This window comes from Lethenteron reissneri, chromosome 12 (assembly GCF_015708825.2).
Source record: "Lethenteron reissneri isolate LAM-NWPU_2019-01 chromosome 12, ASM1570882v1, whole genome shotgun sequence".
Taxonomy (NCBI): Eukaryota; Metazoa; Chordata; class Hyperoartia; order Petromyzontiformes; family Petromyzontidae; genus Lethenteron; species Lethenteron reissneri.
This window is the reverse complement of record NC_083790.1, coordinates 7,952,744-8,067,965: the sequence shown is the minus strand read 5'-3', so window position 1 is coordinate 8,067,965 and position 115,222 is coordinate 7,952,744. Positions and strand designations below refer to the sequence as shown.

At 46.4% G+C, this 115,222-nt stretch overlaps 2 protein-coding genes across 2 annotated transcripts; one reads left to right on the top strand and one right to left on the bottom strand.

Moving 5' to 3' along the window:
• Positions 1-17,636: 17,636 nt before the first annotated feature.
• Positions 17,637-35,225, bottom strand: SELENOF (selenoprotein F). Its single transcript, XM_061550635.1, has 5 exons — positions 35,076-35,225; positions 31,938-32,105; positions 25,774-25,837; positions 19,119-19,168; positions 17,637-18,534 (listed from the first exon to the last, which is right to left on the bottom strand). The coding sequence occupies exons 1-5, from the start codon at positions 35,118-35,120 to the stop codon at positions 18,403-18,405; spliced, it is 459 nt and encodes a 152-aa protein (XP_061406619.1). The 5' UTR covers positions 35,121-35,225; the 3' UTR covers positions 17,637-18,402.
• A 2,250-nt stretch (positions 35,226-37,475) lies between these two features.
• On the top strand, positions 37,476-97,400 carry LOC133341849 (heparan sulfate 2-O-sulfotransferase 1-like). Its single transcript, XM_061550634.1, is given in 8 exon segments — positions 37,476-37,946; positions 81,839-82,089; positions 85,616-85,646; positions 85,649-85,700; positions 86,797-86,935; positions 91,580-91,677; positions 93,579-93,736; positions 94,249-97,400. Coding segments are annotated over 8 exon segments (1,077 nt in total). The 5' UTR covers positions 37,476-37,825; the 3' UTR covers positions 94,476-97,400.
• The last annotated feature ends 17,822 nt before the right edge of the window (positions 97,401-115,222 follow it).

The following is a 115,222-nucleotide window of genomic DNA, read 5'->3' as shown; positions in this document are numbered from 1 at the left end:
CAATCCGCAAGGCACAGAATAGCACGACAATTACTATTGTGATTACACCCCTGGCTGCGAACGCGGCATCAATCAGCACCGCGAAACGCGAGCACGCGCTGGATGAAGACCTCCCACTGAAATCACGTTTCCTGCCCTGACCAAGCGGCATCATTTGAACAACGTATTATAAATGATCGTAACCACCGCCAGAGCTGTGCAATCACTGGCTACAAAGAATAAAAGGAACGTCGGGAGGGCGAAGGACCCTCGTTTCAAACAGCTGACCTTTGCCAGAGGTGCCACGCACACTAATTTTTTGTGAAAAGGAGCTTCACAGCTCATCGGATTCCTCCAGTGTGAAAACTGATTCCGGTTCTGAAACAATGCTGGTGTCAAAATGTGACCTCGAGCGATCGGTGATTACTGAGTGTTTAATTCAGTGTGGTGGGAGTTGCTCGGAGATGAAAGAGGATCACTCGACTGCACTTTCTGCAGGAGAGCATTGTCTCTGCTCTTCCGCACGAAAAGCCCGCCCGAGACTCTGGGCTGGTCCCTGGGTAAGCCGAGATCATGATCAAGTTGTCTCTTGCAACACACCGCCCCGTTTATTCTGCGATAAGACTCTGAGGCTACTTGCCCGCTGCAGACAAATTGCTCGAAATAAATCCCTGGAATTACAAGACCTGCCGCGGCGAGTTTGTAAATCGGTGATAAGTGTTAATAAAAAAAAAAATCTGCGTACAGTTTGTGGCAAAGCGAGTGTGTTTTTCTAGCAAGTATATGCAGCAATATGCGGTAGATAGTTAATATACGTTTGTGGCGACGTGTACTCCATCCGTGGAATATTAATTACGGCGAAATATTACCAAAATGTAATTTCAACCCCGCCCCAAAAAACATAATTCTTAATTAGGCTACACCGTGGAAATTAAATTAGATTGTACGCAAACGTATCTGTGTTGATATAGAGCAGCGGCGCTTGTGTTGGTCGTGGGTGGATTTACGCGTGTTGTTGTGTGGAGGTTTTATCATCCTGAAACGATCCTGATTAGCACAATGAATGGGCACCCATGCCCTGTGTCTCTCTTTCTCGTCTGCCATCCGACGCCCGGCACGGTTAAATTCACTGAGCCCCCCCCCGCCACCCAAGTTAAATAATAATGCGGGTGTCCTTGCTTTGCGCGCTGTTACAGCAGCAAGACGTTTCCAATGCGTGCGTACACATCATCCATGTTCACACAAACTAAGAGCCAAACCAACTGGTATGAATCGTTAAACACATTGTCTGGTAATGATGCGGCATTGGCAGTAGTGCACAACCACAAATAGCAATAACAACAACAACAAAACAGCTTAACACGTTCCTCAATAACACTGTGGCCTTAAAAGAAGACGTGCCACGAAGAACAGGGCAATTGCCTGAAACGTTGTCTACTAAATGTTTCCTTTTCTTGTTTTTAATGCACGTGGAGAGTTTTCATTTTATTTTAATGAGCCAGAAATACAAATTCCAGATTTTTTTTCCACATCGTTTGCAATTTCCTGATAGATGCCGAATAATAACGTAACAGACAAGCGTATACGTTACCACACACAGAACACGTTCAGTCAATCAACCTACCAGCATTGTGCGTTAGTTGGCAAACTCTGCTATTGGTTTCAACTTACTGAGGAGTCCCATCATCACTGTGAGACCTGTCAGCATTTCCCGCACCGTGAAAACCTGTAACCGTGCTCGTTACGGCAACGTTACACAGCATGCACTATACCCCCGGTGTGGAGGATTGCGGGTGATTTAAGAATGTCCTCGTGGATATTTGGTGGCAGAATGTTCGCCAAAACAGGCAGCCGGGGGATCGGTGGTGATGCACATTCCGTAAATTGTGCATCTACCAGTTTTGTACGTATATGTGTTGAACTTCTTTCGCACCGTACGTCGACAACTGTGATAAACGGAGGTGTGGGGGAAGGACAACAAGCTAAACAGACAAAAGCAGTTCTAAAGAAATTAGTTTTCAATCTAGAGTTACAAGTGCGTCGCTCCAGTGGCTTCCTAATGTTGGGCGGAAGAGCGTTCCAGACGGCCGCAAAAGCGCATCTTAAAGCGTGCAATGCAGTGACCGTCTTTGTTCAGTGGCTAACCAAAAGTTCGTGCCCCATGCAGCACAGTGACCTGCCACTGAGTGGATCATCGGTGAGAGGGCGGCGGTTCGCAGCGCATCAGCTGAGGCACCCCAGGTTCGTTCCTGCAAGTTTCTGTAGCAGGGCGATTCTTGAATTGGTCTCGTCACAAATCTGTTTCACGTGGGGCTAAAATGTCAGCGTGTCTGGCCATGACACGGGTGGCATCTTGTGTGCACGATTGTTTAAGTGGAAAGGACGCGTGGCGTTTCTTTTGAAGGATTAATGGAGAATTCATGTGCACAAGATATGAGGCTGATTGGCCGACAATGCCTCGCCGTTTGGTCTCCCATCGATAGGATGACCAGCATGGCAATAGGTCGATGAGATCAATTCATGTGCAGGAGCACGATGGATTGTGGCCATCACCGGACCGCGAGCGATGGTGTGGGGGGAGGCCTTCATCCAGCAGTGGATGGACCATGGCTGCTGACGATAGCTCAAAACGTTAAAATAGTCTGTGCTGGATCCGCTTTTGTACAAATGTTGGCAGCAGCCATGGAACCAGCGCCTGTTGTTTATAGCATTGTTTATATCACAGTAAATCAAGCCGAGATAGCATGCGTGTGCGTCTATATACACCGCTGTGTATACAACCCAATACGTGTGTAATGCGGGCGCGGGCGACCTCCCGGATGTGACGTCACGGAGAGGTGGAGTTAGGTGACGTGGGAGGAAAGGTTAAGGTTCTTAAGGGAGGAGACCGGAAGAGGAAGGAGAACGAGTGGGACTGGACCAGAGTAAGGCCACGTGGGCAAAGCCAAGGGGTGGCAGCGGCGGCCAGCGGTGGCCAGCTAAGGGAGCAGCCAGCGGAGCTGCGAGAGAAGACAGCGGTGGGGCGGCTGGAGAGAAGGCGGACGAGGAGCTGCGGGGAACACAGCCGGCGAGGCTGTGTGTGAGGGAGAGGCTACGAGAGCGACGAGAGGAGAGAGAGGCTGAGAGAACGACGAGGGGAGAAACTGCAGGAGAGCAGTATCAGTGTCAGTATAGAGTCTTATAGAAGGACAGCCGTGCGGGTTAAGAGAGAAGAACCGAATAAAGGACACCAAGCCAGACATCGTGGTCGAGTCCTTTATTACATTGGTGTCGGAAGTGCAACGGCATGTCGAAACAAGTGAGAAAGAAAAATGTTCCAGCGCCGGCATCGGCTTCTTCGTCCGAAGACGAAGACTTCCCTCCAAACATGGATCCTGCCAGGGTGGTGGAGGAGAGCCCTGCTGAAACGAGTGCGGGGACGGGAGTGGAAGATGTAGCCACAGTGTCAGGGCCGCCGACACCATCAGACGCTGATCGGCGATGGCTGCAGGTGGCTGAGCAACTGGAGACTCTCAAGGACGCCCTGGGCCAATTGTGTCATCTCGTCACCCCAAGCACGGCGACGGAGAGAGCGGAGAGTGCTCCACAGGCCGCCACGGGTTCTTCACTCCCGGCGCCATGGGCCACGCGGCAGGAGGCCGCCATCTTGCGCGTGCCGCGGCGGGAATCCGCCATCTTGACCACGCCGCGATTCGACGCCATTTTGAATTTGCCTCCGGAGGAACCATCGGCGGAGGGCGGAGTGAAGCGAAGTCGGAGTCGCCATCTCACCACGGTCAAGGAATTCGCCATTGGGGGCGACTGGAGCGCTTTCGCCTGCAGATTTTTAGCGGCGGTCCGTTCTGCGAGATGGACCGATGCTGAGGCCTTGGAAGTGTTGCCGACTCTTCTGGACGACGAATCTGTTCGTTTTTTTCGCTCCATTAAGGCCGAGAAGAAGAGGACATTATATGGAGTTTTTCAAGAAATGGCCGACGCCTACGAGCCACCTGACGACGCGCATCGGCGATTCGCTCAACGACAACGAGCGCCCGAGGAGTCGCCTGTGGCGTACAGGGGTGCAGTGCTTGATTTGGCTATGGCCGCGTATCCAGATACAACACCTGACCTGCTCGAGCCTCTCATCTTGGGCAAGATGCTCGAGCTGTCGCGGGATCTTGGGATTCCCATGCCGGTGTGCGGGCATGAGAAGCTCACCTCCCGGGCGGCGGCGAAATGTCTGGATGCACAATTCAACCTACGACGATGGAAACAGGTCACGGCGTGGACAGGGGGGCCCGTCGCGGAGGGTGGCGCTCTGGGTTGGGACCCTACGAAGTCGGTATACGTGCCGGATGAGCGGGGCCCTCAGGAGCTGACGGCCGCCTCGGTGCCATGGTCAGGCCGCGGTGGACCGGCCTCTCGTGCTGCACCGCCGATACGCGGGCGGCGCGATGCAAGGCCTGCGCTTCGGCGCAACGACGCCGATTGCTTCCGCTGCGGACGGAAGGGCCACTACGCGAAGGACTGCTGGGCCCGCATCCCGGGTCCGCCACAACAGGAGGCCTCATTACCGGCCAAGCCGCCCAAGGATCCACCGAAACAGGCAAGTCGGCACGCACCAGACACCCGGCAAGGCTTTACACCTCACCCATCACCTTCGTTGTGCGGTCATAGTGTTGTTGTTAAAGAGGGACCTTCGACGGGGCCTTGTCGCTCTGTGACGCAGTGGCGCAAATTGGCACGGAGGGTTGTTGCGGCCGCTACGGGTTCGTCCACCGTGCCGGGGTCTATACAAGGGGTGGACGTGCGCATTTTGGTCGATTCCGGGGCGTCCGCGACTATTATTTCGGATGTCATTTTTCATCTGTTAGGCATCCCACCCGGGGCCGTGCGTCCGGTTTACGGGTCGTGCGTCGCTGCGAACGGGGGTAGTATGGGCATCGTGGGCCAGGTGGACGCTAAAATATCTATTGGGGATGTGTCGGCCTCGGGCGTTGTGTTGATTTCAAGATCCTTGGCAGTTCCCTGTTTATTGGGCACTGATTTTCTGGCTAAGATGCCTATTTTGATCAAAATTAATGAGAATTGTATTGAACTGCCGGGTGGCCGTCAAATTTCGTTTCTGCCGTCGCCCTGGGGGCGACCTGCTTCGGCCGTACAAGTGCAGGCGCTATCCGTGGCATCTGTTGATATTCCACCTGGTTCACAGATGCTTATTCCCCTGCGGTATCGGAAGCCCCTGCCTGGTCGGCTGGGAGCGGTTGGGATCTTGTTGTCACCTTCAGCCTCGATAACGGCCGGATCGGCGCTGGTCGGAGCGCAGACCATCGTCCGGCCAGATCAATTACCGTTTTTGCAGGTGCTCAATGCGGGTACGGAAAATGTCTGTGTCCCAGCCGGCACGGTTGTGGCACATGCCACCACGGCATTTACGGCTCACGATTGTTCGCATAGCCAGGGAGTGGTTGCTGGTGTTTCCGAGCCTGTGGCTTCGGATGACCGCTGGATTGCTAGCTTATGTGACGGAAATTCTTCCCTGTCTGTGGATCAACGGGGTGCGCTTCATAAATTGTTATTGACGTATTCCGATGTGTTTAGCTCCAATGATTTGGATTTGGGACGCACCTCATTGCTTCACCATCACATTGCTACAGGCGACGCTGCCCCTATTCGGTTGAATTCGCACCGAATGAGTCCGGCCGAGCGAGAACACGTTCGGGGGGCAGTGGAGGATATGTTGGCTGCGGATATTATATCGCCGTCGAACAGCCCATGGGGCGCGCCTGTGGTTTTGGTTAAGAAAAAGGATGGCAAATTGCGATTCTGTGTTGACTTTCGAAAATTGAATAAGATATCGGTGGCAGATGCGTATCCCCTGCCGCGTATGGACGACTCCCTCGACGCATTGTCGGGGGCTAAGTATTTCTCTACACTGGACCTCTCTTCGGGATTTTGGCAGCTTCCCCTTGACGAGCCCTCACGGGAGAAGACCGCATTCCGTACGCCGCAGGGGTTGTTTCAATTTAACTGCCTTCCGATGGGGCTGAATGCGGCCCCTGCCACATTTCAAAGGCTCATGGAACTCGTTTTGACGGGGTTGCAGTGGGAGACATGTCTCATATATTTGGACGATATCATCGTCTTCAGCCGCACATTTGATGAACATTTAAGGCGGCTGGAGACGGTGTTCGCGAGGATGCGCTCCGCGAACTTGAAATTTAAACCAAAGAAATGTCACCTACTGCAACGGTCCGTCCGTTATTTGGGGCACATCGTGAGTGCTGAGGGGGTGTCTACGGACCCGGAAAAAACGGCGTGCGTCCGAGATTGGCCGACTCCGGTCACCGTGGGGGATGTACGTCGCTTTCTGGGATTTGCCTCGTATTATCGAAGATTTGTACCGAATTTTGCGACCATCGCGAGGCCCTTGCACCTCCTTACGGGTAAGGGACGTAAGTTTGCGTGGGGACCGCCGGAAGAGGCGGCCTTTCAGAGTCTGCGTAATCTGTTGGCTACCGCCCCAACATTGGATTATCCGGATTTCAATCAACCGTTCATTCTTGATACGGATGCGAGCGACACAGGTATTGGCGCGGTGTTGTCTCAGTCTAAAGGGGGCGTAGAGCGCGTCGTTGCGTATGGTAGCCGGGTCCTGTCGCCCGCGGAAACACGCTACTGTGTCACTCGCAGGGAACTCTTAGCCGTTGTTTTTTTCCTACGTCAGTTTCGACCGTACCTGTACGGCCGTTCCTTTATCGTACGTACGGATCATGCGGCCTTGCAATATGCCCTTAAAATGGATCAACCTTCCGGCCAGCTGTCGCGTTGGTTGGACACGCTGCAAGAATTTTCATTTCAAATTCACCATCGTAAAGGGGTGCGCCATGCGAACGCAGACGCACTTTCTAGGTTGCCGCAGCGCTCCCCTTGCAAATGTGCGTCGGGGACGCAGAGATGTGCGCCCAGCCTACCCCCCCCTCAGCCGGTGGTATTGGCTGTGGAGAAGTCGGATGCTACTGTGGAACCGGGGCCGACTGATGGGGTTTTGAATCTGCCACGGTCTGTTTGGATAAGGGAGCAAATGATGGATGAGTCGTTAGTGTCCTTGCGGAAGCGATCCAAAGTGGAGGTTGGGGGTCCGGTTACGGAGGGTGCGCCGGAAACCGCGGTCCGAGATGGTCTGCTTATGTGGAGGGAAAGTCTCCAGGAACACTGGCGTCTAGTGGTGCCTGCGTCCCTCCGATACGAGTTGATTAGAACTCTCCATTGTGACACGCTATTACATCTGGGTGTGCAGAAGACCTTGTTGACGTTGCAACGTCATTATTTTTGGCACGGCATGTCGACGGATGTCGTGGGGCACGTCCGCGCGTGCCCTGACTGTGCCCGGCGTAAGCCTCCTAAACATCCTTATGTGCCACCCTTACAGTCAATTCGGGTGTCTCGGGTCAATGAATTGGTGGCACTGGACATTTTGGGACCTTTCCCACCTTCGGCGAGGGGTAATAAATATTTGCTGGTCGGGGTTGAGTACCTCTCCCGTTGGCCGATGGCCTGGCCGTTGCCCGATCAATCGGCCGCGGCCATTACCGACGCCTTTTTGTTCGGATATGTTATGGACAAGGGTGCGCCGGAGAGACTCCTTACGGATCAGGGCCGAAATTTTTCTTCGAAATTATTGGCGGAAGTATGCGCGGGCCTAGGGACTAAGAAGGTCCGGACATCCCCATACCATCCGCAAACGGATGGTATGGTTGAGCGGCTAAACCGGACATTGTCTGCCATGCTGTGCCACACGGTGAGTGAGCAACAATCGGATTGGGACCTGCACATCCCGGGGGTGCTTTCGGCGTACAGGATGACTCCTCATGCGGCTACGGGTTATTCGCCATTTTACCTTATGTATGGTCGGGAAAACGTGCCGCCAATGGATGTGCAGATGGGAACCGGTGTGAGGGGACCTTGTAAACCGCTTCCTGACTACATTCGGGACACTGTTCGCCGGGTCTCGGAGGCGCGGGAGAGTGCCCGTGTGGCTACGGCCAAAGCTCAGGCCCGAAATGAGAGGTACGCACGGCGTTCCAAAGGGGAGTGCCCCTGGAAGGTTGGGGACCTGGCCTGGCTCCATTGCCCGCAGGTGCGGCCGGGTACCTCTCCCAAATTTCACAAACCTTGGCGAGGGCCTGTCCGCCTCATTGAGGTTCCTAATCCTCAGTCGGCGCGTGTTCAAATTGGTTCTCGCCGCTGGTTTGTTCACACGTCGCGCTTGAAACCGTATGTTGCTCCCCTACATGATGCATCATCTCCCAATGTTGCCTTGCCGGGGTCTGTTGCTGCCGACTCTCCCCCGCCTGCGTCCATTGATCTTGCTAGAGCGCCTGTCGTACCTGTTCCAGGCAGGCCGGCCTTGACACCGGAGGGGACGAGGCGCTCTGCTCGGAGGGTGCCTGCCAGATCTGCGGGTCCTTCGAGCCCTGCAGCCCTTCCGACCCCGCTGCAGACGCATCCGCGGGACAAGCCCAAAACTGATCCTTCAAGGACACGGGACGTTGGTGGACTTCCAACAGCGACAGGGGGATTTCACCCTGTCGCTCCTCAAACTCAATCACGTTCCCGTTCCGCGGATGGGCCGCCGACCGTCCGGGACGGGCCGGCGACCCGCACACGCTCTAAATCCCTTGTGTTTCGTTGATTGTTATGTTGATTGTTCTTACTGTTATATTGCATGCTTGGTGTCCTTTGGTGTGTTACGCTCGGGTTCGCCCGCATTACTGTTGGTGTTGTTCAGCCGAGGTCGGCTGGGTTTTTCTCCACGGGGGAGGGTGGTGTAATGCGGGCGCGGGCGACCTCCCGGATGTGACGTCACGGAGAGGTGGAGTTAGGTGACGTGGGAGGAAAGGTTAAGGTTCTTAAGGGAGGAGACCGGAAGAGGAAGGAGAACGAGTGGGACTGGACCAGAGTAAGGCCACGTGGGCAAAGCCAAGGGGTGGCAGCGGCGGCCAGCGGTGGCCAGCTAAGGGAGCAGCCAGCGGAGCTGCGAGAGAAGACAGCGGTGGGGCGGCTGGAGAGAAGGCGGACGAGGAGCTGCGGGGAACACAGCCGGCGAGGCTGTGTGTGAGGGAGAGGCTACGAGAGCGACGAGAGGAGAGAGAGGCTGAGAGAACGACGAGGGGAGAAACTGCAGGAGAGCAGTATCAGTGTCAGTATAGAGTCTTATAGAAGGACAGCCGTGCGGGTTAAGAGAGAAGAACCGAATAAAGGACACCAAGCCAGACATCGTGGTCGAGTCCTTTATTACACGTGTATCTGCAGAAGGTATAATGCCGCCACATTGAATTCAACAACTGTTTTCTATCGCCACTTAAAAGCGTGATAAATTCAAAGCTGGAACTGCCTTGTCGCTCTCTTTGCAGATTGCGAAGCCTGCAGATTGACCGCAAGCGAAGAAAGCCTCAATTTTGAAAAGCGACCGTGACATTTGTTTGTACCGATCTATAATCTATAGCCCTTTGCAAACCACTGAGGGATGGTCTCACCACACTGTGTGGAATGGGGTGTGGGGGGGGGGTTAGCCATACTTCACCACACTGGTCAGTGCGAGTTGGTGAAGAGAGTCTGACCCAGGACCGGTTCAGGTATCACTCGCCAACGATGTTCAGCCGTGGCCCGGAATCAACCGGCGTAGCCAAGTTATGGTCAAACAACCCTTACGAGCAGCAAACAGAGTGTGGAGTGGGCTTCATCCAAATGTACCTTCATACATCTTATATAATGCATTGTCACTTAACCACACATGTATATATAATCATGCTTACTGCCGTGTTGGTCATTGTTTCAAGTTGAACTTGAATATAAAACTGAGGAAGAGTGTGGAAATGAGACGAAAAGCTGTGTTATGACCCAGTTACGTACAAAGCCGTTTCATCAGCCTTGGGCAATCCAGACATACGGTGGCTTTAAAAAAAATAACTACAGGAGACCCAGGACACAGCCACTGCATAAGCATAGCAGAAGGAGTTTGTGGCACCATCGCAGGCAATGGTAAAACCAAGGTATCTGATATTGAAATGCCCTGCTGTGTGCATCACATAGGATTGCCACCTCTAAGGTCTAAGGATTAGGAGCATAACGTGGAAAATTTTAATATCTCGCGATAACAGACGAAGGGAGAAGTACATTTACATGGATTGTCTTATTATGCAGCTGACAAAAAAACCGTGGGGTTTTATCTTGCACGAAGGCTTACAGATTTTACAGGACAGCCACCTCAAAGGAATAACGATCCTGGGAAAATCAGGACAGGTGAAAACCCCTAGTTAGCACGTAATAGCAGTTACTAACATGGTGCTTGACAGTACTTGAAGTGTACTGTACACCGAGGGATGACTTTCCGAGGAATGACAAATGATTTGACGTTTCATATCATCAACAATGTCACAGGATATAGTTTGAACCCAACAACAAAAAATGGCGTCGGTGATGTATGGAACCCTGTTCGATTGTATCATCCACACAGCGCTGCAGAATCCGACATCCGACCAAACCTCGCAGAACTCATGAGATATCCCGGTGGTATGACTGAATGTACAAACGCAACACTTGTTCAATTTATAAAAGTGGTCTGAAAACGAATTTTGTATTTTTCTGAAACAGAATTTCAAGTCCCGGTTGGTTATAAAGGTGGCATTAGTTTCTCTCGTACTACAACTCGGCAGAACCTCGCCCACGTGTGTGGGGGAGAGCGATAGTGTAGCGGTTAGCGCGCTGCGCTATGAACCCGGCGACACGGGTTCGTATTCCCGCTCACGGCCAACACCAGTGACGATTATCTGAACCGTTCCTGGGCCTCCCCTAGGTCGACTCAGCCTCAAATGAGTACCCGGTGCGGTGTGTAAACATTGCCACTAGGGAGACAAAGGCGGTCGGGCGTGGTGCTGGCCACCCACCCCCTCGTGTACCGTTCCGGCCTTCATAGGTGTTCGCTAACAGCACTTGTCCCTACAGTCTGTTAAGGTTACACGGGGGATCTTTGATTGGTGCTGCGCCACCCACTACTCTCGTGTGCCGTGCCTGCCTTCACATGAGCTGCTCGTGAACAGCATTTGCACCCAACATTCTGTTAAGGCGGAGGGGGGGGGTCTATGTCTCTGTATTGATCATCCCCGGTGGTGGTTTGCACAATCAACTTCGACGCCTTGGGCACAAGCACCCCCTCTGCCTATCGTAACCACCGCTTGATTACGCAGCGTTCTATCGATTTACGCAAGTTACCTTGTCGGAACGCGTGTCCTTGCGCGTACCCAGAGTCACTTTGGAAATGAATAGCGTGCCTATGAAATTGCATCTACAACGCTGATAATTGGGATAACGAGCGTGTGGCTAACGAGAAAAAAATATTTTTTTTAATCGAAAAACCATTCATGCAAATCATCATGCGTACAAGTACAGAGTCAGTAATGTCACTTTTTTGTTATCACTTATTAAAACTGTGGTAATGTTGTGAATTGGTATCTAAGGATTGCACGAAATATTCGACGGCTCGTGGGGAATGTGCGTGTTTTTAAAACGTCTTTTTTTCTTACGTAAAATGATTTATGGAGACAAACAATAAAGTACTGTACAGCTTTATTCTTAGCGTGCGCTGTGCCAGTGTTCTCACACTGTAGTCATCCTTTTCATTTGGAAACACGGCGTGCATTTAATGCGCGGACGCGGCGGCTTTTCACTCACTGCACCGGTAATAACCGGGAAAAGGCAGAATAAATCATGTGTAGTTTTAGCGCAGAAGTGCAGCTTACAACAAAGCTTCAGGCGGCCTTGAGTAGGCCGGAAGAGAGAGGACAAAACGAGATCCATGAATCTTTCGCATCAGCATCACCTTGAACTGGCAGCAATAATGTCTCTTATCCTCGCGGTAATAATAATTATAATCAGTCGCCTTGGGGTGTTATAGGTCACTTTATAGCTGTTCCACTACACGAGATTCCTTAAGGGAGTTTAACACATTGGAGCCAATTTGCGAATTCCATCCAAATATTGTCGACAGCATTTAAGCCACAAACATAATTTGCCAATTTGGATGCTTTAAAATCGCCATGAGCAACGACTGTATTCTAAGCATATTTTTTTTTGCCAAAATGCAATCTATGTATTCATTATTAACTGCGAACCCTTTCAAAAGGAATTTTATAATACCTGCTAAGCTTCTATAAAGCTGCGGGGAATTATGTCTTGTTCCCCAAACGTGCGGGCACACCCGTTGCCATCGTCGCGCTTGAGAGCGGCAATTTCTCCCAGAAGGCAAAGAGCCGAATAATCTCCTGAAAGGGAATTGTGGCGCACCCAACGCTGTGCATGCAGGAGCGTGACCTCCTTCGGAGAGCGGAGAACGACACCGTGACCCCGAGTGAACCAGCGTCGCTTCAGTGTCGCTTGAATCCACGTTAAAAAAAAAACTACCTTTTATTATCTTCTTGGTTCTTTCGGTAAAGTCACGTAGAATGGAAATAATAAAATAATACATTTATTTTATTATGTTTTATTTTTATTATTTTATTATTTCCATTCTACGTGACTTTACCGAAAGAACCAAGATGAATCCCTGCAGTCACGAAAGCTTTAAATCGATACCTTGTATTATTTGATGTATTTATTTTTCTTATTTTTTCATTAACTTTTATTATTATTTTTTTATATCTACGTGACTTTACCGAAAGAACCAAAGAATATGGATGGCTTGTATTTGTGTTAAAATTGTTAAATGAAAGGGAAGTCCCTTAAGATTACGATATACGTTTCAAATATGCTCTATGGCACGAGTTTGTATTGAGGTAAACGGTGCAGCCATGCAATTGCATGTTAGCGACACTGCTGGCTGTATGGGCCTCAGTTAAAGAGAGCCCCTCCGTAGAGAGGGTGTATTTGGCCTACTCTTTCGGGCTGGCTAGATGTCTTGCGAAAGGTGGGAGTAACCCACACTTCACCCCAGCGCACGCGATCTGCTGATCGTCTCCACTTGGTGTATTTATATATATATCACTGAGTGGACAGGAGGTCGAATCGAACCTGCGACCTCCGGTGTTGCAATTCCAGTGTGCGAACCGTTACGCCACGGTAGCATCTCTCACATAAAAAAAAACAAATCTGCCTTTTAAATAATTTGGATGGGCTATGTTTGCGTTAAAATACTGACGACGGGAAGCGTTACTCCATCTTGAAATATATCGTATTTCAGTAGAATGTCTTAACTATCACACGTAAGCACAAGCTAAATACATCATCTTCTGATCCGTATATATATATTTTTTAATGCAAGCGTAAATTGAAAATGACACCGACGAGTATTGAATCGCTTAAAGTTGAATTGACTTGACCTAATTTAGATTCCCCCCCCCCCCCCCCCCTTTCATCATGTGCACCGCACTTCAAGAGATCAAAACATCGGCTTCGACATCTTGATGTCAAGGGGCATTGCGTCCATAAACGCCGGATACAATAATCCTGGAACTAGCGGCGGGGGGGGGGGAGAATCTTCCCCGAGAGGACTGTGCAAAATTTGTAGAACAGACGCTGGCGACGCCGCCGTTCCACTTTGTTTGGGGCTCGCAAAAAAAAAATCTGTGAATTATTTTTGCGTGCGCTGTTGAGCGGACGGGCCATGTGCGCGTCTCTCTTGAACATGTCACTGAGCGAGTGAAAGAGACGAGGACGGAGGAGTGCGGTAGAGGAAAGCGCGTTGCCGGTCGATGCACGAATCGCCGGCGTGTGACAAACCCGATCAGTGAGATTCTGCGGGAGGAGAAAACCAAAGCGTTACCAATTCCATACAGTCGATGAGAATAAATGTGTTTACGTATACTGCGTGGGGTTTTTGGTGGTGATGGTTGTTGTTGCTGTTGTTGATGCGATTGTTGTTGTTGTACAGTTATCGCACGTGGTTTTTTTTTGTCGGATTGTACCCGCGCGTGTTGTTCCACGTAATTTCTTCGCTCCACGTGCTGGGAGATTGAATTCCTCGAAGCTTCGGCGTTCTTTTTGAATTATGAAGCAGCTCCCGGCAGTAAGGGCGAAACATCAGGCATCGTGCCAAAGCAACGCGCGGTACAAACCCGGATAAACAACATCGGAGAAGCAAATACATTTGGTTGCGCTGTGCTATTGCTGGGGAACGCGTGCAGCGTATTGCAAGGGCTCTGGGCTGGACGTACTATGTTGAACTTCTTTCGCACCGTACGTAGCCAACCAAGCTAAATCGGAGGTGTGGACGATGCGCGGTGCTCCACGCGAGGTGGATTGTGCTTTCGGAACACGCTGCTGCGTCGGGTGGTGGCGGGTTCAACGACACATTTATATTTCGATTTAAAGCTTTCGTGACTGCAGGGATTCATCTTCTTGGTTCTTTCGATAAAGTCACGTAGAATGGAAGCAATAAAAATAATAAAATAAAACATAAAATAAAACATAATAAAATAATTCTCACGACGTTTCGGCCACAATGCAAGCGTTTCGGCCACAACGCAACGTCGTGAAAATTATTTTATTATGTTTTATTATTTTTGTTTCCATTCTACGTGACTTTACCGAAAGAACCAAGAAGGCACATTTATATTTACGCGATCTACCCCCCCCCCCCAAAAAACCCCTCGATATTATGGATGATATTGGTCGCGAAAGCCTGCGTGTTAAACTGCCGTTGTCCTGTTTGTGCCATCGTATTCATGGCTGCCGTGAATGCTCACTTGAAGACCGGACGCACAAATAAGCCTGCGTGAATAAATGTGAACAATACAGCCTTTTAAAAAACACACACACACACAAACACAGAACTTGATCTTGTTTTATAGTCTTACACAATAAAACCTTAGAATTCCACTCCTTCTCAAATCCCCCCCCCCTCCCTCCTCCTTTTGATTGCATACACAGCCTGCTATAAATTGTTTCTGGTGTGCGTCAGGAAACACTGGAAGAGAAATTGGGGTTAAAGGAACGAACCTCTTGCCCTGCACATCCAACCTTCTTGTAAATTAGCGACTCATCTCCATACGGCCCCCCCCCCGTAATTAAATCAATTGATCCGCGAGTCAGGTGAGGGAGTCTCTTTCTCTCTGGGAAGAACAGCCTGGTGAGTACACGTGGGACTGCGCGATAGGAATGTTATTATTGTAATTAGGTGGGAACGATTCTCCACAAATCATATTTGGGTCATGACGGTGTCACCCAGAATCCCACTGTTGGACAATCATATTACAGGGTCTTTAATCCTTCTTGGTTCTTTCGGTAAAGTCACGTAGAAGGGAAATAATAAAATAATAAAAATTAAACATAATCAAATAATTCTCACGACGTTTCGGCCACAACGCAAGCAGCCGTCTGAATGAGATGCTGTCTTTCCGACAGACCTGTTCTTCACCTGAGGACGGCTGCTGGCATTGTGGCTGAAACGTCGTGAGAAATATTATTTTATTATTTCCCTTCTACGTGACTTTACCGAAAGAACCAAGAAGATGAATCCCTGCAGTCACGAAAGCTTTAAATGGAGGGTCTTTAATGTTGACCTTTTAAAGCAGCCCGCACTTTGGTACGATTTGAACCGCTGAACTCCAGCAAGCTGCCAGTGGTGAGCACGTTAACCCCCTTGGTTACGTATGTTTAAAACTCTGTTTATACCACCGTAAATATTTACAGTGTCTCGTGAATTAGAGGACTGTTATTACAACCACTGCTACTCATGAGTCTTCCGATATGAGCTAGTGGCATGAGATCTGACATAGACTGCTGTAATCAGATTTATTTTTACTTTAAAATCAGGTACATTATTTACAACCATTGAAACCTATTTTATCGTTAATATAAATTTACGACCATAATATAGGTTGTTGGGTTAGATCGCGTAGATATATAAATGTGTCGTTAAACCCGCCACCACCCGACACAGACAATTAGCAAGGCGTCAGCTAAACAAAATGTTGCCAATTCGTTCAGAGTTCAGCACACCGGCATGTTGGAAAGTAAGCCCACAACATCTACAATTCTAGAACAACACTCGTAACGAATTTGCATGTTTTGTTTACGTGACAAACCTTACCAATTGGCTGTGTCGTGTGGTGGCGGGTTTAACGACACAGTCATATTTACACGATCTAACCCAAAAACCTCTATTACGGATATTGGTCGCAGAAGCCTATACGTGTTAAACCAAATTTACAGCCACTCACCGTTTGCTCAACTTAAGTAACACATTTAAAGTGAATTCAAATTGATACAATGGACACGTTAACGATGTATGGACTCCAGCAACCATGGGAAATGCATTGCAATTCCAAACACGACATCCAAAAAAATAAGTCTTATAAGCCTGTGGGCTTTGGGCACTATCCATTGACAGAACCCCACTGAAGTGAAGTCATGCGGTGGCATTGATTACAGAATAATGTAAAAGGATTGGAGCCAAAAGGGTCGCTCTATTCGCATGAGCTGTGTGGCAGTAATGGGCTCCCTTTTGCACTGCAACCACCTTCAATATTGAGCCCGTTCACATTTGCCCTCCGCTTTATAGCACATGCAGAACCGCACGTGCGCATGGATGCGTCTGTACCAAAGCAAAAATGCATTACCTACCGAGACTTCTGCTCGTCTCAGTCTTGATGTCTTCTAGAATGCAATGTGCAGTCAAGCTTCTGGATCAATTTAGAGCAAGCACAGTCATCTACTGCATATTTGGCTAAGTTAGGAGTCTGAAATGGACTTAAGGTCGTATCCGAGGACGGGTTGAAAGCTTGTTACCAAGAGCACTGTTAATACTCAAGTTAATGAGATGGGTGATGTTCTTTGGGTATGTAATTTTTTTTGGACAATTTCCATTTTCAGCTACCAGTTACATTACACCAAAACACACAATGGCATATAAATGTCCATAATGATCAACCAATGAAACTTAAATATACAAATCCTGTTTGACATTCACCACCATCGTCCATACACCATTACTGCCAAGGCAGAGAACAGCTGTTATCGCCATCGACAAGTTTCCTGGCTTAAAATGGTTTTAAAAGTATTTTGACGGCGAAAAGGGCATAGGCAATCTCAGAGTGTCAGCAGTGCCTTTAGCACTGGAGGAAAAAATATCTCTTTGAAATGTATTCCCACTGTGAGTGCATTTGGGTTGTTGGGGGAAGCTACTAGTGCATCTGTTGCCTGTATTTGCCACTAACGACAAGAGATCAGTCCTCTGCATTTGCAGTACTCACAGAATGGCACCGCAGTTAGGTTTTAGGACACATCAAGAGCAAGTCGTACGAGTGCTCGTGACCAGTCGCAATGATTAAAACATGAAGGTGATACATCAAAAATGGGACAATATAGATGTTCATCCAGTCCTCCAAAATGTTGATAGTTTTGATGTTTCAAAGGGTATGAGATCAATGCAACTTTCAACATATTGCACGTTATTAAATGTTTTTCATGCCTTTGCTGAAATAGGCAGTGATCATGTTATGTATAAAAAAAACCTTTTCTGACCAAAAACATTTTTTGGTCCTGAAATTTGTCTAAAAGCACATTTGTGAGTAAATAACAGAATGTCTAAATGCAAGATATGTCAATAACATACTGCTTGTGGAGGCTGCTAACTACAAACAATAAAATTCGAAAATAAACACTTAAAACTCAACACGAAACTGAATTGCAAATTTTATTTTTTGATAGAAGTGTGTGTGAGAGAGCCGGGGCGTAGCGATGTGACTACCGGGTCAGGCTTGGGTGACCACAACTCTCAGGCTGCACAAACCATGGCAGGTTTTAATGCACAGCCTTCATACAAGGCCACCCATGCAGTGACATCCCCAGTGGCGGCGATGCCATCAACCTGCCAACCACATCACCATCCACGTACCATCATCATTTTTCACTTTTTGGTATACTTTGCAATAAAAAAACAACTCCCAATAAACACATCTATTTAACCCCTCTATTTCAACAAAAAATGAGATACGAGTTATGGAATGAGATTTTTTAAAACCATAAACTACAAAATAAGTTCCTCAAATACAGTAATTGCTTTCAAATGCTTAGCATGGAGCATGGGATTGGAACACAAAATAATGATTCAACAGTTATCAAAGTGAAATCTACACATTGTAAATTGCACGAATGACTACCAAAACGTGCTGTGGCTTAAATAACGAAATGTAAGGGGGTGGACAATAACCGGTGGTTAACAGGCAAAAAAGCTTGGCTATGGATAAGCTTGAGAATGAAGGTCATGTTTCGGTTACAGGCAAAGGTCAAGCGTATGTTCTCAGTCACGCTAAGGGCATATTAGTGTCGGTCCCGGTCGCAGTATGTCACTGTAAGGGACACGGTGAATCACGTTATGGATAAAGGTCACGCGTGGTGTTGGGCTAAGACACGACGGGAGATGGATGTGTTCGATGCACAGTGGTGTTACAAGCGCTCCAGTTTTTCAGACAAAAACTCCTCCACGCTGTCCGTGTTCCACTTGGTGATGCTCAACTCTTCGGCCACGTTCCCACTCTCGTCCAGCAGCTTCAGCACGGGGTCCGAGCCGCGCACGTACTGCACCAAAGACAAAGATCCGCCGTAGAGGCTTAGCAGACTATTCGGGGAAGTGCTGTTAACGAGCACCTATGAAGGTCAACACAAAGTGGTCGTGTGGCTCTCATTGTGCCAATCATATTTTTCTCCCCTCCCCCTCCCCCCTCCATGGTGATGCTTACACACCACACCAGGTAGTCATTTTAAAGCCGAGTTGACCTGGGGGGGGGGGCCCAGGACCGGTTGAGATTTTGGCAAACTGAGATTGGCTGCGAGAAGGAACCGAACTCGGGTCGTTGGGTTCATAGCGCAGTGCGATAACCACAGCACGAGCACTACCCAACACGTGCACGGACACACAGACACGTAAGCACATGTGGATAACATTGTGGTCGCATGTGCAAGCATTATTGGCCAAATCAATCATAATAGACGTTGACAGTGGTGACACATTTAACAACTCAAGATCTTCATATGAACACAGCACAGGCCTAACTGTTGATTGAGCAAGGATGTATCGGTCTGTAGTCTTTAAGCACGCGTAACATTTCAATAATAAGCTTCTGCAAATTAAATTACAGATGCGTTAGACCTTGGAGTCTCACCTTGATCGTTAGACCTTTAAACGTGCTGGGCTTGTTGCTCCGCACAAATGCTGCCAATAAACACACACACACACACAAAGTTAACATCTTCACTTTTTAACGAGGGGCATTTATACAAAACTTTTTAAAATTGTCACCTTTTATTTATCTATTTTAAGCAATGCCTTAATGAGAACACTTTAACTTCCATAAAAAAAGGCAGCTGTCTGAGCTGGTAAAGTAAATGTTAGAAAAACCGAGGGAATTGAAACTGTTAAAAAATTAACCCGTAAAAACAAAGTTTTTCACTATAAATCCTTTATATGCGTGGCGGCTAGAGTCCTCTCGTCCTCTGGCTTGAGATGGCTGCCACCTATGGGTCAGATGATTGCCTGCCACCATTAAGCAATTGGTAATTAAATATAATTTATTTTTTCCTAAAAAGTGTAAAATTTTGGGAAAAAAATTTCACGAAAATAAATTGTCACGCACAACGGGTCTGTGTGCAAAATGTCAGCTCGATTGGATCACGGGAAGTGGGTTAAAAAACGACTGAAAGATTTGCACGGTCGTAAGCGCGCAAGCAAGCAAGCAAGTGAACTTAATATAAAGGATTTTTAAAAAGCAAGCTATTAGAGATGGAAGAATATGAGGGAGGCCTTCACACAGTTTTAGAAAGTTATAGACTGACAACAATGTCACAAAATGTAGCAACCTTTTAAAACAGTCTGCCTCCGCAGGCCATGCTTTCTCACATGATGGCGGACGCTTGTGTTGCGCCCAAAACGTCGTGATTTATTTTATATTATACCTACGTGACTTTACCAAAAGAACCAAAGAGCATAAGCTATTACGGCTTTTGCACTTTAAGGAGTAACACAACTCAAACAACTATGCTGAACTACATTTGGTAGACAGAAGAGACATTTAACATATATATTCTTAAGTTTTTTCGGTAAAGTCACCTGTGTTACTCTCTCTCTCTATGTATCTTGGTGATATCTGTCTGCTTATATGTTTGTCTATAGTTTTTCTGGTTAGAATTTTTTGTTGCTATTTCATTTATACCTGATGATGATTGCTTGTGTTGCAATCGAAACGTCGTGATTTTTATTTTTATTTTACTTTTATTAATTAAATTTTTTTACCTACGTGACTTTACCGAAAAAACCTAAGAATATGAATCCTTGCAGTCACGAAAGCTTCAAATCTAGAGTTTAACGTATATGTTCATGTCTATTTTTTAATTGGCTTCACAGCTGTATCTCGACAATGGACATGTCCTGAGAACAACCGAAGAGAGATGCTCAGATTGAGCACCATTGTGGAGAAAAGGCAAAAAGTAAGCGGAGGAAGACAGCGGAAGAGATGGCAGCAGCGAGACAAAAATCTAAGAGTTCCGAGGCCATGACTGGACAGGTGCAACGAAGGAAAGAAATGGAAGAATATGAAGAGGTAGGCCTTCATACAGCTTTGGAAAGTTATAGGCTCATAACAATATGTATCACCATTGGAACCTCATTTGCCAGTAAAAATATGATAATTGGTTTTTTACCCTTCTATCTGGCAACAAAACTGACACCTTTTTACAAGGAGTAATGTTTGCATAGACCACAATACCTGCAGTCATAATGTAAACAAAAAAAACATAACTCTGATAATGTGCACTGTCCTTGAAGTTGATTGGTCCACACCCGAGACAGCTTTCCTTAGAGCCTAGTCTCACATGGGTTGGACCAGATGACGCATGTAAGACTAGGCTCTAAGGAAAGCTGTCTCGGGTGTGGACCAATCAACTTCAAGGACAGTGCACATTATCAGAGTTATGTTTATTATTTGCATCATGACTGCAGGTATTGTGGTCTATGCAAACATGACTCCTTGTAAAAAGGTGTCAGTTTTGGTGCCAGATAGAAGGGTAAAAAACCGGTTAACAATATGTATGTTGAACTTCTTTCGCACCGTACGCAGCCAAATGTGCTAATCAGAGGTGTGGGAGAAGAACAAACTAAACACAACAAGCAGTTATAAAGAAATATAAATTAGCTTGCCACGTGGCAAAGTTTTTATACGAAAAAAAAGGCCCAAATGGGTGCATTTAAGTAAACGTATCTCTTCCCTTCTACCGCACGACCCCTGTGGAGCGCGGCTCCGCACGAAGTGACGTCACCCACACTCAATCACACCACCGTCCCATTCATCACGCGCGCAGGGACGGACAAAATTGTGATGATGCATGGCACAAGTTTAGAGGACGCAGACAGATTAAAACCCCCAGCACCAAGCGGGCAAAGATAGAGGCAGGAGGGCGAGTGGTCTTAATCACGGCCGACAGCGCACCGTCTCTTGAGCAACGACTCTCTGCATTGTCTTCCAGCATTAACGTCAGCGGCAAAGTATTAAATATACTCCACGACAAAACAACATTGGCACTTTTAAATGTCGTTGATGTTGGGTGTTTGGAAGTTGGACTTGCATTTAATAGAAACATTCAAGCCTGCTAATTACTTTGTCCGTTTTTTTGAGAATGTTTCTTTTATCATTTCGTTGAATATGTTTGGGGGCAAATTCTGTTAAGATGTCTGTTAACGAATCTCTTGTTTTTAAAAAAGCAGATAGTACAGCACTGTGTAACATTAACCTTTATAGCTTACAAGAAATTAAATGAACACAGGTGTAGTTGATCCATCAGGTTTACTTATCGTGGCAGATTTCCCATATACTGCAGTGCCCAGTGTCTGGGACACCTTAGAGGTACACCATCCAGAATTCAACAATCGTGGAGCGAATGGACATTTTCTTGCCAATTGTTTTATAGTAATTTTTTATCAACAAGGCTGACCAAGCCATCCTATTTGAAATCTTGCAAAAATACTTGCCAGCAAATCAATTTCAATACATTACAAAGTCAACGAAAATTATATTTTAATGCATTACAAAATACAGACGAATGATTACTTTATTTGTAGGGAGAAAAGTTGTGTTTACATTTTCAGATGCCAAACATAAAGAGATAAAAACGAATTACATTCGGAATAAGAGAGCAATGTGAAAGTTAACACCTGAAATGTGGTAATGTTTTTAGGGCTACCTTGCATTTCAGATGCATTCATTTTTCTACACTCGATTACCAAGCTATTAAAATACAAACAATTTTGAGTTAAGTTGTTGGACTCTGCCATAAAGCAGATGAGCGTCAAACAACTCACAGAAGCCAATATAGAGAATGTTGCGATGTGTCTCGACATCTGTGAAAGAGCGCTGTATAGTATTGTACTCTTTGGTTTTTTCGGTAAAGTCACGTAGGTAAAAAATAATAATAAAATAATTGAAAACAACTAAATTAAATCACGACGTTTCGGGCGCAACACAAGCGTCGTTCTTCAGGTGGAAAAAGCTGATGACGGACGCTTGTGTTGCGCCCGAAACGTCGTGATTTAATTTAGTTGTTTTCATTTATTTTATTTTTTACCTACGTGAATCTACCGAAAAAACCAAAGAGCATGAATCCTTGCAGTCACGAAAGCTTCAAATCTAGAGCGCTGTATAGCTCATCGGATTCCTCCAGAATAAATATTCTGATTCTGTCCGTGTGAAACAAGCAGGACGGACGGTAATTTTTACATTGAAAATCTTTTCACAACAGTCGTGGTGGGGGTACGGCAATTTACAAGTGAATTCCTTCTGTGAATGAGGAAGGAGGCGGTTCGAGCCATGAGTCACAGTGGGTCGTTAATGTTGCTGTGGCCACAGCCGTACAATAGCTCCTCTCTCCATGAGCGTGCTTAGCGGAGTTCTTTCTCACACGAGACTTCCGGCTTAACATTCTTGCATCCATTGACTTCTCTCAGAAAATCCCCCACCACATCTTCCCCAAAAGCGATGAGAGAGTTACAATATTGATCAATCTACAGCATAACCAAAAAAAAAAAATCCTTGGGTTACCTTACAGTTTGCACGCGTTAATAATTTAGCAGTGGCTAGCCTGTAGAACTTGGTCCGTTTTGTATAGGTTAATGTGCCGTGTAACACATATGCAGGGAGTGATAATGAAACAGTCGAAGGGAGATTGTTTCTCGTCATCCCTTGACAGGGCGAGTACACACAGAGATGGGAATGTTGTTCGCTTTGTGTTGCATCACGGAAGAATGTATATTACTAATTTTTTTCAAAGAACTCAAAAGCAATCCTTTAAGTTCAAATATTTCATATTGATGAAGAATACGCATCTCTATTGCAAAGAAAGCGAGACAGGGCTGCACTGTCGGAAATGGAATTTTAATGGTACCTTCATTTGCCTATTTTCCTTCACATTTAACATCCTCATCAGAAATGGAAAGAAACGCGGGCAATATATATATTTCACTGTACACGTACTGCGTATGATGTATGCTGTGATGTTCACCAAGAAAACAAATTACATTTGTTAGAAAAATTGCACCTATGTGTTGTAAGCAAATAGTGTTCACAACTTGGCTTCAAATCGAATACAACAAAGGTGTATTTTCCATTTGTTACAATTAAACTTGACAATTTGGCCAAACCAAAAATATTTATAAACACGTGATGGCTACTGTTTAATGTTAGAATTTTTCTTTTAGAATACTTTGTTACTCGGCATATAAAAGGTATGAATTTAACCCCATCCACCCGTTTTTCCCTTGACTTTGTTCCTTTTCCCCTGCCTTCCCCCATATAAAACCCTACGTTCCCACTGGGATTTTTGCACAGCGTTGGTGTACGGTGCTTTTTTTCTTTCTGTTTGCGCATAGTCACTTTAAGATTTTTCTTCTTCATGTTTTTGTTATTTTGTTTGTTGCGGTTGCACCCGATTCAAGAGCCGAATGGCTCACAGGGCTATACCAAATAAATGAAACTGAAGCCCCTACGTGAGCAGGGCAGTGAGTCCAATCTTATTCCCTCCCCCAGACCCCAGGGAACACCGACTTAGTGCTTCGGGTCCACAAAATGTCTGTACCCCCCCCCCAACTCCCTTATTACGGTTAGAGCCTTTTACCGGTCCCACCTGATGACGGAGACTTGTGTTGCCTCCGAAACGTCGTGATTTTTATTTTTATTTTATTTTTATTTTGATGTTTTACTTACGTGACTTAACCGAAAAACCTAAGAATAAGAAAGTTATGAATTTAAGAATCGTGTGTATGGTACAAAACGAGCGCTATCGCGGGTTTTTATTGGCCCTGAAGAGAAGCTACCGATGCATGTGACTCCTGGGATCAATGTGGGAATGCATGTGGCCAGTCAGCTCCACTGAACTGCAAATAATCATGATGGACCGATCATGCTCATCAGTACAGCACTCTTAATTGCTTAGTGTCGTGCTGGAAGGGATATTTAACTCCCAGATATTCTAATTAGTTTCTACCCCCAGATAATGCATTTTGGGGCAAGCACAGCGGTACAGTGGTCAGCTCACTACGATATTAACCAGGTGACCCGAGTCATGGCGAACATCAGTGGCGGGCAATATCTGAATTGTCCCTAGGCTCCCCGTTCAACAACGTGCACTGACCAGCGTAGCAAAGTATGGTCGAACTACCCCCATGACCTAACACGGCATGGAAAGGGCTCAATCCAGCAGCCAATGGATACATCACTGTAAATGATTATCATTCCAGATTATGGCATTTCGCTACAAAAAGGCAACTTCTTTACCATGTATTACCTCCTGTTAAAGCGTAAATGGATGACAGAAGGTGGTTTCTGGAGTGATTTCTTTTGAGTGTGTGCATATCTTGTGAGTGTTTGCATTAACGCAAAACCATTAAATGAGCACTACCAATTTTTGCCACTTATATTTGTAAAGTGCAACAGTTCAAACCACATTTAAGTATGGTGCGTGCAGTTTCACGTACAGATTTTTGAAATGTTTCTAAAGTTAAGTTAAAACATGCTGTCACCTATGACATTCTAAACATATGCATTTCTTTAACATCGTGTGACGTGCACCACTTGATGAAAAATTGCCAGTCATGTTCATCATGCATGATCTTTAACACGTCATGGGAGAAATAAATAAGCTATGTAAATGAAGCACTGAGATGAATTTCAAAAGTTCTGGTTATTAACTTTAAGGTCAAACACAAAATGAAGTTGCCTAAGACAGAGATTCTCAACTGCATAGGATTGATTATTTGGGCTCGTTCCTTTTTTTTATCTCAACCAATTTTTTCGTTTCAACCCCTGAAACATTTCCTTTTGCATGCAGGTCAGAGCCAATCCTAAGAGAACAAAAAATGGCATGGGCAGAGCTTAAGAGTCCAATGCACGTCCGTCATGACAATCCAGACTAACAGTTGGGAGCTGAACAATGCAAGATGATACAACGGCCTTGACCAACTGCCCATGTCAAGTCTGCAATGGAGATAAAGAGCCCACCAAACACTGAGGCAACAGTCCCGTTATTACATTTATTATTCCACAGAAACCGCACGTGCAGAACTGGCTGGAATGTATGATGTGCACGATAAATGCAAAACAGGAGCATCAAATAGAAACATTTCGGTATTGTGCAATTGAAAATATGATTGCACATTCACAGAAGACTTTTGTTGTTGCATAAAAAAAAAGAATTCCTCCAATGCAACAATTCTAATTTGTTTTCCATAACATGAAAGCTCGTGCTTACATTAAACTAACAAAGTCAACGACTCACCCTGGACTTGTGGGAACCGGCCCAGTTTTCATCCACACACTTCAAGAACTGCTCCAGGATAAAGCTGTTCCACATTCAAAGCAAAACACGATGTTAATGATTGAATTAGACAACTCATTTACATATTATATTTCTCCAGGCTTTTGAGCGCGCTCTTGTTCAAACTTCTGATGGTGAAATAAATGAAGTGCTGCATACCAGTATGGGACAAAATTACTGCTCACCTGTCGAGGGGTGGTTATGAAGGAGCGACGCTTGTTTTCAACTCATACCATTGTTAAAAATACATCTGTGCCTTGAAAATAATTAATGATTAAGTTCGAAATTCAAGTACCAGCACAGAGCAAAGGCATTTAACCCTTTCCCATTCTGAGACGTCTGCAAGTTGCAGGGTGGGTCGCGTTGACCTCCGAATCTCGGAAGGCGCAAGAGCCTCAGCGTTCATTTAATTAGAGGCATAGCGCCGTTGTTCGTAAAGACATTGTTCTCTTTCGATTTAAAGCTTTCGTGACTGCAGGGATTCATCTTCTTGGTTCTTTCGGTAAAGTCACGTAGAATGGAAATAATAAAATAATAAAAATTTTCACATAATTAAATAATTCTCATGACGTTTTGGCCACAACGCAAGCAGCCGTCCTCAGGTGAAGAACAGGTCTGTCGGAAAGACAGCGTCTGAATGAACACCACCAGGCTTGGAGCGTATCATGATACGTGACTTTACCGAAAAAAGCAAGAAGACATTGTTCTCACCGCAGAGAACTATAGCGACACGACCACACTCTATGATAGTTGGTGCCAAACTGTGCCACTCGCCCTCCCGCATGGCCTTGTTGGGAGCCTCGGTACTCGAGGTTATTTTATTTTAGTTTTTACTCCGGTTTCATTTTGATTCACGTACATCATCAGAACTTGAAAGGATTAAACAGGAAAATGCTTTTGGCAATAACATTTTTTGTTTAATATAGTTTTAGTAAGTGTGAATATAAGGTTATTGCAACAATAAACACTATGTGTAGTTTATTTAATAAGAATCATTATATTCAATCAGTCCATTCAGTTCTTACAGTTTTAAGTGCAGCTGCTGGAAGAATAACCTTGAGATAAAACATTTTTAGAAGAGGCATTGCATTCATTGGGTTAAAGAAACCCCACCGCTCTCATATAGGCTACTTTGCCGGCTGGTACATGCCTGATTAATAGCATTATCAAAGCAAACAACCCGTTAGAGTAGCTGGGAACATTAGTCTGTGAAGGTGTTATCCCTCTTTTGTCCAAATGGGAATACAGCATTGACTTTAAGAGAGCATTTTTTTTGCCGAGATTGTTAATGGTGCAGGCCATTCAAGAAGTGTGGTCCCCTTAACCCTGCCATCAGTAGCAAAAATATATCTGAAACCACTTAAAAGTAAATTCAATGTCACCAGCCTTCACGTGACTGAATGTTCTAGAAGCAACATTTTTTCCCACTTCGACTTTATGCCAAAAGAACGAGCAATACAATTTCAGGTTATTTTATTGCCAAGTATAATTTTGAATGTGCATCAGTGGCGATAAAAAAGAGGCTAAAATAAATGAACCTGTGGCACGAGTGGCTGCACTTGTGAGCGAATGTGGCGAGTGTGATTTTCGATGGCTTTCTTGCATATTACCGTATTATCATTCGCACATTAACATTTTACCTCTCTTTTGCGACGTGAAGACGGGCAATAGCCTGCTATAATTAATTTATATTAAACATTGTACTTACCAAATTAGCATGCAGCACTGATGCTCAAAGTGACTTCTCCCCTGACCAAGTACTGGGTGCTTCACTATATTAACCTTTCAACATTTCATGCAAATAGCAGTCCAAGTCACTTAAATGTCCCTGACAATTTCAGAATGCTCTGAGCTCAAAAGAGATGTTGCTGTGGGTGTGCGCACACAGGATTAAAGGGCTTTGGACGCATTCTGACCTGACCGTTAACCTTTTGACATAAAAATCAATTGTATACGAGATTGTGATCCTTGACCATCCATGAAATTTTTCATCAGGATTGCTGCGAGGAGTGCAAGAGGCATTGTAGGTACAAGCAGTTTATATTCATCTAACACAGATTTAGTATATAGAGTAAGTAATGGTGTGTGTACGTGGGTCTCGTTGCCAAAAACGTATCATGTTGTGATACGTGGTGACCACATCTGCGGTTTTCGTAAATAATTGCAGTATTACCTAAATTAAATGAAAAATATTCAATAAATGTAACATTACTACGCTGTTACGGATTCGTTTTTTCTGCTTTTAGTCTTGTTTTAGTGTCTGGATCCAAAAAGGATGGCTGCATTTTGATCGTTAGCATATTATGCAAAAATTACGTCAATGACCTTGCATAGACACATATGCAAAGTGACACGTCAGCTCTCAAGGCAATCAATGTAATTTCTAAACGGCAGTTTTTTTTTCTCCCAGCCATAAACATGATGATTAATTAAGTCATTGAATTATGCAATGGTCTGTTAATTCTTCCACATTGCCAATGTGATGAAAAAAATCCCACTTGATGGTGCAGAAAGTTCCATTCTGTAAGCTCAGGTGCCCCTCAACCTGACACTCAATCAATATTACAAGTCTCACTGCTCTGCAGTTCCATTAATGCCACAAGCTGAGCTTTGGACTGCAATGAACTGGTGATAAAGTTAATATTGGATGTTTTATTATTTACAACACGAAAAATGAAATTTCTTTCATATCCCGAGGTTAAAACCTGCTGCAGGACAGAACTGAAATAATCGGATATGCTACACTCATACGAGAAAGGAAGAGTTGGCTTAGCTCATTAAAGCACCACATTACTGATTTGCTGTTTATTCATTCAAAGAGTGAACAGGAATCTACTCGCACGGTTTTAAATGTTAAATAAACATATTTACGTATATATAGCACAATTATATTTCAGGAAATGGACCTTTTTGAGAGCAGGGAGGGGGCATAAACATTGACCTATAGCTGGACTTCAGCCTTTAGACTGTGGGCTTTTTGAGAAAACTGTGGAATTGAGAAAACTGGGAAAGTATATGCTCATATGGTCAATTCAAAGTTTCTGAATTTTTATCAATATATCGAAATGCTTGCCCTTCTGCATTTTTTATCTGAATGAGAGCCATTTCCCCAAAACATCAGCCAACTATATATTAAACTTGATTTGAAGCTTTCGTGACTGCAGAAATCACTCTTTGGTTCTTTCGGTAAAGTCACGTAGAAAGAAAATAAATTAAATAATAAATACGACGTTTCGATTGCAACACAAACAATCATCATCAAATCAACATAGACACATGTTGTGTGTCTCTCTGTGTCTGTGTTGTCTCTCTCTGCTCGTGTCTGTGTGTCTCCGTGTCTGTGTTTTGTCTCTCTCTCAAATTGAGTTATACCAGATGACGATTGCTTGTGTTGCAATCGAATCGTCGTATTTTATTATTAAATTGATTTCCTTTCTACGTGACTTCACCGAAAGAACCAAAGAGTAGCCACTATATATTTTTTCATTATGTCAATGACAAAGATGTTGAGTATTTTGTAAGTTGTGCCTGCACGGCTCTGCAAATTCCTACAGCACTCGATGTAGGAATTTGGTAGCAACAATCTTTGTATAACAAGTTCATAATGCTGACATGCCTTATTGTCAGCGTGGTTCACTTTGGAAACGTATGAATGGCTTTACAGAGGCTACCATCATTAACACTATCAGATGCACCAACCAGGCAAGGCTGGGGAAAGCCACATGATAATTTGATTCTCCCCATTGGACACAGTTGACAAGATATGCCATAATATGGAGCTTCTGAATATTTTTACTGTAATGTGTTGACACTGACTAATGAGCACAAACATAATTAAGAAATCTAAAAAAAACTATACAGCCAAAGTGAAGATTAATTTTCATAGCTAGCTTAATATGCCATTAAGTTGATTTACCAACTGCCATAATTTGCCTGTATACTGTAAATGGTTTTTTTCATAATTAATAATTAACATGGAAATAATAATCTAACACATTTTAAGGTATTTGTGCAGTTTGTACATTCTCGAATTAAACAGCATACTAATTATTTAAGAAAACTACTGTGGTGTAAGGGTTAGTTAAAATTAGCCCAAGATTGTTTAAATCAAGTATTGCACAATGCAATAGGCTCATCACATAGGCAGTATAATGTATAAGAGAAATTGTGCATAATTAGAAACCAGGAGCTTGAGTACAGAAAAACTGAAAACTGCGTTAAATCGACCAGATAGCGACTTGCATCGGCTCTGAAACGCGCAGTGCAAAACCCGGAGCACCTGGGGCTCGTCATAGCCAGTTGATGAACTGCGTCAGTGGTTGTTGTGCATTACGTCATTCCCTCCGGCTCCCACCAGCCAATCAGCTGCCAGGAAAACTATCCTCGTTAACCACCGCTGCCGTTGTTGCATCTCCCAATGAGATTGTGCACCCTACGTTGGGCTCCCCCTGTGATGGTTTGCCAATGAGAGGTGATCACACTGTTTCAACTCACAGGGCTGTTATTAATCGGGTTTCACCTCTCAGTATCCCTTACATATGCAACTATTTGAGTATGTTACTTTGTGCAGGAATGTATTTACGTGTATGAGATAATGTTAATTTTGTGGTTTTTTTCTGAGTAGGTTGCTCAAAACCTTCTGTTAAACGGCTATACGAGGGGATCTTTGTTTAATTATGACAGTACGTGTCTGTCTGGGGAGAGTATTTGTATGCGTGTGGATGTGTGCATGTGTCTGCATGTTTGTGACCATGTGTGTCTCCGCATGAGTATGTGTGATCGTGTGTGTGCGCATGTTGATTGTGTGTGGATGCGAATAATGCAGGACTCAAGGTTGGTCGCTACCCTCCCTAAGTTCTCATGGAAATTCCAAAATCCCCCCCCCACCCCTGACGTAAATCCCATAGGGAATCGGAAATGGGACAAATCTTTTTAAAGAATTGGGTAAGCCAATCAGTACTCAGGCCCAATAGATTTGGAGAGATGTTATCTCCATCGCCTAGTATGTAGGAGGTCATGGGTTCAATCCCAACCCTAACGCCTGTATATTTGGAGTTTGCATGTTCATCCAGTGGCGGCGTGGAATTTTATCCGAGTCCTCCTGTTTCTCTCTCCTAATTTAGAAACATGCGTTGAGTATTTTATAGCTCAGTGGGCCTTACCTGGTAAAACTAAAAAAAATAGTTAGTTCAACATCTCGTTTTTAAAACTCTCAGGAATAACACTCCCAGTGTTGAGGAATAGGGGCCATCGATTTAGTAGGTACGCAAAAATCTGTCAAAACTTGACCCCTTCTCCCCTCCCTATATGCACGCGTACTTTTTACACCCACCCCCCCACCTGCGTACGTACGCTTGACGCACCCTCCCCCCTGAATCCTATAGAATGGCCGATATTTAATCCACGCAGAAACGATCAAGGATGAATAATATTAATGTGTTTAAGCAAACAGATAGTCCACCGCCGGCTGCATTAAAGAATTAAGTTGCGTACCTTTAAAAAGTTTGTCTTGTGTCCGCTAGGTTCAAACGCCGACTGAATCCAATCGAACAGGTTACGTATGACAGGAATTTCGTCAACACGCGCAATGTCAGGCTGAAGCACAGCAGCGTTAGCTGTAGTCTGCTGGGCTGCCGTCTCAATATCCACAGCATCGCTGACGTCATCATCATCCAGCTTTTGATATCACTGTCAGAAGACTCAGAAGTGTGAATGCGCTGGTGTCGTTTTACACTGGCCTGCGGTAGCTAAAATCTTGACCCAGCGGCAATCTGCAATGAGGCCAGATTGACGGATGTGTAATCCATGGGGCAGGCCGCCAGACTATGTCAGACTCACTGCTGAGCTGCGTGATAGCTAGCAGTTGCACACAAGTGACACCTCAACCACAGTCCTACTTCTCCCGGAAGTACTTGTCCGACAGCTGAAGAAACTGAATTGTGGCTCATTTGAAGGCCAATGTAGACTAATTATTAGAGGCTTCACCCTTCCCCCGTTTCCTATGCGTACGTACATTGTCAGTAGACCCCCATACGCAAGCGTACGCATTTGGGTTAACCCCCCCTTCCCCCCTCCATGCGTACATACTAAATGGATGGCCCCATAAGTGGGGTGCGATGGCAGACCTTCAGAGCAGACTCTTCCACCTCCATCTGACAGCAGCGCTTGCAGCCAGGGTCCAGTTGGTCCAGCCCAAACTGGGACAGCAAGTCGCACGAGCTGCATAGCAGATTACTGGAGAAGCCCAGGTCTCTGCAGGCTTCCGACGTTAACTCTGTGGCATACACCGATATCTGAATTCACACACACACACACAACACATGTTGCGGTTGAACACTGCAAACGTGGAACAGGGCGGATTTGGAAATTTGACGTTGGTGCCAGTTAGTCACTGTTTGTGGTGTGAATGGGCATGGCACATATTGTCTCAAACCCTTCTTGTTTATGGTTTACAAAGCATTTTGACAAGATATGTTAAACCAATGTTAACAAATGCCATCAAAATGTGTGAAGCAGCTTCCATTTGAGAAACACACCCAAGCCCTTCCATTAATCCAATTCGAGCATTAATTCAATTCTAGCATGGATCAGATGTGCCAAATTGCATGAACCTGCAGGCTGCAGCTCTACTGGACATAACAAATTCTTACCAACATCACTGTTGGTAATTTTCTACAATTTTGTACACACCAATATGCAAGCAACAACAATCAAGGAACAATTTTAAGGGTAATTCAATGCCTGTGCAAAATCAGTAGAGGAAACTTGGGCTCATACAGTAAACGTATCCATTTACAAAAGGCTCCTTTTTCATTCCACATTAATTTCCAATGCGTTACATGATGAATAACGCACAATTATATACGAGACGAGTTGAGATTATCCACCCAGTAAAACCGAGAAGCTGGTTTAATCAGCTGTGAATGCAAAGATTCAAAATCATGATCTCAGCCGTGCTGGTTCAACAGTCAGCCCTAAGGCTTGATACCAAGATCTCAGAGGTACCAGACCAGTGCTCTAACAGGGACTTAATGAACCCCTCACTCCCCTCCCCTGAGACTCTCCACCTCAGGACCTTATCCCATCCCAACATATGTGATGCTGGTTTCCTGCTCTAACAAGACCTTCATATGAACTCATGAAACACACACAGCCCCAGGTCTTTAACTCTGCCGTTGCTCTAGTAGGGTCATTATGAACCACCTGACATTCTACCCAGGAGCTGAACTGTAAACCTCAGCAGTGCTGGCTCTGTCTGTAACAAGGATACTATGGACTTTCTGAGAGACACAAAGCTTTAGGACTTGAACTCTGAACTTCTGGTTCAGGCTCATTATCCGACACCGTCATTCGGACCCCGCTACCAAGCATGATGAGATGTTAGCTACCTCGCCTGGTATATAGGAGTTAGTGGGTTCGATCCGGACCATGACGCCTGCTGTATATTTGGACCTTGCATGTCTCTCTCTCTCTCTCCCCGTGGTCACGTGGATTTATCTCCGCGTCCTCCGCTTTTTCCTTCCACACTTATAAACACGCGTTTCGAGTATTTGGCTGCTATAAATGTCCACGTGATACGCCACGTCGGTGAGCTATCATTCGTGGCCAGGTTGCTTCAGCAAAAAAGAGTTATACAAAGTTCAGTTGCCCTTATAAAAGTGTAGTTTAGTTTATAAAAAAATGCATTAGCATCGCTACAAAATAAACATACACCAGGCTCAACAAACATCAATATAAGCAGCTTATTCGTGCCTTGTTGCGGTCTTCATGTGAATTATCAAACTCAAAAGTCAAAATTCTAGATTTGAAGCTTTCGTGACTGCAAGGATTCATATTCTTAGGTTTTTTCGGTAAAGTCACGTAGGTAAAAATTTTAAATTAATAAAAGTAAAATAAAAATCACGACGTTTCGGAGGCAACACGCTTCCGTCTTCAGGTGGAACAGTCACAGCACGATAGCTGTACCAAGTGATACAGCTATTGATACAGCTATCCTGCTATGACTGTTCCACCTGAAGATGGAAGCTTGTGTTACCTCCGAAACGTCGTGATTTTTATTTTATTTGATTAATTTTAAATTGTTTACCTACGTGACTTTACCGAAAAAACCTAAGAATATCAAAAGTCCAAGTTCCTGTGGCGACCGCGACCAATGACAGAGGCACACGCGGGGCCCTCTCCACCTCCACGTCACCATCAGCTGTGCTGCGTCCGCCTTCACACAACTGCGTGCGTGTCTCTCTTAAACTTATATACACACAGGAGCACACACAAATGTTGAGATAAACAACTCCCCTCTCTTTTTTTTTATGATCAGTGGAAACAAGAAGATGCTCGGTGTATTCGGCACTTTGTTTCGTTCATCATTTCGTAATTTTTTTTTCTCTCTCTCTTGAGTAGCTCGTTACACACTTGGATGTTTGTTTGAATGCGTTTTTGTCCAGCAGTGGATCGATCACGGCTTAATGATGTCAACCTGTTACAGCTACCGGCGTGTTGTGTGTGTGTGTGGCTTCGGTCCATCACACCAGTCGATGGTGAATGAAGAAAACTGGAAACGCACGTCTGTAACACGTGTGTTGCCACGCTTGTCAATCCACTGCTGGATGAAGGCCTCGGCCACGTAGTGCGAGTCGTGGGGGTGGGTAACTTCACCACGCTGGTCAGTGCGGATTGAATGAACTACCAAATTTAGTTTGAACTTTAAACTTAAGTTTAACTTAGTTTAAACTTGGGTGATTAGCGGCCTTTGCTCGTGTAAATCACAACTACATTTAAAGCCCGAATTGACGATTACTTCCAAACCGGCTCGTGTCGGATATCCCACGACAGACAAAGCGAAGGGGGTTTGATAAACCGCGTTTGTTTTCTGGCGCTGGCCTTCCACTTCGCTTTGTTATTACAAAAACACCTCGCTCCATAGCCCTACCCCATGCCCGAGACAGATAGCGGTGATCTCTTTCTACCATATCATCATCATCCTCAAAGCAACACATCCTCCGTAACAGGAGTGGTTTACATCTCTGCCTCTATCGCGAGAGACGATATCTTCTACCTTGCACCAGAAGGGCACGTTGGCCGAAACGTCGGCTTGAGTTAAGCGCATGGCGTGTGTTGTTGTTGTTGCATCGCTGGCGACGCATTGCGAGAGAAAGGGCGGCCGTGTGTGTGTCCGTGTTCGTGGTGTCACGGCGGCCGTGTGTGTGTCCGTGTTCGTGGTGTCAGGGCGGCCTCGTCCCCACCAACCCCCTTTGGTTGCTCACCGCCTTGAGCAGCAGCAGCAGGAGCCCAGGCCGCAACGCCGCCATGTCTGCCGCTCTCCCTCTCACCCCTCTCTCTCTCTTAGCTCTCCCTCACCCTCTCTCCCTCTCTCTCTTAGCTCTCCCCCACCCTCTCTCTCCCCCTCTCTTAGCTCTCCCTCCCACCCTCTCTCACCCCCTCTCTCTTAGCTCTCCCCCACCCTCTCTCCCTCCCACCCTCTCTTCCTCCGCCCTCTCTCTCTTAGCTCTCCCCCACTCTCCCCCCCTCTCCCTCCCCCTCTCCCTTCCCTCTCTCCCCGTGCTGCGAGGCCCCCCCCCCCCCAGCCGGCTTCTCTCTCCCCAACTGCGCACGCGCGAGGACGGCCTCCCCAATTGGTCAGCTCGCCAAGAGCTCGGCCAATCACGTCGCGACGTGAGGATTTTCAACGTAGGTGTCCAAAGCGGTCCCAGAGTCTAATGCCTGACGTAATGTGTCGTATAATAAAAAAATTGCATCATTGGGAGGATGAGATTAACACATTAGAACAAGTATTTGTGTGTGTGTGTCAATTAGACAATAATGCTGGTAACGTTTTTGGTAAAAGGCAATGAATGGAAAATTAAGGGAATGGGCCGACTGGCGTCAGTAGTAGGCAGCCTCTGAACATACTCTTAGGTTTTTTCGGTAAAGTCACGTAGGTGAAAATAAATAATAGAAAAAATAATAAGAAATAATAAGAAATAATAAGTATTTTATTCCTATTATTAAAATAATAGAAATAATAATAGAAATAAAATAATTATTTTTTATTATTTTTTCTATTATTATTTTTTATTATTTTAAAGAAAAAAATTAATATGCATTTATTATTTATCATTTATATTATTTTTATTATTTATTTTCACCTAGGTGAAACGAAAGCTTCAAATCTAGCTTCCAATCTAGCCTCTGACCAGTTTCGTGAGCGAAACTTCATTATCTTTGGGAAGACTCAACCAGGGTTTTAATCACGCAACACAAAACGATGAAGTTAAAGCCAAAACGTTGCTTTATTTGATTTAGTCAGCATCAGCTGATGAGTGTCAACGTCTTCCGGAAGTTTTATATTCTGAAAGTTGTCTACCGATTGTTTTATTTGGCGTCCACAAAAAGTGATACTCTACACAATGGAAACGTCAGCCTCTGGATCTTCCGGAAGATTCTTTCGCAGACAGATGCTGCCACTCGCTCCGTTGGAGTTAGTGCCGTAATAACACCAGCGATTGTCATCATTATTATTAATCACGCGTTTACGAGTTGTGTTTTTTCTTACGATCGAAACAAAATAAATGTGGACAGGCGGCGACGAGTACGCTCGCTTACATAATTTTTTGTACATATACGAGGACAAAAATATTTAAACATCTTCTTGGTTCTTTCGGTAAAGCGTGGTGTTGTTTCATTCAGACGCTGTCTCCCCGACAGACCTGGTCTTCACCTGAGGACGGCTGCTTGTGTTGTGGCCGAAACGTCGTGAGAATTATTTTATTACGTCTTATTTTTATTATTTCATTACTTCCCTTCTACGTGACTTTACCGAAAGAACCAAGAAGATATGTAAACATGTTTCACTATTACATTTAATAGATTGAAAAACGTAACCACGCCCATTTCACCAACCAAGCTGGTTCGCCCCGCCCCCTTACCCCGCCCTTCTCCCTCTTGCCCCGCCCCCGTACCCCAAAATCACCCAATCCCGACCCCCCCCCTCTATTAACTCCCCCCACCCAAACACAGCCGTCTGCCTCTCTCACCTAACCCCCCCCACACAAACCCCGCCCCTCCCCCCTTTTTACTCTCGACCCCCCCCTCCTCTCCACTCACCCCGCCCCCACTCAGCCACCCCCCCTCTCAACGATCCCTCTCACAACCCAAACCCCGCCCCTCTCACTGACCCCTGTCGCCCCCTCCCCCCGTTAGCCCCTCCTCCTCCCTGCTCATCCCCCCCCCCCGTGAAAGCGGCGCGTGCCGCCGTGCGACTGGGAAGGCGCGAGAGGGGTGGGGGGAGAGGGAGGGCGAGAGGGTGGGGGGAGAGGGAGGGCGAGAGGGGGAGGGGTAGAGAGCGTGAGGGAGGGGGGGAGAGGGGGGTGGGGAGGGGGGAGAGGGAGGGGGGGGAGAGGGGGGTGGGGAGGGGGGAGAGGGAGTGGGGAGGGGAGTTGGGAGAGGGGGGGGGATGGGGAGTGGGGAGAGGGAGGGGGGTGGGGAGGAGGAGAGGGTGGGGGGAGAGGGAGGGCGAGAGGGGGAGGGGTAGAGAGAGAGGGTTGGAGGGGGTAGCGAGAGGGGGAGGGAAAGCGGGTGGGAGGAGAGAGGGAGGGCGAGGGGAGGGGTAGAGCGTGAGGGAGGGGGGAGGGGGTAGAGAGGGGGGGCGCGCGCGGGACCCAGGGTGTAGTACACGTGCTCGCGCTCGCGCGCAACACACAACACGCAGATCACGCACGGCACCCACACATCACCCACAAGCACGTGTTCCTCCCTCCTTGCCTGCACACACAGACACACACACAGAGAGCACGACACGCTCGCTCGTGTCGTGTGTGTAGTGTGTGGTGTGTGAGCAACACAACGCGGCGTTGTGCGCTCGGCCCGCGTGAGTTTGCCCTGAACGGCGCACACGCGCCACCCGCTCGGGCCGTCTTCTTCGTCTTCTTCGTCTTCCTCCTCCTCTCCGTGTGTGGTGTGTGTCCCGCTCCCGTGTTGGTACGTGCTCGCACGCGGGCATGACAAGGCGGAGTTGATGGGCTTAGCGCGAAGCATGCCGTCCAAGCTGCAGTTCCTTGCGGCGCTCGGCTTGGTGCTCGCCATGGTGTACCTCGAGAACCAGATCCAGCGCCTGGAAGAGTCCAAGGGCAAGCTGGGTACGTGTCCCTGTGTGTGTGTCCCTGTGTGTGTGTGTCCCCGTGTGTGTGTCACCCCGTGTGTGTGTCCCCGTGTGTGTGTGTGTCCCCGTGTGTGTGTCACCCCGTGTGTGTGTCCCCGTGTGTGTGTGTGTCCCCGTGTGTGTGTCACCCCGTGTGTGTGTCCCCGTGTGTCCCCCCCCCTCTCTACGCCGCCTGACACGATGCTTGTGATGCGTGTGTCTGTGAGAGCGATTTCACTACGGTATGTGTTGTATCCTGTACTGTATGACGGAACTACGGTGTGTTGTGTGTGTTTATACTGCACTGTATGTGCACACTGCGCATTGTGTGTGCGCCGTGCAGTGTGTACACTGCACTGTATGCAAGAGCACGAGTGTGTGTCCATTGTGTGTTAGAGAGCACTACTGTGCCTGTGTGTGTACACTGCTACAGCACGACAAATGTGCACACTGCACTGTGTTATGGCACTACATTGTGTGTGTACACGACACTCTGTGTACGTTAGAACAATAGAGTGTGTACATTGTGTGTTAGAGAGCACGACTGTGCCTGTGTGTACACTGCTACAGCACTACAAATGTGCACACTGCACTGTGTTATGGCACTACATTGTGTGTGTACACGACACTGTGTACGTTAGAACACTAGAGTGTGTCCATTGTGTGTTAAGAGAGCACTACTGTGCCTGTGTGTACACTGCTACAGCACGACAAATGTGCACACTGCACTGTGTTATGGCACTACATTGTGTGTGTACACGACACTCTGTGTACGTTAGAACACTAGAGTGTGTACATTGTGTGTTGGAGAGCACTCCAGTGTCTCTGTGTACACTGCTACAGCACTACATTGTGTACACGATATTCTATGTACGTTAGAGCTCTCTAATGCGTTGTGTGTACTGCACTTTGTGTGTGTGCAGTGTTTATACACCGTCATGTGAGTGCGTGTACACTGGCTGTACACTAAGCAATTGATTTGTGTGTATACTGCAACTGTGTGAAATACACAATGCATTGTGTGTATTGTATATGTACTGTACTTGTGTGTGTGTGTGTGTATATATCGTGTGTGCGCATAGACACAATTGTGCAGTGATTGTGTATACACCACATGTGTGTGTCTTAGTATGTATGCATGCCCCGTGTGATCTATGTTTGTGCTCTGTATATAATATATACATTGTGCTGTCAGTGTACATTGTGTGAGTGGAGGCGTTGTAAATATGCTGTGAATGCATTGCCAGCATGTGTACTGTGTATACAATGCAGTGAAAGTCTACTGTGTATACACTGGGCTGAGAGTGTTGTGTGTTTTATAGTGCTTGTGTGTACAATGTGTACCATGTGTGTGTACTACATGTACACAGCTCTGAGAATATACACACGGTGCAGTGTTTGTACACTGTAACATAAACTGTAGCGTGTATTCATTGTGCTGTAGGTATGCATTGTATGTGTACTGTCTATATATATAAGGTGCTTTAGAATTGTATTGTCTGTTGTGAGTGTGTACATTGTGTGTGTGTGTGTGTGCACCTGGGTCCGTCTCGTAACGTGCCAGCATCGAGCCCTTTGCTGCTTCACGGTGGCCTCGAGGTGCACCTAGCCTGGCACAAGCTCAGTGGTGATGTCACCGCCACTTAGTGTCGAACGCCGGTCGTTGTTGTTGTTGTTGCTTCTGCCTGTGACTGCGTGTGTCCAACATACACAGTTCGTACAACATACACAGTATGCCGATGGCATTCTCAGTGTGTGCATTCTCTCACCGGTTTGATTCTCACGGCATCTGTTTAAGAGTAATTATCTAAACCCTCAAATTTCACTATTGACGACGTGGGATCACCTGAGCACGGCATCTGCTGTGTGGTTGGGCGTCGTCGTCATTGTATTCTGGTGGTGGCTGGCCATTTCTGTGTCGCTGGATTGCTGAGACAACGGTGGCGAGATGTTGGCTACATCCCACTGGAGGAGGTCGTGGGTTTGATCCCGATCCTGACGGCTTAGAAATTTGGAGTTTGTGTGTGTCTCTCTCTCCACCGTGGTCGCGTGGATTTTTCTCCGGGTCCTCCGGTTTTTCCCCCCTCCACATTTAGAAAGAACGTGCGTTTAGATGATTTGGTTGGTTTACATTTCCACACAATGAGCCACTTCGTTGGGTTATCATTTGTGGCCAGGTGGCTTCTGAAAAAAAGAGCTATAATAACTCGATTGGCCTTACCTGGTAAAATAAAAAAAAAGTTAAAATCACAAAATTGAAAAATGACACCAGAGGATGGTGCAAGTTGTGGTGACACGTATGAAACAGTATTTACAGCCATTCCTTGCAATACAAGTAACCACCCCAAATGGTTAAATATAGGACACGCAAACAACTTTCGCTTTCATGTGTGCACTGAAACGAACCATAACCAAGCTCAAAAAAAGTCTGAACCTTGACCTTAGCCCAAAACTATAACCCACCTGAGCCTCTTAATGAGACACAAGCAGGATAAGCCAACTTGAGGTTTTTGAGTAATCCCCTATAGGCCATATGAGCTACTTATTATTTGCACTGTATTTTATCTCGACAAGACACTTATGTTTATGAAAAGCGTGTCTTATTTTGTTATATAACAGATGTTTTAGTAACAGCTGTGCTTGTGTTGAATGTAGGATTTTGTGAGTGATAGAGCCAAATAATTTAGATTATTAAATCTTTAAAATAGCACGTGCTGGTGATTTTATATGGCACTGATGTGTATTGAAAAAGAGATGTTGATTAAAACATTGCCTTCAATTCTCATTGCTGCCACTGATTTCAAATGATTACGTTTGACCTATTTTCAAAATCATCCCAAAGCAGAAGTTACAGCAAATAATGAAAGCAGCGTTTGCCATCCTAAGTGGCCTCCAGTATTGCTTTTTTGGTCTATATTGCCCCAGGTTTTTCTTTTCAAGATTTCTTTCTCATCGAAGCCTCGTAGCGTGGGTTTTAGGTCCCTCGGCTCCTGGAGCCAAGCTAAGGCACTTAGACAAGATGAAACCGAAGAGAAGATGAGACGGCACACGCCACGTTTCTGTTTGCAATTGCAGCCAATTAAGCTGTCCTTCTTGTTCCGTTTTGACAGCGTCACGGTGCCACACTTTGCAACTGCCCCTTAATGCTTTCTTTGAACTGCACAAGTGTTCAGTACTGCAGCCTCTAACCCAGAATAAGTGAAGGCTTTGCCCCCCCCCCCTCCATAGTGCAGAGCAGCTGGAAAATCAAGGACAGATGTGCTAGTGTCCTATCTTGCACAAAGGAGGACTTCTTTTGAACCATCATGTGCTACTGTCATTATCATTTACCCCCAGTGAGAGTCAGCAGAACGCAGTACAGTGGTCCCATTATTTGTAGCACCAGCAGGGAGAAAGAAAGTGGGGTTTATTCACCAGAATTCAAATATTTTTCTACGGCTTTGTGATTCGTGCAAGGTCTTGTTCGGCATCATTATCAACGTCCAGTTGCCCTAAGTGAATAATGTTGGGGGTCATCTCCATGAGAGGGTCATTCTAGCTGACATCAGTCCCTTTTCCGGATCTCCCCGGTTGTTTGTGATATATTTTTATCGTCTTCCATTGTTTTCGCTTGGTTGGGGCACGAATTCACAAATTAATCACTTTAAAATAAGCTTAATGGCTGTATCGGCGATGCAAGTGTTGGTTATCACAGGGTTTCACGATAACCAAAGGCAACTAAGCCTATTGTTGTCTTCTCTGAACACTTTGAAGTTGTGGCAGAGGTGGCCCACACTGATTTCAACTGCAGCGGGGACCATAGAACAACAAAAAGCAAAGTTACCGTAAGACGGAAGCCTAAAAAGTGTCAGTAAGACTACTCTTGAAAAGGAGTGTGTGTGTGTACTCACTGGCTTGAGAGGCATACGACTGTTCAATTTTTCAATACCAGTCTCTGAGAATAAAGCCGCTTCTGTTATGCGTGTTGCTGTTGGTGTAACATATGACTCGCCGGAGATGTTTCTCCATTTGACATTTTCTTTTTTGAAGGTAAATTGCGTTTTGCGAACAAAAAAAATTCAAATCCAGAGCTCCCTTCTAACACGTGGCCCCCTGTGAGTTCTTTCCTTTCATATGTAGATGCCTCGATTTTGCCAGCATCATTATTTTAGTAAGATGCAGCGGACAGGCGGGCAATCATGGCTGGCACACACCCCCCACCCACCCCCTTGTGTCGTGCAGCAAAGGAAAGGAACGTGTTTGCTTTTCGCACTTTAAGTGAGTTCCGTATCCTGGGGTGGGGGGGGCTGGTGACAAGTTGGCTGATGGTGGTGAGGATGTGGTGGGGTGGAAGGGGGGGGGGGGGCCCTTCACTAATGCGCACCTGCTCACTCTGAGTCGTGCCAACAGCTGCACGTTTTTAAATGGCAAGCACGCGGGCTCGGCTCGGCGCTTGATAAAGCTGCAGTGCCGAAACTGTGGCCGGCCCTGGCATTTCGAGCCCGAGCCGTTCCAAGTGAAACTCCGCAGCGGATGGGGATGCGCTTAAGAATTATCCGTGCAAAGTTTCGGGCAAGTGATATACGTCAGGTTTTCCCCCCAAAAATAAAGAAGTACAATTATGCGCACATTACTTAGTGCAACAGGTCTCCAAATGGTGGCCTTTAAAACGACGATTAAACGTAGCTGAAGCTGAATGGGTGTTTTTTTCTCGCGTTTGTTAGGCGGAAATGGGAGTATCTTGGGGAAACATAAAAGTTAAGTGTTATCAAGGCTTTCTAAGACGCCTGCTTTTGTCAAACGTTTACAAAGCAAAATGTGGCTTCCCTTTAAGGTTTATCCAACAGAAACCTGTTCACACAGGAGCACCGGGGGTCCGTGCTCCTCTTCCGCGATGGCAGCCCTGGGGTTTGTTTTCACCTCTATGCATGGCAGTCGTCACGTCGAGGGCCCAGATTCATCTCCATAGGCCTCGAGTCTTTGACAGCGAAACGGCCTCGAGTTGGTTCGGGGATCAGTCGTGGAGTGTCAGCAGAGGAAGCTTAAGGGGGTCAATGGTGCATATTTTCACCTACGTGTGTACCCAGGCCTAAGCCACGGCTGCTGCTTTGCACAGTGTTTCTTTTTTTTGCCGAGATTTTCTACGTAAACAAACCAGAACCCCCTTTCTTCATCGCGCTGGTAAATCCAAAACAACATTCGCCGAGTTTGTGCGCAATGCGTTGGCGGTAGCCATCGGTGGAGAATTGTCAGACTCGACCGCAGTGCCATGAGACTTGCCTGATGTGTAAATACGTGGCAGTGTTTGTAGACCAGGGGCACCGAGGTAACATCTGCCAGAGCATATCCATAACAACGACAAAGGACTTCACGCCTGCAAGCGTTGCACTGTGCCCATTCACTGCATGCTGCATTGTTAAATGTGTATGCAAACATCCAGTAGCAAGGTGGCCCTGTACTTTGACCAAGATCCGAATGAGCTTCGGGTCTTTGATTGTGCACACGCTGAGGTGCAACTAAACGCATTTAGACAACGGTTCGTGGGAATGATTCGAGCGTTTACTGCCTGCCTCTGTGAAAACAGCCGTACACAGAGCATCTATTGTCTCGTGAATGGACACACGGAGTTTATTGCGGGGCCTTGGTCCTGTTCCCTTGATGGGCGGATTGCAATTTTGAATTGCATTCCCCCCCCCCCGCATTGCTGTTGACAACTGAGATTGTGCACATGCAGTCGCATCGCATCCTCCGTGTGCACTAACCACACTGCAGATACATCGCACGTCGCTTCAGAGCGTGTGCATCTTGCAAGCGGTCTGCTGGTGCTTTCACGGTGTCACTCGTGCGCGGTTGGTGCTGCTGTCCCATGCAAGAGATCTTCTCGGGGCCGAAGAAATGTCGGCGCTTCAACTCTATTTGCGCAGTTGACGTTGCAGAAATGTGGCTCTGTTTTGTAGGAAGGCGCTTGCACGCAAGCGAACAAAGACGGTCACTGCATGGCGTATTTTCAGATGGCCTTCTGCGGCCGTTTGGAATGCCCTTCTGATAATAGGAAGCCACTGGAATTATGCACTTTTAAATCTAGATTGTAAACGAATTTCTTTATAACTGCTTTTTGTGTTTAGTTTGTTGTCTTTTTCCTGCACCTCCGATTAGCACGGTTGGCTATGCGCGGTGCGAAAGAAGTTCAACATACACACATACATGGGGAAGACACAAGCCATGAAGTAGTTGGCTGGCCAAAAACTGTATGCGGAGAATAGCAAGTTCATAAGTTACGCGTGTTTATTTTGAAACTTGGTGGGAGCCTCAAAATAATGTGGTCTGTGTCGCATTAGTAATTTTATGAGCACCCTCTAGTGAAAATTTGTGGTGCCGCGTGTGAGTAGATTTTCCCGCAGTCGGATAAAACGGGGGAGTCTGAAGGCGGGGATGGTCTTACATAAAACATATATTCGTGTGGAAATGTGTTTTTTTTTAATGATTTAAATTACAAAAAGATTAAATGCTGCCTTCAACAGGCCAAAAAAAATTCGGTTTTATTTCCCCCATTGTGTCTGGCCAACACAAATATTTCAGACGATGATATATTTCAATAAATAATAAGGTAATCACTTTTCATTCGTCTGTTCAGGTCTCTTCACAGATGTTTTAACAATGCGAGAAATGTGAATGTAACCTAAAGTTTATGAGTTTGGGCTTGTGTGCAGTTGCAATTTGCTTAGGCGGCATTGGAGTGGCGCTTACATTTTAATTATTCCCACGAAAGAATGAGTATTTAAATGAATTGCTGTGGATAAATGGCACTTTCATTCGTAGTATCGTCGAGAAGGACAATCTAGAATGTGTAAAGAACTATTATGAATTGAGATAAAATTCCATGTGAACGTCATGCCTCTTGTAAAATGAGTATAATTATAGGAAATAGTTGAATATGTAAATTAACAAGGAATTCCGTTGTGTGGAAAAGTATACCTTTCTGCCACGTGTGTGCATATAAAGTGTACACCCAATACAGCAGTGCTAATTAAATGTTCTTCCTAAGTATTTGCGCGCCGTTTGTAATTGTTTCACATGCGTGCACCGCAGCAGTAAAACTCTCCCCTGGCCAAAACCGCACACTCCTGAGCACAAGCCCCACCATTGTTGGCAGCAAACTCCCTGCTCGCCGTTTTCTGAGGACCTTTTGGCCTCAATCGTAGCCACTGCTGTTTGGGTCGCACTCCATGGCGGTGCCGCTTTAATTGCGACGATTTAGTGCGTGCACACGCACATGCGCGCTCGGGCACGCTCCGTCCATACAGTACACGGACTCCCACCGGCGTGCTTTCGGCACGCCGCGGGCTAAAGTTGCACCGCAGAGGGCTCAACGCGGCTCAACCGAGGGGTTTGTTGCCGTGGAGTTTTTGTGAGCCGGCACGCTTGTCCGCCGGGAAAACACCCGTTTAGGTCGTTTCGTCTCGATCTGAGGTTGTTGCTCCCGCGCGTTGCTTTTCTGGCGCAGGAAAGAGTGGAACTCGGCGTCTTGGCGTCTTGCTCCAGCCGTGGCACCCGAAATTTTTGGAACTGGCCGCAGCTTAACGTTGCAAGTGAGATTGCCGGCTTGCGCGGCTTATGCCGGCGTGGCCACCTCGAACGATTTATAGGTCCGCCCAGTAGGTAGTCTACAAAGCAGCGGAGTGGGCTGTTTTTATATCGATATAAATGTGGTTCGAGTGTGTATAGAGGCTGCTTAACGGCATAAAGCATTCGTCAAAGCATCACTCAAGCCGCCCTAACTCCCGTGTGAAGATGGCCTTTGTGATGGCCACGTTCACTGCCTTTGGGTGCATCTTTCTCGTAAAGGCTTGGGCACCGGGTGTACAGTTTGTGGGCACACAATTACAGTAATTGACCCCGATTTATCTTGTTCAGGCTTTACCATAAGGTTTTTTTTTAGTAAATGAAGACACCACTTTTCATACTTGGTGAATTGGCAATAGTAAAAGATACAGCTGCATTACTCAAAGAAATTAACAATTGGGCTTCACTCACTATTTATCAGGCAGAAACAGTCTGACATGGGCATTTTGGTCTTTAAGTGTATTACCTACATAGAGGTGCATGTCGTTAATCCCCTGGTGCTTGCCACACAAGCACGCACGTGAATACATTTACGGGCACGGGTTTTCATGGCACGGCATTTTAAATATTGCTTTCACATACCGGAGCCTCACTCGTGGGGTTACGAATGCACGGCACAGTAGGAAATAATGGCAATGCTCTGGTAGAGTGGCTCGGATTCCATCTCTCAAACTTGTGGTGTCAGCTCACTGCATGTATTTGGGCCGACCTTTAAAAGCACAGGTTTGCCAGCCACCACTATCGAGATATTGTTCTTAGTTTTGCCCACACCTTCCCTTCAAAGCACTGCTATCCCTTTACTCATTGTCATTCACCCTGAATGCTGATTTACCCAGATAACAAGTTGTTGCTCTGTCCAAGCTTCGTGCAGTCGTTTGATCGATTGAAACGATCATATTTAACGTGTGTAATCTGATGATAAGGCGCCAGGGGTCTGAGAAGTTGCAGGATTATTTGCCGGCTATCGGTGAACTTTGGCTCGGTGCATCTCTCGTGCGAGATGGTGTGAGTGGGTGGGGGGGAAATTGGATGGGACCAGTAGCTGGGGAATGAGGGAAGGGGGGTGGTGGGTGGGTCGTGGCCGAATAGAAAACCAGCAAATTGAATTATTGCTGTTGAAATGCCTTGTAAACAGTTTAATAGCATAAAGTAAAATCTTTTCAGTTGAATAAACTTTTCTTGGCAGTCTCCTCTGCCAAGATGTCTGATTTTGTCTCGTGTGCTTCGCGCGGGCTGTAAACAATACAAGAGCTCCAGAGACTTTACGACGGTGGGGCCTAATGAGCAGCACTGTGACCTCTGGGTCCGGAGTTCATTGGTTTGAGTTCAACCTCTGCTCTAAAATAATTTGTCACGGAGGGGACCTTTGCAAGCAAACAGGTCTGTGTGCTTTTAATAAAAGATTCCCTGACACTGATGGAAAGAGTAAGCCATTATTATGATGCAGTGTTGGGACTACATTATAAGAATTATATGCGGTGGAACAAGCAATTAGTATGTTTTTACTGCCTTTCTTTTTTCAGGCTCATCGGATTTGTGTAGAAACCCAACGTGACCGTGGTTGTGAACGTGCAACTGGCTGAATACCTTCTCCGTCGAACCAGGAGCTTGAACTCTGACGCGCCACGTGACGGGACTTGCCAGACGCATTATGCAGAATCTCTTTCCCCCGTCTCACTTTTATTAATTATACTTTGGTATTCATTGCAGCTTCAGCTGATAAAAATGTAAACGTTTTGGAATGCTCCCATGGGCTCGAAAGAAGTTCAACATTTGTACATACAAACATGACCCAACGTTCCAGCTGTTCTAAGAAGAACTTGAAAAAGTAGTGTCTGGTGACTGCCCAGAATCTATAATAGAAGTTTCATAAGGAGCTCTGTGGATGTAACAATGACCTTATAAGAGCACAACGCACAATCGAAAAAAATGTGCATGTCTAAAGTAAAAATTCAGTACTCTGCCAGTCGTCCTACAAACTTGTTTAAGATTCGCCAAAAATCCCTGCCCACATGCCCCTCAGCACAACTATTTTTGGCACTGCAGATATCTCTTCTGTCAGGCTGAAAAGTAAAACTATGATGAGACTCGACTCTCTTGCCCACCATAGTGTGTGTGTGCGCACACGCATATATATATCTAGAGGCATCGAAGGACAGCCGAGCTAAGGGAAACTAGTTATTGCCTGCGGTCTTGGCATCTCATTGGCATTGCAAAAAAAATAGATTTTCAAAAGCTCTTGTCTTTTGATGTGCGGTGCAGTTTTAACTGCTGCACTGTTTTTACCGCTGTGGTGGTAGGCAGCGTATCGGTGCTTTGTGGCCTTGCCAGCTCGCTGTAAACAATGGAAATAAAACTAAGAGCCAGTTGGGGTTGCAGTATGATGCCCAGGATGAGCGATGCTCTCCCTCGACCATCGCATTTAGGCCAACCAGCATAGTTGTTTCATTCATTTGGTTTGTTGTCATTCATTAGGTCCTTGTCTGTTTGTAGCCATATCGAACATGTAATTTAGCAGCAGAGTGGAAGTTTTTGCAGGGAGATGTCGAGAACATTACGCCTGACAAGAAGGTTGCGAGCCTTTCTGTAAACTTAATTGTTGGAACATTACGGCTGAGAACTGTGGTCCATTCGACACATTTGTTAAAAAATAATTGAGAAAAATACAAAAGCATTGCTAGTACTTATATGAGCACTATTTTTCACTAAACAAATTGGGAGGTATTGATCGAGCAGTCAAGAGTGGACGATAGCGCACCTCCAGCGAATATCATTGCGCATTACGTGCATGTTGAAAGTTGTCGGTCAGGCTACCATTTCTAACATAACCGCCGTAGTTAAAAGAAATCATTGTTTATGGGCTGCCTGCAAGCAGTGTGTTGCCCATGACCAGGTTTGAAAATAATATTGTTAAAATGCTTGCCCTTTGGGAGACATCTCCCGGAAGAGATACTCCATGCGGCACTCAGAGCACTTGCAGATTATATAGTATATAGTGCTGCTTCTGCAATAACATTGTTTGTAATTCGTAAAAAAAAAAACTGTTTGAAATTTTCTCCCGACGGACAAATTGCGCCGAACTCTGGGATCTGTTGGTAATAAACTAATGAATGTAAATTTTGTTTCGTCGTTTGGGGTTGGCATGTTATCTGAATAAAATAACCTTCTTTGCTATTTTCACCGTGGTGGAACAACAGGTTAATTATTCCTCGAAGAGTACGAGCGAAATGCGTGTGGTAATTCGCGGTGATACCGCAGGTGTGATTGTGAAATTTTAATGCATATTTACTTTGGACTAAATTGCCAAGTGCATTCGTGATGGCTTTGTTTTGTTGACAACCAGAGGAAACGCATTAACGTTATTGCTGAGAGAGGGCGAGTGGAGGGAATGGGGGGGGGGGGTGCTCACTGCATTTTCACAGACCATTTATTTATTTGTGTTTAGTACCAGTGAGGCAAATCGTTCAAACACAACCCGCATTTGCACACAAGCCCCAGCGTTCACGTCTGATGAATACGAGTAGGCTTCAGAACGCGCATGTGTGTTTGCCAAGCTCGGTAGAAAATAACTCTTCGGGAACTCGATAATAAAACATTTCATCGAAATAAAATGGTAACTTTTATTTATTTTTATATGAATAAAGATCCTTTTGCCGTGTTTTTAGCTGACGATAGTGCAGCGCGCTTGTTTGTTTATCATGCATTGGAACGTAATCGGAAGTAAACAATGTTTTGTTTAGTGAATGAGCACTTGTGATTTTACGCTCTCTGTACATCACGCATGCAGAGGAGTGCGCATTATAAACGAGAGTGAGCAGCAGCACTCAAGTAAATACAGAAGAAGCCATTGCATTTTATGGAAAGCCATTTGTCAGATAATAAAATAATAAGCAAACAGGCCGGGGTCTGCTTGACTACGTAACAAATACAAGAAAATGTTTGCAATCAGCATTTGGGCAAATCTATGTACCGGCTTCAAATTTCTGAGTCACTTCAGCAGAGTGCTGCTTTGTTGGACATTGTTCAGTCGCTCGCTTGATATTTATAATTAGTCATGCACGACTAACCCCTTCCGTCCTGCTTTGTTGCTTTGCGAATCTGCGTCCATCGAAACAAAACAAGCGGGGGCAAGTGGCCGCACACAAAAAAAATAGAAAAAGTAAACGTCCGGCCGAAGGGTTTGGTAACCCATTTGTCGTTGACATATCGGCCTTTTAAGGGGCAGCTCCATACTCTAGTCGCGTCCCCTGTGTGATTTAAAACACAGGCGACCACGCCTGGGATGTGCGCACGCCACGCGCCACATCAACAGTTAAGGCCGTGAGCATTATATAACCCTTCAGTACTGCTGCGAACTAAAACGCGTGTTTAATAAATCACGTGAATCACAATGGATGCGTTTTGGGTTTTTTTTTTACGACGGTAAAAGTCGTGCCAAAATTAATTTGTGTCCCGTGTACTCACCCCTTAGGTTTTGATTTACTTTCAGCTTTTGCTCCACAGCCCGTTTTTATTTATTAATTATCCACTGTGCTTCTGCTAGGCAAGGGTGCGGGGTGGTTGGGCGAAGGGCCAGTCAGTCATGCCCCAATATTCTTCATCGTTTGGACTGTCCGAACCAATTGAGCGTGGCTGTAAAAGGTTGGGAGGACTTAGGAGTTGGCGGGGTGGGTGGTTTGGGGGGAGAGCAAAAGAACAGCCATTGCCTCGGCCACGATTGACCTTTTACGTAGGAGGAGGATGACGCCGAGGTGTCAGCATCGGATTAGAGAGTTGCTTACCAACCGCGTGCCACCTCGGCATGCTTTGGGATGTCGAGGATTGAAGCAGGGATACCGCGGGTTGGCGGTGGGGATGGCGTGGGTTGCGGTGAGATTCCACGAGCTGACCGCCAGCTCGACTCAACATCTGCTTTGCTTCTGCGCAAGTTGGCACGTGCCCCCCCCCCGCGAGAATTAGCAACAGAGGCCACGCTTGCGCAAGCGAAAGCCCGATCGCAGGGAATTTCCCCGCGCGGTGCCACGAGTTTATTAAATCGGCAGTGCGTTTATTGCATTTTGCCTGATTCGGTGTAGGAGCGATTGTGTGGTTTGTGGAGATGGCTCCGTGTGGAATTGAATAAGCGTGCTCCATGACATTGTTGCGAGGCCCCATTGCATTATGGATAGCAGTGTCTGACCGGAGTGATTTGGATGCCCGGTAACGGGGCCGGTGTGCACTTTTATTGCCATATTGCCATGTAAAAGAAATCTGCCCTGCCTTTCATTAATATTTGGCCTTTGTTACTCGCTCGGCAATCCCATAGTGCTTCACTGAAGCACATTGGGAGCGTGTGCGCTGTGAATGCATTAGTGTCACTTTAAAGGGCAAGTGTTTTGTTATTTGGCACTTGCGGCTGCTGTGAGGCTACAGCGGTAACACACCCAACCTGTTTGCAGTGAGAAAACCCTGTACGTTTGCATCAACTGGGGGCCCTGTGATTGAGCCAACTTGGCATTTCTATGAATAATGACTACCATCGATGTAATCGTATAGCATCTCAACACACCAGCGGTCCTGCTGCTTCAGGCGAGAGGCAAGGTAACAGATTATTTTCTTTGAACCTGTCTCCGTGACTTTACCGAAAGACCCAAGAATATGAATTCCTGCAGTCACGAAAGCTTTAGGTCAAGGAAATGAGGTTACAAGTCAACGGCCTCAAATATTTACGCAACTTAAAGTTGCAAACGTAACTAAATATGCCTAAGTGTGAACTTTTTGCCCGTGTACATATGTACTGGACTGCATTTCACATTAATAGCATGGTAAGCCTGAACAATTGAAAGACATTTGCCTTTTGCTGGTGCTTGGTCCCATCCAACTGAACGTGCTTGCTAGTTCTTTTGAAAGCTGGCCAAAATAAATATATTTATATATTTTTTTTTCCCCTTTTACGATCATGAATTGCTTTAATTTTACATCACGAACCTTGCTCATCTATCCCAAATAGTCAACGATTTATTTCTCTCATGAGCATGGATGCAATGCAGTAATCATCTATGTACAGCCCCTAAGGCAGTGGTGAATAAGTATAACCCGTAAAAACAAAGTTTTTCACTATAAATCCTTTATATGCGTGGCGGCTAGAGTCCTCTCGTCCTCTGGCTTGAGATGGCTGCCACCTATGGGTCAGATGATTGTCTACCAGTATTAAGCAATTGGTAATTAAATATTTAATTAGTTTTCCCTAAACAGTGTAAAATTTAGGAAAAAAATTTTCACGAACATTAATTGTCTCGCACAACGAGTCTGTGTGCAAAATGTCAGCTCGATTGGATCACGGGAAGTGGGTTAAAAAACGACCGAAAGATTTGCACAGTCGTAAGCAAGCATGCAAGCAAGCAAGCAAGCGAACTTAATATAAAGGATTTAAAAATACACAAAGTGCTTCTGATTTTATCAGCCCCAGAGATGTAATGGGCTGAGTCAACTTCCAACCACGATTTGAACTCGCAACTTTCCACTTGCGAGCCTCTCATTCTACTGCCTGAGGAACCTGGCAAATCACGATGCATTGAATCGTTTGTTTAAAGGCACCGCATACGCTTATAATACACGCAGTGGTATCGTGTGTAAGATTCATGTCGATTGTACACTGATGTTCACTTTGGTTTCATGGTCACATGAAACTGTGCAAACAACGACACACATGAGAAACAATGTAAATGATAACAGTAAAAACAAGATTGAACGTACATTTTTCTTGGATTGATTCACGACCTCGCAGCGTGACATTTCATTGAATCGCTGGGGCAAGGGCACGTGAACTATTACATATCTACTTAATATAACCCATGTCAAAAACTTGAAATGACTAATTGTCTTCAAGGGGTTGACCAGTCATTCTTGGTTTGTGGGATGGGGGGTGGTAAATGGAATCATTTACCAATTCCATTTGTTCTTTTTAAAAGGGAAATGTGTGTTTATTGGAGCGCCGGCTGAATATATACGACAGACAGGCGGCGGCGTCTCTGTGGATCTCCGCTGTCCTGGCCCACAAGCGGCAGTTCATTTTAGGAGCTAATTAGCGCACGCATCTGATGGGAGACACCTCTTCCAGCAAAGCTGTGCACGCTAAGTAGGGCGTGATGATATGAATAAAAAAAAGTATTATTGGTATTATAGCAGTGATTTTTTGTTCTATAGCCGGGTAACCAAGAGGTTAACGCATTTGCCACTTAGCCAATTTGGCACTGATCAGTGCGACACTTGTCAGTAATGTCTGCTTGCCTTGTGTGTGTGTGAAGATTAAAGACCCTGTGATGTCATTTTCAAGAGTAGGCCATTGTTTCTGTGTGTCATGGCCGAAGTCAAGAAAGACATTTGTCAACTATCTACAACTATATTTGTGAAAAATATTGTTTATCCCACTCTGTGGCTGCTCCCTATGGGGTCACGCAGCTGTTCTCGTAATGAACTATGAACCCAGAAACTTGTGTTGGACTCCCAGCCACTGCTAACATCGGTGGTGAGTGATATCTGAACTGGTGCCGAGTTGTCCTCTTCACCAAGCTGCACTGGTCTGCATCCAGCATGGTGTGGATGAGGCTTTCATGCAGCAGTGAATGGTGTTGCTTTTTATTTTTTTGGCTACAAAAATTGAATTGTAGTTTATGAAATACAGAGGATTCTTTAATTCATGTTACTTTTAGCATTATTCGCTGAAATCATGTGAAACAGGTTAAAACATGCATGTTTGCTGTTAACGGTTTGCACGTGTTAATAAAAAAAAATCTGCCCAACGGAAGAGATGAAGGTGCTTGTTTATACTGCAAGCGGATGTAATATGGTCTCGGCTAATTTAGCCGTCAGGATTAATCTTTAGAAAATAAACACTAAAAGGGGCGCCTGCATTGATGGCTTCCCCCATGTGAATTTATTTATACATACGGTGTAAATGATGTTTAGGATTACTGAAAAAAATAAACAACCTCGAAAAAAAAAACATTGCTGGTCACGTGTTCCTCAGTCAAGGCCATCATCACCAGCGCATCTTGGGTGCAACCGTAGAGAATCGCAGTCCGCCCATCAATTCACCATCACCTCGTCGCCTGTTTTTGCGACCTGCCTATCAGCAGCGTTGAAGTAGCTGTAACCTAAAGTGAATAAAAGACGGATTCCAGAAGTCGTCTCAAAGAGCTTTATTACACATACGGTGTAAATGATGTTTAGGATTACTGAAAAAAATAAACAACCTCGAAAAAAAAAACCATTGCTGGTCACGTGTTCCTCAGTCAAGGCCATCATCACCAGCACATCTTGGGTGCAACCGTAGAGAATCGCAGTCCGCCCATCAATTCACCATCACCTCGTCGCCTGTTTTTGCGACCAGCGCATGGCTGCTTCCGTCCGACCATTTCGCCCCGTGATAATATTACATAATGATTACAAACCACGTGACTTTGGTGGGCCATTACGAGCCCCCGAGTTGAGTTACAGGCGATTGACCTGTGACCCTGCAGCGCGTGCATGCAAGCCCGCTGATGCCTGCCCCTTCAAACTCATCCTGAAGCCTCTCTTTTTTTGTGGTGTTGTTACGCCGTGTAGTTTTCCGAAATTACAATTCTGCTCATTTCCACGTTGTTTGCAGTGTGATGGGGGTCGTGATTGAAGGCGTAATCACCGTTTGTCCTTTTTCAGTTGTTTGCATGTAATGTACGGTGATAGGCTTAATACAATCAGCTGTTTTGGTGTTCGTGAAATGTATTTTCAAAACAGAAATTATAATGGATTTATAGTATAGATGCATATTAATCTGGGCAATGAACTAGTACATTACAAAAAATGAAAGCTATCATCTTTTAGCGAATGTGGTTCATGCTAAACACTTTTAATATTGTCCATCTTTTATTAAATCTAAATAGTAACACAATTATATCTATGATACAAGAACCAAAAAATCGTGAAATCCACGAGTGCACCCATCACGTTGTTTTCATGTAAATCTAAATAAATTATAAGGAGTCTAGCAGTAAAAAAAATAATTAAAGATGTTTGACATTTGATTAGAAAGCGGGCCACATTACTTAAGATGATTCCATACTTCACACGCAGCTTTGCAAAATTGCACCGTGCATAAAAAGATGTCCAGATAAATATCTCGGAGCAAGGCTTAACCATTTACATGCCGTGCATCTATCTGCAAGTTACTCACCGCTTTGGCTCCGCAATGTGAACGTTTCACCTGGGCCTCGATTGTCTCTACGATGAACAGTTCCGCCCCCCCCCCCCCCCCTTTGCAATCAAACGCAGTGACGCTCGCAATAATCGTGTGCGTGTGCGATCGTCAGTACTATTGTCCCGTCAAATTAAGCTTTCCAAGCGCTGAGCTTGGGCAGTGCGACTGCTCGCGGTATTGTTAAATGATGCACTTTGCATTTTCCTTAAGAGACATTTCAAAGGGGAGTGTGATGAATGGATGGTAATTATGCTTGTGGCATTTAGAGCATCAGAGGGCGTGCCCGTGATGAACTGGTTTGATGGCTCCCAACAGTATGCCACGGAGTTTTTTTTTTATTCCTTTGGCCATGGAAGGGTGTTATTTTGATAAAGATTTTTTTTAATTAACAGTTCCTTTCTGCCGAATTACATTAATCATTTGCGTAAGTGTACGTTTACATAATTAGTGGTCTTAATTTGCCAGAGTGGATGACGTCAGTAGTCTTGAAGATGTCGTTTTTGAAAAAGGTCATTGCAGTTATAATTATGACTCGTTGGTATGTGGCATACAAACAATTGTAAAACAATCCACAGTCTACATTGTCGTGTCAACAACAATATACTAATTACACATCAGCACCTATTTGTCTTGGCCTTTAATAATTAGCGACCATTTATGATTGGCCATTTAGAGTGCATGGTGACCATCCATTAAATGAGTATCCAAACAGTTCTCAAACGGGAGTTCAAACCCATTAAAATCCATATCTATTTAACAACGAAAAACATGTTTACATGTTAATAACAGAGCCACAGCAATACCATCTTACCCATGCATCGTCGCCTATTGTAACATTTATTTTTTATTTTATTTTTATTTGACTTTTATTAATTTTAATTTTTTACCAACGTGACTTTACCGAAAAATCCTAAGAATATTGTAACATGCTTGGTTTCTCGATAAGAAGAGTTTTTTTTGAACTGCATGATGTCAGGGTTTGCCAAGAATAGCACCTCATTACCATCATCTATAATCTGCAGCTTTGCCGAGTGTCTCTTACACCCAGGGGGCACTTGAGTTACCAGAGAGAAACTGCGCAACTTCTTCCCTCCTAAAGTTGCCCCGTTGCATCGCGCCCGAAACTGCCGGACGAGCCGCGGGGGTGAAGGTCGTGGACGTGTGCTCTCCGCAAACCGCGCACGTGAAACGCGACACTGCGACGTGAGAAATCGTTGGCGTTGGTGAGACACAAATACAACACCGGTGACTTGATAACAAAACCATGGCGAGTCTCACCATCGAATGGCCCCGGCGCAGGTCATGACTTTGGCGATGGGTTGTGACAAATCCCCCGCCGTCGGGAAGCCCAGCTATCGTTTTCGCCGCCTCGCCATGCCGGGGGAGGCATCGCCGTAGCCGTCCGGCGCTGCATTCAAAATATCGCGACTACCCCCGGGGCTCCGCTTCCCGTTTGCCCACATTGATTTCTCTCACCGGGAAGTCTCTACGCCTGACTTTTTCACAGCGGCGCCCATTAAATATGAATAAGAGATGGGTTGGAGCATGCCAGCCCAAGTCAAAATAAATCCAGTGCGCGGTAGCAAAACACTGTGTCATTGCCGCCCGGGATGACAGGACCGACGCGGTGTTTAAACGCACGCTTTCAATCTTCAATTATAATGTCACAACAAGGGTGTTGGTGCTGCCAAAAAAGTGACCCTTAAACTGAGTTTTAAAACCCTCTTTGCAAATCAAAGTGGCTCTTGCCATCATCATTATTATTATTATTGTGAGCACCAGTAGCCAATATAAATGTGAGTGATGAGATTGCCTCGTGCACTCTTTGTGTTTTTATTTTCTCATTCTCTTCTGGGAACGAGTGAGTCCACGGGCTTTCACCAGCCACTGCCTACGTGCTTGCTATCGCGACTACTGCATCCCCACAATGCGCTGCAAGGCACTCGATGTAATAAATACAGCAGTCGTATTTCTGACAGGATCCGTTCTGATTGACGGAAAGCAGAGCGCTTGGGTGAACACGTTCCGATTTCTGCAAGTCGCACCTGGCGCATAACGAGTTACGCAGAGGAATTCGAGTTGACGCCGCATCGCAGATAACCTTGACATTGAGACGGTTGTCCGGTTTGAGCGACTGCACGTGGCTGGAAACGCATCTGTCAGTGCTGCGCGCTTGAGTGGACGTGTGTGCGCGTGTGCACGCGTGCGCATACACAAACCCGTGGGGATCAGTAGTTGTAGCGGTTTCGCGTGCCATGCTACAAACCTGGCGAACCGAGTTAGATTCCCGCTCACGGCCATCGCCAGTGACGATTATCTGAACTGGTTCTGGGCCTCTCCTAGGTCGACTTGGCCTCAAATGAGTACCTGATGCAATGTGTGAACATCGCCACTCGGGAGACAAAGGCGGCCGGGGGTGGTGCTGGCCACCCACCCCCTCGTGTGCTGTGTCGGCCTTCATAGGTGCTCGCTAACAGCACTTGCCCCAACACTCTGTTAAGGCTATACACGGGGAGATGTTTTTATTTGTGCACAATCCTGGGAACGTTTCACTTGTCAAGATGCATCAGAGCCGCTCGCTTACCCATTACTATGGCGCTCCATACTGACGGGCAATGGTCGACCAGACGTAGAGAATACGGCCGGAGGAGGAGGGCCCATCAACGAGGTTCACGCGATTCGAAATCGCAAGGCTGCAAGTTAAAATCCCAATCGGGGTCGATTCTGCCCTTCACCCTACCGGGGCTGAGGTCACGTGTGTACCCGCTGCACAGCGTACAACAGCGATTGTTTCGTGGATTGAATCGACGCACATCGTATAAAGGTGACGTTTCCAGCACCTGCTGGGGGCTGTAAACGTGAGGTCATTGTTTCCTCGTTTCCTATTGTTTTCGTGAGAAACCATTTGGATGTTGTTGGTGAAATTTATGTACTAATGATATACATTTTGTAACGGAATTTAATTGCAATCGCACAGCTTGTTTAAGTAGTTCTGCAGTACCTTTATTTCTGCGATTTATATTTTTCACTTCTACTTCGTGGTTATTCGTTGTTTTTTTGGATAAACATTTGGGGAAAACATGCATTTAGAGTATTTGGCTGCAATACATTTCCGCGTGATAAGCCACTTCGTTGAGATATCATTTGTGGCCAGGTCGCTTCTTAAAAAGAGCTATATAGCTCAGTGGGCCTTACTTAGTAAAATAAAAATAGTTCCGTTTTTTTATTTGTTTAAAACAGCCTTTTCCTCCGGCACTTTATTTCAACGGGCTGTTCACCATTAAAATGAAGATAGATGCACCTGCAATTCTTTTGAGCCTAAGGTAGGGGTGGGGAACGTCTGGCCCGCGGGCCGTATGAGGCCCGCGAAATCATTTGGTCTGGCCCTGCCAAGGCAACCGCAGGTGGGACTCGAAATTCAATAAATCTAGGAGCAAACCTGGAAAAGCAGTTGCGAGTAGCAACATCATCAATACCAGCTAACATTACACGCCTCGCCAAAGAGAAGCAGTTCCAGCCATCGCATTAGGGGTGAGTTAATTAAATATTTGACCAAATATAACAGGCTAATTTTGAAGTTGATAATTTTGTATGGCCCGCGAATGATGTTATAAATGTCCAAATGGCCCTTTGCAGAAAAAAGGTTCCCCACCCCTGGCCTAAGGCATGACGACCTGCGTTGAAGCGGTCTGAACTGTGGTGAACGTTGACGTATGACGAAACCATCGAGGCCACCGGGTTGCGCGTTGGCTCTGTCAATCCGGTTCATACGCTGCCAACGTGCGGCGTTAATACCTGTTTTGTCGGCGGGTTGTGGCACGGGAGTGAAGGGGGACCACTTAATGTGCTTCCCTTGTATTGTTCATTATGTGTTACCACAGGGGCTTGCTCCGCTCACCAATCAATATCCTGCAAATGTGTTTTACGTCGCCCCCTTGTATGATTTACGCAGCCGCTAAGGCTTGTTGTTGGCAGAGGTTTAAATCTTGTTTTTTTTTACCACCACCCCATACCCGTTTGTATTCCGTGCATAAAATAATCTCCAACCAACTTAGTGCGCTTTTGTGTGCAGAGTGCTCTCACACCTCCAAAACAATGCACAAATATTAGTCACCATACCACTGGAGGCTCTTGTATTCCGCGAGCATTCAAACTGTGTTTGCTTTATAGTTTGGCAGTGGCTTGGGGCAAAATTCTCACGTGACAACACTTGGCCTGTTGCTGATAATAGTGGTGATTTATGGCAACAATGAGGCGTGCTAATTAAGTAGTTTAATAGGTTGAGATATTGTGCGCCTCTAATTGTAAAAAAAAGCGTCTCTTGTTGCCCGGATAGCCAATTCTAATCGGACACTTATCGCGAAAAAAGCCAAGCTTGACACGTTGCTAAGTGGCACGACAACTGTTACACAAAAGCGGTGTCAGAAATTGGCAGCCAGGAGAGGTGGGGGGAGAGGAGGAGGAGGCGATGAGTTGACGAAAAATGCGGTCCGTTGTGCGTCTCCCTCCCCCAACCTGCGGGCCAATGGCCACGGTTGTTAATGCCCCCCTCCCAACCCATTGAAGAGCCAGACCAGTCGCACGGCCGCCCGGTGACCCCCCACCCCGCACTTTTACGCACAAACAATTTGAGTTGGCACAAACCAAGCGGTTCGCCAACGTGCCCCTAAAAAAAACGATGGGGGTCATTTCGAAGACTCATCGTATACCAGTGGTGAATTTGGTCGATTTGCACCCTTAATATTTAAATGCTTCAATCCTTAATATTTAAATCCACCCTTAATATTTAAATGCACCCATCGTCGCAGGGTCTCGTGGCGTTTCATTTGTTTCCGTTGTGGCTTTCGTGAGCGTCGATTTCAGTGTCGCAAAGTCCTGGGGGCGCCCGTTAGCACTTTATAATACAGTTCTGTCTGCTTAGCTGCGGCGAAGAAGGGATTGGTAGGAGCGGCGGGGGAGCACTGGATAGGGGTGGTTGACTGCACTGACAGGCACAGAGTTGAGGTTTGCAAACACGGCCATCACGCTCGCACAGGCAAACTGAATGGCGTTCATGGCGCATGGCCAAAAGCTTGTGTTCGGTTTGCCTGCATCTCTGCATTCCATTAGGCTGCTCTGTGGGAGACCGGGCAAGCATTAACCTTTATGCTGATGATTCCTCCAGAATTCTGGGAAGGGATTTGTTGAACTCCCAACAGCTGCGTAACATGTCTTAATAAAAAAAATAACTTTCTCTGCCTTATTGTTATACTTGGAAATGTTTCAATCCTGAATGCGGTGAATGGACTAGATAATAATTCTCCCGGTCAGTCGGCTTCACGGTGGAGATGATGATGTCAATGGTGTAGTGGTGGTGGTGGAGGTAATCTTGATGAATCAGATGTTTTAATCTGCAATCCACAGCAACGGTTATAGTGGGCAGTATGTACAGTATTTAGAATCGTTTAGCACGGAAAAATCGCAGGAACTGCTTGTAAACTCTTCTTCTTGGTTCTTTCGGTAAAGTCACGTAGAAGGGAAGTAATAAAATAATAAAAAATAAAACATAATAAAACAATTCTCACGACGTTTCGGCCACAACGCAAGCAGCCGTCCTCAGGTGAAAACCAGGTCCGTCGAGGCGACAGAGTCTGAATGAAACAGCACACGGGCTTAGAGCATATATATAAGCTGGGCGCATTGACAAAGGGGCGCATTGATATATATGCTCTAAGCCCGTGTGCTGTTTCATTCAGACTCTGTCGCCTCGACGGACCTGGTTTTCACCTGAGGACGGCTGCTTGCGTTGTGGCCGAAACGTCGTGAGAATTGTTTTATTATGTTTTATTTTTTATTATTTTATTACTTCCCTTCTACGTGACTTTACCGAAAGAACCAAGAAGATGAATCCCTGCAGTCACGAAATGCTTGTAAACTGTTGCTTATTTATTCATATGTTGTTCTAATTTGGCAAGGAGTGTTTTCACATAACCGCTATATTAGCGGCTCAGCAAAATGGGTTAAGTGAATTTGGGCCGTTTTTCAGTGGATGTACACATACGCCAAGGGCGTGCGGGATCGTCAGCGAGGCGATCAAGTTATTGGAAACTGCAGGGCCGGGCGTGGAAGCAGAATGGACGTGCTCCTATTCAGTTTCGCTCTTTTGCCGCAGTTAACCCCGAGGCTTGCAGGGCCCTGGCTGCGATGCCGAGCGCACAAATATCCAGCGGCACTCCAGATTCCATCTCGACGCTGAACTGTGAAATTTTACGTGTCGTTTCTCGATTGTCGGAAATGCATTATTTTGGAGTTAGGGGGTGAGGCTCGGTGAAGAATTATTGCGTGATCGTGTTTTTCATTTCTTCGTAACATTTACATTTATTTCCCCAAAGCGTGATACATGCGTAAACAAGCAAAGCAAGCGCTTTGCTAGCTTGCGTGTCTTGTAATAATTATGATTTAAAATTCGAAGGCGCTCAATTTCGAAAACGACTTGGAGGAGTGAGGAACCAAAGGTGCAAGTGTGACGTCAGCCAGGCAGCAAGCCGACACCCAAAGGGTAGTTTCGGTGAATCACAGCATTTGTGCGATCCATCAACCTCCGCAGTCCTGGATTACAGGCGTGCACCAGGTATCTTAAGCTTCATTAATGAAGAAATGTACTTTTAAACTACTGTCAAGCGTTTGAGTGAAGTCTCTTACAACGGCATTCCCAAAGGGTTAAATACAAATTCAGTGCGTCGGCATCACTGGAGCACTGAGATGTAGTGACAAAATGATGATTAAAACCTAAAAAAATCTAATTTAATGAAGCTTCAAACTCGTGTCAAACAGCCTGGTCCACACAGTCTGGACGTATTTGTTTTTTTTTGGGTTGCATCGTATGTACCAAATCCATTAACATTCTAATTGGTGAATTGTTACCACCTTATTATATGTGCATTTTGTAAAAAGTTATCTGACAGCACGAATAAAGTGGCCATGCAGTTGTTCCGTCTTCCTTGCTAATTTAGTACAACACTTGCTTGCCATAAATGAACCACAATACATTGCCGATCTCGTCAAAGAGCATAAACCATCATGCGAACTCCGGTCAACTTCGCACCGGCTTTTGGCTAACCATTGAACAAAGATGGTCACTGCATCGCGCACTTTCAGATGCACTTTTACGTTAGTCTGGAATGCTCCTCCTTCTGATGTTAGGAAGCCACTGGTGCTATGCATTTTGAAATCTAGATTGAAAACTAATTTCTTGAGAACTTGTTTTTCTGTTAAGTTTGTCCTTCCCCCGCACCACCGATTATAATTATAACAGTTGGTTATGTACGGTGCCAAAGAAGTTCAACATACAACAGAACAAAGTAGTGGGACCCTGGGTAATCGTAGCTTCGCCCAAGGCAGATAATTATTATTAATTTCCAGTAGACCAATAGCACCACAAACACTGCGCAAGTTATATCTACTGCGCATTGATCTACCAGCCACCAACTACCACACCAGTTCCATCAGACAGCAATTGTAATGTGTGGTGACATTAACGAGAATTGGCCATGGTGACCCTTTGACCTTTTGACCTCGGGTTCTTGGTGGCCGTTATTTCGTCCGAGTCGAATGTCACTTGACAAGCGGACGCAGCAGCACCTTTCACTGCTCCACCACTCCTGAGAAATGAACCAACTTGTGATTCATCTTCTTGGTTCTTTCGGTAAAGTCAGGTAGAAGGGAAATAATAAAATAATAAAAATAAAACATAATTAAATAAATTCTATTGAATCGCGTAGAAGGGAAATAATAAAAATAAAGCCATAATATTTTTTTTATATTATTTCATTATGCTTTATTTTAATTCTTTTATTATTTCCCTTCCACGTGATTTTATATAATTTATTAAATGTTTTATTTTTATTATTTTATTATTTCCCTTCTACGTGACTTTACCGAAAGAACCAAGAAGATGAATCCCTGCAGTCACGAAAGCTTTAAATCGAAATTCAACTTGTGATTTAAAATAAATTTGAGTTTACAGCTCTTAAAGCGAATTAGCTGCGGGTTGCATTAAATTCCTCAAGACCTCAGGAGACTCGTCTCAGATGAGCCAAACAAAAATATATATGTATTTCAGCGATGAACATGCCGTGTCGGTGCTTATGCAAAAGTCTTATTGCCAGCATCCGAACCGACCTTGCACTATGTGGCTACTCTCCGCTGTCTCCCCGTAGAGCAGCGTGTACTTTGTTTCGTATTTTGGCGAATGTCCTGAATTTCATGCTGACTTAATGTGATTTGACATCTCGAATGTACTCATTTATTTATTATTTATTCCCCAGCTGCGTCGCCGAAGCACTCGAGCTGGAGGTCATTGTCACATCCGTGTGTGTGCTTTTTTTTCTAGCGCAGAGTCCAAGTGGCATGTGCGCAGGGGGCCCAATGCCGCAATAGCTGCTGGTCGCATGCGGTACACAGCTGAACCCTTGTGCCTCGTCTCGAGGGGTGGACTGGCCCTCAATAGCTGCCTTGTGTGGTCCTTGGTGTGATCACTGTGGTTTTGTGGTCGTGGCCTCAAAGCCTTGCGAGGATTTATCGAGAGTCCTCAGTGCATAATGGTTGCAACAGGATGGGTGGGGAGGGGGGGGGCTAATCGATGTTGTTGACAAATAAAATATGCTGAGTTGTGCTCGACATGAATAGCACGTAGGGCCAAAGCTAATCAACTTTGAGGCTAATGGAATGTGCTTAGACCTCCTGTTAAGTCAGCTTAATGTCATCCTTCTTACATGCACTTGCCAACACCTGTAAAGGTCAGCCCGGCACACAGTCTTCACTTTGCAGGCAGATTCACCCCCCTCCCGCCGTTCTCTCAAAGGACGTTTAGCTTAATCTTCTGTGATGGCCAGGTGGACTGGAGGGGATTAAAATGGCTTTCCTTTAGCCCATCACATGCGATTCCTTAGTTTCTACATTCCACTCCGGTTTACATTTTCATGGCAAGGCAACAACTTGTTTTTATGGTTGCCCTTGCTTCGGAGTCGAATGCTCGGCACCGCTGTGTTTTGATCGCCGGTCCTTGTACGCGAGCCGTAACGTCGACAGCAGCCCAGCTCCCTTCCCATGCCTCGTGACTGAACAGTGCAGCGTGTCCTGCAGCGTTTGTTTTAGTGTTGTTCCGCCGCGGCGTCTCGCGTGTTTTTCTTCATTGTTGCTCTGCAGTATATGTCGACCGTTCCGTCATAAGCCGCGGGAGTTGAGATTAACGCACCTCTTAATTTTTCATGCAGCAGAGGGCGAGGGAGAAAAAAAAATTGCGCGCGCGTAACACAAGAAAAAAACCCGCCGGCTGCACTTCAGGGGTGCCTCTTGCTGCATGTCAATTGCAGCGGATATCGAGTTTACCCTAATCAAAAGCACTTGCAGGTGGATGATCCCCAGAAAGGCCAATAATCGTAATGCTTTGCAATGTGCACCCTGCGCACGTCTGCTGATTAACTGTAATGGTGAGGGATTTTTCTTTTTACAACGGCATACAAAATTGTCAAGAGAGTGCTTCAGTGCCTCCACCGTTGTTAGCCTCGTAGGATCCAGAGGCAAGCGATCTGTTAAGACTGCATGGCACACTAGTGTTACCTCCACCAAGAACACCTGACCACCTTTTTTTCCCCAGTGAGAATGTTTTACCAACATAAGAGTCGTTGTGCCTTATTTTCCCACCTAGAAATTCTGTTTATTGCCCTGATTTGCCATCAACATGTATTCGATCATTTGTTTTTTCTCTTCGCATTGTGGTGCACAGGAGAACCCCCGTGGGGCTGTGGGTGGCACGGACTACATGCGACATGCATACGAATTGACAATAATAGAAAATCTCGCGCGCACGATTCGACGGCACATGCGTCGTGAGCGCAGGAATCAATGTAGTCATTTAAGTCGACCGAATGGAGAGGCCCACGACTGGTTGGGTGACGTGGCACCGATTGTTGTTGCGCGTGGCCACGAATCGAATCGAAACGCACACACGGTCACTCTATTATTTGATACCGAGAGGACAATCTCGGCAAACACCTTTTGGCCAGCAGTGTGGTTATTTTGAATGGACGCTCCTTGGATAATCTGCCTCGTGCCGCAAAATAAATACATTCTGTATTGTGCGTGGGAGTGAAGGCGGCGGCGGGGGGTGGCAGCATTGTTGCAATACTTTAGAGGTATTTGCGAAGGTGGCTTGTAAAATAACACTGGCCCCTTCTGCTGACATTACACCTACGCCGTAATGAAGTGCTTGCGCGTTTTTGAGTGTTGCAGGTTACGCGTAGGTGATCGCCGTCAAGCTAATAATTACTCGGGCGGATGTGCGCGGATCCGGTACGGATGGAGCGATGACCCTCACGCGTGCATAGAACAGAACTTGCGCTTACGTAACGCAAACCAGCAGAATGAATTGACATCTCCGAACGCCCATTCGTATTTTTCTGTCTATTGCGCTTGTTAAAACACAGGGAGGTGCCACTGAGTCTCAAGACTCTTTTTCAGGAGGATCCTGCCGAGTGTTTGCAGAGGTGGTGGTGGTGGGGGGGGTGCGATTTTACTGTGTAATGCCAATTGAGAAATTAGCAAATTATTTTATTTGCTGGCAAAATCATAAGTTAAATCCGTTTCTTGTAAACAATAGCGTTTGCCCTCGTTTGCCTGATGGCATTGAAAAAGAGACAATTTGATTTCGAGAAAAAAAACAGCTACATCTTCACCAATGTTAGTAGTCATTTTGTAAAATAGTTTTGGCTTTCAGTAACCACTATCAATCTCACCATCAACAAAACGTCATTGCTCAGAACGGTTTGGAAGATATTTATTGCACCCATTACTCAATGGCCCAAACATTTTAATGCAGGGCCCTCTTAAAGAAATTGTCTTGACTTGTCGAGGATTTTCTGGATTAATTTAGTGGTGTTAATATTCAAGTGAACACACACGCTGCAAACCGAATGCTCCACCCGGATTAACCATACAATTTCATTACCTCCAATGCTCAATGGCCAAACGTTCTAATGAAAAGCACCCTTCTGAGAAAAAAAATATTTATTCAGTGGTACTATCCTGGATAAACAAGAGTATTCATTACACACGGGCACGCCGAAAAAACAAACGCTTCAGGATTAAAGAGTTTCGCCCAAGGTTTTTTTTTCCTGCCACCTTCGAGGTGCCTACTGTGTATTTTTAGCACTCTGTTGTGCTTGTTAGGCTGTTAGTAAGTGGCATCCTAGCAAGCGATTCACTGATCTCCCGTTTGCCATTTGAAACGTGCAGCTGCTGGTGTGGATCTGAGAGCAGGTGCACACTTGTGTGGGGGATTCCACCCCCACCGCTCCCCCCTCAAGAGGCATCGCTTGCTTGGCGCACTAACCGCAGACGCTCATTCCCTTGGAATTCTGTGTGTTGTGACTGCCATCTGCGACGCCGTCGTGCGTCTTGCAGTGGCCACACGCCCCCCCCCCTCCCCCCGCGCTGTCGCTATGAGACTTTGGGACCGTGCCTGACTCGCGTCCCATCTTTTTTTCCAGGAAAGCCTCTCGTGGTTTTTCTCAGGAGGGTTCCCCACATTGTGATGTTTGGCCGAATTTAACTTCATGAGTAAATCGGCGGCGTGCTTATTGTGACTGCGTGGTGGGAGAAAATCGGTGCCCTGGAAACCAGCGGTATGCATTGTGAGGGAATACAACTCCTCGATGGGTCTGCACAGACGGGTTTATGAATGCCCCTTCTGTACTGCCGTCTTGTGGCTACATCTGTGGTAAATCGTCAGTTCTCTGCAAAAAAAATCCAAGTTTTCTAGGACAATAGACTGCCAGATTGGTCGGATCTCAGTATAATTTTTTTCAAGTCGAGTAATGTTGCTTTTACGTCGATTTCTATTTTTTATGTAATATTCATATGTAGATTTCACGTTTTTTTATGTAATATTAATGAGGTTTTTTTAAATCTCTTTAATCTAGAGTGTTAATTGCATTGCTTAGAAATTCAATTACGGCTGGAAGTATGTTGCATGTTTTTACTTTCGTATGTATGCATCGAGGTTGCAAATTATTAAGTGAAAATAAAACTTGTTCCCAATTAAAGTATTTTCAGAGAAAATTTAGGTTGACAGTTTTGAGTGTCACTTTTACCCAACGTTCCACGATATTTTGTTCGAAAACCCATCTGCATCACAGAAGTTTATATGCTGTGCGATAATGAAGTGATAACAACTTCGCGCAAATAGTGGCAGGCAATGTACTTGGCTGTTAAATTATGTAGACGCATGCGTTGTCCGACTGTAAGCTACTGCATACAAATCATCATTATTACTACTGCACAATATATACACACTTTGCCCAGTAAAGCCTCATTGAGTCTCAATACTCTTTGCATGAGGGTCTGTGGGGCTGCATGGCCATTTCCTCTCCCGAGTCTTTTTTTTAAAGATACTAGATCAAAATATAAATGATATTTTTTTTTATATTTACACTGGAGGAATCATATGGGCTATAACGCTCTTTTTCACAGATGTCCAGTCGGGCCAAGTCACAACAAACAATACAAAAACACCATAGGAGTGCAAAGTATAGGAAAGGTAAAAAAAATAAAAAAAATATTTATACAAATAAAACAAAAATTATATTACCAGGTGAAGCCTACTTAGCTATTAGCTTTTTAAAAAGTGACCTGGCCACAGATGATAGCTCAACGAAGTGGCTTATCACGTGCAAATTCATAGCAGCAAAATCATCTAAATAATCTCAACCGATATCTTGATTGCCGAAAGAGAGCGCTAGTCCACACGTATGAGATGGCAACACTGAAAAGTGCGCACGGATGAATTCCCAAACTCATTTACTTCCGCATCTTCTCCTCCATCCACCTTGCAGCCCAGCGAGGTTTTTTTTTAGTTTCACACCACACGTGGCACTCATCCACCCATTCTGACCCCCACCCCTGCCCCCATGTTCCTGGACAACAGACGTGCGTTGCCACCGTCCTCAGCTGAATCCACACTTGGCTGGGCACGGGTTTAACAATCTCTCGCATTCCGACGAGTTTGGTATTTATTGAGAGTGGGTGCAGAGCGAATGCCCCTCTTACGGGCCGTATAGACGTTTAATACACTTCCTGTGCAGGTGTAACTTTTCTCTTGTTTAAAAACTCGCTATATTTTATAGGGCTTGGGCAACGGCCAGGTTTTCCTGCCATAGCTGCGCCGTCTCTCAAAGACGTGCAATATAAACTTTCTTAAAGCACCGTTCGGCGCGCTTCTTTCTTCGTGGGTCATTGCCCGCGTCACTCAGCCAGGTTGAGCCGAGTCGGCGGTTCGATCCCGACATCTGCCCAAGCAACACCGGCGTTTTGTTACGCGCGTGCATCGACCAAACGGATCCATTGAAATCAATTCGTTTGGTCAAGAAGCATCCATTTCACCGTTGGTGAATTGATTATTTACGGTGTGTCCAAATTACGTGAGCAATATGCCAACGTGTCACACTATATCTTCTTAGCGGTGCTAACACACCCGTGCTAAACAAGACAAAGCAATATGAAAGAATGCAAACGAGACGGTCAAAACTAAATGACAAATAACGGTGAACCGCATGTTGGCAAATGGGTACTTGCAGCAAATCTTTACCCCTCTTCTCGACAATGCGCCAAATCGCTGGGCGGAGGGGGTGAAATTGCCGCGTGCTTTGTTAGTGCTGTCTTCTGTAAGCTAGCGCTGGGTGGAACCTCTGCATGGTCCTCCTGCGTGCTCTTCTGCCTTGCTCTTTGAATGGTGGCTTTATGCTAATACGCATTTTAACAATCGCCTGCAAAATAGATATCCGAGGTGTTTGCGATCGCCGCTCCCCCCCCCAGGAACACAGCAGTTATCGTGAGAGCCACGTCGGACGTAATCACATCTCTTAACCTCGCGTTTCATCTCATCGGAAAAGAATTCTCATTAAAGTGGCTTCTAGAAATGTGGCTCGTCAACAACAGAGGGGAGTAAAATTATAATTAACAAGACCAAAGATGTCTGTGCTCAAGCGCTTTGCATCAGGCTGTAAGTCCAAAGCATGTACGTCATGTGCATCTTATTATTATGATTGGGGTATTATCTGATGGCGTTTCAGATTGCCATGAAGGCTATGGATTGAACGTACAGCCCAAGAAATCGCAACGAGGAACCATGCCACCCTGCAGATGTGTTTGTCGCTCAGATCTTGCCTGTGTGCCGATCCGTCGTTTGCAATGGCGTTGGCATGCGTGTGAGAAGGACACGTGGCATTTTAATTTTAACCGGCAGGCTGATATATCATCTTTATAGAATACGCCAAATATTTCAGAGAGGAGAAATTGCATCATCGAGGTGACAAATATTTGGTCATAATTAGAAAAGGAGAGAATGGAACAAACATAAAAAACCTCGACACGTTCGTCAGTAACACTGGGGCCCTAAAAAGCAAACGTGTGCAATTGGCGGCGTTTCAGGCAATGGCCTTTATTCATTTATATTTTTTCTTTCAAGGCAGTTTCATTGCCAAATGTATACAGTTTTTAAATCCTTTATATTAAGTTCACTTGCTTCCTTGCGCGCTTACGACCGTGCAAATCTTTCGGTCGTTTTTTAACCCACTTCCCGTGATCCAATCGAGCTGACATTTTGCACACAGACTCGTTGTGCGTGACAATTAATTTTCGTGAATTTTTTTTCCAAAATGTTACACTTTTTAGGGAAAAAAAATAATATGTAATTACCAATTGCTTAATGGTGGCAGACAATCATCTGACCCATAGGTGGCAGCCATCTCAAGCCAGAGGACGAGAGGACTCTAGCCGCCACGCATATAAAGGATTTATAGTGAAAAACTTAGTTTTTACGGGTTAATTTTTTTTTATTCTAGCTTGTTGTGCACCCCTGCTATTGCAGCAGCAACATCGCCAAGTACATTTTTGAACATTTTATAGTTTATCTTTCCTAAGAGTGTGCCGTAGCTAAGCACACTCATGATAACCTGGGTTATAAGAGTTGTGGGTTTATAAATGTACTTAGTTGGCAAGCATTGTTTGTCTCCTGCTATTAGGCAGATACAAATTTTACCATAATGGCTGCATAGCAGTGCTCCAGTATTGATTCAGAAACTATGAATGAGGATGATGATGGTCATACAATGCTAAGTGTACATTTCTTAGCAAAGCTTTCCCCTTGAGTGTGTGTGTGTGGGATTTTAAATAGAATCATTTGACATTACCGAGTTCCCTGTTTAATGGGTAAGGTGAACGTGCGTGTGATTTGTAGCGCGTGCCCATAACCGTTGTGTCAGATGCGGTTTGATAAATGAATGATTGAGGAATTAATGAATCCCTATTGACGTTGAGTCACTGCGAGCGGCGTGAGCAGGTTAATTTCTGATGCGTATGCAGACTGAAATGAAAACGCTTTTTTTTACATCTTATTGAAAATTATACACGTGCAGAAACGTAAATTCCACAATTAAACACAACGCCAATTAATATTTAATTAGCGATCAATAGCAATTTCCCTAATTGACCACATGAAACGCGTAAAGCCGTTGGTCAAATTAAGACGGTCTTATGAATAATTCAATCCCATTTGGGGATTTGGCTCACCTACAGATGAGTAATAATTGCAAAAGAATATTTGTTCCGGCAAGACCATTGAAGGGGGGTGGGGGGGGGCAGCATGGTCGTTTCTTCTCACGTGGACGCACGCTCTCTCGTCTGTTGGAAAACAACGCGCTCGATCGCGTTTAAGGTTAAATTTATGGGCACCTATATTGGCGCTGGCCCAAGCTAACCGGTTGAGTGTGTTGGGGGCGACCGTGCCAAGCCCACGATATTATTGCTGTGCTCACTCCAATCTGGCCTCCCATCTGTTTACCCATTTGGCCGCGTCACTCCAGACGACGATGACGGAAGAGGATGGCGAGTGTTCGGTGCAAAATCTGGCCGCCTTCTCTTCAAACTCCGTCATTCGAGGTGCTGGGCCGCCGTGTTTCTTGTTGCCCGACCTAGTTAGGCGTCCGCCCCATGGTCAGCTCATTTAACTTTCCAAGTTACTCGCACTCGCCCATTCTTTTGTCCAGCGTCATGTGCCACGGTGGCGAGATGTTAACTGCCTTGCCTGGTTTACAGGAGGAGTTGGTGAGTTCGATCCCGACCCTGACGATTCCTGTATATTTGGAGTTTGCGTGTTCTCCTTGTAGTCACGTGGAGTTTTCTCCAGGCCCTCCATTTTTTTCCTCCACATTTAGAAGCATGCTTTTAGAGTAGTTGGCTGCTTTACATTTCCACGTGATAAGCCACTTAATTGAGATATCATTTGTGGCCAGGTTGCTTCTGAAACAGAGCTTTATAGCTCAGTGGTCCTTGCCTTGTGAAATAAAATAGTTTAATCGTTTTTATTATGTAACATTTTTGAGTTTCAACTGTTACATAACAATCTGCCCATGAGGCTGTATTTTAAAAAAAAATGTATTTTCATCACTATCTTTAGTCCATCATATTTTACACCCGTCAAATGTTCATCTAGTGCGATTGGAGCAGGTGGATCAGGTGGTATCTCGTGTGTAGCCTCTCTGATTGTTATCATATTACAAGAGCTCTGGTTTGGCTCAGTAGATTAGAGAAATGCCCTTGCCCTGCCGAGCACCAACCATCCAAATCATCTGCTTGTAATCAACTCCCTAAGCACCCACATAAGCCATTGAAAAAAACATCAATTTCAATTGAATTGTGCCCTAGATTTTACAAATTAATTGCACCCCAACATTATTGCTTCATATCAGAAGAGTGGGCTTATATATACTGGCAAATCCTGAACAGTGTAATGAGTTAAATATTCATGTGTCCACATACCGTGCTATGAGGGCCCATAAGGCTGGGAGGGAATAATGTGGTCATTTTATAAATTACACTTTTCCATTTTTTGGTCTCATCTACTCGCTGTTCATGCAATAATATTCTCAATTGGAGGCTTCTTTTTCATTTTATTCCTGCATATTCTCCCTCTGAAGTGGCTTATCCGAAATTTACTTGATATAAAGAACGGGCAGGTTTTTTTTTTGCCGATAGTGGAAGTTTTACGGCCATATTCATCTTTTATTTGCGTAGCTCAAAACTTAATGGAATAAATTTATGCTCCCCGCATAAAGTGTGCCTGCAAGAACGCACGTTCGCTGCTACACCGTTAAATGTTCATTTCTATCAACGTGTTACTTGTTGAGAATGTTTCAGAGATGTCTCGCTTCATTGTTTTCGTAGAACTTCAGCCTACCATCAGTGGGGACGCCCAGACAGTCGGGTCCAATGATCCTTTCATCAACATCATCATCCTCATCCTGCATGATCAATAAATACAAGCACTGTCTATAGCTACGTAATTAGTGAACCGTTTTGCTGGAAAAATATTTTTTTTCTGTGCACGCAAGTAGTTTTAGACAGCAAAAGCACACTGGGAAGCCCCCGATTGTTTTGCATCGCAAGGTGACGGCACCATTCTTGCAATGTTCGAGCGCACACAGCCTGTGTGTGTTGAGCACCGGCTCATCAAGAGTTGGATTTGTGACCTGTTCGTTTTATGCAGCAGCGAGGTTACTAAACATCGGTTTCAAGCTAAGCAACGCTCGCCAGTGCAATGTAGCCCACCATCCTGCTGTTAATTGTGCACGTTTGCTGAGAAGCCCTCCACGTGCATTGTGGGGGACAATTTGGCACGAGCCTGAGGCTGCACACACAGTTTCAAATAGTTTACGTAGCGGATGAGAAACTCCAAGATTTGCAATAAAGAGTTGGGTCCCTCCGATCACTCGCACACGCAACGTGACGTGCTGCGCTCTTCGTAGGGGGGGTGGTTCTGTGTCAACGCACTACATTATTAATAATTACCCGTAATGTTTGTTTAAATCCCTGCCGCGTTGTTTGTATGGCAACGCGAAGAAAACATAATTTTGATGCAAATTTAGGCCATGTTGTTTAAGAGGGAACACTTTCACGCTGCCAGGTTCCCCCATAAATGTGCGATTTAGAGCGATAACTGGCAGAGACGATTAAGCAATCTTTAACGAGTTTCTTTTTGCTGGTGAAATATATTTGCTGTGAATGTGTTTTATCTTCTTGGTTCTTTCGGTAAAGTCACGTAGAAGGAAAATAATAAAATAACAAAAATAAAACATAATAAAATAATTCTCACGACGTTTCGGCCACAACGCCAGCAGCCGTCTTCAGGTGGAGAACAGGTCTGTTGAGAAGGCAGAGTCTGAAATGTGTTTTATGTGAGAAAAATCAGTGAAATGTATTGTAGTTTTTGGTTTTTTTAAACTGTACAAACAATGCATTTTAATATTTGTTATCTTTCTTGAAATTTGAGCCAGTTTTCGTTACAAATGGGCTATTGGCATCATGTCATGAGACAATGTGTCCATCCAGAAGCCTCACGTTGCATTGCAAACCCACCCATACGTTGGAGTGACCTGCTGAAGAGGAACTCTTAGAACTTCTTCTGAAATGCCTTCAAGTGACATTTTTTTATCCACGTGTTCAGTCTGCTGCACTGTCCCACCTAAAACTGAACCAAACTATTTGTTTACCAGGTCAAGCCCACTGCACTCTTTTTTCGAGGCAACCTGTCCAAACGTGGTAGCTCATCGAAGTGGCTTATCCTATGTGAGAATTATAACATAAACGCATGTTTCTAAATGTGGAGGGCAAAACCGGAGGATCGGGGAGAAAATTACACGCAGCCACGGGGAGAGAGAAGATGCTAACTCCAGATGTACAGGTGTGGGATTGAATCCACGACCGCCCAGGCGAGGGAGATGACGTCTCGCCACCGAGGTGCCACCTGCCTTGCTAAAGAGAAATGTTCATCACGTGGAAGATGTTTCTCACGTGGGGAATTCTCTAGAGCTAAAAGTTGGGCCACATTAACTGGTAAACCAAATTTTATATATTTTTCTTCTTGGTTCTTTCGGTAAAGTCACGTAGAATGGAAATAATAAAATAATAATAATATTTCCATTCTACGTGACTTTACCCAAAGAACCAAGAAGATGAATCCCTGCAGTCAAGAAAGCTTTAAATCGAAATTTATATATTTTGTTGTGCAGTTATTGGTGACTTGGTTAAGACCACAAACGCGTTACACTTGAAATCCTAATTTTATCACAGAAAATATTTAATTAGCGAGTGTGTGATTAGACCAAGAAAGGCTGAGCTGTTGGTCAGGTGTGGCCTTTTGATATGTCAAATTGATTGTCGTGTATAAGCGTAATTGTCAGTCTTTTGCCATTCAGCGATTACCCAATTATTGAATGGCGATAGCTTCAATTGTAGATTGATAGCTTAGTCCCAGTTTAGCTGGTTTAAATTCAACAAAACAGGCATGTGAAACAAACATTAAATAGTATCCATGTTTTACAGACCATCTTTTCTCAAGGCTCGACCAGTAAAATACTTAAATTAATGTTATTGTCCACACTCAGCAGCTGTAGCCGTTTAATTTGCTTTTTGTAATGCTAATAAAAAAACACACTGAGAATAAATTGACCAATAACACCTGCAAACAAGTGCTTTTCCTCCAATTTGCAGTCTCAAAGACTAGGTGGTAAATACTGATGCAAATAATTTCCTGCAAATTTTTTTTTATTCCTTGACTGTAATTTTCAGTCAAATTTTGGGCTGGGAGCTCTCCTCCCCCACCCACCCACCTCCCTCCCTGACCGCCCGCCTCCCCGCTGGTGCAGGGGATTGTGAGCACTCCATCACAAAGCGAGCCATATGGCCTGTCTGTACATAATAACCCCCATCATATTACGCTGATGTAGGAGTGAGTAACGGCCGACCGTGGTTGCTGCATTCTTATTAACCGTTTTCTGGACGAGCCATCGTTTACGAACGGCCGGAGCTAAATCGCAGCTTCTCCGTTGCTCTGCCCTTTTGTCTTTTTTTCCCCTACAGCGGCACGGCCGTTTGAACCTACATGGCAGGCTTCCTTGCGCAGTGAACGGGTGTGAGACCTGTCCGCTGTATGCCTGCGCCGTAGCCGTTTTTCGGTGAAAACTCTGACCTAAAACCGCAGTCGTTTAACGTGTCCATGCCGATTGTTTTCGACCGCCGCTGCGACGTAAATAGGAGGGAAAAGCAGAGGTGGAGGGAAAATAAAATAAAAAGTTACGACGTAATTTCATAGCTGGGTGGGTTAAGCCAGGCAGGAGGCAGCAATATGGAATATGCACGCTGATTTACTGGCTCGTGCAGCCTTGTGTGAGGAATCGAAACGGCGTGCGAGGAGCTCGCCGGATATTAAGAGCGGGCCTCCGATCGCACACTGCGCTGAATCGCCGCGAGCCCGTTGCGGGATGCGGACGACGTGTGTGACCCCAGGCGTCACGCACCCCCCGTACCGTTCGTGGCACCACCGCAAACGTCTATTTGTCAACAAGTATCCAGGTGAATTTTATTTTTTTCGATTTAAAGCTTTCGTGACTGCAGGGATTCATCTTCTTGGTTCTTTCGGTAAAGTCACGTAAAATGGAAATACTAAAATAATAAAAATAAAACATAATAAAATAATTCTCACGACGTTTCGGCCACAACGCAAGCAAGCCGTCCTCAGGTGGAGAGCAGGTCTGTCGAGGAAGCAAGCAGCCGTCCTCAGGTGGAGAGCAGGTCTGTCGAGGAGACAAACCTGCTCTCCACCTGAGGACGGCTGCTTGCGTTGTGGCCGAAACGTCGTGAGAATTATTTTATTATGTTTTATTTTTATTATTTTTTAATTCCATTCTACGTGACTTTACCGAAAGAACCAAGAAGAAGTATCCAGGTGGTTCATTGGGCACGAACACCGTTACCAGAGCACTGCGCCAGCACTGCTGGTGGTATATATGTATACCGGTGTTGGAATATGGGTTGCAGCTGCCTGTTAATAACTTCACACGCAAAAATTCAAACGCTTTATACTGTAAGTTATATAACTTGCAATTTGACTTGTTCCTCTGACTGTGACTCATCTCTATATAAAAAATAAATGTGCCTACTTTTCTATGCAGCGTCTTCAGATTTGGTTCCCTTTTGATGCCACTGTAGACAATACATCCTTATTGAATTGTGATTGAAGGTACTTCAGAAGTAATAATTAAGAAACTATTAATTTATTTTTTAACCAGGTAAGACCCACTGAGCTATATAGCTCTTTTTCAGAAGCGACTTTGCCACAAATGATAGCTCAACGAAGTGGCCTGTCATGTGGACATTTTTAGCAGCCAAATACACTCTATAAACGCATGTTGCTAAGTGTGAAGGCACAAACCAGAGGACCCAGACAAAAAAATCCACGCAACCACAGGGAGAACATGCAAACCCCATATATGCAGGCGTCAGGGTCAGGATCGAACCCACGAGCTCCTGCATGCCAGGCGAGGAAGTTAACCTCTCGCCACGGTGGCGCCCATGAGTATGAAGTATCTTCGACGAGCGGTGAAGGTTCCAAATGTTTTCACCTCGTGCAACGATGCCGATAACCACGGTTGGATGGTAATTAGGATCAAAAAGTACGAGAGAGTTGTATATAGCGGTGTCTTATTTCATGGGCGTGCAAACCCACCACGATGTGATCGCACTCAACAGAGGATGTGCAGAATGGGGTTTTCTGCAACAACAACAACAAAATAGGGCGAGCTGACTGGCCCAGGTAGCCCTCAACAAGCACCGTGAACAAAATCGAAATCTGAGTGCCACATTTTTTTTTAGTTTGGAGGATCCGTCAAGTACCTTTTGGCAGCAATAAAAAAAGGAAAAACAACGCCCACAGGTCACTTGGCCTTATTTAAGCGGTTGCGCCCGTGCGTTGTGGGTGCGACCGCACGTGGCCCGCACGTTCGTCTTTGCGCCGCCTCCTCCCGTGGCGTCCGCGCAACGAACCCCGCTCTGCGATCGACACCAGCTCGCGTAGCGAACGGCTGCTGGAAATCGACGTGATTTTCATTTTTTTAATTTCTGCTCGCTCGCGTTTGGTTCCTGCGCTCGGTTCTTTTGTCGACGTGCACGTTTAAAGCGGCGATTCTCGTATAAATGGCGTGCTGTTTATACTGCGTGCAAGCGTGAGTATACAGTAATGCTGCTGCCCTCATTACATCGTCGTCTTCAGTTGCGATTAGCGATTCTCAACAGCGCTGCCTCTCAAAAATGTTTGCGTGCATAAATGAACTCGTTACATTATGAATCTGCGATGCTGTTTACAAGCAAAAAATGCATTGAGCATAAAGCGACTAAATATAATTGCTGTGAAACAAATTACAGAAGTTGGGTCATTTAAAAATAATGCTGCATCGCTAAAACGAGCAAAGAGAACCCATAAAACATGCATATATCAATTACCTTGCATACATATTTACGTGAGTGTGTGTATAATATGCAAAATCTAAGTGTGTGATTGCCACACGATCGTCTGGCGTCTACGTACATGGGGCGCATGCGCTCTCTTTCCTTGGACCGCTGAAGCCCTCGCATTTGGCAGCTCTGCTCTCCCGTCCACATGCTGTTGCGAACTTTCTCTCAGCCTCGGTCGATTTAACCCCCCGGCGCGACACTTGCCGCCCCCACCGCTGCCTGCCATATGCCAGGAATTGAACCCGGAAGGAAGCACGTGGAGGGGAGAGGCTCGCGTCAAATGCGTTGTCGACTGAGGAGTGTCTTGCGCTGCGGGTGGTTGTTCGCACGCCGTGGAAATAGCTCCTCCGTTCGGAGTGTTTAGATTATTGTTTGGCTGCTGTCAATTTCCACACGGTAAGCCACTTAGTTGAGCTATCATTTGTGGCCAGGTCGCTTCTGAAATAGAAGCTAATAGCTCCATGGGCTTTAACTGGTAAAATAAAAAATTGTTCAGTTTCATTTTTTTAGTAATTGTCTTACCTTTTCTATACTTTGCACTCCTATCGTGTTTTTGTTTTGTTTGCTGTTGTAACCTTCTGACCTGCCCCCCCCGCTACTGGACATCTGTGAAAACGACCTTTATAGCTCATCGGATTCCTCCTCCAGTCTGAATAAAGATTCTGATTCGGGTCTTTCGTGAGTGGTAGCAGCGACGCCCTCGGCGCGGCGCAGGCGGCGGAGCAGAGATCGTCATTTTTTACGAACGGCGTCGGGGAAATCGACTGTGCGGGACGACGGTGCTCGGTGTCTCCGCAGTGGGGAAGGGATTTTAGCTGCAAGCGGAGCGAGCTGCCATGTCAATCAACGGCCGTGACACCGGCGCCTTGTACAGCTTCTAACAGGCTGTTGAGGCAAGTGCTGTTAGCAAGCGCCTAATTAAAGCCAGTACAGCACACGAGGGGGGTGGGGAGGGAGGTGTGGCCAGCACAACGCCCCTCCGTCTTTATCTCCCCAGTGCTGATGCTTACCGCACCAGGTACTCGTTTAAGGCTGAGTCGACCTGGGGGGGGTGGGGGCCCAGGATCGTTTCAGACATTTGTCATTGGTGTTGGCTGTGAGCTGACATTGAACTGGGTCACTGGGTTCTGATTCTCAGTGCACTCACCACTACATTAATGCTCATTTATACACACACATAGCATGGGAATGATATACACGTGATTACACACTTACATATTCTGTATTTACACGTACAAACAAACCCTTGGTCAATCCATTGCTTCGTGTCAGAGGTCCAATAAGATCTGGTGCTTTCTGGGTGATAAGGTTATATGAGCAATACAATTTAAAATTCTATAATCTCCAAATGTGTTTCTGTCTGCATATCATTGCTCCATATATATATATATACAGGTGCGCATAAAAATATGCATGTGCTGTATACATGCATACGTGCATGCATGCATTTTCAATATATGTATGGCAATTTCTCCATCCGGTGAATGCGTATCCATGTCATTGTATGATTGCCGTCTTATCAGACTTATGCAAATGTAATACGCACGCAAAATATTATTTGAAATGTTACGCTTACATTTTCCTGAATCGGGGTGTTTAGGCAGGCCAGGAAAGAAGCCTCGATGGATTTGCCTTTGTTAAAAAAAAAAAACTGGCTGTGGTAAACGATAACATCTATTTTTTAATCGAGCAAATCAAAATCTACTGCTGTGTTGCGCACCCACATTGGCCATCATGTTAATTGCATCCATTGCGTGGATGTATACGTGCGTGCGTCCGCGCGTGTATACACGAGTGCGTGTGAAAGGGGAGCGGTAGTGTCGTGGTTAGCACACGGCGCTAAGAACCCAACAACCGTCTGATTCCCGCTCACGACCAAAAAAGTGACGAATATTTTTTTTACATCCATGCCCATCGTCCACTGGGGAATTAGTCTCCACAAGTTCACAATCCCGTTAGGCCCCCGGAATGTAGTGCAGGCAGAGTTTTTGGAGGGCACGGAGTGCCCGCCCCTACCACCTCGCTTCCCGAGACCATAATCGTAAGCCTCCCATCTTTTTTCTGCATCTCGAGGCAAGCTGCAACTAGTTTTAGATATCCAGATAAAAGTTAAAAATGTAATATTATTTTCACACTTCGAGCGTCGGGCATGCAAGAAACTGCGTACAACCTTTCTTTCTTCTTCATCATCATCGCCCTGTGTGTGTGTGTCTGTTCTGAAGTCCAGTAAGGCAGTCTACTTGGCAAGCGTATGCTTCCCACTGGAAGAAACGTCGAGGATGGTACCGCGTGACGGGTGTGAACCTGGCGCATTGCAGCGTTTGCGCATATTGTGCAATTCTTGTTGGAGGCGTTCGATGAGAGACTTTCGTTGACGGCCCTGAGGTTCAGAGTGGCGGCTATCTCGGCCTTCCCCCACGAGGAAGTCGAGTGGCACGCAGTGGGGTCCTCAGAGTCCTGTCAAGAATTGTCAGTACCATGAGGCAGGAGAGGCCACCAATAAGGTCCGGGAGGGGGGGGGTAGCTCCCTTTTTCCGCCTGGTGCTGAACGCTCCATTGTAGTTCTCCCTTTTGTACCCTGGGTGCGACATGCTCCCGAGAGGCTGTCAACTCTCCAAACGCTGTCTCGGTTGGCGATCACCTCATCGCGAAGGAGGCTTTGGCAAACTACGAGCCCTTGTGGTGGATCCTCCATTTTCCGTCATATCTAACGGGAAGGTCAGTGTCGCGGACTTTCCTCCCCCCCTTGTTTGTCTTGAAGGTCCTTTCCGAGTTCCGCATCAACCGGGAGATTAAAGCGTTGTAGGAGTTTTTGCCCCACCACCTTTCTGCTCCCCGGCAGAAGCAAGGCTTCATTGGCTCGACCCGGTTCGTTGGTCGTTGATCTTCTGTCTCTTCTCTGTCTGCCAACGTGGAGGAAGGCGGAGCAGCTGTTTGTGTTGTAGAGAGAAATAAAATGGGGGGTGGGAGGTGGAGGCGGCGGCTTCCAAACAGGGGGTGGCCACATGGCGTGTTGCAATGCATCCAAGAGGCGTGTACGAGATCAAGGGGCGCGGCAGAGTCGAGTGGCGTAATCCGTATTCCACCAGGGCCACGTCGTCAGGTGTCCTGGGCTAGCAAAGGATGTCGTGCCGCTGGCATGAATCTGCAAGGCCGCGGTGTGGAGCTCCCCCCCCCCTCCTCCACCTCACATGTTCACCAAAACACTGCAGGCCTAATTTGTGCGGGTGGGGGGGGGCTCAAAATGGCCGCTTGCAGGAACGCGGTGCTCTCGACCGCGGTGACCCAGTAAGAGCTTCCTGCAGGTCGAAGATCCTTTTTTCGCCTCTGGCTTAGCTCTGTCTTTAATTCACTTGTGTACAGTCTGACCGTGTCGGTGGCCATTGTATGAATAAACAGGGTTTTAGCAGCTGCGTTAAACCCAGTTTTCATGGTTGGCCACTCGGCACACTCCACATTCGTCCACATTCCCCGCAAAAAGGGTTCCCACCTTCTCTAATGCCTGGGTGGTGTGTATCTGGAGTGTGTGCCGGTAAGGTGAAGTGCACAGTTGTGCTTAGCTGGATCGTTTTGTTGAGTTGCCATTGTTATTGTCTGATTGGTCTGTATCTCATGGTGACGAGATGTTAACTACCTCGCCTGGTATACAGGAGGGTGTGAGTTCAATCCCGACCCTGACGCCTGTATATTTGGAATTTGCATGTTCTCCCCGTGGCCACGTAGATATTTTTCCCGGATCCTCCGGTTTTTCCTTCCACATTTAGAAACATGCGTTTAGTGTATTTGGCTGCTGTAAATTTCCACGTGATAAGTCACTTCACTGGCTATCATTTGTGGAAAAGTCGCTTCTGAAAAAGAGCTATATAGCTCCGTGGGTCTTACCTGGTAAAATAAAATAAAATGTAGTTGACCTTGTTAATGCATCTCCCAGATACGGGTTGCCGTCACGTAACCTCCTTAAATCGCTAGGTTATACACGTGCGTTTGGAACCCATCTCGCTCGGTTCGATTGTCAGCCATTGGTTAAGGGAGTCTTCCCCTAGGTTCACTCGGCCTTAACTGTGTGGTTGGAACGCTGTGTAAACGTCAGCACTGGGGGACACAAACGCGGCGGGACGTGTGATGCTGGCCGCACCACGCCGCTACGTGCCAATCTGACACGAGATAGGTGCTCGCTTAAGAGCACTTTCCTCGATCGTGTTTCATGGTTTTGCAGGCGATATTTGTGTGTGTCCGCGCGGGTGTGCTCTTGGAGATGCACGTGCTTGGAATTACATTGCGGGATGGGAACAGGGACGCATGGTTGGAGAAGATACGCAGGTTAAAGATTTTGACCGCACAGAAAAGCAAGTGGGCTCTGACAAAGCATGTCAGGAGAAGGGAGGATTGGAGGTGCTCTAGACCCACGGCGGAGTGGCAGCCAGCAGAGGGACAATGGCCAAGATGAAGCTGTCAACGGCCCGTGACAATTACCTGGGCCTCCCCTAGGTCGACTGGGCCTCAAATGAGTACGTGGTGCGATGTGTAAACAAAGTCGGCCGAGCATAGTGCTGGCCACCCCACTCCCGTTGCGTGCCTTGTCGGCCCTTCACAAAGGTGCTGCTCGCTAACAGCACTTTTACCAACCGTCTGTTAAGGCAATACACGGGCGGGGAGAAATATTTGTGTTCTCTGTGCTGTTGATGCAGAGCGGGCCGTGGCGCTGCACCAGGTGCGAGCCATAGAGCAGAGGCACACGCAGGAGCTGGCAACGCGCGCCGAGGGTGGCCCCTGGGGAACGGGGGGCCCAGACGACCTCATCGTGCTCTACAACCGCGTGCCCAAGACGGGCAGCACCTCGTTCACCAACATCGCGTACGACTTGTGCGCCCGCAACAAGTACCACGTGCTGCACATCAACACGAGCCGCAACAACCCCGTCATGTCGCTGCAGGACCAGGTGGGCGTCTACCGCAAAGCACTCTTGCCAGGCGCGTGACGACGCGTCGATTCCCTCAAGCTCGGGCGATACATCGAACGAACAGTTGTGGGCGTTAGCGATCGATGTTTTTCTGTTGGAGGGTGTCGCATGTTAATGTCGTTCAACGTCGCCCCCCCCCGCCGCAGCCGCTAGATAGAGGCACAACGGTCTGCTGCAGTGTTGCGAAATAGAATTGATTGCGCGAATTGAAACGTGATCATGAACCACGATGATTAAATCGGCAGGGGTGGGGAGTATTGTTACACCCCTAGTGACAGTCCCACACCCCCTAGTGACATGGGTGAATGGTTCCTTCCCTGCCGGGATACGTTAAACCTAGGGTTTTGTGAGCTCGAAAATAAATAGTTTTCATAATCGCGTTAATTAAATTCTTTCATTTATTTGTAATTCACGTATTGTGTCGAGTGTTATCGTAGTAGGTATTTGCATTTCTATTAAAATAAATTGTCGCTTATCAAGATGGTAAACAAAAGAATGTAATTACATTTCTCATGGCATACAGTAAGAAACAGACCAGCTGTCGTAGAAAATATCTAAGTCTTTAATTCTGACAGTGAGGTCTAAAAACAAAAGCACAATATAGAATAATCGTGCTCGCTGCTAAAGTGGCCGCTAATTTCTTGCCACGCAATGCGTTGCTTTTGACTGCTGCACTTTTATTGAGGCTGTTCAAAACATCGGTGGTCATTCGTCAACGACACTGCCTTAATTGTAAAAGTATATAATAGGTAACGTTTCGGGCAACAGCCCTTATTCATGTGCTCCTAATATGTTAATAGAAGGACCATCGCCCAAAACATCGCCTTTTGGATATGTTTTCCGATCAAGGCCGCAGCGTTATCGAAGAACGTGTTGAGTGCGTTTTGTTACTTGTGCTTTGTGCAACGCTGCCAATGCAGTGTCTCCAAATAATTAGTTTACTGGCGATAGGTCACCTCTCCGGGTCGATGTGCGCAAAATTCGTGGTGCGTCGCGCACTGCACATTTAGGCCGGCGACACGAGCGACGCTTCAATTGATGTCTCGCCGCCGTCCCCCGTCAGGATGGGATGACGTGTCATGAGCACGATGCCAATGCGGTAAATCCATCCTTCCCCCCCCCCCCCCCGCTGAATTACGGCTTCTGCTACCGCAGCCCCAAGTCGTCTTAAAAGCAGGTAGCAGCAGCATGTGCTCGCACGGACTTTGTCAATTCAAAGGTTGGCGGTGTAGGGGGGGGGAGTGGAATCCCCAAAATAAATTCTTCAGTTCAGAAACGATGAGTGCCTGGCTCCTGCAAGCTCGTGGCATGGCTTGTTAAGCCATGCATCACGCTGTTAGCTTAAACTCAGCCAGTGTTGATGCCAAATAGTCAATTAAAAACATACCGTTAAACAGTAAAACAAGGATTGAGCACCGCTGTTGTAAGGCGGCCACCTGCTTGCAACGACCATGGAGGCCCTTAATGGGCCACCTCCGGTGTAATTTCGGCTAACCGTGTGTATGGAGACCACAACCCCAGCGACGGCAGCTTGATGGGGAAACTGTCAATGGTCATTACCCAAATGTTCTGCCGTAACTTTAGAAACGTGGACAAGGATTATGGGTTATGTATTTTTTTTTTATCTCGGGCTCTCTTTACCAATTTGTTTAATTCCACCGTGTAGCACTGGTCGTAACGCGCAGGAATTATTTGCTATAATTTGTCAAAGTTAACGGCATGTGACCACACGGGAAGCATCCCCTCGTACCTCGCGAACGCGCTTCAGCGTCGATTGCAGTCGTACGTGCGGTGAGAGCGCACCTGTTGTCAACGTCCGGAGTTCATAGCCAAACCCGACGCAACGTCATCCAAAGACTCTCCAACCTTCCCTTTGGCCGTCTTCCTCGTCCAACGAAACGGATGGTTATGAGCCGAGCTGGATGTGCCGCCTGGTACAAGGGGGAACTCGGCACGCATTGCCGAGCCTCCTTGTTCTCGGGTGGTGCCTCGCCTGGCTGCCTGTCGCACCCGGAGGCCCCTCCCCCCCCACCTCCCCTGTCATGCTCACGACGCCGACGGCCACATCCGCGAACATAAGCTCGTTAAATTGGCGCCGCCGTGCTCGAGCGGGTTTTAATTCGCCAGTTGGCGCCAGGAGAAGGGATTTCTGCGCGGAGGAGGAGAGCGAGGCGATGGACGCGTTGTGCGAGAGAGGATGGCCGAACCTGCGCGCTGCCTCTCTCGTGCGCGGGACCACAGGGACGCGTGCTAGCGGAACCAGAAACTTTAACTGCGCTCCGCTACCGTGTGCAGCATAGTAATTTCAAATAGGATGCAGGGAGGATTGTGCAAAAATGCAGGATACTTCGTGCTGCGTACGTTTCCTTTGCATATGCAATCACGTACGAGACATCGATGCCTCGCTTAGCCTAGTTTGACCGTCAATAATAAACGTGTGTTCTTTGCGAGCGCAGTAGCACGCACAGGGAAGGGTGTGGGCGGCAGCAGCAGCAGCACACACACGCGCACAGCCACCTTTTGTATCCTAAAATGTAATGTTCGTAAACCCATTTTTAACAAGTAGTCACCTTTAGGCCTCAGTGTACCTAGGGGAGGCCCAGCCCGTGTTCAGATGTCAAGTGGCGCTGGCGATGGACACGGCTAGGAGGTGAACCTGTGTCGTTAGCGCAGTGTTCTTGCCGAACCAAAGTAGCACAGCTCAGTTTAACACGTAGGCTTTCACGACCAATATTATTCATAATCAACGTTTTTGGGTTTAGATCGCGTTATTTATAAATGTGTTGTAACCCTCCACCACCCGACACGGCCAATCAGTAAAAATTGTCACGTTGACAAAAGAAAAATAGTTCACTGCTTTAGCCCACCGGTGTGTGTAGAAGCGTGAAACCACAACATTTACAATTTTTTGAGTAGTACGACGTTTCGCTGGTAATTGCATCCAGCATCCAATGCATAATAATACACACGTGCACATGAAGACAAATGTCCCCCATACAGCCTTTACCAGAGCTCTTGAAGCGAGTGCTATAAGCGAGCACTGGTTAAGGCTGGCACGGCACAAAAGTGGGGGTGGTGTAGTCACCACTCCATGCCTGGCCGCTTTTGTTTCTTCAGTGCTGATGTTTTACACACTGTACCATTTGAGTCCGAGTCGACCTAGGGGAGGCCCAGAACCGGTTAGGATACTTGCCACCATTATTGGTCGTGAGCAAGAATCAAACTCGGGTCGCCGGGTTCGTAGAGCAATGCGCTAAACACTGTGCGCTTCGCACACACGTATGCACGCAAGATACACAGATGCACGCACGGATGCACATGCCCACACTGAAAGATATTACTTGCACGCATGCATGAACACGCATGCACAAGCCAACTAGGGAGCTGCACATAAATACAAAGTGTTGCACAATCTGTTTCATATAGCTGGTGACTGCTACCTTTTATTTGTTTAGTACTCTTGACCCGATTGTTTGTTTCTTGTTGTCATTGTTTTCTTTTTAAGGCGAGGTTTGTAAAGAACGTAACGGTGTGGAAGGAATGAAGCCGGGATTTTATCATGGACACTTGGCGTTCGTTGATTTCAGCAAGTGAGTCGGAGTGTCTCCATCCGCTCGCTCGCGCTTCTCTTGAGTGTAACATTGCTGTCATATCCGTGGGGTGTTTTTGCTAGTCTAAAAAAATTATGGGACAATAAGAATAGGTTTTACCATATCCGGCAATAAAGCAGGTTTGTTTTCATGTTTTGCCACAAATACGTGTGGTTAATGCAGACATCATGCCTTGCAAAAGGTATCTTTTGGTGTTTGAATATCTTAACAACTGTTTAACACGTAGGCTTTCGCGACAGGAGGATTTTAACCTGCAAATCTGGCTGCCGCCTGATGATGCCCATTGTAATTACTGGCGAAATGTTGTGCTAAAATTGCTAATGTTGTGGATTTACTCTCCAACACACCGGTGTGCTGTACTAGTAACGAATTGGCATGTTCTGTTTACGTGACAAACCTTACTATATTTCATGCAAGTTTTGTGGGACTATGGGAGGTTTAGGAGGAAAATAAAATGTATGCAGTTGAAATTTAGTTTCTTACAAGCCTGGTGAGAAAAAATTGATTACATCTCGTGAGGAACAAACATATTTGGAACATCACGGAGAGTGAACACTCGATAGGATGGAAGAGAGTTGCACTTTAGTGGGTATGGTCACGTGTGGCAGATGGATGAAAACTCGATTACCCAGGTGGTCCCCTCAATTATGAACGCAGGGAAGAAGAGACAGAGTTAGGAAGGGGTGAAACTGAGGTGCCTTGGAGGCCTTGGGAGAGAGAGAGAGAGAGGACTGCACCTGAGATTTATGAAGACAGAAGTTGGGAAGATAGGAATATTTGTAGTCTACCAACAAAACCATGCGATGCCTAGACATAGAGACTGATGAGTATCATAACGATTGTTGGTGTGAGCATCGATCCATATTCATTATTGTCAACTTAATCGTCGTCCCGCCCCGGCACCGACTGCCACCGCAGGCAAGAATGGTGCAGAGAAACAAAGCGAGGCTTCTGGATGTGACGAGGTGACCTCTTCCAGTCGAGAAATGCCACGAAGCAAGTTTCCCTGCCCACTCGGCCGTGTTATCGTGAAGGCCGCGAGTCAGCGGAGTGGTGTCGTTCCCCACACCCCCAGGTTCGGCGCCTACAGAAAGCCCATCTACGTAAACGTGGTGCGCGACCCCATCGAGCGCCTCGTGTCCTACTACTACTTCCTGCGCTTCGGGGACAACTATCGGCCCAGCCTGCGGAGGCGCAAGCAAGGGGACAAGAAGGTACTCCGGCTTGGGTTCACGCGGCAGTGGAGTGGCCCACGCGCACCTTGGAGGGCGAAGGGGTTGGTCGACCGCGTAGATTTGACGAGTCCCTCAAAAAATGGTGATTGCGGGAGGTGGTCGTACAGAAAAGTGGGTTCATCAACCTGCCTTGATAAACCCAAAGTGGGTTCATTAAAGTGGGGTCATCAAGGCGAGCTGATAAACATTCCACGGTGGCGAGATGTTAACTACCTCGCCTGCTGTACAGGAGGTCGTGGGTTTGATCCCGACCCTTACGGCTGTATATTTGGAGTTTGCATGTTTTTTTTCTCCGGGTCCTCCGGTTTTAGAAACATGCTTTTCGAGTATTTGGCTGCTATAAATTTCCACATGATACGCCACTTCGTTGAGCTATCACTTTTGTGGCCAGATCGCTTCTGAAAAAGAGCTATACAGTTCAGTGGGCCTTACCTGCTAAAATGAAAAAATCGTTTAGTTTATAGTCTGTGCAGACCTGTGAGCATTATCATCTCGTAAATGTGCTTTTTTACAGACGCTCTGGTTTCTTGGCACGATTAAAGCCCTTCTTTTATAGCATTAATATGTTATTAATTACAAGCCTGGGGCTCAGAGAAGGCAAAGGTGTGAAACCTTTCCTGTGGAGAACTTAACGCTTTAATAATGGGGCAACTATAGCAAACTCATCCGCACAGGGTATCCTCATTTCGTTGAGATGGCGATTAAGGGGCCGGCGGAGTGGTGGTGCAATGTTTCGTGCACTTTGCTGTGAACCTGGTTACCCGAGTTCAATTCCTCGCCACGGCTAACGTCACTGGCAAGTGATCTGGCCGAACAAACCCTCGTTGCTGGGACGTAATGGAGATAACTTAATCCAGCAATGGATTAGCGAAGGATTGCAAATTGCTATTTTCCCAATTGGCTGCTTCAATTTGTTGGTTGTTTCTTTAAAATGTAATTTTAGATAGTGCTTTGTTACTTGTGCAATTATGTTTCTTTTATGCATGTATGTTGAACTTCTTTCGCACCGCACGTAGCCAACCATGCTCATCCGAGGTGCGGGGCAAGGACAAACTAAACGAAAAAAGCTATTTTTTTTATTGTCTAGTGTGATTATTGAATTGGCATTGTTATTTTTTATATAGATTTATTTTGCCTGGTATCTGCAATGAATTTTACAAATGTGAATCGTTCCTCTTGTTTTTTAAACTAGGAGCAGGGGGGGGCTTGTTTAAATTGGGCTCTCATACCATTTCATAAACAAGGTCATTGATTGGCATCGAGTGGGTCATCTGATAATCGATCCACCAATTGCTTTCATTCATAAGCGACCGAGAGCCCATTGATACTAATAATCCATCTTTCGATGGAGGTCTCGTGCGTCAAACACAAAAGACGAGAATGTAAAGGTGTATTTCACTTGTGAATTAAAATAAAGTGAGTGCAATAAAACACCCAAGTGAGCATTCGTGAACAATACAATAAAATATATTTCACACACTTTGTTTGGTATCAGCTCAGAGCTGCATTCCGGGTCAATTCCCGTCTTTGTCCAATTTGTAGTCATGCGGCTTTGACAAAATGATACGAGGACATTCCGGATGAAAGCACACAATGTGTTTGTTACTTCTGCAGTTTTTATATTTTGCATCTTGCCAGGGCCCATCAAGGCCAAGGCCAGTTCCATTGTGGTTTCTAGCTTATTTATAGGTCTGAGAAAATGGTTTAATTTAATATTTTATAACCTCTGTGTCTTCAACGGTTTTCAAGACAATGTAGGTTACAGAATATTTACCCCACTACTTAAAAAATCTTGCTGTTAAGAGCTATAGTTCTGAAAGACGGTCCCATAGGAAGACACAATATGATACTAACGTAGTGCTATTGTCATCGGTTGTCAAACTAAATGTAAAATTACTATATCGATTCATTGCATACACAAGAGGGGTGCAAGCTGTCCAGCTAGTCTGAAGCAGTGTTCAGACATACAGCGTTGGCATCTCTCCCGCCTTGTCAAGCCTCTTTCCAGATTGTCTCTGCCAAATTATCCTGTATGAAGGTTTGCACAAATGGGGCTCTATTTTTATTGATGAAGTTGTCCACACCATTGGTACCTCATTTGCCAGTAAAAAAAATATGATAATTGGTTTTTTACCCTTTTATCTGGCAACAAAACTGACACATTTTTTTTACGAGGAGCCCATTGATACAAATAATCCATCTTTCGATGGAGGTCTCGTGCATGTATGAGGTACCAATGGTGTAAATGCTTACCCCGAGCTCTCATACTCTGATGGTGCATTGTCTTTGAGTTGTGCGTCATCTGGTCCAACCGACGTGAGACTAGGCTCTAAGGAAAGCTGTCTCTGGTGTGGACCAATCAACTTCAAGGACAGTGCATACATTATCAGAGTTATGTTTTCTGTTTGCATTATGACTGCAGGTATTGTGGTCTATGCAAACATGACTCCTCGTAAAAAATGTGTCAGTTTTGTTGCCAGATAAATGGGTAAAAAAACAATTATCGAAGTTATCCACAGTTTAGAAAAAGGTCGCCTCCAAAATTAAGTGGCACCTTGCAGTCTTGTCAGATTTCTGAATGCATTCGCAGCGTTCAGAAAGTGTCTACAATGTTTCGTATTATCTCCAGGCCCTGGCGCATTGATGGGACAGTTCAGACGTCAATGCTTATCACACACACACTGTCCAATACATGTTGCGAGCGATTTTCTGAGTCTTATAGAAACCAAAGTGAGTGGATACTGGCATTAAGCAGATTAAACACCGATGTCGGGTGTCAATAGGCTTAACTTGGTGACGTAAGAATGAGACTGTAACTGGGCTGCATTACCAATTGGGGAGAATTGCAAAGGATGACGTTATACTGCTGAGGCATGCAACCCACTTCCGATTGGTCGTTGGGAAGCTTTATTTGACAGCTGCTGTCTAAAAACGGTTGATCCGCGGGTCGAAATTTAACCCACGGGAGTAATGAGACCTCGTGGAAGCTTCTTAATGAAGATTGGGGGACGAAGGGAGAGGAGTGTGACGGTGGTTGTTTGCATGAGGGTGCCAAGCCGCGTGTGATGTCTGTGTACGCGCGTCGTCGTCGTCTTTGCTAACGCGACGTTTTCCCGTGCCGATGTTTTAAACCTCGTTTCTCATCTCGTGGAGTTCATTAAGAACTTTAACGAACGTTGTTGTGTTAAAAAAAAAAGTTGGGGGAAGAGAAAAAAAACTTTCAGATTTATTGCCCAAATTATTAAAGAAAAAGCGATGTAATTCAAAGCAAATGAAAAAGAAAATTAGCTCATGCCACTATTTTGGTACTATTTATGAACCAGGATTTTTCCATGCCCCCCCCCCCCTCCGTGTGGAATATGCAAAAGACTGCAACATGACTCTTCTGAAAGGGCCCCCAGCGTGCAGTGTTTGGTTGGGTCTCATCAGCAACAAAAAATCAATGGCTAAAAACCTAAGACCGGAAAACTAAATTGTGTGGTGCTTTTGTCCTGTTGGTCTTCTCATTTAAATAATGTTGCTAAGCTGCCTCACTATTGTGCTCCTGGGGCCCGGTGCCCAAGGGTGGCTGGCTGCCTTTGCACACGTAATGATGTGTTTACTTGTTTGGTCAACATGTGTCCCATTATTAGCTGGATTAACCTAATGGGTGAAAATGTAATAGCCCTGTGGGAGCACTTACAACGCTTTGTCCCAGTGGACCCCAGTCCTGGCACGTGCGTCACACATCCACGATTCGTCGATTTCAAATGCATAAAATAACACGTTCTCTTGTATAACCTTCCCTCGAAGGGCATTCTCTTGAGAAAGAGAGGGGGTAAAAAACACCCCGATGTTATTTTAAGGGCAGCGGCGCCTTAACGGCACTTGCGTAAAAACGTGTGCCCCCTTTTTCAGACCGAATTGAAAGCAGTGCCAGATTTTTCTTAGTTGACTTTACATTTCTCACGCTGCGGACATCCAGCCCCAGGTGACACGGTGACCCAAATTTGAGCATTCATCTCGACGAGCTCGTCATCAGCGACGAGCGAGCCTGTGGGGAGCGCGCTTCGCTTGGAGGGTAGCGGCGGTGGTGTGGGGAGGAGATGGGAGAGGTGCTGCGGGTGTGGGAGCGTCACATCTGCTGTCCCACGGACGCGACGCGTCTCTCGCGGTGCTTGTTCCTGGCTCGCGATATCAGATTTTTTATTCATCGTCTTTTTTACAGATGTCCAGTCGGGGCGGGTCATAAGTTCGCACTCATTACACACAAAGTTCTTGCCACAAATGATCTCGTCAAGGAGCATAAATCATCGCGCAAAGTCCCAGTCGTCCTCAAAGCGTCTTTTGGCTAGCCATTGAACAAAGACGGTCCCTGCATCACCCACTTTCATATGTGACTTCTGCGGCCGTCTGGAATGTTCTTCCTTCCGATATTAGGAATCCACTGGATCTATGAACTTTTAACTCTAAATTGAAAACAAATTTCTTCAGAAATGCTTTGTGTTTAGTTTGTTGTCCTTCCCCCGCACCTCCGGTTAACACGGTTGGCTACGTACACTGCAAAATAAGTGCAGCATACATACAGAAAGTTACAACAACAAACAATATCTCGCGGTCGGTGTTTCGTGCCCGCTCCCACAGACGTTCGACGAGTGCGTGCAAGAGAAGGGCGTCGACTGCGCCCCCGAGAAGCTCTGGCTGCAGATCCCATTCTTCTGTGGCCACAGCGCCGAGTGCTGGTGCGTCCCACTTCACAAACAATGTATTCATACTCGCACCCTTGCACGCTCACTGGTACCTCAACTGTCACGAATTTGAGCTCGGTTGTGCGTATAACGCAGGCGCGCACTGTTGCGTTGGGAAAAATGTTACCTTCTTAAAGTCAATAGAGCAGCAACATCTCATTATCGGGAATGGCGCTGGAAGATGAAGTTGTAAAACTACTTTTGAGGTCATGTCAATAGGTCATTCTCAACCCAACACTAGATGGCACTCCTTAGTGATCCGTGTACAGGGCTTCATCGCTTATCCGTTATCTGGTGTATTGATACATTCTAGCCATAAGAGTTTGGTGATCCAAATTTTATTAAAAAGCCGATTGCGAACACATATTTGGCCATTTATTTGTACCTGGGCTGAAGCTATCCAACTCGCTTAAATTTCAATGTCGGGAATTCAAACCCATAGTGTCATCGGTGCCCGTGTCGTTGATTTAACACCAAGCCACTCCGCCTTTCGCACCTAATACGAGTCACCCAAATAGGCAATTGGGGTCGTTGCCAAAGTACATAGTGCAGAACCCCCCCCCCCCCCCCCATTGTGCTTTCCTGAGCTGAATCCAGTCTCCCGTCTCTTGTCTAGAAATGATATCTATTATAAAAGTCTGGTGTTGCGGTTTGTCCGTTTGTCCGTCAACTAAATTATGAGAGCCTTTCAGAAGGCCTAAATCAAAAAGTTATATAAAGTTGATCTCCCCCCCCCCCATTCCCCCAGATGTGGGGGTAAAACATTGATCCAACAGGTTTACAACAATAGTCGACCGCCACCCATCCCCCACCCATGTTTTTAATGTATTTTGTAGGCATATGCCTACATACCCTATATGCAATAGAGCCAGTAGTATCTGCACACATTTGGGGGGGGGGGGGGGGAGAAGAGGACATCAGTGGGGGCGAAAGCACCAAGAAGCCTTCTGCAGGAGCTCGACTAAGGTGGCCCGTAAGGCCGCCGAAATTCCAGTCAATAAAAAATCCCATCTCGCTACCGGAGAGCAGTGGACACTGAGCCAAGGAAATGACCACTGGATTCTTCAGATGCCCCCATAAAACCTTATACAGTCTGCAAGTCTCCCTCTATCAATGATTCAGCATGAACATCAATTATACATCCTCTTGGAATGCTGAGTTATGGGCATACGTTACGCTGGGTGTTCACTGACAAGGTTCAGCTTGACTTTTCGAACAATGGATGAGAGTATTCGTGCACAGTTTGTGGATGCTTTTGCAGGGCACTAATTAAAATTTCTGGCATTTCACACCATCGACTGGAAAACTACTTGACATGCTGCACCCGCGAGCCTCACCAGGACAAGCGGATTGAGAAACGAACCAAGGGACAATGATTATAATTGCATGTTAAATTAAAATTTCCAAATATGTTTTTTACCTAAACTAAAATACAAATCAAATATTAAATAACATGTAAAAATACAGATAATTAATACACGTAACAAATACAATTTTCTGACCTTTCACACCATCGGTTGTAAATAGAAATGATCCCTCAAGTGGACTCAACCTTATATGCCCGCCTACCTGTTATCATGCGAACGAGTGCGCGTCAACGGTAGCGACGCGTGCCCTCGCACGTCAAGTAAATTTTTATTTTCGCTTAAAAGCGTGGCGCCTTTTCTACACAAATCTGTCACTCACAGCGCCATCGCATTAAATACCGTACTCGTAAACACAGAAATAAAAAAAATGTATACGGTGACAAAAAAATGTTATGCGATCGTCCCGGCCACTGACGCATCCTCGCCGACCAACCGCACTCCTCCAGTCAGCGCGGTTGGCTACGTACGGCGCTAAGGAAGTTCAACAAGCTTACATACACGCAACACGCGCGTGTCTGGGATGCGCAGGACGGTGGGCAGCCGCTGGGCTCTGGAGCAGGCGAAGCTGAACCTGGTTAACGAGTACCTCCTGGTGGGGGTCACCGAGGAACTGGAGGACTTCATCCTCATCCTGGAGGCCGTGCTGCCGCGCTTCTTCAAGGGAGCCACGGAGCTTTTTAAGAAAGGTACTGCGCCCCTCCCCCCCTGCCCGCCCGCTCTTTTATTTCCCGTGAATCGCTTTTTTTTTCCTTAACTATTTATTGACGCGCGCATAAACAGCGCAACCGGAGGGCAGTTAAGATGTCGCCACGGTGGCGAGATGTTGACTACCTCGCCTGGTATGCAGGAGGTCGTGGGTTCGATCCCAACCCTGACGCCTGCTGCTGTGTATTTGGAGTTTGCGTGTCTCTCTCCCCGTGGTCGCGTGGATTTTTCTCCAGGTCCTCAGTTTTTTCCCTCCACATTTACAAACATGCGTTTAGAGTGTTGTTGGCTGCTATCAATTTCCACGTGATAAGCCACGTCTTTGAACTATCATTTTTGAAGAGCTCTATACAGCTCGGTGGCTCTTACATGGTCAAATAAATGATAGTTTAGTTCTAAATTTGCCATAGCGTTATGGTTTTTAGTTTGTCGCCGAAGGATGATAGTCCAACTGATATCCCCTCCCCCTCCAACCCCCACTGCGCTGCACCAGGAACAAAGTCGCATCTGCGCAAGACGGCGGAAAAGAAGGCGCCGTCGGCAGACGCAGTGCACACGCTGCAGCAGTCGGAGGTGTGGAAGCTGGAGCACGAGTTTTACGAGTTTGCGCTGGAGCAGTTCAGCTTCATCCGTGCGCACACTGTGCGGGAGAAGGACGGGGAGCTCTATCCCCTCGCCCAGAACTACTTTTACGAGAAGATTTACCCCAAGCAGAGCTAGCCGCGCCCGCGAGGGTCGCGGAGGGCCAGCCCCGTGCCGTCCCCCGTGCGTGGCCGCAACGGGAAATGTTCGGCTCGGCACCGTGCGTCTCCGAGAGAAGACGCAACGGAGCCCTGTTCTCTCTGGTTAAAGCGTCCCGCACAGGAAGGGAGGAGGAGGAAGAAGGGGGGGGGGGGGTGATTTTGGCGAGCGACTGGAAGATGGAAGACTTAGTCACAGCATCGTTTCTGGATAATTGTTTTAAAATGTGAGAGCTTTGGTTTCTTTCATTTTTTTTGGTCACCTGCTTTTGAGTTGTGTGGGGGTTATTTCTTTTGTTGTCTCTACCAGTAGCCAACTCGGCTGCCCGCTACCCAACCACTACAATCGAAGGCTCCTAAAAGGCGACATTTCGTCGCCCTTGTGAGGAAAATCCACTCAAGGATTGTAAAGTTTTCCAGGGACGTGCGTGCAAATGTCAAGATCAATGGTAAAGAAAAGAGAGCATTGGGGGCAGTCGGGGCCTGCGCTCTGCTCCGCACGCAACAGACGGCAGAACGGTGGAGGGGAAAAAAACTGTTCTTTGAATAATGGACGCGCACGCAGCAGCAGCAGCAGCAAAGGGTTGTTTTGTTTTTTGTTTTCTGTCCGGGACCACTCGTGCATAATAACTCTTAGACGACGCATTATTATTGTTTTGGAAATAAATGTCTCAACGTTGGATACATGACGACAGTTTGAATTATGTTTATGTGCGTGTGTGTGCTGTGATAATTTAATGTTTTTTTTTTTATCAGGGAGACGCTCGCGCACACACGCAAAATATATTCTCAGCTGGCGTGGTGTACATTTCCTTAATGAAAAATCTAGCGAGTATGGTAATACTCTTATGAAAAGAGCATATAAATCATACCATTAATATTAATTCACTGGATAAAACACTGTTTTGAAAATGAGAGTGTTTTAAATGGTGTGTGGTGTATGTTTTGTATCTATGAATCTCACGGTCTGAAATAGAGTAACAAAGCTTTTTCTTTTTTTGTGTGTTTTTTTGCAAAACACCTGACCCACAACATTCTCTACGGGTCGGCTTTGTTGTGGGTGAAGAAATGTGAAGGTCATCGAGAATAAAAACGGAATTTAGCGATCGTCATTTTTCATCCAAAGTTATTACATCGTACTGCACTGTCTGCAGATTTGAGCATAAGAATAATTGCCTTTTTGAAACATTCGTGAATTTATAACAAACAAAAAAACCCCATCGTAATTTTGTATTAAATGTCAACAAAACGAGGAGTATATATATAATGTAGCTGTTGCAAAACTATTGGGTGAGCCTTTTTTTGTTTTACTATTTGCGAGATTAAAAGAAATGTGACTTTGTTTTGTGTTCCTGCTTTTTGTCCCAGAAGCCGACGGGGGCGCGTTTGAATTTTGTTTTCATTCAAATTGGTTTCAATGCCTAAATGGGGCAACACTGGTTTCTTCCTTTCAATTCTACTGCGCTTTCGTTTCTTATTTGCTGTAATGTACCCTAGTTGTTATTGTCAAATAGTTTCTGCTCCGTGTGATATATGCTTTTCAGTCTTGCGTGTTTTTAAGTTAGGTCCGAGGTACAGTGTGTGTGTGTGTCTTGCATTGCTGGTTCATGGATGCTACCAATAGTTTGCACATCTTAACGGTGTCCTTACCTGCAGATGCCGCTGGAATAACATAATGGTCGAGAACTGGACTGTTAACCTTTACGCGGTCGATTTGGCAAGTACATTTGCCGTGCCACACAGACACGAGCAGAGACCGGTGCACAGCCCAATCTCGCTGTGCCAGTGCACAATTCCTGGCGTTTGATCGATCCTATGCCTCGTCAACGCAGAAGAGTGGCTGAAATCGGGTGGTCGCTAACTGCCATCGATTTGTTGGCCCATATACAAAGTTAAATTTAAAAAATGTCTTAAAAAAAGAGAGTTGTTTTTATTTTGATGTCAAAAGATCTGATATTTTCTACGATTCAGGTAAGCTTCATTTTGCTGTAATTTAATTTGTCCGTGTTATATAAGCGTGAATCGATGGCCAGCAAAACCCCACGTGAATTACAATAACTACGACGTATAAAACATTAATTTAATCTAAGACTTTAATGATGGGCCCGCAATGTTGAAAACAGTTTTATCTTTGTGTCAACGTTCATTTGATTCTGTTTGTATTTTTGCAAATTTTCAAGCAAATGTTCAATCGTATTTTACACAATAATAGTAACATCAGCCATTTGTCAATCTCCTGCTGGATGAAGGCCGCCGCATGCCAATCGGTTCATACGACCTGCTAGAGCAGGCATCAGAACTAAGAAAATATTACGGACTGAAAATCATTAAGAGATATTGGGCATTGCACCAAGAGACAGAAAAGCAGATAGATCAGATAACGAGAGCAAATTTGGGAGATGTCATTTTAACTTAAGCGAAGATACGTGGGCTCTGGAAATACGCCACGAGAATGGATGATGGCCCAACGAGACTAGTGATGGAATGACAGCCAAGGGAGAGAGAGGGAAAAAAAAACACTGAACAGGTTGATCACTGGGGAGATGGGAGTGAGTCGATGAGCTCTTGTGCGGGAGCAAGACGGATTGTGGCGTCACAGGACTGGAGGGATGGCATAGGTTGTGGGGGGAAGCCTTCATCCATCAGTGGGTATGCAATGTCTGATGATGAGTAACATCATAAACAAAAACGTGCGCGTCATTAAAAGTTGCTTCGTCGTGGTGGGTTTCCATTGTGATTGAATTAAAATCTTTTTTTAATTAATCTTGAAACACGCTGTTTAACAATAACAAAATAATAACAATACAGTTATTGGATGTTTACCGTTGTTGGTTTGGTGTAAAATCACATGAAATGTTCTATTTTTCATGTTTTGTATATAAAATAAAGAAGTGTGGTGATATTTTACCGTCGTTGGCGCCTGTTCCGTCCAACAAGGCGTCGCACGTTCGGCGCCTTCTCCCCACCGCGAGCTCCTCCGTAAGCTCCTCGGTGAGCTCCTCCGTGGTGCTCCTCCGTGAAGCTCCTCGGTGAGCTCAGTGAGCTCCTCCGTGGAGCTCCTCAGTGAGCTCCTCAGTGGAGCTCCTCGGTGAGTTCCTCAGTGAGCTCCTCGGTGAACTCAGTGAGCTCCTCAGTGAGCTCCTCCGTGGAGCTCCTCCGTAAGCTCCTCGGTGAGTTCTTCAGTGAGCTCAGTGAGCTCCTCCGTAAGCTCCTCCGTAAGCTCCTCGGTAAGCTCATTGAGCTCCTCCGTGGAGCTCCTCCGTGGATCTCCTCAGTGAGCTCCTCCGTGGAGCTCCTCCGTAAGCTCCTCAGTGAGCTCCTCGGTGAGCTCCTCAGTGTGCTCCTCCGTGGAGCTCCTCCGTGGAGCTCCTCAGTGAGCTCCTCCGTGGAGCTCCTCCGTGGAGCTCCTCCGTAAGCTCCTCAGTGAGCTCCTCGGTGAGCTCCTCAGTGTGCTCCTCAGTGGAGCTCCTCCGTGGAGCTCCTCGGTGAGTTCCTCAGTGAGCTCCTCCGTGGAGCTCCTCGGTGAACTCCGTGAGCTCCTCAGTGAGATCCTCCGTGGAGCTCCTCCGTAAGCTCCTCAGTGAGCTCCTCCGTGGAGCTCCTCGGTGAGCTCTTCCGTGAGCTCCTCCGTGAGCTCCTGAGGGAGTGACACATGCCAGGAACCCCTTTACACACGGCTCCGTTTCTCACTGAATCTTTTCCAGCTCGCTGGTCTACCGAAGTTGGTGGCACGTGGCGAGTATCTCTACAGCCACAGCGAGGGGTATACATGATCATTCATAATGATTGCAGTTGTATAGACTGTAGCGTCATCTCGCAACGCTGTTGCAATATCTTCGGTTCTTTCGGTAAAGTCACGTAGAATAGAAATAATAAAATAATTAAAATAAAACATTTTTATTTTATTATGTTTTATTTTCATTATTTTATTATTTCCATTCTACGTGACTTTACCGAAAGAACCAATAAGATGAATCCCTGCAGTCACGAAAGCTTTAAATCGAAAAATAATTAAACAGTTCAACGTACATATGCATAAACACATGAAGGGCTAAATCCTATCCATAGCCAATATTAAGTAAATGTAACCCTCCAAAAAGGAAAACATGAATGAACATATCAAGAAATGGCATGCAAACAAAAGGTACAAACAACAACAAAAAATTATCAAAACAGGGGTAAAGAATATTATCTATGTATGTTGACTTTGTTTCGCACTACGCAGCCAACCGTGCTAATGTTGAGGTGCGGGGGAAGGACAACAAACTAAACACAAAAAGCAGCTCTAAACATCTTCTTGGTTCTTTCGGTAAAGTCACGTAGAAGGGAAATAATAAAATAATGATAATTAAACATAATAAAATACAATTCTCACATGTTTTCTTTTTATTATTTTATTATTTCCTTTCTACGTGATTTTACCGAAAGAACCAAGAAGATGAATCCCTGCAGTCACGAAAGCTTTAAATCGAAATTCAGCTCTAAACAAATGAGTTGTCAATCGAGCTGTAGAAGCGCATAGCTCCAGTGGCTTGCTCATATCGAAAGGCAAGAGCGTTCCAGGCGGCCGCAGATGCGCATCTGTATGGAACTGTGCAAAGGTTTAGCTCCTCACACCAGCAAGAGCAATTAGTCCACCAAGTGACATCCCAAGATGTGATGCGTTGGATGCCGAAATATTTGCAGGAGAGCTAACCCAGGTAACAATCAAAACCCACCGCGCTGCTTATACGGCTACGAGGCGTTATGGTGGTGACGAGTACCCGATTTTGCCGGCTGTGTCCGACTCCCAGTGAATGGCAGTCTCCTTCTAGATTTGAAACTTTCGTGACTGCAAGGATTCATACTCTTAGGCTTTTTCAGTAAAGTCACGTAAGTAAAAAATAATAAAATTAAAAGAAGTTAAATTCTGAAACGTGATTTATTATTTTATTTCTATTATTACTTCTATTATTTTTATTATTTTTTACCTACGTGACTTTACCGAAAAAGCCTAAGAGTATATAATGCCAGTCGCCTCCACGCCCGTCATGATAATAGCGCTGAGTTGGGAGCCGACTCCTCGCCTCTCGACTCGTTCGTCCCTGCGAGGTTGATGGTCCCTTGTGGCACCGGTATTAGAATAATAACACTACTCATCATGCACTCTGATGAGATGCAGTAGTAATGCAGTGCAAATGAGTCGGTGCTGATTAGGTGCTATTAATCCCCAATCCTGTTACCAATTGTGCAAATACGTAGATAAGAGTGTGTGGTTAACTCGATTCCTAAAGCAGATCCTTGATGGGTTGTGCTAATCTTGGCGTGCCAGTTAACTCTCTGCTCTACACCTTCGTCCTAACCCAGTGGGTTAAACGAATTCTTCAGTCAATTCTCACCCAGCAGAACCCCGAGTAGAATCTAGCTGTAGAATATACTTTGAAAGCAGAAGGGCATCTTGCTTGACCGTGCTGTAAAAGGAAGCCACCGGCGCAGCGCGATCACCTATCGCTGAGAAATCGAGAGAGGGTCTTCTTGGTTCTTTCGGTAAAGTCACGTAGAAGGGAAATAATAAAATAATAAAAATAAAACAATAAAATAATTCTCACGACGTTTCGGTCACAACGCAAGTAGCCGTCCTCAGGTGAAGACCAGGTCTGTCGAGGAGACAGCGTCTGAAAGAAGATGAATCCCTGCAGTCACGAAAGTTTTAAATTCGAAATATAAATCGAGAGGGTTTTGGGCATCGCTGCGCCCTTTCCATCGAGTCGCTGGAAGCACGAGCAAGCGGATTGTCCTCGTGCGGTGCTACAGCCCGGCACGTGGCACGCCGTAGTCGGCATCGGTGCAACGCAGTGACGGCTTTTTGCACTGTGAACACATTCCTGCTGCGGAGGGAGCTGGTAGGAACGTTGGGTTGCTCGGTCAATGGCCAGGGTCAACGGCGGCGTGGTGTATTCCGCAAATATGCCCGATTGTGAGTGCGGGCACAAGCCGGCGTGAGTAGGTTAAACGTTGAGTTTATAAGGGCACCACGGGGTGACCAGCCCCTCCCCACCCAGCCCCACCCAGCCCCGCCCTCCTCACCTTCCCCACCCAGCCCCTTTCCACCCTCCCCTACCCAGCCCCTCCCTCCCCACCCAGCCCCTCCCTGCACGACGGACGGACGCAATAATCCCCTGTGGGCTGGTGTAACCAGGAGGTTACTACCAGTAATATTTTTTTCTTGTTCCGATTCAAACAGAGCTCGCTCGGTGGTGACTGTCAATTCAAACGTCATGCTCGCGACACGCGCATCGGGTGCGATAATCCCTGATGTTCGGTTCGTGTACGTGCGCTCAACGATGGGGTTCGCATGGCCCCTGTAGTTGCTAATGGAGTCCGCTACCTTTTCCGCAATGTTGACAATATAACCAATTTCTTAGTCGAATCGTGGCCTTGCATCGGAATTACGGTAAATCGACAGGGGGGGTGGGTGGGCTGATGGGAATCTTGACACCACCTGAAGCTAGGTTTGTCTGCGCGACGGTCAGCAGGTGAACGCGTGGTCCAAGTGACCTTCGTGCTGGTACATGAACCACTGACTACGTACGGTGCAAAAGAAGTTCACAACATGCATAGACCCGCCAGGAGCGAGCATTGGGCTCAAATGAGACAATGGGAAGCCAAGGTGAATGCAACGAAGGATACAACATCAGCAGGCTGTTAAAGACAAATAAGTACCCACGTTGCTCTCTTAAAAGTGTTCTTCACTCATTTTCAGAGGGGGGCCCACTTTCGCCGTTAAGACATCATCGGTGTGAGGGCCGCCACATTTGAAATCATTGGGGTTTGACAGCAGCAGGATGATGATGATGGGGGTGGGTGGGGGGTGTTTCCACGTGTCGTGTGTTGTTGTATGCGGCACGTCAGGGGCCACAGTCGCCCGCGGGCCTTGCAATGAAGAGCACTGCCTTAAAATATCCATAATAGAGGTTTTTTTGGGGTTCGATTGCGTAACTATAAATGTGTCATTAAACCCGCCACTACCTGACACAGCCAATTAGTGAGGTTTGTCACGTAAACAAAACATGCCAATTCGTTACTTGGTACAGCACACCGGTGTGTTGGAGAGTAAACCCACAACATTTACAATTCGAGTACGACGTTTCGCCCGTAATTACAACCAGCCTCATCAGGCGGCAGCCTGGGCCGGGTGGTGGCGGGTTTAACGACACATTTATATTTACGCCATCTACCCCAAAACCAACATCTTATGGATAATATTTATCGCGAAAGCTTCCTTGTTAAACCAACTTAAAAGATGTATGCTGCAGGCCTTTGATTGAATAAAGAACATCACTACAATGCACCAATGATGTATCTGCGCTTGTAAAAGGTGCTAAATGTTGGTCGTTTTTTTGTAATTCAATCACTGACAACAGCGGTCACGGTGACGGCCCTCACATCTCGTTAAATATGTCCCCATGAGATTAAACTCATTTGTGCCCCATGCGCTTTTCAGAAGATGTCAGAACATGTTCTGCATTTCATTCTGTATCTGTACAGCTCAGGGGTAAATCTGTGTGTGTACCCATCTCCTCGCCTTGTCTGCCTGCATCTCTTTGTCCCCCGTGTCCACGTTTCTAATTATCCGTCCAGTCTCTTTCCATCTCTTGAGTCCATCTCTGTCTTTTCATTTGTCTCTCGTCACCCCCTGCTCACTTTGTATTTTCATCCCTCTTCTATTTGTTTCCGTCTCCCTTACCTCGCTACTTATCCCCCCCCCCCCCCCCCCCCCCAGTCTGTCTCTTTGGGTTTAAATCGCTCCCCAAAGCTAATGTATGTGACTGACCTAGGACTGAGCCGCGTTGTTGCGCCAGCCCTGATGCACACGACTCGAGGTAACAACATTGATAAGGGTCTCTCTCCTCGACTCCCAGGGTTTTTCATCAAACTGCTTTCGAACTCGCCTTCTTGCGTGAGTGGCATTCGGGTGCTGATCTACTGTATATCTCTATTTTATTTTTTCATTTTACCAGGTAAGCCCAACTGAGCTATATAGCGCTTTGTCAAATGCGACCTGGCCAAATGATAGCTCAACAAAGTGGTTTATCTTAAGGCAGCCAAATACTCTAAGCGCGTGATGTCGATTCTAAATGTGGAGGGAAAAACCGCAAGACCCAGAGAAAGAGTTCATGCAACCACGGGGAGAGAGACATGCAAACTTCAAATATGCAGACATCGTCAGGGTCGTGATTGAATCGACGACTTCCTCCATACCAGGCGAGCGAGTTAACATCTCGCATAAAGCGGCGCCCACATCATCAAGGCAATATGCTCGTTGCAGGCCGCCGGTCGACGGTAAAAGTGTCCGGAGGACCTGCAGGATTCCACCAGACTGCTGCCCAGTCACGGTTGGGTTACTCTACAATTGCAGAGACGCCACCTGTAGCACCCGCGAGGTCGCTGGGATACCTGTGTTTGGGTTTACAGTTTTACATTATTATTCTTGGAAATGTTTATTACAAGTCACGCGCTTAAACCGAACAAATATGTTGCTCCGGTTAATCCGAAATCCACGTGATTGCCTCTACAGTTCAGTAGTTGCGTATCTTTACAAGTGGGCGGAGTTTGATTGATGTTGAAAGGCGTGGCTCTGCTGCTATCCACTTAGTGGGCCGAGTCGTCTGCGTGGGGAGCAGGAAAGTGTCGTTGTCACTGAGCACGTGACATCGATCGGAAATCGAAAGAGTAACAATGAAAATCGTCGTTCGTGCTTCATTTCAAGTGATTTATTCGATCATTTATTTTGTGAGTATTAATTGACGAAACTGTGCGATGGCAGAGCAACTTAAGTGTAATTAATACCGAAATTAGTGGGGTATGTGGCATAGAGATCTGCGGGAAAGAGTTACATATTTTTTTTTATCCGCGATTTTGAATTATCCAAGGCCATCCTCATCGTCATTTGCGAGGATAATCTAGAGTCGACTGGACTCTCACAACGCACCACGTGATCACAAGGTGTAATCCTATTTTTAAAAACCCGGTACACAGAAACCAGCAGAGTGGAAAGGCAATCAGCGTTGCCAACTGAGAGATGATTCTTGCCGGAGAGTTTTTTTTTAGGTATCCCATCACAACCAAAGAAATGTAGTCAAAGTGACTTACGACGACACATCCAGCGACATTACGGGACGAGGACACGATGCAGAATTAGGAGCAATTCCAGGTCCTTGTTGGTACTCAGGAAGGATTCTTAATCGATCCACGATGTTCAAAGAGAGATTTCCAGCTCATACGCCATTAAGGCCTTGCCTCATCTCATCCATTGCAGCCTTGAGCCATTTGTGTAAATTCCGCATTTCTGATGACAGGAGCGTGCCCATCCATAGGCCACCCATGGTTGACTTCCCGCACCAAGTGAGACACTCATGCTCCTACGAATACATCGTAAATTGCCTTGTGATGTTTTCGATGACAGTTTATGTAGGGTCTATCAAGCGACATCCATTGACCCTTCGAAGTTAATCCGGAGACTTTCTAACTCAAGGAATTGGGCAAACCAAGAAGGCAGTGAGACAAAAATCGAGGCGTTCGAGTGGGTTGCAGTTCCGGTGTATGTGTGTAAGTATAGCAACGCTCAGGGGTGGACCAGCAACTCCCCAAACGAGTGTTTTCAATACTCACAGTGTTTTAGTTTATACACATTCCTGCGGAGGGAGCTGGTAGGAACGTTGGGTTGCTCGGTCAATGGCCAGGGTCAACGGCGGCGTGGTGTATTCCGCAAATATGCCCGACTGTGAGGGCGGGCACAAGCCGGCGTGAGTAGGTTAAACGTTGAGTTTTATAAGGCCACCACGGGGTGACCAGCCCCTCCCCACCCAGCCCCACCCCTCCCACCCCACACCCAGCCCCACCCTCCCCACCCAGCCCCTCCCCACCCTCCCCTCCCCACCCAGCCTCTCCCCACCCAGCCCTTCCCTGCACGACGGACGGACGGACACAATAATTCCCTGTGGGCTGGTGGAACCGGTAGGTTCCTACCAGTACGAGACATCAGAATGTAAAAACGTGTCAGTGAACTTATCGATGATGGGCGGCAAAAGGCTGGAACTACGTCGACTGCAGCCTTCTTCATGAGCAAGGCCCGCGTGCGACTGGCGGCCCCTGATGGCCTTTAGTGCGGCCCTCGGACGCACACCATCATCATCGTGCTGCCGTCCAACCCCCAATGGTTTCAAATGTGTGGCGGCCCTCGCACTGATGGCGAAAGTGGGCCCCCTCTGAAAATTAGTGAAGGACACTGTTCGACTGCATTCAAACGAGGCACCGCCATCTCGCTGAACTTTGTTGATGCTGCAACGAGGAAATATTTCAGGTCTATCGTTTTGCTCAGTGGTCATCTGCTCGTGCAGACACCCGCCAACATATGTTTCCCAGGTTGCGGTTGAAAAAAGAAAGAACGGATCGACAATGTCACGGTTAAAAAGTATAACCCGTAAAAACAAAGTTTTTCACTCTAAATCTTTTATATACGTGGCGGCTCGAGTCCTCTCGTCCTCTGGCTTGAGATGGCTGCCACCTATGGGTCAGATGATTGTCTGCAGTATTAAACATTTGATAATTAAATATTTAATTTGTTTTCCCTAAACAGTGTAAAATTTTGGGAATTTTTTTTCACGAACATTAATTGTCTCGCACAACGAGTCTGTGTGCAAAATGTCAGCTCGATTGGATCACGGTAAGTGGGTTAAAAAACGACCGAAAGGTTTGCACGGTCGTAAGCAAGCACGCAAGCAAGCACGCAAGCAAGCAAGCGAACTTAATATAAAGGAGTTAAAAATAAAGGACACACGAGCGAGGCAATATCTGCTTCTGACGCTGCATTTTTGCCGATGCTTTTTCTCGAATCGCGCTTGCTTCTGATTATCTGCCGGGATTCATTCTCATTATAAGTCCATACCCCTCTCACTTCATCGTCTCTCTCTCTGGCTTATTATGTTAACTTATTGTACAATCTATGCAACAACAACAACGAAAAATTGGCGTGAATTCCGCATGCCTTCTCTTGCATTTGCCTAATGAGTGTCATTAATTCCGTTTAACAAGGCCACGGTCGCCGCGTGTGCGGCAGAAATAGAAATCGGCAGCAGCCGCCGTTGAACGTCACATTGTTCGACACCCACCTGCCATCAAACCAAAAACAATTGCTTTCATGAAAATCTGCCGGCGATCATTCTGCATCTCCAAATAAAAAATATAAGTTGGGGGGGGGGAGTGTTTTCGTTCAAATATCACCTCTTTAAGAAATGCTTACTCTGTACATGTTTTCCACAAACTAGTGCCTCGTCGTAAGGTGCACATTGTTACACAGGAGCAGCACGAAACGTGCGCGTGTTTGCTGCCGTTCATTGAGCGGCTTTTAGTCCGTACCTGTGTGGCCCGCGGCTGGCTGTAGTGAGTGGGTTAATGAAGGGCTATTGACTCAACCAGTTAATGACTTCGCCGTAATCACCCACGGTCAGTGTAATTGATAGATGCCTTGGGTGTGCAATTAATAAACGGCTAATGAGGGTGGCTCCTGGCTTTCCCACTGGATGCTGGTTTTGTGGCCAAGTTTTTTTTTCCGTTAGAACTCCACGGCTTGTCTGGCTTTGATGAAGCAACAGCAGCAGCACAGTGAGAGGTGGGGGAGCAACCAAAATTCTAGCCCCCCTCCTCCCCCGTCATCTTCCTCCGACGACCCTAATTCCCAGAGGTGGGACAAAGTCATTGTTATGCAAGTCCAAGTCGAGTCTGAAGTCATCAAATTCATGACTCGAGTCTGACTCGAGTCCAAGTCACATGACTCGAGTCCACATCTCAGAGGTGGGACAAAGTCATTGTTATGCAAGTCCAAGTCGAGTCTGAAGTCATCAAATTCATGACTCGAGTCTGACTCGAGTCCAAGTCACATGACTCGAGTCCACACCTCTGCTAATTCCTGACCCGGCTCCGACGTCTCGCTCTCTCGGAGCACATTTGTGCTCCTCTCTCGGCTCAACTGTCCGGCAGCCAGAGCTCTCTGCCCCTACCACCCCTCCACCTATCCTCACCCATGCCAATTTCACAACTCCACGCATGTGCACCATACCCCACTGTCTCTCTTTGTTTTTACGATCAGTGGAAACAAGAAGATGCTCGGTGTATTCGGCACTTTGCTTCGTTCATCATTTCGTAATTTTTTTTTTATAACTTTGCTTTATGCAAACCCCAACCTCTCGCTCGCTCTCTCTTTCTCTCTCTCTCTCGCTCTCTCTCGTTCTGCACGCAGCCCTTCTCGCAGTCCGTCGGCCTCCGACGGGTAGCTCATATCAGCATGCAGAGCTCCCCGTCATCTGCCACCGAGCACACGGCCTCCTCCATCGCCCACTGCTCCTTCAAGGCCGGCACGGCGTGGGTCAACCGCGCCGCATGGCGGAACTCCAGCCCACACAGCCTGGCTCCGACCAGAGCGCGGAAGATGCCCAGGCTGCTGGCCGGACGTTTCCCCTCTCATCCACGCTGCACCCATCAGACATCCTCACTCACCATCACATTCCACCTTATTCTGCCTTACCTACCTCTGCAACATCAACTCCATTGCCAGCCCCTGTCCCTCCATCCATTCCACGACCTTCCTCACTGAACGCCGTCGGATTGCATCTGGAAAGGGCGCTATATATACATGCGAAATAGAACAGGAGAGGCCTCATCTTCTTGGTTCTTTCGGTAAAGTCACGTAGAATGGAAATAATAAAATAATAAAAATAAAACATGATAAAATAATTCTCACGACGTTTCGGCCACAACGCAAGCAGCCGTCCTCAGGTGTCTCTGTCTCCTCGACAGACCTGTTCTCCACCTGAGGACGGCTACTTGCGTTGTGGCCGAAACGTCGTGAGAATTATTTTATTATGTTTTATTTTTATTCTTTTATTATTTCCATTCTACGTGACTTTGCCGAAATAACCAAGAAGATGAATCCCTGCAGTCACGAAAGCTTTAAATCGAAATAAAAAAAAGAGGAGAGGCCTCGTTCAGGCCATGCCGGCATGCGCCGACATCTGGGGAGGGCGTTGAGCGGTCTGGCACGTCCGCACGGGGGGAGGAAAACTCTAAATGATGTTTTATTTGTCATCATAGAGAAACATTTCTGCAATTTGGACGATTGCGTCGTAGCAGTATCGCCACATCCCCAGCAAGCGTGCGAGGTTGCGTCAACGTTGGCTTGTGGATTGAAGCTTTGAACCAACGTTCCGTGTTTATTGGGTCGCAGCAACCACAATCACGAGCGATTGACGGATAGCGGTAACCTGGGTCAAGTGTCTCCCTGCCCACTCGATCTACAAACCACTACTCGCCTGGCTCAGGGTTAGTAAACTAGACAGAGTTTTTACTTTACCAGGTAAGGCTCACTGAGCTATGTAGATATTTGTCCAGAAGCGACCTGGCCACAAATGATAACTCAACGAAGTGGCTTATCGCGTGGACATGTAAAGCAGCCAAATACTCGAAACGCGTGATGTTGATTCTAAACGTGGAGGGGGAAAACCGGCGCCCCCGGAGAAAAATCGACGCGACCGCGGGGAGAGAGAGACGCGCAAACTCCAAATATTCAGCAGCTCGGGATTGAAAACCCACGACCTTCTCTATACTCGGCGAGGTCGTTAACATCTTTGCCACCCAGGAAGAGGCCGAGCGATTCTGAATGCCCGTGCCCAAGGTCGTGCATTTTCTTCCGTATGAACGTGGGTTTAAAATATTAATTGCGACGTAGGTTGGAATGCAGATACGCACTCACGTTTGAGGTGGGAGGGGGGGGGGCAGGGGGAGATGGGGGGAGGTGGGAGGAGGGGAGCAGGGGGAGATGGAGGGAGGTGGGAGGGGGGAGCAGGGGGAGATTGGGGAGGTGGGAGGGGGGAGCAGGGGGAGATGGGGGGAGGTGGGGGGGGGAGCAGGGGGAGATGGAGGAAGGTGGGGGGGGGAGCAGGGGGAGATGGGGGGAGGTGGGAGGAGGGGGAGCAGGGGGAGATGGGGGGAGGTGGGGTCAAGGGCGAGATGGGGGGGGGGGCAGTTGAACCCGGTCTCAATGTTTAGACGGTGCCCTTGCAGGTGGTACAATTTAGAATTATTTTTCATCACGAGACCTCTTTTGCCAGCACCATAATATGAGAATAGGGTTTCGCCTTTTTCTGGCAACAAAACAGGTATTGAATTGTTAAAACACGAAACTGAAAGCTTTTACAAGGTTAGAATTTTTTGTTTGGCACTTGTGCTACTGCGTCGGCAGCGGGTGCACAAAGCCCAACGCAGTGCTTGTTCTGGCATCAGGCAATTCTAGAGACGTGTTTTCAAGAATGCGAGTTTGAAATAAAAAACACAAACCACGGAGCGCACTCGATGTATTTGTAGTGTTAATCACCACGAACATTATACGATGCAGAACTCAATTCGTATGCAATGTAAATGTTGTGGCTTCAACACACCGGTGGGCTAAAGCAGTGAACTATTTGTCTTTGTCAACGTGACACATTTTTACTGATTGGCCGTGTCGGGTGGTGGAGGGTTACGACACATTTATAAATAACGCGATCTAAACCCAAAAACGTTGATTATGGACAATAATGTAGTTTCCCCAAATTTCTTGCACCCTCCGAAACGACGCATCTTCTCTGAATCTGTCCGCTGGGTGTACCGCTGCCGGGGGGGGGGGGGGGGTAAGTTTCTGCTATCGAGTTGTGACGGACGGTGCGTGTCTGTGCGTTCTACTGATGTAGAATTTTCTTTCACGTTGCATCCCCCCCCTACCCTTCTCCCAAACAGTAATGCGCCAACAAAGCGAGATGCACTGCGTGGCATGAAGCACACACACAGACAAAGACCCCCCGTATAGCCTTAACAGACTGTAGGGGCAAGTGCTGTTAGCGAGCACCTATGAAGGCCGGAACGGTACACGAGGGGGTGGGTGGCCAGCACCACGCCCGAGCGCCTTTGTCTCCCTAGCGGCGATGTTTACACACCGCACCAGGTACTCATTTAAGGCTGAGTCGACCTAGGGGAGGCCCAGGACCGGTTCAGATAATCGTCACTGGTGTTAGCCGTGAGCGGGAATCGAACCCGGGTCGCCAGATTCGTAGCGCAGCGCGCTAACCGCTACACTACCGCTCCCCACAGACAGACACACACAGACAGACACACACACAGACACACACACACAGACACGCACACACACAGGCGGGCGCACGCATCTCCATAAATCAGCATTTGCTCAACGCGGTATGTTGTTACATTTTCAAGATTGATGCAGCGATCGTCCACTTAACATCCCCTGCGCCGTATATGCAAGTAATCCCGCTCTGCTGCTGCTGCTGCTGCTGCTGCTGCTGCTGCTGCTGCTGCTGCTGCTGCTGCTGCTGCTGCTGCTGCTGCTGCTGCTGCTGCTGTGCTGCTGCTGCTGCTGCTGCTGCTGCTGCTGCTGCTGCTGCTGCTGCTGCTGCTGCTGCTGCTGCTGCTGCTGCTGCTGCTGCTGCTGCTGCTGCTGCTGCTGCTGCTGCTGCTGCTGCTGCTGCTGCTGCTGCTGCTGCTGCTGCTGCTGCTGCTGCTGCTGCTGCTGCTGCTGCTGCTGCTGCTGCTGCTGCTGCTGCTGCTGCTGCTGCTGCTGCTGCTGCTGCTGCTGCTGCTGCTGCTGCTGCTGCTGCTGCTGCTGCTCTGCTGCTGCTGCTGCTGCTGCTGCTGCTGCTGCGGTAGAGTTGGGACGCCTTCAGCGGCGTGCGCAAGGCCAGACGAAGCCACGGTGGCTAGGAGATGTTAACTACCTCGCCAGGTATACAAGAGATCGTGGGTTCGATCTCCCGACCCTGACGCCTGCTGTCTATTTGGAGTTTGCGTGTCTCTCTCCCAGTGATCGTGTGGATTTTTCCTCCGGGTCCTCTGGGTTTTTCCTCTCCACATTTAGAACCGTGCATTCAGAGTATTTGGCTGCTATGCATGTACACACGGTACGCAACTTTGTGGAGCTATCATTTGTGATTGCCAGGTCGCTTCTGAAAAAGAGGGCCCTAGATGGTCAAATAAAAAAACATAGTTTATCGTTTAGTTTTAAGCGGCCGTAGAGGCTGGCTGCCCGGCAGAATCCATCGGTCTCAATCAGACGTGACAGCGCTTTGATAAACACTCGCCAAATGAGACACGCCTTGCTTCCCGTGCGGCGAGATGTGTGACGACTGCTGCGCGTGTGCTAATTATGCGGCGCGTGTCGGGTGCAGAGAGATATGAGACCTCGTCAATGCATCCTGAAGATTTTCAATAAAAACACAAACTTCTTTGAAAAAAAAGAAACACCGAGTTATTGCAAAGCTTCAGAAATTTTCAGTTTTGCATCTTTTATTTCTCATCGAGCTACTCTGAGCGGCAATTAAAAAAAATTTGTATGTTGAATGTTATTAGTTTTTTTTATGTGCTTTATACCCCTGTGCATGTTCTGTACAGCCGATATTATAAAATGCGGCATTGCATATTTATTGTTGTGGATGAGCCAGGCGCTGGAATGGCAGTCCAAGGAGAGAACGTGTCGACTGTGGAACGACCGACACACAGATGGAGCAATGAGAGCAACTAAAAACTATATTATTTTATTTTAGCAGGTAAGGCCCACTTACCTATACAGCTCTTTTTGAGAAACGACCTGGCTTTCACAAATGATAGCTCAATGTGGAGGGAAAAACCAGAGGACCCGAAGTAAAATCCACGGGACCACGGGAAGAGCATGTAAACTCCAAATATGCAGCAGGCGTCAGGGTCAGGATCGAACCCACGACCTCCTGTATATCAGGCGAGAGTAAATTTCGATTTAAAGCTTTCGTGACTGCAGGGATTCATCTTCTTAGTTATTTCGGTAAAGTCACGTAGAAGGGAAATAATAAAATAATAAAAATAAAACATAATAAAATAATTCTCACGACGTTTCGGCCATAACGCAAGTAGCCATCCTCAGGTGAAGACCAGGTCTGTCTCCCCGGCGTCTAAATGACGCTGTCTCCCCGACAGACTTGGTCTTCACCTGAGGACGGCTGCTTGCGTTGTGGCCGAAACGTCGTGAGAATTATTTTATTATGTTTTATTTGTATTATTTTATTATTTCTATCTCGCCACCGTGTTCACGCACAGGCGTGTTGATGATAGAGCGGCGGTTCCCAATCCTTTCGAGTGTGCGGAACCCCTTTTTTACACCTCCAAACATTTCGCGGACCACCACGTGCTTATTCGTAGTCATATTATTTATCGTTTCCGCAGGTTGAGAAGCGCAGTAGCAGGGCATTGGCAGCGCCGGACCGTGACGGATTGGCGACAGCGCGGGGCAGACCTTCCTCCAGCCAGCAGTGAGTAGACAACGGCCGATGCTGATGAACATTGGCAATGCGGAGACTGGCACCCGTCGTGGTAATGTGGAAATGCCACCAGTGGCTCAAGCCCTCCTCGACAGATGCGCGTCACCCCCACGCCACTGCGTGTTTGGCAATGGATGGATGTTCGCGTGTTGTCATTTTGCGACCAGGCGCTGTCTTATCAAATTGGCCCCGGGGCGATGGCTCTGACTTGACATCTGACTACACGACGGCAAACAAATAAAAATATCGATGTTGAATTAATCGACAATGGCAACTGTGACCTCCAACGCGAGTGGAACCTTGAACGACCCCAACGTAATCGCAATTGTGCGTGACATCGAGATTTAACATTTTAAGGATGGTGAAAAAAACCTTATCAAGATTGGTTTGCGTATGTGTACTTTTCGCGGATATGATATGTAAACTTCTATATTCTGCGAATGAAATGGTAGGAGTTTGCAGTCCTATCATTAAGTCTTCTTGTTGATTGATAATGGCACTGTCATGAACATGACATACATAACCCGCCCCCGTCAAATGAAATCTGTGGGTAGGCAGAGGTCAGATGAGATCTCTTGTGTGTTGCTCTGGGTGTAGAGTTGGTGGACAACTAATGGATGATGGAACTCTTCCCCGTGTTTGCCGGTTTTATCCAGTCGATCTTGTGACCGTGATGAACGAGTGGGGGAGTAGATGGGGTGGGGGTGTGGAGCTTTTTCGGCAAAAGGGCAACTTGCCTCGGTTACAATTCTCAAATGCCGATCGTTGGACTGTTAACAAACTGCAGCCCCGCTCGGTAAGCCCGTCCGTCTGCCGCTGCCGTGGTTGGCAGATGGGAAGCGATCTTTCAAACTCCTGCCCGCTGCTGGATGGCGCTGCGGGGCACCAACGAAGCACGCTCCCCGCTATGAATCACAACTCAAAGACCCCCTGTGAGATGGCCACGCTGTGTCGGTGTGTCATGGCCCATCCGAACCCTTGAATGTTATCTACAATTACAAATCCCGATACTGTATATAAATAGAGACATTGGTGAACGCGAGTGTCAGCCTCTGCTTTCTTACGGAAATTGAGCGATTATTGACAAATGTGGTATCAATGGGGCTGGGAACGGCCGTCGCAAGGTTACGGGACAACGCTATCGCTTGGTTAAGCCCGAGATCTTTGAGAAAGAAGTCGCGTTTATTTATAAACCCAGGCGAGAAGCCACCGAGAGTGAAGAGCCCAGCTGGGACCACGAAACCAAAAACCGACGAAAACAACGCAATAGAATACAGGTGGGCAGTTGCAACAGCAATAAATAAAAAAATACCAACAGCAATTGCATGATCAGATGAACATTTGACACAAACAAAACAACAAAGAAAATGTCCATGTAAAAATGCGATTACACACATTCGTCAATAAATACCAAGCATGTCATAGGCGACGTTTCGGGCAATGGCCCTCTTCACAGTACGTGAAGAGAACAGAGAGAGGTAAAAGTTATTACAACAATGCTGTTTTCTCCTTCTAGCGTCACTCGTTTAGGTCAATATTCAAATGAGCGTGTCTTCTTAATTGTAGCAATCAGGTGATTTACGTTGCGTTTTCATAGCGTCATGCTTCTCTCTTCAAATAACACTCCCCTGCTCGCTCAGCAGAGTAACGGGCCTCATTTGATGACTTGAATAGAACCCTTGTCTCATACTGAGCATGAATAAATATTGGCGTGAATTACAGGCAAAGCGGCGGGCGATCTGGCAAGGAAAGAGTTAAACCAGGGAATGCATTGGCAGATAGAGCGACCAGCTGGCGAGGGAAGGGTTAAACCAGGGAATGAATGAGCAGACAGAGCGAAGAGCTAGCGAGGGAAGGGTTAAACCAGGGAATGAATGAGCAGATAGAGCGAAGAGCTGGCGAGGGAAGGGTTAAACCAGGGAATGAATGGGCAGACAGAGCGAAGAGCTAGCGAGGGAAGGGTTAAACCAGGGAATGAATGAGCAGACAGAGCGAAGAGCTAGCGAGGGAAGGGTTAAACCAGGGAATGAATGGGCAGACAGAGCGAAGAGCTAGCGAGGGAAGGGTTAAACCAGGGAATGAATGAGCAGATAGAGCGAAGAGCTGGCGAGGGAAGGGTTAAACCAGGGAATGAATGGGCAGACAGAGCGAAGAGCTAGCGAGGGAAGGGTTAAACCAGGGAATGAATGGGCAGACAGAGCGAAGAGCTAGCGAGGGAAGGGTTAAACCAGGGAATGAATGAGCAGATAGAGCGAAGAGCTGGCGAGGGAAGGGTTAAACCAGGGAATGAATGAGCAGACAGAGCGAGGAGCTGACGATGGAAGGGTTAAACCAGGGAATGAATGAGCAGATAGAGCGAGGAGCTGACGAGGGAAGGGTTAAACCAGGGAATGAATGAGCAGATAGAGCGAGGAGCTGGCGAGGGAAGGGTTAAACCAGAGAATGAATGAGCAGATAGAGCGAGGAGCTGACGAGAGAAGGGTTAAACCAGGGAATGAATGAGCAGATAGAGCGAGGAGCTGACGAGGGAAGGGTTAAACCAGGGAATGAATGAGCAGATAGAGCGAGGAGCTGACGAGGGAAGGGTTAAACCAGGGAATGAATGAGCAGATAGAGCGAGGAGTTGACGAGGGAAGGGTTAAACCAGGGAATGAATGAGCAGATAGAGCGAGGAGCTGACGAGGGAAGGGTTACACCAGGGAATGAATGAGCAGACAGAGCGACAAGCTGACGAGGGAAGGGTTAAACCAGGGAATGAATGGGCAGATAGAGCGAGGAGCTGGCGAGGGAAGGGTTAAACCAGGGAATGAATGAGCAGATAGAGCGACAAGCTGACGAGGGAAGGGTTAAACCAGAGAATGAATGAGCAGATAGAGCGAGGAGCTGGCGAGGGAAGGGTTAAACCAGGGAATGAATGAGCAGATAGAGCGAGGAGCTGACGAGGGAAGGGTTACACCAGGGAATGAATGAGCAGACAGAGCGACAAGCTGACGAGGGAAGGGTTAAACCAGGGAATGAATGAGCAGATAGAGCGAAGAGCTGGCGAGGGAAGGGTTAAACCAGGGAATGAATGAGCAGACAGAGCGAGGAGCTGACGATGGAAGGGTTAAACCAGGGAATGAATGAGCAGATAGAGCGAGGAGCTGACGAGGGAAGGGTTAAACCAGGGAATGAATGAGCAGATAGAGCGAGGAGCTGGCGAGGGAAGGGTTAAACCAGAGAATGAATGAGCAGATAGAGCGAGGAGCTGACGAGGGAAGGGTTAAACCAGGGAATGAATGAGCAGATAGAGCGAGGAGCTGACGAGGGAAGGGTTAAACCAGGGAATGAATGAGCAGATAGAGCGAGGAGCTGA